This window comes from Oryzias latipes, chromosome 24, assembly GCF_053564925.1.
Source record: "Oryzias latipes strain Hd-rR chromosome 24, Olatipes_Hd-rR_3.1".
NCBI classification, from domain to species: Eukaryota; Metazoa; Chordata; class Actinopteri; order Beloniformes; family Adrianichthyidae; genus Oryzias; species Oryzias latipes.
In genome coordinates, this window is record NC_136260.1 from 2,973,352 (window position 1) to 3,105,319 (window position 131,968).

At 43.5% G+C, this 131,968-nt stretch overlaps 8 protein-coding genes and 2 long non-coding RNA genes across 19 annotated transcripts in view; 9 read left to right on the forward strand and 1 right to left on the reverse strand.

The window, feature by feature from the left end:
- Positions 1–13,611: 13,611 nt before the first annotated feature.
- On the forward strand, positions 13,612–40,831 carry cep170bb (centrosomal protein 170Bb). Of its 4 annotated transcripts, none has more exons than XM_011492083.3 (19): positions 13,612–13,840; positions 17,272–17,408; positions 18,158–18,247; positions 19,363–19,441; positions 19,692–19,750; positions 19,872–19,989; positions 21,169–21,270; positions 23,612–24,124; positions 25,959–27,007; positions 27,251–27,427; positions 27,547–27,661; positions 27,853–29,571; positions 30,041–30,281; positions 30,358–30,520; positions 32,650–32,787; positions 33,465–33,553; positions 35,657–35,750; positions 35,830–35,881; positions 37,563–40,831. In XM_011492083.3, exons 2-19 carry the CDS (start codon positions 17,304–17,306, stop codon positions 37,736–37,738), a joined length of 5,079 nt encoding a protein of 1,692 aa, XP_011490385.1. In that variant the 5' UTR covers positions 13,612–13,840; positions 17,272–17,303; the 3' UTR covers positions 37,739–40,831. The 4 variants fall into 4 exon arrangements, with proteins under 4 accessions (XP_011490385.1, XP_011490386.1, XP_011490387.1 ...); XM_011492084.3 differs by having other exon boundaries at positions 25,962–27,007; XM_011492085.3 differs by lacking the exon at positions 32,650–32,787.
- Positions 40,832–42,633: 1,802 nt separating this feature from the next.
- Positions 42,634–48,655, forward strand: tmem244 (transmembrane protein 244). Of its 2 annotated transcripts, none has more exons than XM_011492082.4 (6): positions 42,634–42,830; positions 44,435–44,520; positions 44,588–44,664; positions 45,416–45,538; positions 47,984–48,028; positions 48,147–48,655. In XM_011492082.4, the coding sequence occupies exons 1-6, from the start codon at positions 42,738–42,740 to the stop codon at positions 48,242–48,244; spliced, it is 522 nt and encodes a 173-aa protein (XP_011490384.1). In that variant the 5' UTR covers positions 42,634–42,737; the 3' UTR covers positions 48,245–48,655. The 2 variants fall into 2 exon arrangements, with proteins under 2 accessions (XP_011490384.1, XP_004083984.1); XM_004083936.5 differs by having other exon boundaries at positions 42,637–42,830; positions 45,413–45,538.
- A 1,856-nt stretch (positions 48,656–50,511) lies between these two features.
- Positions 50,512–61,729, forward strand: fkbp6 (FKBP prolyl isomerase 6). Of its 4 annotated transcripts, none has more exons than XM_020714727.3 (9): positions 50,512–50,685; positions 50,985–51,102; positions 52,431–52,520; positions 53,241–53,443; positions 53,546–53,665; positions 60,077–60,274; positions 60,433–60,542; positions 60,638–60,706; positions 61,341–61,729. In XM_020714727.3, the coding sequence occupies exons 1-9, from the start codon at positions 50,581–50,583 to the stop codon at positions 61,564–61,566; spliced, it is 1,239 nt and encodes a 412-aa protein (XP_020570386.1). In that variant the 5' UTR covers positions 50,512–50,580; the 3' UTR covers positions 61,567–61,729. The 4 variants fall into 4 exon arrangements, with proteins under 4 accessions (XP_020570386.1, XP_020570387.1, XP_011490383.1 ...); XM_020714728.3 differs by having other exon boundaries at positions 50,514–50,685; positions 61,588–61,729; XM_011492081.4 differs by having other exon boundaries at positions 50,515–50,685; positions 60,638–60,754.
- Positions 61,730–63,696: 1,967 nt separating this feature from the next.
- On the forward strand, positions 63,697–85,874 carry arhgap18 (Rho GTPase activating protein 18). Of its 2 annotated transcripts, none has more exons than XM_011492078.4 (18): positions 63,697–64,063; positions 76,862–77,078; positions 77,330–77,456; positions 77,966–78,051; positions 78,199–78,342; positions 79,250–79,313; positions 79,488–79,606; positions 80,320–80,391; positions 81,512–81,605; positions 81,755–81,846; positions 82,039–82,116; positions 82,208–82,367; positions 82,438–82,520; positions 82,615–82,821; positions 82,929–83,063; positions 84,331–84,452; positions 84,556–84,611; positions 84,719–85,874. In XM_011492078.4, the coding sequence occupies exons 1-18, from the start codon at positions 63,960–63,962 to the stop codon at positions 84,808–84,810; spliced, it is 2,052 nt and encodes a 683-aa protein (XP_011490380.1). In that variant the 5' UTR covers positions 63,697–63,959; the 3' UTR covers positions 84,811–85,874. The 2 variants fall into 2 exon arrangements, with proteins under 2 accessions (XP_011490380.1, XP_011490381.1); XM_011492079.4 differs by having other exon boundaries at positions 63,775–64,063; positions 77,969–78,051.
- Positions 85,875–91,458: 5,584 nt separating this feature from the next.
- Positions 91,459–101,128, forward strand: sel1l (SEL1L adaptor subunit of SYVN1 ubiquitin ligase). The gene is made up of 21 exons (XM_004083934.5): positions 91,459–92,256; positions 92,344–92,387; positions 93,117–93,270; positions 94,967–95,134; positions 95,236–95,341; positions 95,746–95,908; positions 95,989–96,042; positions 96,117–96,176; positions 96,258–96,339; positions 96,425–96,579; positions 96,803–96,859; positions 96,941–97,009; positions 97,431–97,508; positions 97,622–97,684; positions 97,761–97,848; positions 98,264–98,412; positions 98,489–98,654; positions 98,730–98,804; positions 99,766–99,938; positions 100,021–100,149; positions 100,240–101,128. The coding sequence occupies exons 1-21, from the start codon at positions 92,172–92,174 to the stop codon at positions 100,510–100,512; spliced, it is 2,391 nt and encodes a 796-aa protein (XP_004083982.1). The 5' UTR covers positions 91,459–92,171; the 3' UTR covers positions 100,513–101,128.
- A 112-nt stretch (positions 101,129–101,240) lies between these two features.
- LOC105357244 (phospholipase B1, membrane-associated) lies at positions 101,241–107,116 on the forward strand. Its single transcript, XM_011492077.3, has 16 exons — positions 101,241–101,391; positions 101,577–101,641; positions 102,099–102,189; positions 102,279–102,337; positions 102,481–102,548; positions 102,638–102,681; positions 102,765–102,885; positions 102,962–103,013; positions 103,085–103,165; positions 103,234–103,299; positions 103,381–103,472; positions 103,625–103,706; positions 104,375–104,476; positions 104,615–104,710; positions 104,790–104,861; positions 105,768–107,116. Exons 1-16 carry the CDS (start codon positions 101,331–101,333, stop codon positions 105,900–105,902), a joined length of 1,287 nt encoding a protein of 428 aa, XP_011490379.1. The 5' UTR covers positions 101,241–101,330; the 3' UTR covers positions 105,903–107,116.
- A 3,080-nt stretch (positions 107,117–110,196) lies between these two features.
- chga (chromogranin A) lies at positions 110,197–114,927 on the forward strand. Of its 2 annotated transcripts, none has more exons than XM_011492074.4 (8): positions 110,197–110,409; positions 110,483–110,532; positions 111,026–111,119; positions 112,347–112,415; positions 112,509–112,571; positions 112,885–113,046; positions 113,581–113,966; positions 114,433–114,927. In XM_011492074.4, the coding sequence occupies exons 1-8, from the start codon at positions 110,364–110,366 to the stop codon at positions 114,508–114,510; spliced, it is 948 nt and encodes a 315-aa protein (XP_011490376.1). In that variant the 5' UTR covers positions 110,197–110,363; the 3' UTR covers positions 114,511–114,927. The 2 variants fall into 2 exon arrangements, with proteins under 2 accessions (XP_011490376.1, XP_023808972.1); XM_023953204.2 differs by having other exon boundaries at positions 110,202–110,409; positions 112,509–112,559.
- Positions 114,928–116,675: 1,748 nt separating this feature from the next.
- On the reverse strand, positions 116,676–119,245 carry ccn2a (cellular communication network factor 2a). Its single transcript, XM_004083991.4, has 5 exons — positions 118,928–119,245; positions 118,591–118,807; positions 118,236–118,487; positions 117,935–118,146; positions 116,676–117,846 (listed from the first exon to the last, which is right to left on the reverse strand). The coding sequence occupies exons 1-5, from the start codon at positions 118,988–118,990 to the stop codon at positions 117,550–117,552; spliced, it is 1,041 nt and encodes a 346-aa protein (XP_004084039.1). The 5' UTR covers positions 118,991–119,245; the 3' UTR covers positions 116,676–117,549.
- A 141-nt stretch (positions 119,246–119,386) lies between these two features.
- On the forward strand, positions 119,387–121,659 carry LOC144990197 (uncharacterized). Its single transcript, XR_013654188.1, has 2 exons — positions 119,387–119,785; positions 120,923–121,659. It is a non-coding gene; the product is annotated as an uncharacterized LOC144990197 (long non-coding RNA).
- A 5,187-nt stretch (positions 121,660–126,846) lies between these two features.
- The window catches only part of LOC105357242 (uncharacterized), a 10,135-nt gene continuing 5,013 nt past the window's right edge, over positions 126,847–131,968 (forward strand). The window contains exon 1 of the long non-coding RNA XR_911268.4: positions 126,847–127,581. This is a non-coding gene — a long non-coding RNA (uncharacterized LOC105357242). The remainder of the gene's footprint in view (positions 127,582–131,968) is intronic.

Consider the following 131,968-nt stretch of genomic DNA (forward strand, 5'->3'; position numbering starts at 1 on the left):
ACATTTTAAACAGAAGGAGCTGGTGAAGGGCCGCGGACGGGAGCTGAAAGGAACGCACTTCAGCGTGAATGGCCAGTTCCCGGCAGAAATCCTCTGTAGAAGGAAGATCCTGTTCCCGCTGAGGAGGAAGCATCTTGCTGCTGGTTCTAGAGCGATTGTGGCCGTTGACAAACTATACGTGTACGGCCGCGCTGAGAACATCTGCGCTGCCCAGAAGAAACCCGCTAAGCTAACTTCAATGAATGGAAAACCGGATCATCAAATGTTCACGCGCACACATGCACAGCGCTTCTCTGCGCAGTAGGTTTGCACAGCGGGCGCGCGTACACGAACTGGCACACACGCGTTATCTAGCTATACACTTTCCCAGTCAGAGCAGTTATGAACAGTCTTAACATCGTTAGCTGGAATGTGCGTGGACTTGGCTCTGGGCCAAAGAGACTGAAAGTGTTAAATCACCTGGATGGTCTAAAAGCAGATATAGCTCTACTGCAGGAGACCCATTTATCGGATTCATTGGATAACCTCCTGTGCTGCTTACAATTTCCAGTTATATATTCTGCCAGTTACAACTCCAAACAACGAGGAGTTGCTGTTTTAATTAATAAAAATCTTAATTTTACTCATAAGGATACAGTTACTGACCCAGAAGGCAGATTTGTAATCATTAATATATCCATTCAGAATAAGGACTTTTGTATAGCGAGTGTTTACGGCCCTAATGTTGACGACTCTTCCTTCTTTCACAGATTCTTCACCTCACTCTCAGTTCACTCTGACTCCACAATCATTATAGGAGGAGACGTCAACCTTGTTTTGGACCCTGAACTTGACAGACTCAGCACAGCAGCAAATCAGCGTACATGGCGGTCTGCAAGTATTCTAAAGCAGTACATGAATGATTTGGGTCTCTGCGACGCATGGCACTCATGTCACCCAAGCACTAAAGGGTTCACCTTTTTCTCTCCAGTTCACCACTCACACTCTCGTTTAGATTATTTATTAATCAGTAACTCCCTTTTAAAAAATATTCAAAGCTCCAATATCCATCCAATTATTATCAGTGATCATGCACCAGTCTCTGTAAATATTTCTAGGGAAATATCGACACCCTCAGGTACAACCTGGAGGTTTAATACGTCTCTGTTAAAGGACCAGGAATTTCTTGAATTCTTTAAAAAAGAGTGGGCAACCTTCTTAGACTTCAACAATACTCCAGACATCTCACCATGTCTTCTTTGGGAAGCAGCAAAGGCAGTCATGAGAGGGAAAATCATTTCTTATTCAACGCATAAAAAACGCAAAGAGAAAGCAGATTTATTAGAACTAGAAAATAAAATCAAAACCCTGGAGACTGCTTATGCTGCTTCTGCACAGGAACACATTCTGGGAGATCTGAAAAATTTAAAGCTGCAGTTAAATGACATCATTAATAAACAAACACAATTTCAAATACAAAGGCTACGACTTGAAAGATTTGAAAACTCTAATAAATCTGGCAAATTTCTGGCTAATCAGCTTTAAAGTAATAGAGAAAAATCATCAATCACCTCTATTACGGACCAAACAGGAAATGTCACTCATGACCCGGTCAAAATTAATAAGGCATTTGAAAACTTTTATAAAAACCTGTACACACCGCAGATCAATCCGTCAGAGCGAAGTATTGACTCATTTCTTAATAATGTAAACCTACCCAGGTTAAATGAGGATCAAATCACAAACTTAGACTCTCCGCTCTCGTTGTCTGAACTTCATGAAGCTCTGTTACTTATGCCCAATGGTAAAGCACCAGGGCCTGACGGCTTTCCTGCTGAGTTTTATAAAGAATTCTGGGAACAACTGGCACCAACATTTTATAAAACTGTCACATCTATTAATGAGAGCCAATCAATGCCACCTAACATGAACTCAGCCAACATAATTCTTCTTCTAAAACCAGACAAAGATCCCACTAGTCCTTCAAGCTATCGCCCTATTTCTCTAATCAATGCAGATGTAAAAATTATCTGCAAAGCACTAGCACAGAGAATAGAAAAAATCACTCCTCACATAATTCACTTCGACCAAACTGGATTCATCAAAGGCAGACACTCGGATGACAATCTCCGAAGACTAGTTAATATAATAGACTTTGCCACCATTAAAAACCAGGAAATGACGGTACTATCGCCACATGCTGAAAAAGCTTTTGACAGAGTAAACTGGAAGTTCCTTATTGCTGCCCTCCATAAGTTTGGTTTTGGAGAAGCATTCATCAATTGGATCAAAATATTATATCACAACCCCAATGCATCAGTTAGAACTAATAAACAGACTTCCAACAGGTTTTTTCTCAGAAGAGGAACCAGACAGGGTTGCCCACTCTCCCTTTCTCTTTTTGCTATATTTATTGAGCCTCTAGCTGCAGCAATAAGACAGAATGAGAGCATTATAGGAATAAAAACCAAACACAGCCATCATAAAATTAGTATCTATGCAGATGACATATTACTGTTTTTTAAGTAATTTACATTCTGTAAATGAAACAGCAACAATCATTAATGAATTCTCCTCCATATCAGACTATTCCATTAATTGGAATAAGTCTGTTTTATTACCACTCAACAGGAATATGGAACAAAGACTCACAATTCCAGTTAAAACAGGAAATATCAAATATCTGGGTGTCTACTTTTCCCCCAAACTATCAGAACTGGTGCAGCTTAACCACACCCCATTACTGAAAAGCATACAGGACGATCTAACACGCTGGACCAACCTGCCTCTGTCCCTTATGGGCAAGGTAGCCACGGTTAAAATGAAAATCTTACCTAAAGTTAATTATCTCTTCTCAATGATTCCCACACAACCACCATTAAAATGGTTCAAAACATTAGACTCATCCATATCAAGCTTTTTATGGAACAATAAACCTGCAAGAATTAGTCTGAAAAATTTAAAATCTGCAAAAAGCTGTGGAGGATTAGAATTACCTAACTTCCACAAATACTTTCTTGCATATAGATTACAATACATCTTAAAATGGTTAAAAAATAATCCAGAAACCAACTCATGGTTAGACTTGGAACAGGCATTATGTGGAAAGATCAACCTGTCACAGCTACCATTTATTAGCCAAACAGTTAAAAAACAGGATTGTTTCAAAAGTATTAATATAAACGCCACTTTAACAGCATGGTGGGAATTTCTCAAAATATCAAAATCGTCAATTCAACCGTGCAAAATGACACCCATCTGGAACAACCCGGACATCCTCATAAACAAAAAAATGATTCACTTCCCAGCTTGGCAAGCAGGGGGCATAAAACAACTAGAGCACTTAATTATTGATAGAAGATTCATAATTCCCCAGGAACTTCAAGACAAACATGGAATAAATAATTTCTTGGAATATCAGCAACTTAAATAAAGTATTACTAAAAAGTTTAAATATAAAGACAACGATTTAAAGCTACCAGATGTAGTTACCACTCTGATTAATTTTTCAATGAATAAAACTCTCTCCAAAATATACAAACTTTTATGTAATTTAGATAATAATATTTCCCTTCCAACAACAAAATGGGATGCGGATTTGAGCATCAGCAAATATGGAAGCTTCTGGTCAGACATTTGCGTAACTCAGACATTTGCGAGCACTGTGACAGTAATCTACCCGACAGCTACATGCATGCACTGTGGTTCTGCACTCCTGTCCAGGCTCTCTGGCAGCAGGTTTGTGCCGATCTGTCAGTCTGGCTTAAGGTTTCAATCACGGCTTCACCGTCACTTTGTGTGCTTGGTGACATGACTGCCATCGATGTAGAAAGAGGATTAGTATTTATCATTTTCATAACTCTTTGTATTGCTAAAAAAACTATTTTAATAAATTGGAAAACAAGAAAAATATAAATATAAGTCAACACAGAAATCTGCTGTTTGATCATATCTTGGAAAAAATGTCAGCCCAAAGTTCAAGTAACTGTGAAAGAATTCGGTCTCTCTGGTCTCCCGTAGGGGTGTGCCAAAATATCGATATGGTGATATATCGCGATAGTTAGTCCCGCGATCGACTATCGATACGTCTTAATCAAGTATCGACCTTTTATTTACGTTTTAAAACCCTGTAAAACGTTATATTAACCATCCTTTGGTAAGACAATTCCTTGGAAGGTCGATAGGGGGCGCTCGTTGCGAGATTGGTTATTGCGGGCGGACGAAGAAGAACACACATTCAAACAAAGATCGCGGAGCGGGAAAACAATGAGAAGCGATGGCAGCAAGTTAAAAGACGCCTTGCCTTGCCTTGCCTTGTGTGAGAAAGCTGTGGCTGCTGCTGGCCTGAAGCCGACACAGCCCGACGCGGATACTTTTTTCCAGACGAAGCTAGCGCCGTCTTCTGAGAGACATAGCAGCGGCAATAACAAACGGAAAACGGCCCCTGCAGCGCGGTGGAGAACGAGGGATTTGGGTTTTTATTGAATGCAGTAGAGCCACGCTTTGACATTCCCTCTCGGAAATACTGAAAAAAGGATCCCTGTACTGTACGTCCAGACCAGAGCTACGGCTGAGATGGAAACGGAAGAAAGGGAGGCATCCACCCCTTAGACCCCCTTCTCCAAAGCAGAGGTAGACGAGCGGCGTCTTGATGCTACATGCAGCTTTCCCCCAAAGGTTTTGTTCACAAAGACGTTAACTTTTAGATGCACTTCAAGTTTTTGTATGTATTTTATCCCTGGTCATTTATTTTGAAAGCAGTTTATGTCTTAAAAACTTAAAGGAAAGTTCCTAGCTACTTGATTTTTATTTTTCTGTGAGAATTATATTTTTGTCTACACCACATTTGCACTAAATGGTGTCATTTATTTTTTAACAAAGACACTATAATTTGTTCACAGAATTAAAATCTGATTTTCAGCTATTATTTTAAATTAAGCAATGGCTATGGCTTTGTTTTTCAAAATTTAATACCAATGTGTCTGGCAGCTACTTGACTTATTTTTTATCCTGTTTACAGCAATTTTGTACTAAATAATGACACTGCTGTTGATGTTCACTATTGTTTAAACTGAATTTTACAGATATTTCCAAATGAAAATTGTCATTGTTTGTCAAAGACAGAGTATTATTGATTTCAGCAATGTTACACAAAAGTCTGTTATTCATTACACCAAATAGGACAGTTGTTGTTTATTATCATGGTGTTTAAAAAATAAATGGGGAAATGTTTTCCAAAAAGCTGTTTTTAAAGTTCTTCTTTCTTAAAGTTTGATATATCGTGAGTTGTTAGAGACGAGATATATCGATTATCGCTATATCGTGATAGTATCGTTATCGTGAGCAATGTATCGCAAATCGTATCGTGAGGTACCCAGTGATTCCCAGCCCTAGTCTCCCGTAGCTAACTCCATGACTTAGGGGGTGGGGGGGTCTGGTCGTCGCTGCTCCTTGCCCTTCTGCCATGGTTCGGTGTGGGGGTCGGGGCCTCTGGTGCCCGGCGGGGGCGGTGGGGGCTCCGTTGGTCGGCGGGTCGGGTCCGGTGCCTGGGTGGGGCGGGCTGGGGTCCCACGCTGGGGGCGGCGTGGTCCTCTGGGCTTGGGAGTGGGGGTGGTGGTGGTGGTCTGGCTTGGCTTGGGGGGGTGGTCCCTTTGCCTGTGCTGGGGGGGGTTGGCGGGGGGCCCTGCGGGGGGGGGCAGCGGCGCTGGATGGGCTGCCCATCTACACCTGGGGCTGGGATCGGCCCTTCCCTGGCTCTGGGACGGGACGGGACAACCCTCTTGGGACCCCCGGTCGCTCTGGGGGTCATCCGCTTCGACTGCGGGGTTTGGGGTGGGGTAGGGGGGTTTGTCGGCCCTGTTCTGTGGGGGGGGCGTTCTGGGGGGAGGGGGGCCCACTATTGGTACGGGACCTTGGGGGGTTGACGGGTCGGAGTCTCCACTGAGGCATTCGGTGGTTGCCCCGGCCGGTTGGCTGCCTCGGTCCTGTCCAGGCCTGACCAGAGGTCTTCTAGGGCCGGCACTTGGGGGTGGGGGCCTGGACTTGCTCCGGGGGGGCGGCGCTTTCTGGCTCCTCTCTCTCTGTGTGGGGTGGGCGGTGCTGGGCCTGGGGGGTCGGCGCCTCGGGGGATGGGGTCCCTGGGCTGGGGTGACCTGGCCCTTATGTTGGGGGGGGGGCTGGGGGACGGCTGTTTGACCACCGGGGGGACAGTCTACCAGCTGTCCTCAACCTACCCCCTTCCTCATATGACCTCATATTAGGGTAAAGGGGGCCCACTAGGGTTGCCGTAGTGGGCCCCCACTCTTTCGGTTTTACTTGCACCTTAGACATTTAGGGCCCTTGGTAGGGGGGGTGCTTGGACATCACTGCCAGCAAGCAGCAGATGTCCTCCTGGCACCCTACCCGCCAATTTTAACTGCACCCCCTTAGTACACACACCCCTCCCCCCTCAAAATATACACTCCAACATAAAACACACACACATGCACACACACACATTGTGCAACACCTAGGACCATCTGTCCCCTACCCCTTCCCTGGTGGGGGGTACGGGGCCCTTGGCAACGACTGCCATGTCCCCTGGGTGCCGGTTTCCTGGGCCCGATGGTTCTCTCTCCGCTCGGGGGGGGGGGTGTCACATTACACCTGAGCCGGGGGTGTCTGTGTCCCTGGGGGTGGGTTCTGGTCCTTGCCCCTGAGCTCTGGGCCCCGCCAAATTTCCAACTGTGGCCGAGCCTGGTCGGGCCATGTTTACAACAACCCTTGTGCAGCTTGGCCCTCTTCTTTATTTTTGTGTTGTAGTCCACCTGTCTTGTGTGTTGCACTATAGCAGGGGTCGGGAGCCAAAAAAGGAGAATGTCTTGATATGTTTATGATGTTTCTATGACTGACCCCCAAAAGGAATGTTTAATATAAAGTTTTATCCTGTTAAGGGAGGACTCTGTAGAGCATATCCTGACAATGTTTAGAATTTTATCCTATCCTGTTATGTTACTGACCCGTAAAAGGAGTGCTCTGTAGAAGATATTCTGACATGTTTATGATGGTATAGGATGAGTCTACGTGCAGGGTGAGCCTGCGGGAAGGGACCGGCCCTCCTTTTCCTCACGCTCATCAAAGAATATAAAAGATAAGGAAGCCCAACTTTATTCAGAGTCAGCTGTGGGTTACGTACGAACGCCCAGCCGGAGTTTTGTTTCAAGCCACTCTATCGGGACTGTTGGCTCTCCAGTCCGTGTGTCACGGTAGGGGCAGATGAAATGTTTTCTGTTGAAACTGCATGGCTTAAACTCCTGTGTTATGTTGTGTGACTGTTTTGAAGCGGGGAATAAAAAGACACATTTTATTCTAGCTTGCAGTCTTTGAGTCATTTGTTTCTGCTCAGTGCCTACCTTCCTCGAACCTGCAAAAAATTATTTCATAAAACAGGTGCGTAGTCTGAAAGCCATCATTCTGGACACAATATCAACAAGGCCTTGCCCACCCTCATGGACAGGAAAGTACAGGAAAGCTGCACAGATTCAATGCTTTCCATTCCAGAAGAATTCCAGAATAGAGTGCTGGAGATCATTGATCAAGTATATTGGAGGACAAAGGACCAGGTGCTTGTGCCAGAGCATAGAGGCAACCACATTGTTGGCAACCAGTGGCATCCTCTGAAAGACAGCTGGGGTAACAACCATTTTCATTTAGACAACCTGGCACAAACCTTATCCAAAAACTCAATCCAGTTTACGGCCTGGAACTCTGTAGTACCATGTAGTAATCATGATAAGACACTAAAATTAAAGACATAAGATGTATATAAAATTATAAAACTGAAAATAAGATGCATAAAATAAAAATAAATACATAAAATAGCCTATAGTAAAACTAATAGAATAAATTAGCAGTTAAAATCAACTAAAAGCCAGACTAAAAAGGTGGGTCTTGAGCCTCTTCTTAAAAACCTCTACAGTCTCTGCGGCCCTGAGGTTCTCTGGCAGGCTCAGTGATGAAAGTCTTCCGGGAATTCCCGGAAATCCGGGTTTTTGAGCAAACCGAACGTACTTTCCGGGAAATAAAGACCTGATCTCTACGGACAAATCGCTTTCCGGATTAAAAAATGGTCTGAAATCAGCTAATTTTAGCTTTATTTTCTATATTTCTCCGCAGATCGCTTCCTCTATGGTCGTGGCCATCTCTCGTCTTCCCGGCCTAATTGACCAATGACGGGACGTTTTAGTTGCTTTCGGATGCGTCGATGCACCACGTGGTCAGCGTGACTCGCTTCCCTAGAGACCAAAACTGGCGGACCCACGCTAAACTTTCACAAACACATCTGAAGAGTTTGCGATCGAATTTGTGTTAAAATAATGGCAGGCATCGTCAATATTGATCGTGGTCACGACCTCATTTGTGAGAAGACGATAAAAAACAAATTGAAGTGGTCTTGGCTGGAAAAAAAAGATTTTTAAGGTAGTGTAGGTCAAATACTTTTTTGTGTAAAATAATCTCAAAACCACATTTTGAAATAATTTCAATTTTATTTTTGAGTTTCAGTTTTTATTTTGAATACATTTCTTTATCTAATTTATTTGTATTTCCTAATTACCATGATTTAGTTCAGTATAGTTGACATTAATTACAAGTATTTGATGGTTTGGACCCGCACTCCCTTAAAAAATAATGTTTACAATGTTTAGCTTAGTTTGTATGTTTGTTTTGATATTTCCCAGATTACTTAGTATTGGTGTTAAAGAATTGATGTATTATGTTATAGAATTATAGTTTAAAGCAGATCCCATATTTTGATGTAATTATAGTTTGAGAAAACAGTGCAAGTGGATGTTGTACATCAGTCATTTCTAAAGCAGAAATAATGTATAAATAACTGAGGTATTTTCATAGAATATCATAGTTACTGGTGTTCTTTTTGCCATTTGGGGCTTTGATGTTACTATATTTTAGCAATTGTATGTTTTGCAGCTTTAAGGAAAAGCGTAGATTGTAGGATTGTGTTACTTTGAGCAATTTTCCAAATTCTTTTTTAGGACCAGCAAGTCCTTAATGGAGAGTCAAACTAGGGGTTTGAATGACAAATCATGATGCTCCAATTAGTCTTAGTTTCTTGATAAAGAAGTGAATAACTAGCTGCCAGAATGCACCAGAATGCATCTAAGACCACGTATTTTTCCAAAATTTCGCTCTGTGCCCGCCATATCGCTCAAAGAATAGTTCAGGGATTTTTTCCTTGCCTGACTTTCATCACTGCAGGCTGTTCCACAGACGAGGACTGTGATGGCAGAACGAAGCCTCACCATAAATTTGAAAATTTCAAATCTGAAACGGACAGGGTGCCAATGCAGCGACTTTAAACCGGTGTAATGTGTTCCCGCCTTCTGGTCCTCGTCAGAACTCGTGCCGCTGAGTTCTGCAATAGCTGTGGATTTGAAACAGACTTTGGGTAAACCAGAGAGCAGGGCATTACAATAATCTAAACGACTAAAAATAAAAGCATCAGCACCTCTGTGGTGGCAAGAGAGAGGAACGGGTGGACTCTGGCAATGTTTTTGAGATGATAAAATCCTGTCTTAACGACATTTTTAATGTGTGGGATAAAATCTAGCTCAGAGTCAACCACCATTCCATGCTACTGCAAAATTAAAGCGGCAGTTGCCTGTTGTGATCCCACCACAATCGGAGATGGTGCTTTGGATCCAAGTAGCAGAGGGGGACCCTAAGGACACTAGGGTTGTGATGGTAGAAGAACTAACTAATAATGACACCGAGTGGCAAGTGGGGCGTACTCTGACTTTGTTGAGAGGAAACTGTTTGCCATGTAGAGTCAGTAACCCGAATCCACATCCAGTTGAGGTTCCACAGCGCCAGCCAGTGGCCCAAGTAACAGAAATTGACCCGGCAGACATCCAAGGTGAACATGAGCTGAGCCTTCAGTGGGTCGACACGGAAGTGCTGGAGGTGGCAGTAAGGCGCATTGGAGCTTCAGATCAGGTTAGGATGGAGTTGAGGAGAACAAAGGCCAGGAAGGCAACAGGCCCTTACAACATCACCTCCAGGCTCCTCAGGGAGTGTGCAGACCAGCTCTGTGTGGTGATGCTGTTCATATTTAATATGAGCCTCAGACTGGAGAAGGTACCAGTCCTCTGGAGGACTTCCTGCCTGGTTCCGGTTCCAAAGGTACCTCGTCCTACGGAACCGAACCATTTCAGACCTGTCGCCTGGACTTCCCACCTGATGAAGACTATGGAGAGGATCATCCTCAGCCATCTCCGCACTCAGGTGAGCTCAGCACTGGACCCGCTGCAGTTTGCATATCGACCAGGCATCGGGGTGGATGACGCCATCATCTACCTGCAGCATCGGGCCCTGTCTCACCTGGAGGCCCCTGGGAGCCCTGTGAGAGTCATGTTTTTTGATTTCTCCAGTGCTTTCAACACAATTCAGCCATCACTGCTGAGGAGGAAGCTGGAGGTTGCAGGTGTGGACCAACATCTGGTTGCTTGGACCATCAACTACCTCACAGACAGGCCACAGTTTGTGAGGCTGTGTGTCTGATGTGGTGGTCTGCAGCACGGGGGCACCTCAAGGGACTGTGCTCTCCCCATTCCTGTTTACCCTGTACACATCAGACTTCACCTACGACTCCCACCACTGTCATCTGCAGAAGTTCTCAGATGACAATGCCATTGTGGGCTGTGTATCAGGGGGGGATGAGCAGGAGTACAGGGGGGTCATCACTGACTTTGTTAGCTGGTGTGAAGTTAACCACCTGCTGCTTAACACCAGCAAGACAAAGGAGCTGATCCTGGACTTCAGGAGGTCCTCACCATCACACTCACCGGTGAACATCCAGGGTTCAGACATTGAGGTTGTGGACACATTTAAATACCTGGGTGTTCACCTGAACAACAGACTGGACTGGTCCAACAACACGGATGCTCTGTACAGGAGGGGTCAGAGTCGCCTTCACCTGCTGAGGAGACTGAGGTCCTTTGGCGTGTGCAGACAGCTGCTGAGGACCTTTTACGACACTGTGGTGGCCTCAGTGGTCCTTTATGGAGTTGTGTGCTGGGCGGGGGGCAGTGCAGGCAGAGACTTGAAGAGGCTTAACAAACTGGTTAGGAGGGCCGGCTCTGTCCTGGGCTGCAAACTTGAGTCCATGGAGGAGGTGGCGGACAGGAGGATGTTAGCTAAGCTGACATCCATCATGGATAACCCCTCCCACCCCCTGCACCAAACTGTAGAGGCGCTGACCAGCTCCTTCAGCACAAGACTGTTGCACCCTCAGTGTAAGAAGGAGCGCTACCGCAGGTCATTCCTCCCCACAGCCATCAGACTGTACAACACTGTGTTACAGTGACACTCCACGGTCCCAGGGGTGTTTTTCTGTTTAGTCATTAATTCATTTACTTTTGTTGCAGTTGTTGCTGTTTTTTACAATTTGTACAATTAAAAAAAAAAGACAATTTTCGATAATGATTTCAATAATAATTGTAATTATAATATTTAATAATTTAATATTCTTAATTAATTTAATATGAATGTCATTTTTTATGTCCTTTTTTGATGTTATACAGATTATTTCTGAATGTCGTTTTTTTGCTGCCACAGATATATGAAATTTCCCCATTGTGGGATTAATAAAGTCATCTATCTATCTTAACTGAGTTATTGTAGATTTTGAGTTGTTCAATTAAAATTTCTTTATGAATTATTAATTTCATCTTCCAGCACTTACCACTCTCTAAATCAATCAGCCCAGGCACAGATAGGCCAGTCACACCGGTTTGCAATCTATTTAGCAAAGGCTCAATGACCAGGCAGTCCAGAAAGTGGGACAGCCCTGTCCTATCCCACGTGTCAACAACACTGGTCTGCTTAGACTGTACAATAATTTCACTCATGAATTTAAACTGTTTCCAAAACCAAAAGTATTCCGAACAAAAAACAAGAAGTTGTGATTTACTCTATGAAGAGTCTTCTCCTGATCTAACGAGACCACACCAAGCGCACATCGCCACCACCACCCAAATGAAACAAATCTCAGACAAGGAAAGGTTGTCCATGATGGATCTGTCAGGAACACTGTCAGACTGGTCCCTGTGAACAAACCTGTCCTTCAGTCTATTCGCGAGGACATAAAAACTGTCTTGTAAAAGTTTATTGTTAAAATGCCAGAAGGAGCTGTGAGCTGATAATCACTGAACACACATTCCAGCGGGATTATGTCACTTTTAGCTAAACATGGTCTGTGTGAGTTTGACACATAGAACCTGTTTAGCAGTGCTTCATGAAGATGATCTTCATCTGTCCTGACCCAGGTGCATTGTTTTTCCATTACCGTTAGATGTTGTGTTCTCCAAGCATCGACTCGACTACGTCATAATGACGAATAATACTTTTAAGAGTCTTGACGTTTGCATGTGTGGCTCTATCCCTGTCCTGAGTCTTAATAACTCAGTGGTACCAGTCCTCATCCTGGAGCTTTGCTAGTGTGAAAAAGCTCTCTCTTTCCCTTCCCACAATAGGAGCACTGACATTAAAGATAGTGAAGTTTGACTCCTTAATTCTTAGTTTATAACTTACTTTCTCCCTGCCACTGGCTGGTCATGTGACAGGACTGTGACTTTGGCTGTTGGCGAAAACAAAATCAACCTTCCTCTGCTATTACTCGTACCATGGCTTAAAAAGCAAAATCCCTTCCACCCTTTTTGCCGTTCAGTTTCCTCACCTGCCACAGTACATTTCACAACAATTAATAATATTTATTGCTCTAAAGAATTTCAGTATTTAAAGTTTAATATCTGTGTCAAATATGTAGAAATGACTTTGAAACTCACGAGCGTCTGTTTTATGATTGTAATTTGGTAAACAGTTTCTAGGGAGACTTGTGTAGATGGCTCTCAATAAAATATAAAATTGTATTATTTACATACTCTAAAATTCAATTAGGTTGTATTGCCAAAGAACAGAAAATTCAGTTTTTGTTTAACGACTTGGTTATATGTCAATTTTTGAAATAAATTCCCAATTTTTTTGTTTTTTAAAAATGAGTTTAATCTTTTTTTATATATCTCTTAAAAAGATTAAAAATAAGAATGCCATGAAACATTTAAATTGTCAAAATATGTGAACTGATGTAATTTTTCCTTCTTTAATCTTTGGATACTTGAAGTTAGTTCTTACTTATTGATGCATCCAATGTAACTTTGGTTCTGCTCACAGCTGAACTGTTTGTTCTTGTTTTTTTGTGTTCTGGTTGTTTCTTTCCGTTATGCTTAGATTTGGATATATTTCTTCTTCATTTACATCATATGTAATGTGACCAAATGTTTTGCAATAATTTCTAATTTGTCAAGTAAAAAACTGCTACACTTTGTGTTTCCTGTAGGAGACTTCTGCCTTATTTTCTTCAATGAACAGCAGTAGCATGGAGGCTTCATGTGAAATGTCTCATCAGTAACCGATGCTTCATAATTGGACAGTTTGATGGCACACAAGTGTGATTGACTTGGAGTAACATTAAGTTGTTTAGGTGTTCCCTGTATTTTTTGGGCAGTATAGGCCATGGTACACACCCAAGAAAGGTGGTTTTCCAATAATTTGCCCCTGCGCTTTTATTCTGAAATTCTCTGCGACTCCTTCCTGATTGGTGGCCTTGAGCGTGGTGCGTGCTTGTTGACGCAGCGGGTGGCCTGGAAGACTCAGCATTGTAGCAGCGGCAGCATCACGGAACCGATCCGCTTCCCGAGTCCGGTCCTGCGGGAACCGCTGATGCTCTGTCCGCGCAGCAGCGTGTCCGTCCAGCCTCACAGCGGTGGAGAATCGTGGAGGAGCACCTGCAGCATCTGAGGGGGAGGTAAGAGGAGGAGGAGGAGAGGATGAAGGCAGGGCGTGGGGGACTCACTGAGCATCAATCTGCTCCTCTGTCTGCGGCTGCAGGCCGCTCCTCCCCGGGCCAGTATCCGCTGATGGATGCTGCTGCTGATCCCCTGCATCCTGGCGTCCATGCGCGTGCATGAGAGTGTGTCCGGGCGCGGTCGGCTTGAGGTGGTCATGATGATGCCGGGGATGTGCGGGACAGATGCTGCATGTGGGACTCATGCATTTATTTAGCTTCAGGGCTGCAGATTTTCCGATAAAACTGCGTGAAAGCACGCGCCGGTTTTCACGCACGTTTTCAGAGAGGCAGGAGAGACCAGGAGCCCGCCAGTCCGTCCGGCCCCCAGCCGTCTGTCATGTTGCTGTGCGCGGGTTTGAGGAACATGGTGTGATCAGAGCATGAGCTGCTTTTTTCCTCTAGCTATCCTCGTGAGTCATGCAGGTGACCCCAGCATCATGGCCACAAAAACGGAACAGATCCCCGCTGCTTCACCTCACCTGCTCCACCTCCTCCATCTTTGCAGCCCCTCTGGAGCCCATCCTTGTTTTGTCTTTGAAACATCTCACCAGTTTCTCAGCTAGAAAGCAAAACATCTTCCATCAGCTGCTTTGAGGTAGATCTACTTGGAGCTTCTGTGTCTGATGCGATGAGAGCAACAGAGGCAACGCTGCCGCCTCATTCTGCATGTTAGAGGCAGAGATCTGACCCTGAATTTTTCTGGAATGACCTAACGTCATGATAGCTGGCTTCAGTGGCTTTCATACATACCCCACCATGTCTTCTGGGTGAGGCTGTAAAGTGAACAGCGTCCCTTCATTCTCATGGACCAGAGGAGAGGAGAGGGTGACGTAGGAAGACCCCAAACCATCCAGATGTTTCATGGTTCATGCATTCTATTAGAAAGTTACACCACTTAGAGAACTGATCTTATTTATCTGTTCGTGTGATAATTGTTTGGTACAAATAGCTTTTGTAAAACAAATTGGTCAAAAAGGTCATATATTTAATTTTGTATCAGATGATGTGAAAATGTCATTTCTCCAAACCAGCCTCTTTAGGAAACAAAGGTATAAGAAAATGACAACAAACCCTTAAACTGCCTGCTTGATTAGTAAAAAACCAGGTAAGACAACAAGATTGGCTCATAAACCTAGACTTGTAGCAAATTCACAACTGTTTCATCTCTTCATAAATGACTTCAGCGTCTCAGTTTATCTCATAGAAACATCAAGACATCTCTGAGAAAAGCTAGCAAATGTCTGGATCGTTTGGAACATGCAAAAGTGTGTTAAGAGGCAAATATTATCATTTAATTCCTGAATGTAATTAATTTGTAATTCTCTCCAGCATCATCCTCAGACACACAAAGGAAACGTTTACAAAGAACCAGCAGGAATAGAGCGGTAGTTTACGATTTTTATGAAGGTACAGTTGAACAAAAAAGGGATTTTAACATTACAAGGTGAAAATAGAGAAAACGGACACTAGGAACCAGAAAAGTGGATTAGGAAGCAAAGATAAACACAGATGTATCTGAAAGTGAAAAAGTGATGTGGTAAAGCACCTCTTCCTTTTCCAACTCTTTGTTTACTCACGTTTATACAGGAGGATCTGTGGCATGATGGGAGATTTGACCACATTAGGACTTTTAGAATTAAGTTGGGAAACAGGTTGGGGAGGTTTTAAATTGTGTTTAGTTCCTAGGAACAAGAAGAAATAGTAAGAAAATATTGTACCAGGTGAGCATATTGCTTAGGAGTGCAAAGAAGGATCACAGCACAAAACACTTGCTAGAGTTCCAAATATGAAAAAAAAAATATTGCTTAATTGCTTTAAAAATATCTGGGCTCCAATTGTATGTTTTGGAAATTTCCTTTTGTAGGTTTTGTGTGTTTTCCTTTTTTATTTTCCTTATTTTTATTTTTTGTTTTTTGTTTATGGCTTTAAGTTGAGTCATGGCATGTGAACGTTACATCTTCTTCCTTGAAATGTTTAAGTCCATGTGCCAAGACACAACTTCAAGACAATGTCCCCGCATGAATGAGAATCTTCACTGACATGTTTATTTAAGGTGTGTGGGGGTGAAACAATTCATTTTAAGGATTAGATTCATGTCATAAACTGTGGTGGATGCTCTGATTTATAGTCGATTGTTGGTTTATTTTGAATGATCAGATTCTCTGAGCTAAAGTGGATCCAGATCATCTTCATCCAAACTTCCAGCAGTCAGACTCAGACAGAAATTCCTGCTACTGAACAGTGAAGTTTTCCAGATTCTTGGATTTCTTCCAGATCATCAGGTGGAAATGAAATCTGTGTCCAAACAAACAAGTAAACTAGAATGAATGTCAAATCCATTCACATGTTAGTTTCCTAAAGTTCACCACTGTTGTTTTTCCACATCCAAAGAATCCAAAGGGAACATTCTTAGAACATTCTAGACACTGGATGCTCACATGACTTTATTCAAGTCTGTCCACACTTTGATGGACTGATCCGTGTTTGATGACATCACATGTGTTGATGGCTGTGATAATGACTCAATGAAAAACTTGCCTCAGACAGATTGATGTGGTTGGACTGTAGGAATACATTTCGATTCATCGATTAAGTCAATTAATCGTTACAACCTAATAGTCTCATTGTAAACTTCCTATCTTGTATTATTTGTTTTCCAGTGACAAAGATTGTTCATCAGTTGATTGTGACCAGTGCTCTGCATTCACACCGATTTTGACCCTTTAATCCCATTTTTTCCACTTTGTATCCCATAATACCACCTTCCTTTCTCCTTCCACTGTCTATCCATTATTTTACCTTTCACAATATTTTTTACTTCTTTTTGCTGAGCTGCACACAGGAGTTTTCATCTGCTCTTTCATTTCCCTTAAGTCCACCATGTTCCAGCACCCACAAAAATGCAAATACAATACCTGCTGATTATGTTAAATATGTCTGTTCCATTCCTAGTAAAACATCCGGTCCACATTCTGAATCACCACTTTTGATACTGGATAACGAGGAACTAGATTTCTAAGTGATTATAAACCCAGTCAAGGTCAGACTGATCTTTTAGACGTGTGGGGAGGGGCTGGTAAAAACCAGTCATTACAGTCAGGATGAGTGCAGATGGTTCAGGTGTGTCACCAGTCCCCGCCTCCAATCTTGTGCACCTCTGGAGAAAAAACACCTGCAGGTAAAGGCCAGAGGACAGCAGTGGCAGAGACAACCAGAAGATGGAGACAAAGGGACAGAAACCTGACAAGCCATGACAGAAGCAGAGTGTTTGAGGACGTTTTCAGTCATTACACTCAAGTGCTGTTTCTCAGAGACGCTGGGGCTTCTTATTCGAGGCAACTGCCAAGATTTGAAGGATCTCTCTCTGTGTCTCTGGATCTATTTCCCAGGATGCTCTGGGGCTCCCCACTGTATTGTGAAGATGAGTGTGACATCATGGTTCCTGGTGAGCAGCTCAGGTACTCGGCACCGCCTCCCTCGAGAAATGATCTTTGTGGGCCGAGAGGACTGTGAGCTCATGTTACAGGTGAGGTTTCTGCCATGACAGGGGTTCAGTGCACAGGTGAGCATCTGGAACAGGTCAACCAGCCTATAGCCACAAGGCCACGGGAAAACAGCAAGGACAAAATGTCGCACATCAGTCATGTCATTTCCAAAGACAAGTATCCACAGAAGTTCAGTAAAAATGCAGCCTTTTCCTCTGAAAGCAACACGACGAAGACTGGCTAACAGTTTATGTGACAAACCAGAAACAAAATGACCTTCCTTCATACTTCTGGTGTAGTTCAGAGATCGCAAGTGGGCACTGGGCCCTCGGTCAGAACCTTGTGGTTCTGAAGGGACCTGCTAGCCAGTCTGCCAGTACTTGGAGGTGTCTGACTGAAGCAACGATTAGACTTCAGAATCTATTTTACATTCTTGTGTAGTTTTTTGTTTTTGACTCTGAACCTCCAGAGGTGCAGGTTTGCCTCCATTTTCAGCTTCACAGCAGGAGCATTCCTACAGAACCATGTGGGATTCAGCCATTTTTGGATTGGCTGAGACAAATATTTCCACCAATTTGTCTGCCAACCTGGTTGTGACATCACTCTACTGTGTGTGCATCCATGTAATCCTAAACTCAACCAGGAAAAAAAAGAAAACTTATCAGCAGGGCTGTCCTCAGAACATTAGAAAACCCCAGTGAGTGTTTAGAAGGCACTGAATGAGTCCACTCTCACCCGGATCCCTGTGCTGCTGTGGTTTGCTGATGGGAGGCTGCGTCTGTGTCCACAGTCACGCAGCGTGGACAAGCAGCATGCTGTCCTCAACTACAACCCAGCGACTGACGAACATCTGGTGAAGGACCTGGGCAGCCTGAACGGGGTGAGGAGCCAACTCAGAGACAAGAACATGACGTTCTGGGGCAGCCTGAATCAGCACATCACAATCAACACAGAAACATTGAAAGAGAAAGGCTGAAACACATGAGAGTGTGAAATTACTTCCACCCAGTGAGCAGCAAAAGGCTGTGTTCCCTTGTTTATCGTGGGAGATACGTTCCACAATAACCTGTGATAGGTGAAACCTGCCAAAAAGGATTACCGATGTTTTAAGGCTGTACAACTCCTCACTACACACTTTATCCACTTTTATCAGACAAACGTGAACATTTTCACATGTTTCTCTCTTGTTTAAACTCTCAAAATTCAAACTTCATAGAAAAAGAAGTCCAGTATTATAAAAAGAAACCAAAATATCTGCTGGCCATCAAAGATTTATTTAACTCTGTTAAGATGCAAGAGAGACGCGGCATGGTAGAGATTGACTGAAAAGATCAACAGCCAATCAGGATGCAGAACACAAGGCGCTGTAGAAGCAGAGACAAACAAAAGGCGTACAAAACTGCACTGTAAATAATCTGCAAAACAGTGACCTGCGTGCAGCGAGGTAACACTGTACACAGTTCTGCCGTTTGGTGGTTACACACCTTCCCATCCAACATGGATGGATGAATCCTAGGGTCACTCACTGAAGACCTATGAAGCTGGGTGTTAGCTCCCCAGTCCCAACTCCCCTAAATATCATGTTATTGATCACTGATGATTCTACAACCACTTGTCCATCAGAAGGCCATGCCCATCTTTGACTGCTTTCAAAGCAAAAATATGTATAAAAGAATAGAGTTTAATACAATTCTAATTTAGTTCAGTAATCTTCTATATTAAATGTGAATATTGGTGGTGAAAGGTGTCTTAGCTCTGTTTTAAAATGAATGAATACTAATTTGATTGCGTAACAGCCCACTTAGTGGTTTCTCCAGCAGGTAGACTGATGGAGTAAGTGGGAAAAGAAAGGATGTCTTGTTCCTTTTTGTTCTTAAAAACAAACAAATACATATTTACAATTCTTCTTTGATTTGAAAATCAGCCACACGTAAGTGGACTTTCATGAAGAAGTCTAGAGTTAACATGTAAACACATGTACATTATTTTCTCCAGACGTTTGTGAACGACCTGCGGATCCCTGACCAGACCTACATCACCCTCAAACAGTCCGACATCATCCGCTTCGGATACGATATCCTTCAGTTCCACACATGCTGTGTGTGTGGAAATTAGCAGACCGTTTTCCAGCGCTCCTGATAGTTGAGAGTGGTGGTTGGGAAGAAGGCCAGAGGTTTTTGATCAGATGCTGATGGTGAAATCTAGGGTTAGGGGTATCATATTCATAAAGCTGAATTTTTAGGTTAGTTTTAGGTTAGGTTTCCTAGGCTGTGTGTGAGTGTGTGTTTGTAAGGATTCAGTAATTTCCTGAGCTACCCCCCCACATTCTCATGTCTACGTACTGGAGAAGAGCCAACACAAAGTCCCAGAGGAGGCCCTGAAGGTCAGTGTGTGTGCATGTGCGAGTGTCAATGTGAGTCTTTGTTTTTGTGTGTTCCAAAATCTGGTTGTGTGTTTATGCTTGTGTGTGCACGTCCAACCCGGTGGTGTGTTTGTTGTTGCAGCATGAAAAGTATAGCAGTCAGCTGCACATGAGTCTGACGGCTGTGGAGGAGAAAAAGAGGGAGGATCAGGAGCAGATCCGTGGTGAGCGGACGCAGAGCTCCAAAAGCCTGACACAAGGTAAAAAAATGTGCCAACATTAAGATGAAGTTGGCTTGGAGCACACGCACCTGTTTGCCTTGTTTCCTACTGCCTCATGCATTTTGTACTTTTGAATCTCAGCTGATTATTAGATAACTTTTAAAATAAAAATTCAACCAATTTTTGAAACTGACATTCTGACATTTTGATCTAAAGTATTGACCAGGAACCGCTCTCTGACCCATCTCTGGAGGTGGACTTGGTTCGTTTCCAATCGGACTGAGCTTCAGTTCCCTCTGAGGTTCCTCAGTCTGAATCCAATCCGTCCTCGGAGCGGAACAACTGAACCAAAACGGCCACCGTAGCCGACGTTAACAGAGTAGAAATGAAGGAAGCAATGAGCCACAAACAAATGTAAAGCAACGATTGTCAAGTTATCAAACAGAAACATTAAAATGTTTATTTTAACCCAGCTGGAAACACTTCAAACATGCTTTTCTGTGTCTCGTTAAGTGTGCTGCTGCTGTGATGTCACCCTAAAAGCCACCTTGTAGTTTCTTAACAGAATTCTCTTTACACTCACTGGAATGTGGTCAAATGAATGGAGGCTGATTTAAACAACTTTGAAGGTGACACACATCACGTCTCCCTGTTTCCCATAATCTATATGTCATGAACACTTATCAGCGTACCTTCATACCTGACGTCTCCTCATCACTGCAGTAGCCAGCATCCTCTGAGTTAAAGCTCACACGGCACGTCTCCTAGCCAGTTACAGCCTTGCAGCATGAACCGCCGTTCCAAAGTAACAAGTAAAAGTGTTGTTCTCCACGTTCAAAACTGGCCATGGAAATATAAAGTTTTAAGAAGTTAACTGTCCCCATAAGAATTGTGAAGTGCAGCACGTCCGTCTTTCTCTTGTTATTTGGACTCGCCTTCAGAGTTCCTGGCCAATGACTAAAGAGATCTTTGGTCACGTGGTTTTGTTTACCAGCTTTGGTCCATAACAGAGTGGTCTGCCTGATGCCAGACCAAATGCAACGTTCATGACTTGATCCGGAATAAAGGATTTTTTTCAGTCTGAATTCACCCTAAATCTCCAGCCTTAGTGTACACAGAAACCAGGTGGCCGTCTATAAGGGGGCTGGAACTCCATATTTCCTGGAAAATATTTTAACACCGTTCAATAGTGTATTTATGTGTGTGTCTCTGTGGCAGAGGCTCCTGTGAGTCGGCCCACTCCTCTGTACGGTCAGCCATCCTGGTGGGGGGAGGAGGACTATGGGAGTAAAGTTCAGAGCAGCGAAGAGCCTCTTCCAGGTAAGCAGTTTTTTTTTCTGATACACAAACAAATGTTAAAAACTTGACTGTTTTATCTGTGAGATCATCAAACAAGTTCTTCATCCTACATAAGTTTCCTGGAAGTGAAGAGTCGTACCTGTAACAGTAGCACAAAGTGCAGATAAAGCAGTCAGAAATGTAGAAACGTAACCTTTAGGGATCATACAGAAAAACAGGACTCGATTTCTTACATGTCTGTGTGCATAAAAATATCTACCATCCAGCACAAATCAAGTCGCACATAATTGGCTAAACAGCTTGTTTGTTAACTAGACAAAATAATCCAGTTCATTTGCTGATGATGGTTGTCATTCATCCAGGTCATGTTGTCTTGAAGTTGAGTCGTGGTTATTCAGACTAAACTTTAAGACTACAGTTTATTTTTGCACATTTGCCTTTCTTAAGGCATGCACATGCACCACTATGGGTCAACCCAACATTACCCTGTACGGGGTATTTTGCCAATAGAGGAGCTCAGGTGTGTCTTGCTGTTGCTTTGAGGCTCGTGCAGCCACCTCATGAAAATGGAACATACGGTTGTCATGCATGCAGTGAGTTTGTCATGAAGCATTTGTAAGGTAAGTTACATGCACTTATGACGCATGGGGGATGCTGTCATGGGATGCCCTTCAATCAGCATTCCAATGAGGTGTGTGAACAGGCATTGTAATACACATGGGGTGTGCACATGGTACGTAAGTACATGTTAGAATCTCAGATTGTCTAATTTCCTAATTCCTAACGCTGAGCACAGAGATGGTCAAAGTGCACACATTTTGTGTGAACAAGCTTCCTGTGCAGTGTGTGGGTTTTTTTTTGGGTGGGGGTGGGGTGGTGTTAAAAAAAGAAGAATCTGTGTGTCTGTAATCTGTATCTTACTTATCCTTACATCAGGGATGTCCAAACTTTTTACAAAGAGCTTCAGTGAAGTGAGAATGTGTGACGACCAACCATTCGGCCTGACATTTCTAAAACCCTTATGATAACGTTAAATGCAAATGAATCAATTTTATAACAATTCTATAGCAACAGGATACGTTTTGTTTCTTCACATGGAACTGAATGCATTTTTACCAAAATGACTGTGAATTTTGTATTTAAAAACCAGAAGTAAATTAAGAAGAAGTCTGTCTGTAGGAAAAAATAAACAGCGTGAAATTTGGGTTCACATCAAATGTTACATATTAAGTACATTAAATGCTCATGGTAAACTTCTAAATTCAAATCATGATCAAGAAATAAATGGTTATCTTATTCAAACGTACAAACCAGAGACTCAATGTTTTAGATTTCACTAAGAAATGTTCAAATTCTCTACTTGTCCGGAAGGCTCCTGCTTTCAACTTTCCTTTTTATTTTTGACATTTTAAAAAATGAACAGGAAAGGTGTGACAGCAGGGTCCAGTAACAGCGTCGGCACAGGTTTACAGGTGCCTTAGGTGTTGTTTAAATGTTCACTTCAACCTCTTGCCTGCAGAAGAAAATATGCATGAACATTTTCGTCTTACCGGTTGGTCAGCAATCCTAAAATGTCCTACAGGGCACTCAGGTGGCCCGTACAGATTTGCTTATTCTTCACCTGCAGACAGCCCATACCTACCCATAAGGGCAGTTGTGACTGAGGCTTAAAATTTGTACAATTAATGTTTCTGGCAGAAAACGCATTTAGCTGGTGGGATTAGACGTGTATAGATTCATATTTTCATGGAATATGATTTACCAAACAGTAAACCAGGATTGCAGCTGTTTCTGGGCCTGTATTTTGCACCTCTGAAAGAAAGGTTCAAACTGAACCAACTTTATTGACAAACATCTTCTAGAAAGATGTCAGAGTACCGGTAACTAAAAGTGTGCCAGAGTGTCTCTCTAAGCAGTCTCTACTTATACTCTATTCTCCACTCTCCCCTGCTTCAACATACACATTCTATAGCACTCCTAAAGTGTATATGTCCTTGGTTGAACTAAAAAATGTTGTGTTTACATCAAGAAATTAATAATTTCCTGTCAGTATTAATGTTCATTGACAGGAAACATATCTATGATCTAAATAGAGAACAAGAAGAACAGGGACATGGTTTTCTGTGTGGGTGCTTTGTGGAAAGTGTTAAACAAATGTTTAACATGAAGTCCTCATCAATTCAAAAACAGCACAAAAATGGAGATGATTGTGTGTCATAGTTTGATGAGCATGGGGTTGCAATGATGATTTTTTTAAAAGTGGTTTATTTTTTCTGCTTCTGGATGCCACCTATCTCAGGAACTTAATATTTTCTCGCTCATATATACATTCATCCAGTATTGTGTGTGTGTTTTTTGTCAGATGTGCAGAAAAGCACCCCATCTGTGGATCCAGGCCTGTCCGGATCTCTCTCAGATGCACAGCCAGACTCCCTGTTTCCTTCATACAACTGTGAGCCCAGCTACTTTGAGATCCCCACCAAGGATTTTCAGCATCCTAAATCCATGGGGGTGGAGCTCCACGAAATCCCCACTAAGGACACGGACACACTCCTGACCCTGCCCTCCACTCCTAGCCCCACCCCTCCTGTTGTCCAGAGTCATGCGTCCTTCACTATTGAGTTTGATGACTGCACCCCTGGAAAGATTAAGATCAAAGACCATGTCACTAAGTTCTCCACCCGGCAGCGGAGGCAACAGGCTTCACTCACCAAGAACAGCATCACCCGTGCACCTGCAGAGATGATGTCAGCAGAGAACAAAGTGGCTGATTGGCTAGTTCACAGCGATGTCAGTATGATCAAAAAGATAGCTCCAAGCGAAGATGTTTATAGCACCAAAAGTGATCTTGCTGTGAACATCAAGATGCTCAAAGGTAAGAGATACCTTAGAGCCTCATCTCTTTTTTCAGGGGGGTGGGGGGAATTCAAAAACTTTTTTTAATGTTTTCTACACATTCCTACATCCTACCATCTGTATTTATCTGGGCTAGGGACCGGATAAATACAGATGGTTTTTGTCAGGAAAGGCATCCGACGTCAAATCTTTGCCAAATAAAATATGTGAATCAGACCTTTGATATCCATACCAAATCGGTCAAGGTTACCACTTACATGGGTGCTGTTCACCAACAGGGTGCTGGTAGAAACTCGACTCAGTTGGTCAAAGAAGGAGAGGAGGAAGGTCCGTTGGTAGGAAGACATATGAGGAAAGTCATGAGAGTTGGACCGAGAGAAGGGACTTTGAATGTTGGAACTATGACAGAAAAAAGGTAGAGAGTTAGTTGACGATGCAGAGGAAGAAGGTAGACATACTGTGTGTCCAGGAGACCAAGTGGAAAGGTAGCAAGGCCAGAAGTTTAGGAGCAACATTCAAGTTGTTCTGTCATGGTGGAGATGGGAAGAGAAAAGGAGGAGGAGTTAACTTAAAGGAGGAGTTTGTCAGGAGTATTGAAACGGTAAAAAGAGTGTCAGATAGAAACGGAAGGTGTGATGTTTAATGTTGTTAGTGGGTTTGCCCCCACAGGTAGGATGTAACTGGGGGAGAAGGAGAAAGTTGGACCTTGATGAAGTGACGATGAGCATCCCTAGAAGTGATAGAGTAGTCATTGGTGCAGATTTCAATAGACATGTTGGTACAGGAAACGGAGGTGATGAGGAGGTGATAAGCAGGTTTGGTATCCAGGAGAGGAACATAGAACAGATGATGGTTGGTTTTGAAAGACAGATAGAAATGGTTGTAGTGAATATGTTCTTTGAGAAGAGGCAGGAACACTGGGTGACCTATAAGAGTGGAGGTAGAAGCACACAGATAGACTACATCTGGTGTGACCTGAAGGAGATCAATGACTACAAAGTAGTGGTATAGAGTGTTAACAGACAGTATAGGATGATGGTGTGTAGGATGACTCTGGTGATGAAGAGGATACAAAAAAGGGCAAATACAAAGAAGAGGACATTCTGGTGGAAGCTGAAAAAAGAAGAAGAAGCAGTGGAAACAGACTCTGGGTATTCAGGAGGTACTCCCAGATGACTGGATAACTACAGATGATGAGATCAGGGAGACAGGTATGTGTGTACTTGGTGGTAGAATGAGGAGGTGCAGGAGTGTATATGGAGTAAGAGGCTAGCTAAGAAGAAGAGGGACACTGAGAGGACTGAGGAGAGTAACCAGGAGTACAGGGAGATGCAGCGTAAGGTGAAAGTAGAGGGGTCAAAGGCCAAACAAGGGGCTCATGATGACTTGTATGTTAAATGTTGGGTACTAAAGAGGGAGAGACTGACCTATGCAGATTAGCAAGACAGAGAGACTAAGATGGGAAGGACATGCAGCAGGTTAGGGTGATTAAGGATAGGGATGGTGATGTATTGACAGGTGTTAGTAGTGTCTGGGAAAGATGGAAAGAATACTTTGAAGAGTTGATGAATGAACTCTTGGACATAATAATACATGATATTATTCGTGTGGATTTCAATTTTCTCTTCTATGCTGTGTGCTAATAAATAAAAGTTAATCAAACTTTTCTTATGTCTACTATCAGATTTATTCATTTTTAAACTTTGGTCCAACAACTTCCAGTTCAGAGAAAAAAGAAACCCTGTACAATATTAACTCTGTACCATGATTAGACTCTCAGATGCTCAATCCTGCTTGACTAAGTGTTTTAGACTAGCACAATGTTGCATAGGACTGATGGTTTGTGCTGTTAGCAGGTCACCACCATGAAGATGGAACTCAGAGCGATTCAGAGGATCCAGTTTCCAAAGACAGAAGTAAATCTTTTCCTACTGTCCAACCAGAGCAGTCAGAGAGGTCACAACAAACTATCCAGTCAGGTCCACTTGCTGCTCCAGCAGAGGAGCTCCACCAGCTCCTGCAGTATTCTCCACCTACACCAGCCCCAGCATCACAGGTGGCTTCCAAGCCACTGTCCCAAAGTCCTCCTCAGCCTCCATCCCCTACAGAGATGACTAAACAAGCCCTCCCTGACCATCTCTCTCAGCAGGCCTTCATCATTGAGTTTTTTGATGACAATCCACGGAAGAAGCGTTCACAGTCCTTCACTCACAACCCTGCTAACACTGACTCTTACTCTACACTCAAGACAAAACTGGAACGAAGGAAAGGTGGGGAGAGGCCAGCATCAGTGCATGGTCAAGTCTACCCCACCCAGCAGGTAACCGTTCCTCTAAAGGGCCAAGGTCATGGAGGTCCCCAGAGGTCTAGCTCTCTTAAGAGGGAGAAGACCGAGGGGGAGGGTGCTTCGTCAGCTTCCACTCCTCGGTCTACATCAGGAATCATTATAAGGCCCTTTGGCAGCATTGGTAAGAAATCAAAACTCTCCCAGGAATTTTCTGCAGAAATCCTAAAAGACTCTGGTGAGAAAGACATTTCTCCTACCAGAGACCATATGTCACCCCCTCCAAAGTCTGCACCTGCCGAGATGGTTACTCCACATTATACACGGATGACATTTCCACAAGAACCTCCAGCTCCGTCTTCAGTTTCCTACCCCACATCCCCATCACAGCCTCTAGAAGTGCTAAAGCCCCCATCCTGCCCTGTTAGCAGAATTGACTTTTCAGGCCACATATCTGAACACCCCATGTCCTCTGGTGTCTGTAAAGGAGATCCCAAAGATTCCCAGAGGATTGTGAAGCATGAGGAAGATGACAATCTGAGTGACGCTGGGACATACACCATTGAAACTGAATCCCAGGATAAAGATGTAGAGGAGGCTCGCAACATGATTGACCAGGTAAACCACAAGCCTCTATTAGGGTCGTGGATGAGCTGCTTGTTTGTGTCTCAGTGTGGTTTTATTTATATGCAGTCTGTCAGTTGCTGAGATCTTTTGTCCTGATCACATTTCTTTACTAAAATAAATGCAAAAGTCAAGAAAAGTTTTTTCCTTACATATTTGTAGCTATGTTAAAAGCCTGTTAAAGTACATGAATGTAACCTTTGAAGTCTTGTTGTCTCTTGCTGTCCCCACCAACAGGTGTTTGGTGTCCTTGATTCTCCAGAGTACAGTGGTTCTTCACCTGGGGTCTACAGACCCGTTATAAGCGACCACAAGGATGAGCCAGATAACTTGCCCTGTGTTGATAGATCCGCGGAGTCTTTACATAACTTTTTTCATGTTCCAACCGTTTCCCCCGCAGCAGCCCACATAGAGGTAAACTGAATAAGATTTGGCATTAAAGCTGCAAGTTGCGGTCCTGTTTTGTAGAGAATGGATGTTTTTGTTCTTTACTAGTTTTTGCTGGGGGAAGTTCACCATATTTCTGTCCTCAGGTTCCTGTTCGTTCAACGGATCTGGAGGAACCAAAGTGGGTTTCCCACTGGGCCAGTTTAGCTGACAGCTGTGTTGACAGTGGTTCCACTCTGCATCAAGAGGGATGTCTAGAAGGTGGCCTGTTGCTCATATTAACCTGTGATGAATGCCTGCTTGATTATTCACCAACATTAATTGCTTGGGATAGGATTTGAAGAAAACGTCATTCATCCATTTTTAACCGGGCTCTGCAAATTGTGTCTTTACAAGAGGTTGGGTTAAAATATTGCTGACTTAAACCAATGGACCAATGTCTTGTTTTATAGATTTGCACTACATGAGCCACTCAATGGGAAACTTCAGCTACGATAACTCTGACCTGGAGTTGAGCCACAGCGGCAGGACAAGACGACTGCTCCCTCAGGTGCCTCCAGAGAAGCTGGATTGCATCACACCGACCATCTCGATTCGACACGAAGCTCACCTAATCCAGACACCTTCAGACAGAGCTTCTGCTCCAACCCACACACAGGACTCCAATCAGTGCCTGTCTGTTCAGGATGATGTTGACCCTGACAGTCTTAGTGATGCAAGTCGCTCTGATGATGGACGAGTTCTGGAGAAAGCAAAGAACAATCAGGTCAGGAATGAAAATATACCCCTCTGTACAACAGGCCTTCAATTTAAACTCGATAAGAAAGTGCCTCCCTTCAACAAGTCCACTTGTTTTTATATTGGTTCTGATGACTATCCAAGCAAACCGGATAAGGCGCTAGTACAGACTGAAAGAGTTCGAGAAATCTCAGCAAAAGCTCCCCCTACAACAGTTCTGGTCCGCCACCTGAGTGAACATGAAACCAAGAGGGAAGGTATCAAGGCCAACAGCTCTGCTCCAAACCTCCAAACACAAGATAAGGATGCCACCTCTGCTAGGGACGGTTGTATTTCCTGCTTTGTTCGGCAAGAGAGTTTCACTAAAGACCAGACCAGGGACACAGTGCAGATAAAAAAACTTCCCCACATCTCTAGTCAGCCATCTATCAGAGACATGGAGCAGAAACAAGAAGATATGCATGACAGCCAGTTCTTTTTTCAGGAGCCTGCATGTACTCTGTCCATGCTAGAGACAAAAATGTCCTCATCTGGTTCTGGTCGGAGCTCAAAAAAGGGGGGTTCCTCTAGCCAAGTGGACAATTCTCTTTCAGGGGAATCCGATATGGACTCGGCAAGCACAGTGAGCCAGGTCAGTGGTCAAAATGCTCCAGTCAGCTCCTCTTCTAAAAAACGTGCAGCTATTAGCATTCTCCAGAAAGAAAAGTCCTCTTCCAGCAACTCCATCCAAGTCAAGGGCCGGCAGCCCAGTGCTCGAGAACGGCTTTCTGAGAAACGTCGTAACCAGACAACACATGATGCACAAGGTAAAGCCGATGCAGGAATGCGATTGCAGATGCGCCGCAGTGCAGGTAACTGTGGCTCTTTGGATCTAACAAAGCATGGTGTGCTTTCAAACTCAAACGATTCATCTTCGTCAAATCTGGAAAAGCAGGGCCCATCCACTCGCACCAAGAAAAATGTTGCTCCTAGTCAGAAGGAAGACAATGGAAAAACACCAAAGACAGCGACTCAACAAGTTCTAACAAGATCCAACAGCCTTTCGGCTCCAAGGCCAACTCGAGCTTCCATGTTGCGACGTGCACGCCTGGGTGAGGCCTCAGACAACGAGGGTACTGAAACTGACCGGGCCTCCCAGAGTTCTGACCAAACTCCTGCACCAGCCAAAGGTTCTGCTGAAGGGAAAAAGCTGTCCAGGTTGGACATCTTAGCCATGCCTAGGAAGAGAACTGGTTCTTTCACAGGTCCTAGTGACACAGAGTCTTCCTTCACCAGTCGTTCTGGATTCTCTAGTCGCAACGTGGAAACTGCTGCCTCGAGCAGGAAGATTTCAGTGGTTGATTCCCGCCAGTCTGCTAGTAGAGGGTCCAGAGGTCCAGTAAAGCAGCCACTGACCCGAACCCGTTCAACTGGTGCAAAATACTCTAGCAGTGGTGAGCAATGACTTTCTTTTTGTCTACAAAAGTTTGATAGAATTACCAGATGTCTGCTTTTCTTCTTGAAAAATCTCTCGTCTTGATGTGGATTTATCTTCCTCAGCTTTTGTGACTTCACTTTTTGAAGTTCGAAGGCGAGAAATTACTCAGCGAGTACCTGGTCATGTTTCTAAATGTTGCTTTAGAAACTTTTCTGTGATAACATTACCCAACAGCCACTCTCAGTGGCTCATTGGTCAGACTCAAGTGAAGATTATTGATGTTTGAATGGACATTTATATAAACAAATAAATGTGAACCAGCCGTCTTCTCCGGGTCCTGTCTCTGAAACAGTTCTATAAAAGTATTATTGATTGCCAAATGCCCTTTTTGGGCAGTGTTTTTTCCCCCAGTCACCAACTTGCCTCAACACATCAGTCTCATGCTTTGGGTGCATTGACATTACAATAATTTCTAATGACTACAGGTACGCGTCGAAGACAGAAGGGCTCAGACTTCTCTTCTTCTGAGGAAGAGTACGATGCAAACCCTGGCACATTTAAATCCAAACGTTCCTCAAATTTGACCACCTCAGTCCAGACTCCTCACAGCCAGCGGACTGCTGCCACCAGATCCAAGTCTGTGTCCTTGGAGACAGAAGAAGATGATGACCAAAATGATGCTGATCCATACCAGAACTGGTCTACACATAGTGCAGAGATTGCAAAGTAAGATCCGTGCAGCTTGCTGCCTGGTAATGGAAGTCAAACCTGCCCATTCACACTTTTACCCTTTCTGCTTCAGACTTAGTCAGGATCTAGCCAAAGATTTGGCCATTCTGGCAAAGGAAATTCATGATGTTGCTGGAGACGGGGAGCCTCTGAGTCCTGAAGGGGGCACCACCACCTCTACCAGTTTGTTGCCACACACCAACACACCGGACTCCACCATTTCTGCCAGGGACGAGGTGGGTACTGGAGAAACTTACATAAATCATATGAACTTTTTTGAAAACTGGGAACACAGATGTACTGTTTTCATAACTAGCCCTTCGGCCTGTTCTCCTGCTTAAGTCTATAGTTCTGCTTTAATCCGAGGACAATGACTGCACATTGGGTTTTCAGCTCTGTAGAACTGTGTTGTACAAGAGTTGAAAAACCCATATGCAATCATTGGAACTTGCTATTTTAAAGGCTATGGCACTGGCTGCTAAAAAATAAAAGGAAGTGAAAGAAGACCTAGAAGCAGAAAACAGGAAAGTACAGTATGTGCCAACTTTGTTCATCTTGTTCAGTAACCTGAGATAAAAGGTTACTCTTTGTATGAACTAGCAATGGCTGGCTGCTGTAGTGATGTGAGTGATACAGAAAGGGTTTGAAAACCAACTTTGGTAAAGTTTTTTTGCAGTTAATGTTATCAAATGATTAACTTGACAGGAGATAGAAATAATCCTGTACAATGTCTCCTATTCTTACATTATTTCGGACATGTAACTACACTGGGTAAAATCTAAATATTTCCAAATCTCATCATAATTTTCATTTAGTCAAAGACTGATTCCAGTCTGGAAATGAGTAGTCACTCTCTGCTTATCGTTTTCGTGACTTGATATATCTTATGTTCAAAAAACTCTATATTGATCCTGCCTCAAGATCTTTTTCTTGTTGCTTAACTTATTTTTGATTGAACTTGTGCACTTTTAACCAGTTAGAATTCTTTCTTTAAAAAAAAATTGGATAACAATTGGAGAATCCTTATTAAAGTCTAACAAAATCCAACTATACAGCAGCTGTGATGATCAGTACACTTTAAGCTGCAGCCAGTTGTGTTCCCAGTTTAGATGCACCAGCTGCACCTTTGTAAATGCTCTTGTGTATGGTCTGTGCTTTAGCTCTCATTTCTCTGTCCTGCAAATGCCATTTGTTCCAAAACCTCTGCAGGTTACAACCATCTTAGTTGTAACATGTGGTTGGTCACCCTATCATTGATCCATGACTGTGCTTGATTGTTTTGAAGTTCAAGCAATTCTTATTCAGTTTCTCATTGATTGATTTGTGTGAGACATCATTACCACAAACCACTGAGGTGTCAAAGCTCACCTTAGCTGTTATCAGTAAACAAAGTTCTGCCCCAGAAATGTCAATGGACCCTAACCCCACTGAACTGATTCATGTTGTGGTTTAACAACATGGTAAATGATGACTGGGTTGAAATTTCAGTCTCTCGTTACAGTTTGTCTGCACTAAAATAATCCAACACCAGTATTTGAGATCCACTGAGCAGTTCATTTAAAGAGGACTACTGATTATAGCGAGAAGGAGGGTCTAACATGACATCCCTCTCTCAATGGGGTTCATCATCTAAGTTGAAGCCCATTGAGACAACTATGTTGTAAAATTGGACTATAGAAATAAAATTGAATTGAATTCCTCTGAATTTGTATTGCTGGGACATTTCTAGCCCTCTTCTCCATTTTTTACTACCCGACATGATAAAGGAAAGCTGTTCATTAAACTGGAGTAACAACTAATCTATCAATGTTCGCTGGTGTCCAGCCCTTGTTGTCAAGGCTTACAGTCCTGCATGTTTTCCTGCGTCCTGATCACAGTCTGGGTTTAATGACCCCCATCTTCAGGTATCTTCAGGACTGATTGAATGAATCAACTTTGACCTGGAAACCCTGTTATGACTCAGTAACTCGCCCTCATGTAACTAGGTTAATGGTTGAAGGGGGTATTACAAGGGTAGGGGTGGTCAGAAACCAGGAAGCCAGAGATCAGTGATTGCTCTCTCAGTGGTTTGGGTGCTAATGACTCTGTTGGTCTTTCACCATCAATGAACATGTTTTGCAGATTGGTATGATTAATGAGGCTGTGAGTGTGAGGTTCCCCTGCACACCCCCACACCTTCCTGTGACTATGGTGATTTATCTCAGAAAAGGTGAAATGCACTGGTGCCCCCCAGCTCTGCAGTGACACGCCCACCTGCCGCATGCCTTCACAGTGCACAGCCTTCACCCACCAGCACCTGGCTGGTTTGCAGTCATCGTTCCAGGGTTGGATCACAGGAGCCAGACTCCCTCTGTTCTCTTTCCAGCTGGTCCAGCATATCCCTGAGGCCACTTTAAACCACCAGAGGCCTCCCCCAGGTCCTGCTGAGGTCTTGGACCTGGACGCAAATATGAATGAGCCAGAACCCACTTCTAAGCAGTGGCAGCCGTGGAGCCACAATGAGGTTGCTGTCTTGTTCTACTGAGGCCCGTTTCACACTGCAGTTCAGAGGGATTCAGCATGATCTTCTCTCCAGAACATTTCAGGGTGTATCTGCTTTATTTTCCCAAAGTCCATCCTCCATGTGCGCATTAGTGTGATTTCAGTCCTCTGTCTAAATAGTTTTAGTTCAGCTCAGCTGAATTATGTTAAAGTATTTAACATATATACCTGCCAAGGTGGAGCTTCTCTGACAAAAAAATCAACAAAACAGTTTTGGATGCAGAACAATAAATACCTACTTGTAGAAGGAAAAGGGGAGCCCAATGCATTATGGGGCATTAAAAGTACCATTGATACTAAAGGTAAAGTTGTAAGGGCGTGTGTTCTACAGCTAGACAACAGAGCTTGTAATGCAGTCATCTGCTGTTGTCTTCCACATGATGGTATTCCAGCCTCTCCCGATTGTACCTTTGCATTTTTCTAATCAAATGAATTTATCACATTTGCTAAATGACACAATCAGATGTGACATACTTTTTCTTAAAATAATTATTAAACATAAAAAAATCCACAGAAGTAAACAAAGACCGCTTGGCGATGATAGCCAAGTCTCCTGAGCTCACAATGACTGCAGTGCGTTCGGAATGGTTGCTGATGAAGAAGCTCATCTTCCTTTTTTTGTGTGTGAATAACTTCCAGGTGATGCTGGACAACGTGATGCTGAACCCCGTGTCTCAGCTCTCCCAGGCCATCCGGGAAAACACTGAACAACTGGCAGAAAAAATGAAGTAAGACCAAGTTTTATCAGCTGAGTATTCTTACAGAGCCAAAACAGATCTAATGTTCATCCATAGAGCTAGAGAAAGCAATGGTCACTTGATTTTGTCATTCTATGGATAGTCGCAGCCTTTATCAAAACAGGAGTATTGTGTCCTCTTAGTGTTAAATTCTGTGGTTACTTTGCCAGCACTACACACTTCATAAAAAGAAAATGCAACCACAAACAGGAGAGAACAGGTGGAGGAAGGTTTGAGATGTGACCAAAGAATGTCATCAAGATTGAAAGTAAAGGTGTAGAAGACTGTGGTGAGAGCATCCATGTTGTTCTCTGATGCAGAGACAGGAGGCAGAGCTGGAGGTGGCAGAGATGAAGATGTTGAGGTTCTCTTTGGGAGAAACCAGGATGGATCAGGAAAGAATCCATCAGAGGAACAGATCATGGTAGATGTTCTAGAGATAAATGCAGGGAAGCAGATGGAGATGATTGGACACTTTCAGAGGAGGAACAGTGATGATGTTGGAAAAGGGATGCTGAGGTTGGAGCTAGCAGGAAAAAGACCAAAGAGGAGGTTCATGGATGTAGAGGAGGAGGACATGAGGGTGGTTGGTGGGTGGGAGTGAGTGAGCAGAAGAGAGAATAAAGTTGAGGCGGATGATTCTCTGTGGTTCCCCCAAAAAGGGCAAAACAGAAGATTCTGGTTTCAAAGTACAATAATGAAAAACAGAAAAAAAATAAAAAAAATAATAGATGCTTCTTTTTAATCAGAACTGTTGCTGCAACTTGGCCAGAAAACTGTGTGAAATAAGTCATTACGTAAAACTGCTTTTCCAACTGTGAGGAAAAGGATATTTTGAATCATAAATGAAACTGATTGCTACACATTGAAATTCCAAGACACATGCTTACAGTCTAGATAACTGCAGTCAATTTGCAAGGAATAATGGCCAATGAAGCTTCTCATTGGACGGTTACTTCTGTGGAGTGCTTTAATTTCTGATAATGCACACTTTGTCTGCCATTAATCCGCTTAGACCATGGTCACTAACAAAAGAAATACATTGTTTTTAGTACTTTATTCCTGTTCGGTGTATAGCTTTTTCACAAAAAGCAGACTATTTGTTACATTGTTACTGGGTAACACAACAACGCACCGCTTAGCCGGCCCAGCCGGCACCAACCTCGACTGCAGTGGCAAAGGAAAGCGATATCTATGCTGGTTGTCACGACGGGTTAAATAAAGCATCAGTTCAGAGAGAAAGTTCACCTTTTACTGCTTGTTTTTGTCCAAATGATGAAGCTAAAGAACATTTATGCTATGTGACCGGAACTTCTTTTATAGGTGTGTTATCACTGTGGATTATCACTTTCTAATGCACACTCAGCAGACAATCAGAATGGAGTATTCACCCGGACCATGGTATAATGAAATAGTTAAACACCCATTCTGATGAAAATTGAGTTTTTAGTGTTTTCAATTCTGATGCATCCACCTGGAGACAAATAGATCCCTGAAGGTCTTTGTTTTCTTCATCGGAGCTGGAATCTGGATCTAAACTGGACGACTGGATAGATCTAAAATTACTCGCCAATTTTGTTGCACTGCTAATGTTGACTTGGGCTTGTGAGGGACTGTGAGAGGGAGTGTTAACAAATGGGTGACGGGAAATGGGGGCGGGTTTACTCCAAGCCAATAGTCCTGCCCACAACTCAGAGGTAAATTACTAATGAACTTCATGTCGCTCTGCAGAAACTAGGTCCTAAATCCAGCACAGGTTCTTTGATTCAGGCTAAAAACAGAAGAAAACGGAAAACCCTGTGGTTCAAATTATGACTCAAACATGTGAAAAACTGGCTCAATGGTCTTTTCAATGCAGTCTAAGGCAACTGTTTAATAAATAGTCATTTGGAAGCATTCATTGATATTTCAGATTCAGGTTTCTTACTGGATCAACAGTTTAATCCAGTAAAGAAAAGAAAAGATCAGGACATCAAATTTCTAATCTCTGATGTGTTTGGATTAGAAATTCAAACCTAAAACACCTGTATGTCTCTGGACTTGTGACTTGTTCAGCGATATTTTCTTTTTTATGTGGCGATCTGCTTGTCTCAGAGTTTTGTTCCAGAACAAGGCAGACGTCTGGGAGGAAATCGAGGCCAAGATCAGCGCTGAGAGTGAAGTTCCTTTATTGAGAACATCGAACAAGGTTGACCCACAGCGCAGCAACTTCCAATGAAAGCTTAAATGTGAGCTGCTCTCAGTGTTTTTGTTCTTTTCTTTTGCAGGAAATCATTTCCATTTTGACAGAGCTCAGAAGAGTGCAGGGACAGCTTGCAGGTAATTTTGGATTTGTTGTTTGTTGTACCTCCACTTGGCGTTTATTAATCTGTCTTCAGAGATGCATTTGTTTCTGTATTTCTGTACTTAAGCTTTAATGATGACAAAGCACCAAATTAGTGACTTTTAAGGGATCTTTTAGTCATTTGCAAAAAAGGAAATGAACCAGAAGTGAACCACTTCATCAGTTGTTTTCACGACACCACTGCACGGTGGTGGCCCCTGATTAAAGTCCAGGCTGTTACCTTGCTGTGTGGAGTTTGCATGTTCTCCTCATACATGCGCAGCATACAGCAACCAGGTGACCCCAAAAGGAATGAAGCAGGTGTTGGAAAATGGATAGATTGATGAACATATGGATTCATTATTTTTTTTACCATCGGTGCTCTTTGTCAGTGACATGTGGTGACACAAGATGAAAGAGAAAAGAGACTGTGCTGTTTTGTTGTATCTAATCTTGTTAAAAATACCATCCATATATTTTCTAAACCCCTATTTTTCCCTTTCGTGGTCACGGGGCTGCTGGAGCCTATCCTGGCCACTTGCAGGCGAAGACAGGAGACACCCTGGACAAGTCACCAGTCTATCGCAGGGGCACAATCACACAGCCATGCACTCTCACACTCACACTCACACCTATGGACAATTTAGATTAACCAATTAACCTATGAAGCATGTTTTTGGACGGTGGGAGGAAGCCAGAGAACATGCAAACTCCACACAGAAAGGTCCCCCATTGATGTTCTGGTTTAGGCCCTCCAGATGGGACTTGAACCGGGGCCTTCTTGCTGTGAGGCAAGAGCGCTAACCACTGCACCTCTGTGCAGCCCAGTTAAATGTATATTGAAAGTATTTCTCATAATGCATTTCAATCAGTCACTATTGAGTCTGTCACTTCTTTCCTCAACTGTTTCGAGCTGTTTCGTGTGGAAAAGGCTCCCATGAGGGGCCTGTGATTTACTGTTTTAGGGGAAGCATACTGTGAAAAACGTCGGCGCTCTACTCTCAGCACTCCGTTGGTTTTATGTCAGAATTAGCTTGATTGCACTGTCCGGTTTGTTTGCTTGCAGTGCTCTCTTCTCAGACATGAAAAGCTTAGTCAGGAATCTGTACACCATTCTCTAGCCTCACAAGGCTACAGTTCTGCTGTGAGCGCCCAACAGAGATGTTATAATTATTAACAATTGTCAACAATTGTTAACAATTATAACAACAATACATTGGAACCCGTTAGCCATTGGTCTTTTATGGGCAAAACATCAGCAGTAGGACTGTTCAGATGGTGACAAAATTAGAGAATGTGACAACAGAGGGGTCTAATCTGAAGCTGAAGATGAGCATCTGTTGGATTCGTCGCCAATAAACCACTGAAGTTGATATCTATATGTTAGTGATGTAAACAAGTCTCACAGCGGACAGAAGAACGCTAGCTTATTAACAGTGGTAGATGGAAAACAAAGATAGTGTTCTAAAATCAGTATAAAAGATATCAGGGGATCCCAGGATCCTTATGTTCCTCCTGCTGAAGTTGATTTGAAAAAAAAGGGTTAGAAAGGTGTTTCTTCTGACTGTCTATGTGTCGTCTGAATGACGGCACATTACTGATTTGATGTTCCGAGCTACTTTTTTTCCCCAAAAAGGGTGGTCACTTGAGAGTGTTGTCTTTCTGTTCCTGTTGCAGTCATCAACACCATTGTGGAGCCGGGTGGTGGTCTTCAGACTGCGGCAGCCAAAACATCCCCTGTTCCTCAGACTCGTCCGTCCTCAAAGCAGATAAAACCCACCCATCGAACCCAAACGCCCAACGCCAGTGAAAGTACCAAGCGACCATCCCGTGGGCCAGAGGCGTACCGTTAGACGGCCTGAGTTGGCTCCTGTAGCACCTCTGGGCAGAAAGTGTGCATCTTCACTGCCAGAAGCCACAGATCAGATAGGGCAGAGCTTTACAGAAGGAGTTTGGATCGGGTCAAATAAGAAACTTCCTCTGAGCGGCTCTTTGCCTCTAGCTCCCCATCATCTGTCTGCAGCTGGCTGTTGATGCGAGTTTCACGAAGGACAGTGGGGTGCACAGCCTCTGTCAGAGATCCTCTTCTGGACCTGGGAGTTCTCCAGCACAAATAGAGTCATCAGTGTTTCCTTGTTTTTCCGTACGGTACAGTGCTCACTGCTTTCACATGCGTTTTTGTCCCTGGTGTTGAACTTCACTGTTTTATCAAGGTTCTGCAGGGTTTTTGCCTTTAAGGTTTTGTTTCTGAGGTTTCTGTGTGCTGGACTGTGGGCCAAACCTGAGCTTCAGCACAGCTTTCCGGTCTGGCGCTACAGATGCACCGAAACGGGTGAAAAGCATCATCCTAAAGATTCAGTAGGTCAGAACAATGTAGAGCTGCTTACATGTCGCACAAGTTCCACAGAACACCTGACAGACCAGCAGAGGTTCATGCAACAGTGTTACATGAACTGTAGTATGATAGTGCACAAGTAACGTTATGTTTTAATGATGTTTGGATGCATTTAAACCAATGATTGATTGTGCCATCACAACACTAAATGTATATATAAACAGAAAGTCCAACTTTTCTGCCAGCAGTAAGGAGTCGTGCAACAACTGAATGAGCAGCGCTGCTTGGGCCTTCAACTCCATTTACTGTGAAGCTGCAGCAGCGGAATGTGATTGTTGCTGCTGTAAAGTGTCTCTTTTGTCAGTATCGTGCTGGTCTGTGAACATGCTGAATGACTCCAGAAACACTAAAGAGTGATGAACAAAGCTCTCTGAATGCAGCAGTAATGTTGAACTTCTTGAGTTTGTACACAAACTGTATTCACCCACTGTTAAAAAACAGAGATGGTGTGTCTAATCAGGACTCTGATATACCTGAGAGACATCAATGTAGTAAAGGCTGACTGTCCTGTTGGTTATAGAGTGTTCAGATCTGCTCAGATGCAGTGTTGTGATGTGCTAGCTACAGATGGAAAGATCTACAGTCCTCTAGTCACTTTATTTAGAAACTCAGTCCCACACTGACTACAGACATGTCTTCTGTCCAACAGGAATATGTTCCAGATGACCAATAATCCACAATCCGCTCATGAAACAGGACAAACCCAAAACATTTCCTTAACTCTCAGCAGAGAAGCACAGGATCCAACTATGGTTTGGTGTAAACTCTTCCCATTAATGGCGCAGTGTGACCTGCAGTGTCTACTGTCCCCCAGAGGAGAGCAAACCCTGAAAAAAAGGCCTTCAGTTCCAAATCATGTCAACAGAAGTAAATCATCCACTCACACTTTAAGACTGAGTTGATGTAAAACCTTAGTTTCACTGGAGTTTTAGTGGAGTTTCAAAGAAAACTAGTCAAGTTTGCCCTTTTGAGGAAGTCCCCCACGAAGTGATGTGACAGAAGCTCTTGTAGAATGTGTTCCCCTGTTTGTGGTGAAGTCTGTGTCGTTGGTCATTTATGTTGGAGCAGATGAGACCGTTAATAGTGTTGGGCGGATGAAATGGAAGAGGAGCATGCTCAGGAAGTTCACATCAGGTTGGTTTAGAGAATGGTGGTCAGGTCCTGTTTACCAGAGGAAAAGCTCCTAAACATGATATCTCACCATGACCGCTGACATGTGGCACTTTTCTGTGTCTTCAGAACAGTATTTTTCTGTTTTAGGTCAATTTGATTGTTTCACTGGCATGATGTCATCCAGTGACTCACAGGAAACAAAAAGTGCTTTCAGACTGGTGTGAGATCAGTGCTTTTCTCCCATCCTGAGCTTTGTTTTTTTTTGCAAAGATATGTACTGTTTAATAGAAATGAAGTGACAAATATGAGTGGCTTATTTGCCACTGTAGGCATCTGTTCTGTTTGTGAAAACAGTAGGTGTAAAAAACCCAAAGTTCAGAATTTGTATTTGGGGTGTTTTTTCATTTTTCTGAAGGGTCACATGGATGATCATCAGAGGCTCCAGTCCTGTTGACCAACAGTGACCAGTGAACCCTCTGCGGGTTGCGATGTGCTCTGCAAACACGGAACACTTCAAACCTTCTGTCTCCAGATTTATTATTTGTCTTGTAAACACAAAAATAATTGAGAAGGCTTTGCAATAGATGACAACAATCTTAGTATGTTCAGAAGATTTTGAGGTAAAACTGAAAAAAATCTTTCAATTTCAGAGCTTTGAGTTTTAAATGATCAACTTCGACGGTTTTCCTTATTTTGAGCGTAAAATCCAAATTCCACATTAAAACATATAGAGCGATTGGCTGAAATTGTTTTAATTGTTTGAGTTTGAGACCTAAAATATTCCTGCAGTGATTAAACAAATCCAGAATTCTTTTCTTTTCTACTGGCAGGTTTTATGCTACTTGATTAAAACCAGTTTTTCTGTATTTAGAAGTATTTGATCTTTTTGAAGAGGCCCCATGGTCTTCAGTGAAATGCGTGTGACAGACGTGGAGCCGTCAAACTGAACCCTGTGCTTTCATCTAGCAGACATCCAGACGTCGTGTTAAACTTTATTATCTCTGAAGAATACAAAGAAAACTGAATGAGACTTTCTGCAAAGATGTTGGCTGCAGTGGCAGGAGATGTTAGATTGTCTTTGTGTTTCTGTGTGGTTAGCTTCAGGCAGCTGACACTCCATGGCTGGATCACCAACTGTGCACTTTATTATTTAACTTGCGTTTTTTGAGAATGTACTGATTTATCAGCACAACTCCAACCAGAGTGATCATGGCTGATGTGATGTATCTACTGCTGCTATGATCATTTCACATTTGCATTGCAGTGCATGGAGCTGTGAACAAACAAGCTGAATAAACAAAGCAGACGGTTTTCTTTTGGATCCTATTTATTGATTTGTGCTGATTTAAATGCTTTTCAACTGTCATGTGTTCTTCATCAAAGGTTTGTATCATCCTGTCATTTATAATAAACTAAATTCATGCATAATGATGAAAAACGTCTGTCTGTGTTCTGCAGCCGTCGCGTTTTACATAACTAAAGTACAAGAAGAAGAAAATCTTCTTTCAGCCCAGATCCTGACTGACTTTTGCTGAAGTTCCCAACTGTAACAGAGCATTCCATTTCTGGAGCGTTTACTATTCATTTTCACTGACCGTGACACAAATTGTCATTTCAAAAACCATAAAAGAACAAGCAAGAAACTCCTGAGGAAGCTGAACCTTTTCAGACTTTTCAGACTCAGAGCTTCAATCAGCTGAAAGTGTTAGGGTGAGGAGGCTGATGATGAAACAAAGTAAGACTTTAACGCTCCTGCCAAAAGCATGACCCTTTTAGCTAATCAGAAAATGGAGGAGCCTCCCCTGTTTTTTTTATTATTATGCTAAATGTCAGCTTGGAAAAGGAGAGGAGGGAGACGTCTTTGTAGACAGAGAAAAAGGCAAGAAGAACTTAGTAAGAAGTTTGAATGTAGAGACTTTGACAGAAAAACTAGAGAGTTAATCGGTGCTGAAGACATTTTTCAAAAATAAAAAAAGAGTATAGGGAAAAAGGAAAGAGGAGCGCACGAGTTGATGGATGTAGAGAAGGACGTGAGGCTGGTTGGTGTGGAAAAGAAGTCCTAAATGCAGATGCTGGATGACAACTCACAAAGTTAACATAGCGTGTGTATAAATATGTTGATCATTTACATAGAGGATTCATTTCATACTATTATATAACTAAAAGTGTAAGTAATTTATACAGTTTGTGTTTTTTCCTTCACTTACTCTTCCTTCATTATCACTTCATTGCGCTGATGCTGTAGGTGAAGCAGCTCTGACACATCACACTCCCTCCAGTGGAAACCAAATGACATTTATGTGGAGTTTTTAAACCTTGATTCAAGCCCAAAGTGCTTTACAGTCAGAAGATCCATTCACACATTCGAAGAAGTTGAAGTTGAATTTAGACTTGGTCTGTTTTGTAGAAAGAAGTAATCAGCCGATTAACCAGCTTGAGATGGAGCTGTGAGGCTTCTGTTCAATTTGGACTATGTAAACAGAACTACAGTAAGTGGTCTTCTTTATCCTGGTCTCTTGTTTGTGGCTTTTACAACAACAAAGAAAACAATGAATAACAAATTTGACGTTTTTTTTAAAAACATTTCACAAAGTTATGAATATAAACACAAGGGTGAAGAATGAGCCAGTTTTAGAAGATTTTATCAGCTTTTGCTGTAACCCTTATGCTATCCTAGGCACTTTGCCATTGGGAGTTGGGTCATCTAGACCCACTAGACAGTGCTCTGAACCTTTTTTCTTCAATGATTTGTGATCTTCACTGGTGTCCATGGATTACATGAAATCTTTCCACCTTTATCCACCTTTGTCACGGTAGGGAGAACACGTCAATGTAAGGGGGGGGGGGGGGGGGGGGGTCATCTATGATAGCACAAGGGTTAAAAGTACGATTACGTAGTTGGTGATTTTTTTCTTCAATGTGCATCAGAAATGTTCCCCTCACTGCCTCTCACTGTCTTTGTGCTCACAGCAGTGTGAGGAGGATGGAGCTGCTGCAGATCCTTGGCAGGCGTCACCGGAAGTGTCTCTGCCAACTCTCTGCCATAAAATGAGCCTGCTGTCTCTGCTGGACCTAGGCCCAGTGTGAGCTTCAGCAGTGCTAAAAAGCTTAGAGTCCATATGTGAAAAGGTTTCTGAAATGCTGACAGCCACGTTTGTCTTTGGACTTGTGTTTCTGTGTAGATATCAGTACTACAGTGTGCTAGCCTTTATCTCTTTTCAGGTTTACTGCCAGGTCTTAGCAGTAATCCAATCTTTCCTAATCCATCCCTGCCCTCCTCCCTGACAGGCTCTGACTCTCAGACACGTAGGCTTCTTTTCTTCCATTAGGACCAACAACCATTCATGTTGTTGGACTACTGTTGTCGCTGCTGTGGATTCACACTCATAAAACGCCATGGGGCCTTCTCACTCAAGACCACACCCTCTGAAACCTGGGTAAGGAGATGCCTTACATATGGAAAGGTGGTGGTGGTGGGAGGGGGGGTGTCTGCAGCGCAGGTTTACTACATCACAGTCTCTGTGGAACTGGATGTGCTCTTTAAAAAATACATTATGTATTTGCAGATACACTGGTGCTCTAGGCAACACTGAAAATGTTTTTAAATGGTTTTGGTTTAGCTTTCCATGCTACTTGAGGGGATTTGAATGCACCTCATCAAATTCTGTTGACTGAATATTTTCTGACTCATTTTGGGGGTAGAACTCCAAGACGAAGAGCAGATTTAACTTCATTTAATTGAGGGAATTTGATATGGCAGGAAAACGTTGGTTTTGTGGTGAAGGTCCTCTGAGGGGTTTCCACAAGGTCTTTCAGGTCAGCAAATTCCTCTAGACTTCAAAATCTAAGGACAGGGGTGGAGCTGTGTGAATGTCAGTAAGCACGTCAGGACCACTAACCACCACCAAACTGTCCTCAGAAGGTAGAATTTTTACATCTTGCAGTAAACGGAGACTGCTTTTCAGTTCTCAAAGAATCCAATCCTTCCAGAATCCATGTAAACATAGAACCTTTGCTGTTTTCTGACCCTTTGGTCAGAAAAACTCTCATTTTAGTCACCGGGTTTGATTGCTAACCTGCTTCAAAGAACTCCCAATCACAACGTTTGACAGGAAATTACAAGTCTAACCAGTAGGACTTGTGTGACCCCCCACCCCATCCAAGCATGTGTGTTAGCCAGTCAGGCCTGGCTTAGAAATTGAACTCATTATCAGTTACTCCTAAGGAATTTTTGCTTTTCCTGAAAGGGTTAAGTCCTCAGAATGCAGGCAGTCACAGATCAAAGGAGGCTTCAATAGGCGCACACACTGACTGTCTGGAGATGGGACGTCCCAGTGGAGACTCAGAGACCGGAGCAGAGCTGTGTCAGAGCTCAGGCTGAAGAGACTCTTATCATAGAGGTCTACCAAACGTCAGTGAAATGACAGACATCACAACAGCTGACTTTAAATTCAGGTTTGCCCCCAAACTCTGCTGTTAGTGGAGCAGCCAGGTTCTTCTGTCATAGATGCAGCCGGAATAAAAGAAGAACATGAACATAGTAAACTCAGCAAATGTCCTCTGAAATTCTTTTTTCTTTTGTCCTTGTGCTGCACATCTCTGACACCACAGTGGGCTGCAGTGACTCTGACCTTGGGTGAAGCTGGGGGGTGGGCTTGTAGAGGAAAGTGGGTTCAGAAGATGAGCTGTACTTGAGACAAGAGAAGATCATAGAGAAATTAAAATGTTTCCTGTCTTTCTGCAGAGCAACTGTGACCAAGATTTGACCTCTGAACTGAGTGATGTCATGGTCTTAGGCTAAGAGGAAATTAAAGCATCTGAGTGAACTGATCTGTGTAAATGTACTCATTGAAACCTTCTGTGTAGAAAAACTCTACAGTTTTTCATTCAGATAACACAACATGGAATTTCTTTAAATGATCATGTATGACAAAGTCAGCAAATAACACATTAATTCATGCTGTTTGTTTGTCTCCTCCTCAATCCTGTAACACGAAGCATGAATTGCTGCAGCATAAACTTGTTCCTCATCTTTCCTCAGGTGGTTCTGCAGAACCTGCTGATGTGCATGGTGTGCTTCTACTCCCTGTACTACATTGCAGTCAGTCTCTGCATCGGACTGTTCAGGTACGCTGTGGCCAACAGGCCAGGAGAAGCTGTTAGTCAGGCCTCTCATCTTTTGCTGTGATTGTAGGGTTCATGAGATCAACAGCTTGATGGCTCCCTTTGACTACACAACCCAGCCATCATGGCAGAGCCCCAAATACATGGGTGAGTCATTGCAGGGAGACGACCATCAATGTCACAACAGGAAGGTTACTGCAGGTTGTCTGTTCTCTGACAGCTGAGCCAGTCACTTCCACTGAATTTCCCTTCTGTGACATCGATAAAGTTTTAATTTTATCTCACGACAGCGACACCTACATTCTGCCACATTTCCACATGTACATACTCATTTGTCAACTTCCATAATTTTTCCAATATTTTATCATTTATTCTATGGATTCTCCATAACATCAGCACAATACAACAAACAGCTGAGCTGTTATTGTATAAAAGCTACTGAATGGACACAGGCCAGTTTACTGATTTCTGTCCTCATTCCAATTAGCTCTCTTCCCCTCCCTTGGATGAGCAGTTAGCTTCAGTGAGAGCCGCTCCAGGAAAACCCCCAGGAACCTTGAAATCAATCCAACCTGGCTGAGATTCAAGCAGGAGAGCAATCAGCCCCATTTTTACATTTTCACAAGCACAGACTGTGGAGTTGAACTCACAATCTCATGGGAGACGGTGCACCACCAGACCACGGAGTTGATTTATTGATCAAAGAGTAGAAAGAAAAATCCTGCTTTGAACCAGATCATAGATGTTGTAGCTCACTTCCATGTGTAGATGCTCACATATCTGGACACTACACTGGCCTCATTACTGTCTTTGCTGTTAAGAAGAGTCTGAGTGTAAAGCTAAACTGTAAAGACATGGGTGCCGCTGGGTTGACTTTGTTTCTTTCTTTCTCCAGTAGAAGTTGTTTCCACAGAAGTGACATATGTTTTGGGAGGCCTGGTGTTTGCCTGGATCGTGGAGGAGTGGGTCTGGGATTACGCCATAACTGTCACATTGCTGCATGTTGCCTTGACAGTAGTAGGTAATACAAAGACATGTGCACACACAAGGATCAATAGAGCAGAGAAGCTGATGGGATTGCAGTTCATATCTAATAACAGGATATGCTGGCGTTTATTGTTGTTCATAACCACACGTGCAGTTGCTCTGCACTATAACGGGTGTAACCATGTTACACAAAACAACAAAATGTACATGGTATGAAAAAAATAATAACTATCAGATCTCATGAGCCAACAGAAAATTCACAGTAAATATTGAATTAGAGAAATGTGAGTCTTGCATCCACTAATTTAGTTCATTTCAAATGGGATGCTGCTGCAGGACTCAAAATGGAGTGTGGTTCCCATGGTTACCATAATGCAGCAGCACTTCTTCATTTAGTAGTTCAAAGATGTTTGAGCATTGAGAGGTTTTGAGTTCTTGAGATTTTGGCTTTGGATTTGGTCCCATTCCGGCTTGAGTTGGTGGTCGTCTTTGACATTTCTCCTTTAAAGAAGCTCCAGATTTTCCCTACAAGTGAAAGATCTGGAAAGTAGCAGGTCAGTTCAGACCTCAAAAGAGGTCAACAGAAACTGAATTAACTCAAGTAATTGTCTAAACTTTAACCAAACCAACTAAATAGGCCGACAACCTAAAAAAAACCAAGAAGAAACACCAGAGGAACATGCTGCATGCAGTGGCTGATCAAACCACTTTATAAACATGGGGGAAACTTCAGACAGTTCATCAAAACTACAGACCAAACACATGACCTGTTCTTTCAACAGAAAGAAATAAAAAATAACAAATTATTCTCTACAAATAAAGGTCCCCATTGATGTTCTGTTTCAGGTCCCCCCAGCCAGGACTTGAACCGGGGGCCTTCTTACTGTTAGGCACGAGCGCTAACCACTGCACCTTCAAGCAGCCATACATACTGTATACTGTATGAACACAATGCCAACACAACTAAAGCCAATGATCATCATTTAAATAAGTCAGTTGTAACTTTCTCCCCTGGAAAACGTTGGTACATGGCACCGGCCCAATTCCCTGTCTGGTGGTAGTTAAGGGTAGTTAAGGGTGAAGTGAAGTAGGTTAGACGCAGGTGTGTCACACAGATTTTTCTTTTTTTTCCCTGTAAAACCCTACACACTGTGCAAGGGGCTCATTAATGATCATGTGATAACTGCGAGCTCAGTTCTTGCAGCCTGACTGTTAGAAATGAGGAACTAAGACTATCAGAGTGTAGTTTGTGCCAGTGTTATCTACAAAGCTAATTTTCATCCTTTTGGACAAGTTGTAGGTTTGCCAACAACAAACATCAAAAACACTTCAAATCAACAATAAGAATGGTATTAGCACGAAATGTAGTATGAGTTTAAAGGTTAAAATAGAGTAGACTCTATACAGTTCATCAAAAAAGGTCATGTCAATTGATAAATGATAATTTTGAAACCATTTACCCCTTGTATTATCTTAGATGACCCCCCCTTACCTTGAGGTGTTCTCCCTACCATGACAAAGGTGGATAAAGGTGGAAAGATTTCATGTAATCCATGGACACCAGTGAAGATCACAAATCATTGAAGAAAAAAGGTTCAGAGCACTGTCTAGTGGGTCTAGATGACCCAACTCCCAACGTTAAAGTGCCTAGGATAGCACAAGGGATAAACAGTCAAAATCTGATTTGCATTCAACACTGAATACAACATTTACATTAGCAGATTCCTGAAGTTGGTTGACATGACCTCTTCAAAAGTGTGTGCATTGTTGTTTGGATTTAAGCCCGTTTTTAAGTTGCTTCTTAAATGTATTAAAACTTGGACCCTCTCTTTGGGGGGAGGAGTACACTGTTGCAGATGTTACAGTCCTGAACAGATTGTCCACAATTGGCACGCCTGTAGGGTCCCACCCCTGACTACAGACCTAATGGGTGCACCAGGTCTAAATATCAACTTGACATATTCCCTTAATGGAGCAGTTGCAAGTCAATAAAGGATTTGTATATTGCACATGCAAATTTAACGTATTTATAATTTTCACAAGAGAAAAAAATGTACGTTTCCAACAGTGGTGATATGAAATGGGTTTCTTGGCAAATATTTTCAGTTCCTTTTTTGTACAAAGTTTCTATCTGTTTGAGAGTTGTGTCACTGTGTGAGAGCACCATGGCATGCAAAAATATCCTCAATGCTGTCATTATCATAGATGTCTGTTCATTCCTGACTGATGCAAAGTCCTCTGAGAAACAAAGATCTAAACAAATTCAAGTTTTCTGTTTTTGCTCTACTTTGACAGGATAATTCAATCATGGCCGCTGAAGGCTATCCCATCATAAGTGTCACATTTTTGTTTGAAAATTCATCTAATTTTGTCAAAGTGTCTCAACTTTTCTAGAATTTTTGTGAACTTGTATCTTTAGTAATAGTAATACTCCCCCCACCCCTCAGATTACATACAGTCTCTCCATTTGATTTTGCAGTGATGTCAGATTTCCCCTCAGCCGAGCATTGGTGGATTGCTTTGGGTGAGAATTCTGTCTTCTTTGGCCTCTTAGGGGTTAATGACTTTGTCCGTTCACGCTCATTCAGTCTATGAAACTGCTGCCGCTTACCTCAACTCTAACCTCATTCCTGTCTTTGCAGGTTCAGGCTTGGTGATGATGATATTTGGAGGACAGCTTCTGGCCTACAAACTCTTCAGGAACAACTTTGTCTATCCAGCCGAACTTCAAAACTTCTGATGTAAACTAGCTTTAACCTGGTTATTGTCAGGTGAAGTCACATTGCTTTCTGACTCTCCAACAAAACATTGTTTTTCCTTGTTTTCAGGAACTCAAGCAATAATAATGTTGAAGCAACCACATTTTTCTCTTTGTATATTTTTAAGATTGTAACTATAGAGAAGTATCATATCCAAATTAAACACTGTATCGTTAACAAAGTCATTTAAAATGCTCCACAAACTAGAGTTGAATAAAATCAAAAAAATATTTTGAGTGTTATTACAGACCCAGCTTGATCGAATTAGTCTTCTCATAATATCTCTGTATTGAACTTTCTCAAATGGGAAATGAAATCGACTGAATCGGATGTTTTCTACTCTTGTTGGAACTAGAAACAAATAGACTCATTAAAGAATCGTCTTAATTAAATGACAGCGTCTATGTATTTCCTTTATAAAATATTTTTCTTTACATACTTTATTTCATGAAGATTAAAATGCAGGCTGCAAGCACTGCTGCCTCACAGCCAGAAGGCCTTGGTTCAAATCCCAGTGGGGTCCTTTCCGTGTTTGCCTGTGAGTGTCTGAGTGTGTGGCGTTGCCTTTGGCCTACAGTAGCTGGAATGGACTCCAGTGATCCTGAACAGGATGAAGCCAGGTGATGGACGGATGAAACCGTTCTCTTCATCAAACGTGGTTCCTGAGTTTTTATGTGGAGGTCTTTTCAGACCTTTTTGCTGACACTTCATTGTTTTGAACTGCTTCTTTCCACACGTCAATCTGCAAAAACAAGGGAAAAGAGAACTGAGAATAGTTTTCATTCCTGATCTGAGAACAAATGTTAGGATTGATTACGTGTCAAACTGACAAGCTAATCTAAAAAGAAAGGAGAAAAAATATAAACCTCTTTCATCTATGGTGCTTACAGTATCCTTATGAATCTTCATTCGATCAGTGATCATGTTTTTATTATTGATACTGTCCTTTATTATAGTCTCACTATGATCATGATGATGTCGTTTTTAGCCAAAATCAAAAAACCTGTGACGTTTACTACGACATTGTTTCTGCAAAGCCGTAGGAGGTCATTAGAATGAAAGGGAAACTGGTGCATGAAAGTTGCAGCAATGTATAGAATATGTGTGTGGTGTTACCTTCACTTACATTACATCAGAGGTTTTTTCACAGAAAGTGTCTCAGTCTGAGGGAGTGGTGACATGTGAAATAAAAGATGGCAGAGAATGTCTACTGTGTTTTGGCTGCAACGGCAAAAATATACACAAATATAATCCACATAAACTGTATGTACACAAAGCCAACAGAACTAAATCCAATGATCATCCTTTAAATAAGTCAGTTGTAACTTTCTCCCCTGGAAAACGTTGGTACATGGCACCGGTCCAATCCCCTGTCTGGTGAATGAAGCCTGATTGATTTTTTTGGTTTACATCTGCAGGAGCAGAACCTCAGACACACTCACAGTGACCAGCATCATCTCAATACTGCTGACACAAACAGCTGGTTATTATGAACCTGATGACAACATTGACATGGGCATGCCGTGGATGAACACTTAACACGCATCAGAAACCCTTTAATGTCATTGTTACACAAAAAGCTTCTGACAACAAGTCCTGGTGATCTCCAGCTCTTTGGACAATATTAATTAAACAATATACATGTATGAAATAAAACGAGAAGAACAATAAAATAATTTGTGGAACTATGGATATATACATACATGCATTGCACAAACCGTTAGTGCCCTTTCTGTACTGGTTATATTGCACGTGATAGGTATACAGTTGTTAGAGCATTTTTTGTTTTTCCCAGGTTCATATTTTGTTTAGAAGGTTGCCCTCTGTGGGGAAAATCTGTTCTTGAGTCTGTTGGTGTGTGCCTTGTGTGATCTGCCTTGTGTGATCTACTGATCACTCTTTAAATCACTGCCAATCTGTCCAAACCAGTCGCCATCACTGAGAAAGAGTTAGCAATGATGAGGTTCTGAACGTTCCTGTAGCCCTCTCAAATTAATTCATTTGTAAAGAGTTTTTCCAATCCAGGGCCATGTTTTTATTGATTAATAGACAACAAGTAGCCAAGACTCAAAAACCTATTTTCTTACATTTTTTCTACAACAGAAACCATTGATCAGAACAAATTAAATGAAAACGATCCTTAGCTTCACTAAGAAAAAAAGGCCTTACAGAGAAACCCTTTCACCATCCTGTCCAGATGTGTGTGCTTGCGTAGAGTTTTAAATAAAGTTTTTTTTTTATTTTAAATAAAGCTGCGAGCTGATTGCTCGCTCCACCTCACGCCCGGGAACGCGCACGCAGCCTCCGGCCTGGTTTAATGCCTGGGCCGTTAGAACCAGACCACCTCCCCCCTCGCGACGCAGACGCCCCCATGGCGACCAACGGCTTCCTGCGGGGACGCCGCCGAACGGGGAGCTTCCCGGTACGTGCTCGGGGTTCTGCAGACACGTGGGCGAGAGGAAGGCCCAGCGAGTCACGTGACTGTGTAGGGCAGAGGCGCAGAGCAGTTGGTGGTTAATTAATGATGGTGACAACGATGAAGATTATGTTCAGATCTACATTTTAGTCAGAGCTCCAGAAGAGCATGACTTCTGTTTGTTTTTTATTTTTCCAAATGGGACCTTATTCCTGCCAAGTCTTTCAGGACAGCCCATGTGGGAGGGGGGCTGTCATTGACCACTACATGGCTGGATGCTGCAGTGTTTGGTGGTGTTGTTGCAGACTCCCTTTGACCTGCTCCAACAGCGGATGGACGACGTCCTGGGAGACCGGGGGGTCCTGAAGGAGGTGCTCCATCCTGGGGAGGGCCCTCCTGTCCCTCAGAATGCTTCAGTTTTAGGTTAGAGCAGATTCTCCTGTACGTTCATTCTTAGGGCTGTGGATTGTTGTTGCCTAGGAGACGAGTCAATTGGATTCACAGATCAAACCACGATTCTGTTTGCTGTATGAATGTCTGTTTACTGTATGGAAATGGAAAGAAATTGTGTTTAATCACCATCCTTTACACGTTTATTTAGAACAGAACTCAAGTAAAGTAACAAGTAAAAACACAAGGATTTTGAAAGAAGTGGTATTTAATACTTTAGTGACATGTAGTCAGGAGAGACAGCCTCACCAGCAAAATATAGCTTAAAAATACATGAATAAGATAAGATGAATGTACTTTAATCTGTGTGGGTTTTCATTGTTCATCATCATTCATTCATTCATCTTCTTCCGTTTATTCCCTTTCGGGGTCACGCGGCTGCTGGAGCCTATCCCGGCCACTTGTGGGTGAAGGCAGGGGGCCCTCTGGACAGGTCGCCAGCCTGTCCCAGGGACCTTTTCATTGTTTCTTTGGTAAATCAATAAGTGAATTTACAGCAGCAGAGGGGCAGACAGAGTCTGAGCTGCAGCTGATGCATGCACTGTACTGTTTCCGTCTTTCTATCTTCATAAAAGATGCTTTGTTTTTTATTACATCATTTGCTAATTTCTTACTTCCCAGCTCCATAACTTGATTGTGCACAAAGGAAGGTTTTTACCAGCTTTGACCAGAGGGGAACCTTTCTAGCATTTGCATTCCAAAACTGCTGGATGGTCGTTTCTCCTCTATACCTGGAAATGTCTCTGGGAGCTTCTTCCAGTGACACGTTGGTTAAGTTTTACAAATGATCACCTCATCTTCATCAAGTAGAAAGCGAAGCACTGACTTCTTTTACCTGCTTAGCTGGAAGAGGATGTTCCTGCTTAACTTTGTCAGCAGCTTGTGGTGGTAGACATGTAGATTGGGTTGATGTTTGGTTTTTTCTTCTCTTGCTTTACAAGTTGTGGTGTCAGAGTTACCACTTTTTTCAAAGTCTTTGCCATGATGTATAAAAAATGATTGATAGTTCTATTTGGAAAATGAGAACTTCCTTAGTCACTTTGCTTTAAAGACTTGTTTACTTCTGGGGACGGTAGCGCTACACAATCAATGCGTTTAGTTTTTTTAAACTTAAAATACAACATTGTTCTGCGTTCGGCACTGTTATACAGATTGCAAACCAGCTATTTCAAGACATCGCTAAAATTTGTTCTCCTATTTTTCAGTACCTATTTTCTCCTATATTTCAGTATCCAGGTACTCGTTACAGCCCTTTTTAGTATGCTACTTTGGTGCTACCAGTGTTTTTCTTCTCCCTGCAGTCCACTATTCCGGTTACCTGGAATATTCTGACCAGCCTTTCGAAACCACCACCCACCTTAAGCACCCCCGCCTTCTGAAGATGGGGAGGGGTAAGAGAAGCCTCTTCCGTTAGGTTCCTATCATAATTTGTGGCTGCTGATTCATGGCCAATACTGGTTCATTCTAAAACGATCCGGTTCTCTGACCTGAAGTGGATCCAGATCATCTTCATCCAAACTTCCAGCAGTCAGACTCAGACAGAAATTCCTGCTACTGAACAGTTTTCCAGATTCTTGGATTTCTTCCAGATCATCAAGTTAAATGAAATCTGTGTCCAAACCAACAAGTAAACTAGAATGAATGTCAAATCCATTCACATGTTAGTTTCCTAAAGTTCACCACTGTTGTTTTTCCACATCCAAAGAATCCAAAGGGAACATTCTTAGAACATTCTAGACACTGGATGGTCACATGACTTTATTCAAAGTCTGTCCACACTTTGGACTGGAATGATGGACTGATCCGTGTTTGATGACATCACGTGTGTGTTGTCCACTGAAGCACTTGGTCATTTTTTTATTGTAAAAACAAACCTACTCTACCTCAATCCAGATGGTTGATATAATTGATTTATTTCCATTTGCAATTGTTTGATGGTTTAAGTTGATTTGATTGACAACTTGCATCAGACAGATCGATCTTGTTCGATTGTAGGAATAGAAGTTGATTAATCGATTGATTAATTGATACACCATTACTCTTCAGATTTGCTTTTGTTCTGACAGAAGGGCATGTCTTTAAAACCCAGTCTGTTGTGTGCCGTGGTGCAGACCTAACATTATGGGGGCTGGAGTTGGGCCTGCTGACCATGAAGAGGGGGGAGCATTCCCGTGTCCTCCTCCAGCCGCAGTACGCCTATGGAGATCTGGGCTGTCCACCCCTCATCCCTGCAGCTGCTGTGGTTCTGTACGAGGTTCAGATTGTGGATTATTTTGACTCGGGACAAGTGGAGGAGTTTTTCGCCATGAGTCCGGTCAGTATGTGTGGAAGGGTGGGAGGAGTCATGAATAACACATCAGTTTCAATGTGTTATTTCTCTTAATTGAGGTTTGTTTCTCGTGTCTTTGGTCCTCAGGAGGAGCAGAGCTCAGTTCCTCTGTCTGAGCTTCTTGAGGTGACCAACACTCTGCGCAGCCTTGGCAACCACTACTTCAGCTGTAGCCAACATTACCGGGCTAAAGGCAGCTACAAACAGGCAAGCTGTTGCAGTTTTTTGTCTTCTGACCTGCTGAGGGCCACATGTCTGTGTGTGGGGCCTGGGTATTGGACCCCAAGAATTGTTAGTGCAGTCTTGCTTATGTGGTAAAATGGTTTCCACTAGAAAACAATAAAAACAAACAACTCTACTGCTGAAAGACAAATGAACACAGACATCCTAAAATACCACCATGAGAATGTATTCGGTCTCACCAGGGCCCAGATATAACCCCACCCACAAGTTCAACGGCTGACTCCCAGGCTCAGTGCAAAGTCCTGACGTTCATTGGCAACATCCTTTAACATTAGTAGCCATCAATGCCTTTTTGTCGTCCGGCCTCCGGTTGGAGTCCAAAACTATAAAGTCCACAGTAGCACAACGTCACGGCAATGAGTCCGCGGCGCAAACCCTGACTTTGCTGCTGTAAAATGACAGCCAGCAGATCCACCAGCTAAAGCAGCAAACAGAGCCTGCAAAATAGCAACAAAGAAATAAAATTACACTGAAAAGAATAAACACGGGGGCGCTGTGGATCATTGAACATGTGAGACGTGTTCATATTTTACACCTTTTTTTAGTCACTTGCACGGCGCCAGGTCTTGCTTTTTCCGCTCCGAAAATTCGTCTGAATCACAACATCTTGAGGGAAATCTGAGATGGGGAAATCAGGCCGCAACAAACCTCCAGCCTCACCTGAGCTGCCCATCGACCCCGCCTCGGATGCTAGCGATCGTATGCTAGCACGCATGGAGGGAATGATGGAAAATATGCGGGCGGGAATAGTCAAAGAGTTCGAGCAGAGCAATCCTTCAAGGCTTTTATTAGAGGGGAGATAATCTTTTATATTCACTATGAACAAAAACTGAGGCGTGACAAACTGAATGACTCGAGACAGCAAATATTACAGCTGGAATGCTATGAATGCAGTCTCCCCTTCTCCAAATATTTATAAAGAGGGTCTCTCTCTCTTCAAGCTGAATTTGACACCCTTATGACATATCGTACTACTGAGCTAATGCTTCAGTCCAGTACCCAGTTTTTGAACATGAAGATAAAGCAAGCAAACTTTTGGCACACCAAATTAGACGGGTTTCAGCCTTGCAGCAAATCTAAAAAATTCTAACCCCTTGGGGTATTACTACAGAGCCTTCTCAGATTAACCAAACCTTTAAAGAATTTTACGAAACATTATACATGTCTGAGGCTACACCAACAGATGTGGACTTTGGCTATTTTTTTTTTCAACATTGAGAATTCCTACCGTCGATCAGGAAGATGCCAATAATTTGGGCAGGACCATTTCATTGTCGGAAATTAACACGGCAATTCTGTCTCTCCAAGCAGGTAAATGTCCAGGCCCTGATGGCTATCCTTCAGAAGTTCATGGATAAGTTAGCTCCGCTGTTATTAGACATGTATAATGAGGCATACTCTAAGGGGATGCTACCTCAGACACTTAATCAAGTCATTATTTCTCTGATTTTGAAGAAGGAAAAAGGCCCCCTCTCTTGCTCCTCCTACCAACCCATAAGCCTGCTAAATGTGGACTAAGGTTGGGCGATGTCCCTTAAATTGGCTGTTGACGATGTTTGCTGTCAACCATCGGGATGGACGATGATATCGTCGTGGGGGGGGGGCGCTGTTTTTAATTTTTCTGTCTTACATAATTGCTATTCGTTATTTTAGTTTATTACTTTATTTATTTTATTTCCCAAATAATGACTCATCCGCGATGATCCAGTATAAACTGAGGGAAGTGACTTTAACAAAAAAAAAGAACAAACAAAATAGAAAAGAATTAGTCCGTTCCCGCACTTAACTAGTCAAGTGGACGGATGGAGCGCAGATTTACAGCTTTGTGTTTGATGGGAAGGGGGGGGGGGGGGGGTGCTATGTTACATGAGCGGTGTGTGTGGGAGATTTAGGACTGCGATCCGTCCCGCAGCTCTAGGGGAACGGGGTACCGAACTCAGAACCGGGTCTAAAAGTGTGTGTCTTTGAGCACAGCTCGGATCGTCAGCACACACACACACACAGCGGCGGTGTGAGCTTCAAAGCAGAAATGTCGCTCAGTCCTTAGAAACCGTTCAAACAATCACGTAGATTTGTGTTTCCAGTCGCGTCCCGACAAAATAAAGGCTGATGTTATTCCCACGTTTACGTGCAGCCAGGATGCAGATAGCAGCGCCACCCAAAGCTAATGCTGTTAGCCCGTGTTAGCATGCTACTAATTGTGGCTTCTTTCCGGCTCCGCTCTTCAACAGAAAAAGCGCTGAACACACGGATTAAAAATAAAACAGGCGAACAGGTGCTTCATAATAATCGTAACATTATTAAAAGCACGTTTAGAAGATCGTCTCGTATATTACGGAGCTGACATGTCAATGTATATAGCCGCTCGGCGGAAGTCATATCCTCAGTCATTCCGGTTTTTCAAACACTACTGTTAAAGTTATCAGGATATAAACTTAATTTGAGCAAAAGTGAAAGTTTTCCCCCTGAACTCGCATATTAATGCATCTTCCCTGCAAAATTTCCCTTTTTAAATTGGCAAATGACAGCTTCTGTGGTAGCTAGCATAACCTGCTTTCTGGAAGACCCCCCAGGTGTGCCGTGGGAGATTTCCCATTTTCACTGATCTAAAAACATTTCCATCTCCAGGATATCAGCTCTGTGTTCATCCAAACAGGCCCTGATAAAACACTGAGTATTTAGGAATATGAAAGATGATAAAATACTTTTTTCTTTGTTTTTTTGATTCTATTAAAGACACTTTGTTAAGAATGATGGTACCGTGATTTAGCCACAGCTTCAGCTCTGTTTATTTGGAAAAGTCCCGCCCCTTTAACTGTCTCCACCAATCATTCTTGGAGGCTTATTCAGACGTCATCAGTCTGACCAATCAGAAGTGGTTAAAGTCTTCACTTCCTTGTTCTGATTCTGCTCATAAAGTCTCTCAGTTCCAACAAAAATACCAGCTAAGTAGCTTTCCACAGAATCCGGTGTCAGACCGTGGAACAAGTGAACAAAACCTTGAAGCACCATTTGCGGGAGTTGGCACTACTCTTCTACACTTCCATGATGCATTGGGTTAAAGTGACAGCATCTTTGCGCTACAATGAGTCTTCCCTGTCAAACGTCTTAAACCACAACGAACACACATCAGTTTTGAAATCTTCTTGATGAAATCAGAGGTCAACAGTTTAGTTCTCCTTCCAGGTTTGTGTTTCTTAACAGCCAAACATCCCAGAGTTTAGTCCAAGTCATCTTTCTAACTGAAACACTTTTCTAATAACTTAAGAAGAAGTAATAACAGCATCTAAGAAACAGGATGAAGGTGAAGTGGCCAACAGACACAATTAAACTAAATTGAAACAATTTAATCATCTAAAAAGAAATAAAAGATTTTTGTTAAAGTTTTCAAAGACTTCAGCTTTGATTAAGACAAAAGAAAAACTAATAAAACTTCAACATGTTCACTTTTTGTGGAGCTACAGAAAACATCAATATAATGTTAGTTTTTGTGTAAAATGTATCAAACATATTGTGATCATATAATTGTTAAAAAAAATTACAGTTGCCTGTGCACTAAAATTGAAAAAAATATTTAAAAAAAAAATCACAATTTAGAAAGAATATATTTGTTTTTTGTGAGGTTATATAAAATTGCATGTTAATAAACTGAAGGGAAAAACAACTACCAGGGTAAAATTTCAAATAATTTAGTTGAAAATTATTACTGAAAACTAACTTAACTTTGATTACAACTTTTGGAAAAAAACATTGCAGAGGGACTGTCCATCAATACACACTGTGACTTTCTCCTTTTTTGATTTTTGGATGCTGGTAAGTGGCAGGATTTTTTTTAAGGATAAAAGGTATGGAGAGAAATTAGACTCAGTCGGATTTGTGCGTGCGTGATTCTTGATTTGTGCGTAAATTAGGATTTGTGCATAAATTTGGATTTGTGCGTGATTTGTTACTCACATAATACGTGTTGTGTATAAGTTAAAAAAATATAAAATGAAAAAAATACAAAATGCAATTTACGTATGCACAAATAAAGATTACAACAGCTTGAAACTACTTACACACACACATCTTTAAAAAACACGAACGAATCCATTGTTACGCACGGATCTACCGTGAGACTGTTTTCACGTCTCACAAATTCATCCGTAAGTGCTGCGTTTAAATACCAGTGGAATGCTCGGTCATTACAATTTTCCTATCAGCCTTCCCTTCTAAACGTATTTCCTTCAGTGGGTGTAGCAGGGCTTAAAAAAACTGTAAAGGAAAATAAAAATTATTATCTGAGAATATGACGTTCACTTTTAAACGCTAATATATATATTAAAAGTATATTATTCTCCGAGACACCGAATTGGAAGAATGGCGGCCCATCTCGGTGGTCAGAGCCCCGAAGTAAGTAGCCTCTATGTTCAACACTAACATCTACTGTCTTCATGTATTGATTGAGTCATTGTCTGGATACGTTTAGAAGGGATGATAGGAAAATTCTAAAGACCGAGCATTCCACTGGTATTTAAACGCAGCACTTACGGACGAATTTGTGAGACGTGAAAACAGTCTCACGGTAGATCCGTGCGTAACTTTGGCTTCGTGTGTGCATAACAAGGGATTCGTGCGTGTTTTTTAAAGATGTGTGTGTGTAAGTAGTTTCAAGCTGTTGTAATCTTAATTTGTGCATACGTAATTTGCATTTTGTATTTTTTTCCTTTTATAATTTTTTAACTTATACACTAAACGAACTATGTGAGTAACAAATCACGCACAAATCCAAATTTATGCACAAATCCTAATTAACGCACGCACAAAGCAAGAATATGCATACACAAATCCTAATTTACGCACAAATCAAGAATTACGCACGCACAAATCCGACTGAGTCTAATTTCTCTCCATAAAATGTGCCTTTGCTCTGAAAAGGTTGAAAAACACTGCTGTAGAGTACTGTATAACGCATTAGGAGTGTCTCTCTGAGTCTTAAAACCAGGAGTCGTGTTTCCTCCTTCATCAGTAAAGTGTGAGAGGTCATTTTCTTCCAGAGCTGAGTTTTAGGGAAGAACCAGAGGAGTCACAAGACTGAAAAAAAATCAGCGAATGCGTGAAACCGCAAATATTGAAACGTGAATACACTTTGATCTTTTGTAAAATCGTCCCCAGCTGTCTTTTGATTAGAATGATGCTGTTTTTAGCCCAAATAAAAAAACTGTCATTTTCTAAGACATAGTTTCTGCAGAGCAGCAGAAGCTCATCAGAATTTCACCTCTGAGTTGTTGGTATGGAGTAAGTCTGCCCAAATTTCCCATGATCCCTTTGTTTAAACACTCTCCCGCTAGCTTCTCTCTTTCACTGAAAACACCCCCCAAGCCATCAGGTAAAGGAGTCTAATGTAACATCCTGGAGGCTACTACCAAATCTGCCATTGATGCTAGCACACCCCAAGCTTTCTGCGACATTGTTAAAGAAGAATGGATGAAATTAAACTGACTATTTTGCCTGTTGAAATGCACAGTGTCACTGTCAAGCTACTTGATCACGAAGAGGGCTTGAACGACGTGAACACTCGCTTAAATGCTATGGAAACGGGCGTACGCAGAGCTAAGTCATCAATATAAGAAATTGCTCTTAAGAACTGATGACTTGGAAAACAGAGTAAGGCGGTGCAATATCTGCATTTTGGGTGTTCCTTTAGGAAATTGAACAGGAAAACCTAACCAATTTTGTCTCTGGCTTACTACATGAAGTACATGGTGGTCCTGGTGGTTTGGAGAAGCCGCTGGTCCTGGACCAGCGGTCCAGGACCAGCGGCTTCTGTAGGTACTGGAGCTGCAGGCCTAACGGCGACCATGTCCCACTATCGTTTGGATTAATCACCATCAGGAGAAGGAGCGCATACAGCATCATCCCAGACAAAAAGTCCAACTGGCGTTTCAAGGAAAGCAGATTCTAACCTTTCCAGACTAAAGTTCTGACCTAACCAGTGTGTACAATTATACACCATTCATTTTGAAAATGCATTTTTATTTATTCATTATACAATATTAAAAAATGACATTTCAATGCATGGTTTGCTTTCAATTCATTTTAAAGTTACTATTGCATTGTAAAAGGCTTTTTGTGTCAACATTCAAATGAAATTGTAAAACAGCGCCCCCTGGTGTAATGCCTTTGAAACGCAAACTGTCAGACTCCTTAGGGCGGGGCCTACCACCTTTATGAATTGGCTGAGTCCCACCTCCAACTTCCTAATTGTGTGTCGATGAGTGTCATTTCTAACAGAGGATGGAAGAGCTTTCCTCCTCTCAGCTCCAAACACAAAAGTTACTGTAAAATAGAGTTTTTGATGGAGATGTATTTATTTTGTGATCCTTTTCCTGCCAGGCTGTAATGGTGCTGGAGAACAGGGAGGTCCAGAGCGAGCCGGTGAAGGAAAAGATCCAGCCTGCACTGCTGCCTCTCTACCTGAACCTTTCCCTCACAGAGCTCCGTCTGGAAAACTGGCACAAAGCCCTGAAGTACACCACCAAAGCCTTGGAGATGGACTCTTTGAACACAAAGGCTCTCTTCCGCTGTGGACAGGTCAGTCAGAAGAGGCTTCGTCAGCTGCTGAGTTAATGTTCTCCCTTAGTTTTAGAGCAGTGGAGGTTCTTCCAGTGGCAAAGAACTTTATTTTGAAAGGATTTGGAACTGTTCTGGATGTGTCCCGCTTTCATTCAGATAAAATGATCTGTCTTAAGGCTTACCTGGAACTGGGGGACTTTGAGAATGCTCTGAAGTTCCTGAAAGCTGCTCAGGCCAAAAAACCCTATGACACCGACATCAACAATCTGCTGAAGAAAGTGGCAATGTAAGATTTGCTGTTTGAAGTTGAACATCTGTGGCAGCAAGTGAAGGGAAGGGTTTTTCCAGAAGTCATGGATGTGTGTCACTTTTGGGTTCCAGACGATATAAAGACAGCTTGGACAAAGAGAAAGACTTCTGCTCAAAGATGTTCAGGAGCCCAGAGAAGATGTGAGGAACCTGCTGACTGAATGTTCAGCTCTGTTTCTGTTCTGAGAGGTAAAAAAGGTCGACTCACCTGTGTTCGCTGCCTCTCACAGAGCAGATCAATGCTCCCATAATGTTCAGACTCTGCTAGGATCTGTTGAAATGGTCTGAAGTAGCGAGTCAGACACTTTCCTTCAGCAGTCAGTCCTTTCTGTTTGGTTTGTTCTGCTGATTGACACTTTGATGTAAATGAAGAAAGCAGAAAAAATGGAGGAGATGATTGGACTGGACTGAAAATGAGTTGAAAGCAGCTGAAGTTCTACCGACTTAGAACTGTTGAAGGTTTAAAGATGATGTCATCCATGGAGGCGGGATAAGAAAGGGCGGAGTCCTGCACTCTGACTTTTCAAAGTGAGGTAAAAAAGAAACGTAGTGAGTTCTTTTCTCTGGTTGATGCTCACTTTTCTTGTTTGAGGTCACTTCCTGTTGGACACAGGCATTTACAGAACTAAACTGAACTGTTTCATCATGTTTGGCTCATCAGTCACAGGAATGTGGCATAAAAAGAAGCTACACAGACACAAAATGCAGTTTCCTGATGAATTTGCTCAGAAACCTTCAGGCTTCATGTCTTTTTGTCTTTCGCTCCTCTCTTCAGCTCCTGCATCCTCGTCTGGACCCGTCTTCTCTTTGGTCTGGTCCTGTCAGAACAGAGCATCCATCCTTCCATCAGATTCATGTCCTGTTTCAAATCTAAATCTCATCAGCTTTTCTTTTTCAATCCTTTCATCTGGACTGTATTTGCTTTAGCGCCTTGCATTACTGCCTTCTTGTTTTTGATTGCAGCAATCTTTTGGCTGTCTTTAAAGCTGCTTTACAAATGAAATGCGTTTTCTTTTCTGCAGGTTTCTGGATTCAGCAGCGTGTTTTTGCTGCTTGCTCTAAGTTATAAAAGGAACAACCGTTATTCCAGCAACAGTCTGTTCACAGTTCAGTTTTCTGTTCATTTGGGAGGAAAGCTGAGCATTAAACTCCTTTCAAAGCACAGTCTGACTTTTTCATTTGTGTGAAGAGTTTTGAGCCGCTTTGTGATTCACTTCAGTAATTGTTGATTTGAAGCTAGAGTCAGAAAGACTCTAAAGATTGTTTGACTGCAGCTTCATCGTAGCTTTTGTGCTAATCTTTCCAGGAAAAATGTGAGAAGACGTGTGGGAGTCAGAGATTTCTTTAGATTTAATCTTCAAAACCCAACAACCTGTTCTCTTGTCATCTGGACGGATTCTTGGGAAAAAGTGTTGCATGACAATCTAAATAAATCGTGTCACTAATCCCATCAACACCCTTGAAAATAGACAAACACGAATGTTTCCTCCATGAAAGTGTGGCAGAGTTCTCAGGTTCTTTGGAAACCGCAAAGCTTGGATCCATGGAGTGCATCCTCTGTTCTGAGGTCCAGGTGTGGAGTGGAAGCTGAAAGGAGGACGGAGGGACGGCTGGGAGGAATCTTCTGCTTGCTGTGTTTTTCCAGCAGCTGACACGTGACATGATGGTGTCCAGGAGTTCAGAGAACTTTCTCTCAGGTCGGGCGGCTGCATCTGTTTTTGTGAGGACTTTGTTCACATTTAACACTTTGGAGGGGAAAGGTTCAGCGCTGCAATGTCAAATGGATTAGAAACTGCTGCCAGATTTTGATGTCTTCCTGCCAGCAAAGGGTTGACCCGCAGACATGAGGGGGGGCTCCTGCCTCCTCACCCGTCCAATAGCTTCAACTCAAATCAACATGGATGCATTTTTCACATTTGAAAAAGATTCTTGTTTGAGAATGAAAAACCCTTCACATATGTAGGGATTTAAACTAAACTAAGGTTTAGGTTTAGTTACGTGGTGCAGCAGTAGAGCGGTCAACCTCTGATCGGTAGACTGCAGGTTTGATTCCCGCCCATGTGTCGAAGTGGGCGAGACATCTGGAGGAAAGGTTGGCGCCGGTGGAGCCGCCATCAGCGTGTGAATGGGTTTGTGACTGTAAAGCACTTTGGGCTTTCAAGGAAGGTAGAAAAGCGCTTCTTAAGTAGAGACACATTTTACCATTTAAGATGGAATCTAAAGAAAAATAACACATTTTTAACTATGAAAACTGACAAAAACGGACTCATTGCCTGATGAAAACATGGGAAGTAGCTTAGTAGTAAAAATCCAATCTAAATATTGGATGAATTGCCATGTGTGAATTTGAGTTGACTTTTAAATTCAGCCTTTGCAGAAACCGTGGACTGGTTGTTGTCTGCCATAGTGAGGATCCTGCAGGACCAATAGGATTTAAAACAGCTGGAACCTAAAGTTTGCATGAAGCTCTTGAGAAACATTTTAGAACTTTTTTGTGTGTTTTTAGTCCATCATGACTTTCATTCATAAAGATTCTTCTTTCTTTATATTTATCTTTTCTATATCTGTGGATATTTTCATTTGGAGAATTGTTCAGCAAAAAAAGAAGATGATGGATTCTATGTCTACAGATAAAATTTAGGTGAGAAACAAAATGTAAAGACAGAAAAAAGTCTAAGATGCTACTGAAAATCTGCCATGAGCAGAGTGAAGCAATTTGCTCCATATTAGACCAAAACGGAGGTGTTAGTGTCATGATAGGGGGTGTCATTGCTGTAGGAAGATTTTGACAAATGCAGAACCTGAGTAAAAATGTTTTATACCAAACACAGAAAGCTTAGTGTTAGCTTGACTGGAGAAGACCTTCAAGCATGCCTCCAGATACCAAAGTGGACCCAATGTCCTGAGGATAACCTGACCACAAACTGGACTTACAATAACTTCACCAAGTAAACCAGCTCAACCAGCTCTTTGTTAACTTTTATGTAACAACGGGGGATTGAAACTAAGTGGTGATAGAGTTAGATAACAAAGAAAAGTCCTCCTTCTGTTTCACTGACTGTATGAGGGCTTACAGGTGAACTGTTGATCTTCCTGGTTCTTGTAAAGTTCTGAACACAATCTGCAGAGCTGGAAGTGAACCGGTACTTTTTCCAGCATGCAGGGGGCGCTGTTTGCTGGTAAACTTTGCTCTGGGCAGGTCTAGAACTGCCCCCCGCCCCGTCCTGCTGCAGTTCACAGCTCAGACGGACGCAGTCCCTGGAGTCCAGTTTGAGGACCGCGGACTAGTTGCCCGCAGCAGCCCATGCAGCGCGTGTAGCCAGGCGCACGGGTCGCAGGTGTGTGAGCCGCCGAGCGGATGAAGACCAGCAGGAAAGAGGAGAAGCAGTGAAACATGAGCCGCCACCACCAGGGAGTGGTTCTGACGGCTTACCACAGCAGCGCGCGGGACGAGCCGCAGACTGGACCGGGCCCGGACCCCCAGCTCGCTGCGTCCAGGTGGGTGTCTGTCTGTGCGTCATCCTGGTTGTGCGCAATGGCGCGTGAGGCTGGATTCTTGAGAGGGTGGTCAGGGTCGCGCCGCTCGCATGCTGTGCTGGAAGAAGTTCGGTTGTAACTCCAACCCCTGCCGTGGCGTGGACAGCCCTGATCCTTGCACTTCCACGTTATCTTGATCTGTGCGCAAGCAAGACGTCTGGGCCCCGTTCCCCGGGGGCCCGTTCCCCCGGGCCTCATATAAGTTAATAAGTAATAGAAGTTCTGCGTCAAATCTGAGCGTCTGCAATTCAAAACACCCGGGAGGTTTCTGGGAAATCGCAACAAAACGGTGCGGGTGTCCTGCCTGTAGATCATGGCGTACATGGCAGAAGAGAATGAAGTAACTCAAAAATAGGAATAAAGCTGCAGTAATCCACTCATTTGACAGTAATCCACTCATTTGACAGTAATCCACTCATTTGACAGTAATCCACTCATTTGACAGATGTTGTTTAGAGGGAAGTACAGACTTTGGACTGAAACCTGGTGGAGCATCTCACACGTTGAGATGTTTATCAGCTCCTAGTCTGGTTCTCCTCCTCATGTCTGCACGTTCACTCTTCTTCTTTCAGACATACCCAAAATACCCCCAAAAAGTCAGAGTTCAAACTCTGTTGCTTTTTTCCATTCAGTGTTCTTGTATCAAGTGCTGGGATGATTTTTTTTTTTTTAAGGCTGGGCGCTCCCGTCAGTCTGTGTTCACAGAGAAGGTCTGTTTGAGGAGGAAACAGGAAGCGGGATCAGCTGGAAACAAGTGTACCTGCATGCTTCTATCTCAAAACACTGGGGCAGGAAGTGAAGTCTGTGCCACAACTGCTGCTGTCCTGGATGTGCAGACACACAATTGTGTGTGTGTAAATGAATGTGTCAGGTCCAGATGGTTGTCCTACTGTGGAAAACAAACAACCCAGTGTCACATTTCAGTCTTCCTTTGTCTGGCCTCCTTCAGCATGTGTGTCTGGTTGACCTTAGAGTCGTGAGTGTTTCCCTGTCAGGAAGCAAGACAGAAGAAGGAACCGGCCTCACACCAGAAAAGGAGATCTGGCCTAAGGAGTTGTTTGCACCTCCTAATGCTGCGAGATTTAAAACGTTTTTAGAATAAAAGAGTTGAAAGCAGTTGAGTAAAAAAGAAACAGACACACATTATGGAAAAATGTGAGATGGACCAACTAGACATTTGGTCACCATGATGGAATTAAGAAAGGGGGTTCTGTGGGTTCAGGAGGCCAGATGGAAAGAGAGCATTCTGATAGATTTTGATGACTGCTTCAAGTTGTTTGATCATCGTATGGATGGAGGGAGGAACGGAGGGGGAGATCCTGAAGGAGGAGTTTTAAAAGAATCATCTGGAGGTGAAGAGAGGGTCAGATAGAAGGATGAAGCTGAAGGTGTGGTGTTGAATGTTGTCAGTGGTTATGCCCCCCAGGTAGGATGTGACGTGGAGGAGGAGATCGAGGGGGGATCTCCAGGGGAGAGAGAGGTGTTTGGAGCAGACTTTGACTGACATGATGATGAGGAAGTGATGAGGACAGGAATACAGAAGAATAGTGCTGAAAGAATGAAAATGGTGAAGACTGTTTTCCACAGAAAGAGAGGAGCACAGGGAGACATACAAGAGTTGTGGGAGGGGCACACCAGTTGATTACATCTTGTGCAAACATTGCAATCTGAAAGAGATCAGAGACTGCAAAGTCAAAGTTGCAGAAACTTTGAAGAGGTTCAAGCATTACATTTGCTGTAAACTCCCATACAAACTCATACTTCACAGCGGCTCTGTGCTGTGTCTTCCACTCCTTCTGCCGCTTCAATTCCTGATGCAACATGAGCTCAGAGTAATTTCAAATATTGTCTTTAGTAAATCCCGTTCCATCACATAAGTGTCATATCTATCTGTTTAAATACATGTATGTGTTGCTTCATTTTATTTTTCTTGAATAAATACAGTATTCCCCCGTATTCAGGGGGGTCAGGGACCAGAGACACCCGCGAATACAGAGACCCCCCCCCCCCCCCCACACACACACACAGCAGAGGAATGTCCGTCAGTGATCCTTACTCGTCAAAAACCCTTCTGAAACATGCTTAGTCAAACATTTATTAGAGAACAATGGAATATTGCTCAACATAAAGAGTTTGTTTCATTCAGAGCAATAGACTGTACTGTAGAGGACTGTATAACGCATTAGGAGGGTCTCTGTGTGCCTTAAAACTAGGAGCCGTGTTTCCTCCTTCATCAACTAAGTGAGAAGTCATCTTCTTCCTGAAGAAAACGTTTTCATCCATCTTTCATTCATCTGGATCATTAATTTCCTCCCCGATTATCTTTCTCAGCGTATCAGGATATTTTCCCGCCGTTTCTGAGCCGGCTGATGCCGTTTCTCCATGCAGGGGCGCAAACATCGGTTATAGCGGTTCAGGAACTGCTGGGACCAGCTGTTGCTCGCTGTTAAATATCCTGTAGCCGCTAGAGGGGGAGCCGGCCTGCTCTTCATCTCCGCTCCCCTTCCTCAGAAATTCCCGCAGCGCTTTCCTCGGACTCAAGAGTCTCCTACAAGCGTTTTTGTGATGAACTGGAGGAGTCACATGACTGAAAAACACGTGAAACTGCGACTCTTGACAGACGAATAAGCGTGGGAACTCTGCACTGATGTTTGTGTTCTACTTTGAGTGGACATTTCCCCCTGGTTCATGAAGCTTTTGTGCCTTTCTATGTGAGGCTTCAGAACACTGCAGTACATTTTAATGGATAAGGTTTGAACCTATTTTGTCTGTGTTTATAGATTTGGCTCCGTGTTTTTTTCCACCCACCTTCAAGTGTGTTCAACCTTTCATCAAAACACATGAAACAAAGTTTAATTTTTAACGTGGTCGTAGAGATAATTGGTTGCATCACAGGAATGCAGTTCAACAAATAACAATAGAAGTTTCTCTTCCTGTCAGTAGAGTCTGCAGTCTCATCATGGTTCCTGCAAACACTATACCTGTCAACCAATCACCAAGCCCATTTTTCTTCTTCAAGTCCAACAATTCGACATGATTGGTGGAAGACATTTTACATCAAGATGTGTGTGTCAGTGTGTTCTTAGTGTTGACATTTTGCTCCAGCCAAAGTCATTAGGTGTCCAATGAATCTTTGTGTCCTTGTTAGATCACAAATAAAGTTTTTTCTCATTTGACGTTAATTAAAAGTATGATTGAGCAGTTCAATAAACTGCATTTTTAACAGTTTAGCATCTGTTTTTTAATGTTCGCATGTATATAGTTTGTGTAGCACAAACCAACTAAATGCAGACTAAAAAAGTGCCCTTCATTATGATTGTTGAGGAGTTTTCACACTAATTTGATGAGGTTTAATCAAGTCATTCTGGACTCTGTTGCAGTATTCTGCAGTGATATTTGTGTCTGGTGAGGCAGATTTACAAACAAATTCTATTTGCCAACTACTGATCAGATTTTTTTTTGTCTCTTACAAATGTAAAGCCCCCCCACCCCCACCCCCACATTCTTCTTGGCAAAAAAACCCAAGTTCCTTTAAATTCTTGTGCTGTCTTGCTTGGACTGGCCATTTGAGATCTCCCCAGAGGGGCTCAATAATGTGCAGGCAGGAGTGCAACTACCCAGTTTCATAGGGGTATGCGGCCACCTAACCCCCCCCCCCCCCCGCCCACACACATACACGCACATTATAAAATGCCCCACCCACCCCTCATCAAACTAACTAAATATCCACACAACACGTGTTTTGGGTTTAAATGTATAGATCTAAAATAAACAGAATTTTTTTTTTAGCCATTTTCAAACATGTTTTGCCTCAATGATTCCCCAGATTTGTGTGTTAAAGGCCATTCAGAAGAATCTTCTGAGTAATGCCCTCTCCTCTGTACATCTCTGTTCTTCTCCCTCTTCATCATCAGCTGGTCGTCTCTCTTTCTCTCTATCATCATTATCTTCATCTGAACCTCTCTCCTCATTCTTCTCTGTTGGGACTGATTGTCATGTATGTCTGCACTTGTTTTCCCAGAATAGGTGAACAGGTGTTCAGCAGAAGTTTAAACCAGAGTGAGCATCTCGGTTTTTGTGACTTTAATAGTTTAATGATTCCTCCCTCATCTCTGCTCTCTTTTCTATCAGATGCATCACCAACTTTATGTCTGTCTCCTTCACCTTTTCTGTGTTTTTATCCACTAAATCATACGGTCAAGCAACAATTATTTCATGTTTAAAATAAATTAAACATCTTGCTAATGCATGTTTTTTTTAAAACTAAGAATACTATTTAAAAATGACTGACTTGATCTGAACTGGCTTTGCCCTGAATGTCCACCATCAGACCAGCCTGTTTCTTTCCTCCATCTGTCCTGATTCTTTCTCTCTTTTCTTGTCCTTCTCTCCATCCTCACAGTTGTCTGATACAAACTTTGTGTTGAGAAGATTTTCAAAGAATACAGAGAATAAACTATATGTAAAAATAGAAACATTTTTAATTGTAAATTATATTTGTGTTGGACATCACTTAGTGTTGTGACAGAATAGAATAGATTTCTTTATTGTTTTAAAAATCTCCAAATGTTCAACTAAAATCCAAAATGTCGTTCAGCCAAAGTGATATTAAAAGCAACAGGATAAACTAAATAGTCACTCACAAAAAATAATTATCCAAACTTTTAACATAAAAAGAAACAAAAACACCATCTAACCCACCATCACACATACTTCTCCCTACTTCTTCAAATAGGAGCAACTTTTATCATCATTTTGTGCTGTTTCAGTCAAAGGATAAAAACCTTTTCAGTTAAAGAAATTATTAATATCTGTCTGAAACAAAATCAGCCCAACGAATTCCTTTATTTATCTCATTACAATCTACTGTTAACATGCCTGCTGTCTCTCAACCATGAGAGAAACTTTTCTTCATTCCTTGAAATCAGTGCTTCTCAATTATTTTTGCAAAGGCCCCCCCCCCCCCCCCAAAGAAAAGGTTTCGTGCCCCCCCACTCGCCATGGTGACTATAAATAAGATCATGATCTATAAAAATTGTGTAATTATACCTAAAATTGTATCTTTTAACATAAAAAGGAAAAAAGTCAATATAAATCCACTTTAAACAAATATTAACCTTATTTAGCCACAGAAACCCTTTTATAGTCTAAAGGCCTGTTCACACCGGGACGAATTTCGCCGGCGATTTTCGCCGACGTTTAACGCCTCGTGACTAAACAAAGGGCACCAATGTGAGTGTGCACACCGACGTGAAAAAACGCCACGCGCCAAAGCGTCAAAAAAAACAAACGCCTCGGGTTCTATTTTTTTTATTTTTATTTTTATTTTTTTTAACTTTTTTTCTATTCGCCCAATGAGAATGGCGCTTTTGCACACGTGTCTGGAGCTCCTGAAGTTACAGTAAAACACAACTTGGGGGCGCTCAAACACAAAACTGCCTTGCTGAGCACACATACCAGCGAAGAAGATAGACGCCAAGTAGCGTCTACACTGCCGCGAAGAAATAATGACGGACATTCTAAAATATCCCCGAACCAAGCACCAGTTGGAGCTACTGGTGCTTGAAATATTCATGTTTTCTTTGTTTGATTCTGACAAGCGTGTAAATACTTGCTCTCTTCTTCATAGTAAAAAGCGACTTTAAGAAGCGTAAAGTTGCGCAGCGCCACCTTGTGTACAGGAGTATTTCTGTTTTACATTAATGCCATCTAATGTCAGGGAATGAAATTGCATGTTCGCTCGGCTCATCGTCAGCGAAAATCGCCTGGGTGTGAACACAAAAAACGTGGCGAAAAACGCTGGCGAATAACGCCTGGCGAATATTCGTCCCGGTGTGTACGGGCCTTAAAACAGAAAAAAAGTTTAAAGTGCCTGAAATGACGATGTGCTTTTGTTACTGATCATATCATTTATATGTGCACAAACAGCTGTGAAATTAAAAAAAACAAAACATTAATGATTTTCCCAACTTCGGTTTGGCGCCCCCTGTAGGCCAGCGCCCCTATGCTACGCATATGCTGCATAGCCACTTTTTGCACCCCTGTATGCAGGTCAGGAGACTCGGACCGTCACTCCAGAACCTTCATATTATTTTGTTGGAACCAATGACAGGGGGACGTGGCCTTGTGTTTGGGACTGTTGTAATGTTGAAATGTCCAAGATCTGGGCCCCTGGCCGAAATGGCCAGGAGCCCCTCGTTGGGCGCGGTGGGGAGGCTGCTATACGGGTCGGACTGGGGCTTGCACTCTCTACCCCCTGCGCCCCCTGCTCTCTGGCATTGGGGGCCGCTGTGGCGGACCCGCTGGCCCTGCCCGGTGTAGTGGATGTGGTTGCCCGGCAGGCGGATTATCTGCTGTACTGTGCGGGTGTTGAGGGGGGGTCCTGGCTGCCGCTGCTGCTGCGGTGGAGGCCTTGGTGGTGGTGGTGGTGGTGGTGGCGGGGGTGGGGGGGGGGGGCTGGGTTCTCTCCTTCTTTTTTACATTCCATCATCCACCCCAGAAGAACATGAACACTCACTGGAGCACAGGTGCTATCTCACCTTTGCACAAACAGTTTTCGTGACTGAATGAAATGTTTCACGTTAGTCTGAATGTCTGAGTATGCGTGTGTGAATGTTAGTGGTAGTATGTCCACGTAGACTTGTTTGAGGGTGAACACTTTTGGAGCCAACCGGTGTGTTTGTAACTTTTGTGTGTGTGTGTTTGTGGACAGGCCCCGCCCATTTTAGATTTTTCATGCATCTTAACCTATCAGTTGTGATCATAAAGTTCCAGAACTTGTTGCTTTCTGACGCTTCATGATCTTACCCTCGCTACTATAATCACCCCTCTACCCCCCCCCCCCCCCCAATTTTTCTTCCTTTTCTTGTCCGTCCGGTCCAACCAAAAATATTTACAAATATAATTAACATGAATAAAGTTTAGCTGAAATTACAAAAGGGGTTTATTTAAATATACATCTGGTGTATCAGAAGATTTATAAACCCTGTTGTAAAAGTAAAATATGTCCAACACAAAAGGCTTTCAGCTCTCATCCGTTTGCTTAGCTGTTGGACAGGACAAGTTAAAAAGAAATAAAATAAATCTAAATGTCCAAGTGCGTCCCACGTGTAGCCTCCAAGCTGAAGAGTGACAGTTTTCCTCCAGTATTTATTGCTAACGAGCTACATTCATCTGGCCATCATTCTGACCAAGTTTCCTGTGCCTTTGTAGCTCACACATCCCAAACCATCAGCCATCCGCCTCCGTGTTTCACAGTAGGAATATTGTTCTTTTCATCACAGGCCTTGTTGACTCCTCTCCAAATGTAGCATTTATGGTTATGGCCAAAAGGTTCAGTCTCGGTCTCATCACTCCAAATGACTTTGGTCCAGAAGTTTCGAGGTGTGTCTTTGTGCTATTTGGTGTACTGTAAGCGAACTATTTTGTGGCACAAAAAGGCTTTCTTCTGGCAACTCGACCATGCAGCCCATTCTTCTCCAAGTGCTTCCTCATTGTACATCTGGAAACATCCACACCAGTGTTCCAGAGAGTCCTGGATCACAGCTGAAGTTCTTCCTTACTTTTTCTTGCTCAGATTTCCGTGATCAAAGTCTTCCATGCTGTTGACAGAACCTTGGACCGGTCCAGTGGTCCGTGTGGTTTAATGCATATTTATCAGTTTCTAATCCCAGGTGTTTAGAAATTTTTGCTGTTTCTTTAAAATCTGTGTTTTCTTGGTAATCTCAGCATCAGTTCTGTTCAGATGGTTACTCAAACAGCATATCCTTTCAGATGTTTCCTTTGCTTCATTAGACTTATTTCTATGAAGACTCTCATTCATCCTGGTAGATTCCATCATAGTAGTAGGTTTAAAGGTTGTCATCTGGACTTGGTTTTTAAAGTTGAAGACATTTCGCCTCTTATCCAAAAGGCTTTGTCAATTCTGAATTAGCTGGTAAAAGAGCTGGTATATACAGTGAGGTCAATAAGTATTTGATCACCCTGTGATTTAGCGAGTTCTCCCACTTAGAAAACATGGACGGGTCTAAAATTTTCATCATAGGTGCATTTCCACAGAGAGAGACAGAATCTGAAGAAACATTCAGAAAACACGTATGATTTTTTTAAACAATTTATTTGTATATTACTGTGACAAATAAGTATTTGATCACTTGATTATGAGATAGATTTCTGACCAGCAAAGACTTGCTGTTCTGCTTTTAAATAGTCCAACTCCACTCTGCTCATGATTCTAAATGAGTGGCACCTGTTTGAGGTGGTTAGCTTGCATAAAGGCACCTGTGCCCCCCCACAATCAGTCAGAAGTCTAACTACCAACATGGGCAAAACCAAAGAGCTGTCAAAAGACAAAAGAGACAACATTGTAGACCTTCACAAAGCTGGAAGTGGCTACGGGGCAATTACCAAGCAGCTTGGTGAGAAAGGAACAACTGTCAATGCCCCTCGGACTGGGGCCCCTCGCAAGATCTCACCTGGTGGGGCATCGATGATGCTAAGGAAGGTGAAGCATCAGCCCAGGACTACACAGGAGGAGCTGGTCAATGACCTGAAGAGAGCTGGGACCACCGTTTCCAAGGCTACTATGAGTAAAACATTAAAACGTCATGGTTTAAAATCATGCATCGTACCGAAGGTTCCCCTGCTGAAGTCAGCCCATGTCAAGGCCCGTCTGAAGTTTGCCAATGACCATCTTGATGATCCAGAGGAGTCATGGGAGAAACTCTTTTGGTCAGATGAGACCAAAATAGAACTTTTAGGTCTTAACTCCATTCGGCGTGTTTGGAGGAGGAAGAAGGAGGAGCATCATCCCAAGAACACTATACCTACAATGAAGCACAGGGGTGGAAGCATCATGCTCTGGGGGGGTTTTTCTGCACAGGGGACAGGACGACTGCACTGTATGAAGGAGAGGATGAACGAGGCTCTGTATTGTGAGATATTGGGAAAAAACCTCCTTACCTCGTCAGAGCGTTGAAGATGGGTCGTGGTGGGTCTGTCAGCAGGACAATGACCCGAAGCACGCAGCCAAGAAAACCAAGGAGTGGCTCCGTAAGAAACATATCAAGGTTCTTTAGTGGCTTAGCCAGTCTCCAGACCTAAATCCAATAGAGAATCTTTGGAGGGAGCTGAAACTCCGTGTTGCTCAGCGACAGCCCCGAACCCTGACAGATCTAGAGAAGATCTTTATGGAGGAGTGGGCCAAAATCCCTGCAGCAATGTGTAGAAACCTAGTGAAGAACTACAGGAACCGTTTGACCTCTGGAATTATTAACAAAGGCTTCTGTACCAAATATTAAAGTTGTTTAAAAAAATCATACAACGTGATTTCTGAATGTTTCTTCAGATTCTGTCTCTCTCTGTGGAAATGCACCTATGATGAAAATTTTAGACCCGTCCATGTTTTCTAAGTGGGAGAACTTGCTAAATCACAGGGTGATCAAATACTTATTGACCTCACTGTATGTGCTCATGGGGGAGTAGTCAGACCTGAAACTGGATGGTATTGTCAACTTAGCCTACATGGTTTCAGGTCGTTAAGAGTCCTTTGTCCTCAGCTGGGGGTTGGGGAGCCAGTGACTCCATCCCCAGCCTGGTCATCTCTTTCAGCTGTTAACGACACAGGTGGAACTGGTTTGGTTTGTTTAAGTTTCAGAACACTGCCGTAGATGGATGGAAGAATAAACCTGAAAGCCCGTACACACCGAGACGAATTTCACCCGCGATATTCGCCGACGTTTAATGCCTCGTGACTAAACAAAGGGCACCAATGTGAGTGTGCACACCGACGCGAAGAAACGGCAGGCGTCAAAGCGTCACTTTTTAAAAAACGCCTCTGGTTCGTTTTTTTTGGTTTGACGCGTCGCGTCGAAAACTAGACGACCAATGAGAATGGCGCTTTTGCACACGTGTCTGGAGCCTCTGAAGTTACAGTAAAACACAACTTGGGGGCGCTCAAACACAAAACTGCCTTGCTGAGCACACATACCAGCGAAGAAGATAGACGCCAAGTAGCGTCTACACTGCCGCAAAGAAATAATGACGGACATTCTAAAATATCCCCTTACCAAGCACTAGTTGGAGCAACTGGTGCTTGAAATATTCATGTTTTCTTTGTATGATTCTGACAAGCGCATAAATACTTGCTCTCTTCTTCTGAGTGAAAAGCGACTTTAAGAAGCGTAAAATTGCGCAGCGCCACCTTGTGTACAGGAGTATTTCTGTTTTACATTAAGCGCCATCTAATGTCAGGGAATGAAATTGCATGTTCGCTCGGCTCATCGTCAGCGAAAATCGCCTGGGTGTGAACACAAAAAACGTGGCAAAAAACGCTGGCGAATAACGCCTGGCGAATATTCGTCCCGGTGTGTACGGGCCTTGAGACCACCATTCTTATTAAGAGAGGGTTTATCCTTCTTGACAAAGCTGGCTTCTTTCACTTCTCGCTCAAACCATCCTTTCTCTCTGGCTAGAATTCAGACTTCACTGTCCTCAAACGAGTGGTTTGTGGCCTTCAGGTGGAGATGCACTGCAGACTCTGGTCCACTTGAGTTGGCTCTGCGATGTTGGTAAAGCCGCTTGTGTAGAGGTTGTTTGGTTTCTCCTTGTATTGTTCATTGCAGTTCTCTTTGCTGTGGATAGAGTACACAACATTACTCTGTTTGTAGCTGGGAATTATGTCCTTTGGATGAACCAGTTTTTGTCTGAGAGTATTAACTGGTTTGAGATGAACTGGGATGTTATGTTGTCTGAAAATCCTTTTAAGTTTTTCAGACAGGCCTGAGATATAAGGAATGGAAATACTGTTAGACTTAGTTTGTGTTTTTGATTCACTTGAGAAAAACTTCTACCTGGAGCTCCACAGAAATGCTGTCCGGCTCACCGGGATCAGAAGCATTTTTGGCAAACAGTTTTTAAATACTTGAATACATATTTGTTGAAGAGTAAAGCTAGGTATCATTTTAAAACGATTTTTAATACCTATAAGAAGACTGATTCTCTTCATTTCATACAGCTCCTGAATGATAGCCTTTTCAATACTGATTTAATGAAATATTTTCTGACAATACTACATAGTGGATTTTTGTTAAAGTGTTAACTTGTTTTATAGGCTAATCCTAATTCAAAGAAACACACAACAGGAACAACATGCTGTCAACATGGGGTAGCTGTGGGACAGAAGTCGAGCTTTGGTCAGACGGTTACGGTACAGGCATGTTTCCTGGTGTCAAAGTGCCCCTAAGCGTCCATCTTTTTCTAACTGATTAGTCATTTTTACAGCTTGATTGCAGAAGCTTATCAGACGATGGATCAGGGCTTTTTTAACTATCACAGAAAATGAAACAAACCAGTTATTGATACTACAGTACTGTGCTTGTCCCTGGCTCTAGTGGAGTTTCTGGCAGCTTATAAAATTCTGGTAAATCATTCGGAAACTTGTCAAACTTTTACAGTTTAGCACATATTGCTTAACCCTAACTGGATGTGTGGTTTTACACTGTTTTGCCTGTTTAAAAAGCCTGGATTTCTTACATCATGGAGAGAAAATAAGTCTTTGTAACACTAAAAACTGCTCTCGGTTATCATTTCTGGTTGACACTTTTGGCAAAAGCTGATTGTGAGCTGTTTTTTTTTGTTTTTATCTTGCAGAGGGGCGTTCAAAGTTCACACATTTGCTATTCTTAGTTCAGCTGGATGTTGACCTCATTAGACAGCTGACTGGAAATTCATGTGGTCTTGCCTCAGGGCGGCAGGGGTTCAGGTGGCCAAGCAGGTCGGCGATGACTGATGGGTCGGCGCTCCCCCAGTCAACTGTCGTGTCCTTGGTCAAGACACCTTACCCTCCCTGCCTCCAGTGTGGCTCCACTGGTGTGTGAATGTGTATGAATGTCCCGGTGATGGTCAGAGGGACTATAGCCGCAAACTGGCAGCCACGCCTCTGTCAGTCTGCCCCAGGGCAGCTGTGGGTACATTAGTAGTAACCATCACCAAGAATGAATGAATAATGGACACATTGGAAGAACTTTGAGCTTCTTGAAAAGCGCAGAAAAATCCAATTCATCATTATTATCATGTCTATTTGACTCATGGACTTAAAGGCAGACAGGGGGCGCTGCTAGAATACAAATATTTCATGTTTTATAATGATATTCCTAAACTTTGATGGTGAGATCATAACAGGTAAAGCACAATACATTTTTCAGAAAATGACCCCTGGTGGTCCACAGTACATTTCCTGTTTTTGTTCAAATGGTTTCTTTTGTTCTCAGCTATGACACTGGTAAGGGTGGGCTGAACCTTTCCCAAAGGTCATTGGTCTGACACAGTTCTGATCTGAGCTAAGTCAGTCCAGTTTCAGCTGCCATGAACCAAATGTCCATCCATTCCACAGCTGTGCCAACATGAGTACCATTTTGGGACCTCAGCTGTCTTTTCAGTGAAGGCAGGGCACAGTATCACAGAAACAGAAACTCATTGCTCCACTCACCATTTGACCCATGAAACATATATTTGGACTGTGGAAGAAACCCCAAAACCCACACAGACACAACATGCCCACCCCACAGAGAATGGATCCACTGGGGTTGGAACCAGGAACCTTTTCTTGCTGTGAAACAATAGTGCTATCCACCACTGTGCTGTCCATGACGCAAGCTTCCCAGACAAAAAGCAAATTTTCTAACTTTTACACTTACTGTAACGCGAGTCATCTGCACAAACGCTGCAGGTTTAGACTCATGTCTGTGTTTTCTTCTGCAGCCGCAAAATGGGACACTACACTCTGCAGCAGAACCACGATCCACAGCACAGAGACAAACACGAGACCGCCATCAGCGCTGACTCATCACTGCTCCCAAAGCCAAACTCTGCCCCCAGCACCAAGTCTCAGCTCTCGTCCAGCCCCAAGTCAACCATCAGCCCTCGACACAGTCCCAACACTCGACCGCGGCCCACGTGTCAGCGCAGCAGCTCTCAGGTAGGCTGGACACTTTTGAGGTTTTAGAAGATTAATTGAAATGGAGGAACATGTTGTGTAAAAAGCAGTGGCAGAAAAATGTATGTTGTTGAGGTTTAGACGTGTTCCTACAGGCTGGGAAGACATTTCTTTTAGTTACTGCATGCATTCCTCTGATGAAAACCTGCTTGCAGAGACTGCAGGTCAGATGAGAGTGATGGCATGAGAAAGAGGTGCGTTAATGCCACAAACACTTTGGGATTGTGCTGCAGGACTCTTTAGATGAGCTGCAGATGGATGATTACTGGAAGGAAGTGGAGAACATCTCTTGCTCCGGAGGAGGAGGTGGCAAAGGAGAAGGAGAACCTCAAGAAGAGGAACATCAGAAAAATCCTGAAGGTACGAAAAACCTGCATATAAAAACCTGAGAGGTAAATGGAAGTGAATGGAACCATGAATGGTGGTGATGTGGTTGCAGCTGCATAGGACGACATTTGAAGTTTGGGTTGACAGAATAGATTCAAAGAACGTTTTTTGTTGGTTTTAGTTTAGACGCAGAAACAAAGGAGATTCACAATTTACAGCTTTGCTTTTCTTGATGTTAAAAATAAATGTAGCGTTGTGTGCTTTGGAGCAGAAGAAATCGGACATGAAAAAAAACCTGAAAAACATCCATGCCTGTTCAGTTCTGTGGAGACTTCCTTCATCCTTTCACACATCAGGAGTTTTGTTTGATCCAGCAGATTTTTGCGTGTTTGAGAGGATTGTGGTTCCATGGACGGAGCTTTCCCTTCATGCATATTTGTGACCAACTGTGCCTCCCCCTTTCTGCAATCTGCTGGTTCTAGCCCAAACCCCCACCCCTCCTCCCATGAGTCTGTCATGTCAGCTGTGTCATCTTGTTCCAGAAGGAGAGCAGGAGGAGGCGTGGCTTACAGAGGCGGGGCTAGCACGACTGTTTGATGATTCGCTGGCAGCTGATGACCAGGATCAGGTATCAATCTTTTGTGTCTTGGGTGATCATTTCAACCACTTCCTTCTCTACGATGGCGTGTTCTGTCTGCTGTAAAGTGATAGCTGCATGGGAAAACATGCTGGAAGCAAAGGTGCAGACTCATGTGAGATTCTGAATACTTGACAGGAAGAAGACAGTGCAGTCTTCCTGTCCACACTGACCAGAACACAGGCTGCAGCTGTGGAGCGCCGTGTGCAGCAGACGCTGTTACGCCGACGCAACCGGCAGCACCTCCCGGATGTTCGCGACATATTCAAGCCTCCAGAGAAGGTGCTGAGATTAGGATGCACAAATGAGCACGACATGAACACTCATGTAAACACTGCTCCCTCACACTGGACCCTCAAAAACCATCACCAGAACCTCCTAGGATGGACTGAGGTCCCGCTGGGGCACAGACCCCTCCATGATGCTGATGCGTTATCAGACTAAACTCAGCAGGCTGACTTTTTATGTTGGATTTGCATCTCTTTGCTCAGCCACAGCAGCCTTTAATGAAAGATTGTTGACGGGCCATTTATGACCACACAGTCCAGGTGGATGGCATCAAATGAGTTCATTAGGCTTTATAAAATCAGTCAGAACATGCAGTGTTAAATGACCATAAAGGTTTATTTATGAAAATGGTGTATCGACAACCAGTGCTCCCTAACTCCAGGGCCAAGGACGGGTACAACTGTAATCAATCTGAATTCAACAGACAAAAACAGGAGTATGTTGCAGCTTAAAAGTCAGACGAGGCTGAAGATTAAGATAAATTTTACCCTCAAAAGTTAAGGGGAACTTGAGACTAATCATAAAAATAAGACATTTTAAACCCACTTCAGGCTTGGACATGCCGGACCGTCTGTGGCCTGTAAAAGGTTGGAGACCACTGCTGACAACCATGTGAACTGTTCTTTAGGCTTGTATTTAAAAATGTCTCCATGTGGTCTTTTCATTTCCTTTGAAAGTGTCTTTTATCAGGATCCAGTTTGTTCCTCTCAAACTCCACAACAACACTACTAAATCACCACCAGTGATTTTTCTGAAAGAAAACTTTAGTGCCGTCTTGTCAGCATCTCACTCAGACACTGATGCCTTCAACCAACTGCCTGACAGATGGATGTGTCACATCATATATTATACCATGCAACAGAAATCCACTAACCTGAAGGCTGATGTTTCCCTGTTCCAGGATGAGGAGTGTCACCAATTGCAAAGGAGAAGTGAGAATGGACCAAAAGATGCTTCAGCAGCTGGTTTGTATGACACAACATGACTCAGCCCCACAAGGAGGAAGTGTTTGTAAAAACGTATAATCCAGCGATTTTCTTAGAGCAGTTGATTGTTCTGAATGTTTGGGGATGAGGTTTTTTCTCCTGCTGTAGATCAGCTGCCTGTGATAACTGGTGTGGGTGTGTGCGTCTCCATAGAAACAGAGACGGAGCTTGACGTTGAAGTGGCCTTTTCTGAGCAGGCCCTCTCTTACTGGGACAATCAGCAGAAAGCAAAGGTTACCAACAACCTGAACCCCCCTGACGACAAACTCCCGGTGAGTCCCTCGCTTGTACCTGTGCACAGGTGCTGAGAGTAACAGTTGTGTGAAGGTCATCACTCTTGCTAAAATATTTTCAGTTTTTGAGTTTTATAATCATTACAAGAAATACTACGGGTTCGCCTGATTTAAGTTAAGAAATTTGGTAAATTAGAAAGTTTGCTTTTGAGTTTTAGAGTTTCTGGTGCAGCTTGTGACAGTTTTTCTGTTAACTTTAGTTGAACTTTATTTTGTTGTTTCCTGTGAGACGAATGATGAATTGGAGCTTCTCTGTAGCTTTTGTTATTGAGAAGAAATGCCGTTTCAGCAGAAGTGAAGGTCGGATATTTATAGCATCAGTTTATCACCTACTGTTCTCAGATGTTGGAAATCATTTAGGCAAACAATGAAGATAATCGACTGTATGATACATTTTGAAAAGTAATTTGTCTGATTCAAACTGATCTACTCTTACAAAATGGAACATTAATTTGTGAAACCTTTAAAAAAAAATATCTTTGCTAAAACTTTGGGAATCAGTCCCCAGCTACTCATTTAACTACCTGTAGTTACATGGAAACTGATGTTCTCATCAATCCATTGATTTTAGAATAAAAAAAAACATGTAATCAAGACAACTGAAATGCATCAGGATCCTCTTGAAATGTCGTTGGTAAAAAATAAAACTTACTTTAGCTATTACTTTAATCCATTTTAAAACTTTTTTTTAGAACTTCAAGGTGCTTCGAGTTAAAACAGGTCAGACCAGAGCTGAAGATCTATCTCCTTTGGATATGATTAAGGTAACAGAACTCATACATACATGACAGGGTTCTTATACCAAGAAGTGGAGCACACAGACATTTTACTATTCAATGCTGGAAATGCGTATTTGATCCCCTACTGGTCTTAAAAAGAAATTGACAGTCTGTCATTCTAATGGTAGATTTATTTGAACTTTAAGCTATAGAAAATTAAGAAATGAACTTTAAAGAGTGTGTATAGATTTATTTGCATTTCATTGAGGGAAATGCGTATCTACAGGCCTCCTGCTGTTTTTCCCGCCTCATCTGCAGCTGATCACCTGGCCTCAGGTGTGTTCAGCCAATAAGGAGTTTCCATTGCAGGTTAACTAGAAAACATGTACAATAATGGTTACTGGGGGATCAAATACTTTAGAGTCTCATAAAAAGCTAAAACGTTTATTTGGAAGTGGATTTCTTGATCTTCTTCATGATTTTCTCTCACTGTTCAAATGAATCTACCATCAGGATGACAGGCTGACAATATCGTTTTAAGTGGACAGACGGACAAAATCTGCAAGAGATCAAATACGTATTTCTCCACTGTAACAATGTGTGCATAAGTCACTGAAAGTCTTCCCCGCAGCCCTTGTTTGCTGACTGCATGTCGCCCTTTTTCCACACCTCACTTCTCCGTCCTCAGCTGGAGATCCGTCCACCTTTCTATCCCGTCTCAGCACATCAACAAAACCACAAAAGCAAAATCTCAGCTACCAGCATGCAAAAGAAAGAAACTGCACTACAAAGATAATGAACTCAAATTCTTCAAAAAAGGAAAACACACAAAAGAATTGAGAGGAAAATGATACACTCTGACCAACACACATGTCAACTAAGTACAACACTGTCCTGTTCTGATTCCCTCTAAACTGACTCACATGGAAAATGTCCCAGTGTTGAACCTGAGAACCTGATTTTAAAAAAACAGAAGTTTATCACCAGCTTTCTACAAACGTCTTACTGCTTTCATTGTAATAATGTCCAGACATATCAGATGTGAGGTAAGGCAGGTAAACAGCAGCTAAGTGGCTTACCCCACCACCACCACCTGATACCCTATTCTGACGTGGTTGAGCAGGTGGTTTCTTGTGCATTCTGACACGGTTGGATGGTGTTTCAGGTGCGCAGGCTGTTGCTAGTGGAAATGACGGCTCTGTTTGACACGGCCGGGATTGACCTGAAGACACACAAACCCGTCAAACTCAAGACCAGAGGTAGTGAAGCGCTTTTGTTTGGAGGAAAAACACAAAGATGTGGATTTTTGGGCAATAAGTCATTTGGTGCATTTACCTTACATATGCCTTACTATTGAGTCAAATGTTTTAACTAGTTTTAACACTTTTGAACTCATCTATGTTCGTAGATAGCGGTTTGTTTGGCGTCCCTCTCAACACTCTATTGGATCAGGACCAGAGACGGGTCCCCGGAACCAAAGTGCCTTTAATTCTGCAGAAGGTAAATGGCCTGGTGTCACTGTGAACAGAAGACTTCCAACACTGATAATAGAAGTGCTTCTAATGTTGGCCTAAACAGGAGAGCCATGTTTTATTAAAGCATCCTAAAGGATCCAGAGTACACTGGATCATATCATCAGGGTCTCCGTTTCTGTACCCTCATCCAACCGCAGAGATTTTCTCTTCTTATTAGCTCATCAGTCACATTAAGGAGGAGGGCTTGGACACTGAGGGGCTGTTACGGATTCCTGGAGCAGCCACCAGAGTCAAGGTAGTTCTCCTCCGGGGAGCAGAATGCAGACATCTTCACCCTCAGTAAACTCACAGTACACACCTGTCTTTGTTCATCCATCTGCATCCAGGCTCTGTGCCAGGAGCTTGACTCTTCTTTCTGTGAGGGGACATTTCCATGGCAACAGGTGAAACAACACGATGCCGCGAGCATTTTGAAGCTCTTCATCAGGGAGCTGCCGCATCCTCTACTGACTGTGGAGTACCTCAATGCTTTCATAGCAGTCAACAGTACGTATTCTCTGCGTGGAAGTGGGGGCTGTAATGCTGTGTCATGATGAGTTGGTGTGTTCTGTGACAGAGCTCCCCACGAAGAAGCAGCAGTTACAGGCTCTGAACCTGCTGGTCCTGCTGTTACCTGAAGCCAATCACAACGCACTGAAGGTAGCTTTCTTTAGAGGCATCACATCCTCATGTCAGCTGGTACTGAAAAGGACTTGGTGCTGTGTACTTGAACTCTTGCGGTTTTTGTTTGCAGGCATTGGTGGAGTTTTTTCAACAAGTGATCGACCATCAGGCGCAGAATAAAATGACTCTGAACAATGTTTCTGTTGTTATGGCGCCCAACATCTTCATGTTTAAAGGATTCAGGTCTAAAGTCTCAGAACATAAGGAGATCTCCATGGCAACCAGTACCGCCAACATTGTCAGGCTGCTGATCAGATATCAGAATCTTCTGTGGACAGTAAGACCAAGACGATTCCTCCATCCTCAAATGAGTCCTGCCTGGAAATCTGGTTTGGATGGCTGGATTAGTGTTTTGTCCTGATTTGTATCTTTTGCTTCATTTAGATCCCCAAGTTTATTTTAGACCAGGTGAGACAGCACAACATGGAAAGTCAAAGGAAGCCCAACAATCAGAGGGCTGTCAGGAAGCTGCTGAAGAAGATAACCACAGACAAACCCTCCGAAAAACCCATTCCTGAGGTAGGACAGGTGGCGTTTCGGATTTAGCTGCAGTCTCCAGCTGTTGCTAATCCATCCAGCTTTTTGAATGATAGCCTAAACTCATAAAAAACCTTTAGAAAAAGTAGAAACTAAGAGAAATTATGTGTAGTGCTGTCATGAGGTTAATTTTCTGGGTGTGATTAATTAATCATGACCAGTAATTAATTAAACTAAATAATCTATAAGCCCCTTTTTAAGGTATTTTCATTGCAGTCAAATATCAAAATATAACTAAAGATGTAGCTTTATGAACAGACTTCCAACCTTTACTTTTACACCACCAATGGGTATTTTTAATCTCGAAGAATTAAGAAAAGGAAACATAGACAAAATATATACAATACAGACTAAAGGTTTGGACACACCTTCCCATTCATTTGAATGGGAAGGTGTGTCCAAACTTTTGGTCTGTACTGTAGGTCTAGAGCAGGGGGGGCGAACAAGTTTGACACCAAGAGCCAAAGTTTTTCACTGTGAGAGTCAAAGAGCCACACCACACACTGACCTACCAAGACGTACACACACAGACACGCAATTAAAGCCGCATTGTTTTCCATAACACACTCCTCTCCCTACAACACAACAGCAAGTATTGTACTTGTGTTTATTTCAAGGAAAGTGTCGACCCTCAATACACAAATCAAATGCAGCTCAGTAAGAGTTAACAGAGTTTGTCGCTTTTAGAAAAAAAAATTGAATTCAATTGTTGACTTTTTGCAAGAAAAGCTGATAATTGCTGGAATATTAATATATTGTAATGACTCAGCACGTACATCACTGTAGCTTTCCCCTCCTGTCCAGTTTCAGAGCCCATTTATTTGAACACACACAAACACACAAATGTGGGGTTCAGTGCCTTGCTCAAGGACACTTTGACATATGGGCAGGAACGGTTTATATTATATTGATTTTTATTTTATTCCAGACAGGACATTAAACATAGCAAATGTGAGAAATGTGACCCTTTTTATTCACTTAATACATGCAAGTCCATTTGAACTGTAATGCTGCTACAAGTCCATAGTTACCATGGATACCATAATGCTGTATCAATGGTTGAAGTATTCTCTCCAGTCTATTCTCTCAGTCTGATGTTTTCAGTGATTCAGCCATTTCTTTCTGGTCTGAGTAATCTGGCCTGCCTCTCTAAAGAAATATTGTAGCAGCATTTCATTCTTCTTCTGCAGCCAGGCTGGGTTTTTGGGGGGGGATGCCATTGACCAAACTCTTCTGTCTTTATGTGCAGGAGAGCTCACAGGGATTCATTCGAGTTCAAGCGCCCCAGTTTAGTAAAGTCTCCATGGCAGTGCAGCTCACTGAGGATCTGCAGGCTGTCGACGTCTTAACACGCTTTCTCAGCCAGGACAGGTGAGGCTTCAACTCTACTGCAGAGCTACTTTGCTCAGAGTTTTGTGGTCAGTTTATGTTTTTTTATTGTCTTTCCAAATGAGCCGTTCTGTCCTCGTCTCAGGTTGGTGACAGCGAAAAAAGAGGATTTGTGTCTCTTTGAGATTGGTGGAAACATCAGTGAGTAACCCCTGAAAAAAATCAATCAATTATATTGGGAAGTTTTTATCCCTGCTGGTAAGAGGAAGAATCTGTGCTAGTCACACACTCTTTGTTCTACGTTTCAGAGGAGAGATGCCTTGATGGAGAAACATACATGAAGGACCTCCACCATCTAAACCCTACAGCCGAGTGGGTCATCAAGCTTGTACAGAGATAAGCAACCCATTACAGAGGATCAACTCTAAACAATGCTGCCCCATATTCCACATGGAAATCCCATTCTGAGATGACAAATAGTCACAGAAACAGTTGTCTAATTCTAGCATGTATTGAACTGCGTCTAATCTAGATATAGATTGAGTAGCACAGCTTGACGGTCAGGTGTATAGCACCACCAGATGCTTCAGGGATATCAAAGCTGCTAAAACAATCTTGAAATGCAAATTCCTTTCCTTTAACCTGACACAAGCTGCCTAATGCTACTTGGTGGAATTTCAGAGGTCAAAACCACTAGTCAAAATTCAAGGACGGGTGCCCAGGTAAGAGAAAACTTCCTGTCCAAAGACTTTTTGATACATCTGTGAACTGGTGAAAAAACCATTTACAATTTTTAATCTGTCTCTCATTTTTTAACCATTTTAGCATTATATTATGAATCACAAACATGCCGTCATCTTCAACACACAGTGACAACATTGTACTGTTTTTAAAGGTGCATTCATGTTCCGAACACAAGATGAGAACATTGTTTGAGTGTGTTTAAAAGAAAAAACAAGTATGCTCATTGTAGTATAACCTGTTTTGGACTAAATGTATGCTGTTGATTGTAAAGTGCTCAATCTTAAATGGTAAATTGCCTATTTCAGTTATTCTTCTTGACAGGTGTTGAACATCTTCTGACCTCAAACATCTGCATACCTAAATCTAAGTTTGCAGTCACCTGTCATATGTCCTCTGCACTGCAATGTCGCTCTTCACTCATGTGTGTTCTCATGTTTGTCTTTAAATGACATGTTCTTTCTCATTCTGCCTCTTAAATGACCACTGACACTGCCTGTGAATAACCACAGTCAGAGACCAGCTGTATCTGTGGGTACAAGAGTATGACGTCATCTTTGTGCCACTAAAACAAGAACAAAAGTCACGGCTTTAAAATGACATTTTTCAAACTTCAATTATTTCAATTAACTCAGATTTTGCATTTTACAATGCAAATGAGTAGAAATGTGCACTGTATTTCACTGATGTTCTTTTAATAAATTTATTTCTTTAAAAAAGAAATCACTTTTTATTGTTTACTTTGCAGTAGTCAGTCACTGTGAGGTTTCATTGTTTATGTGAATCTATACACACTGCTCAAAAAACATAAAGTAACACCTAAATAATTCAATTTTACTCCAAGTCAATCACAGTTCTGTGTAATCAAACCGTCCAATTAGGAAGAAAAACACTGACTGACATTCAATTTTACTTTTATATGCAAGAGGAGTAAACAACAGGTGGAAACAAAAGGCGATCGGCAAGACATCTCCAATAAAGGAGTGGTTCTACAAGTGGTCACCACAGACAACTCCATCCTTATGTTTTCTGCCTGATGTTTTATTTTATTTTATATTTAACTTTTACAACAGGGGTTCTGAATTTTCTAACAAACCAGAGGTATGTCTGAGTAAACCCCTTTTGTAATCTAGGCCAAACTTTATTCATTTTAATCATATTTGAAAATCTTTTGTGTTGGACCGGACGGAAAAGGAAAGGAGGGAAGAAGAGAGAGGGGGTGGGGGTGGGAGGGTGATTATAGGAGGGGGGGGGGGTAAAACCATGAAGCAGCATAAAGCAACAAGTTTCTGGATGGTTATAATCATTACAGTCAGGTTCAGATGTGATACAAGTCTATAAGGGCGGGGCCTGTCCACACACACACTCAATTGTTATAAACACACCTGTTGGCTCCAAAAATGTCCACATGTCAACATGTACACAATACAAATAATGTTCACACAGGCATACCTATGCATTACAACCAACTAGTGTGAAATATTTCATTCAATCACACAAACTGTTAGTGCAAAGGTGAGCTAACACCTGTGCTCAGGTGAGTGTTTATGTTCTTCTAAACGTTTTTGGGGCTTTTGAATGCAGACACTTCAGCGGTACCATGAGACGGCGTCTACATACCACACAAGTGGCTAAGGTAGTGCAACTCATCCAGGATGGTACATCAATGTGAGCTGTGGCAAGAAGGTTTGCTGTGTGTCAGTGTAGTGTCCAGAGCGTGGAGGCGCTACCAGGAGACGGGCCAGCTGGAACATTTTATATAGGGGAGGGGGGCAGAAGACTTTGGTAGGGTAGCAAATGAGAACAGCAGAGTGTTTCAAACAGATGTTATAATATTAAAACAGCGGGTTTATTTTTTACTGAAGTGCTATTAATAATGCTTGAAGAGGCTAGTAATTATCTTTTTTTTTATCTTTGTCATTAATGATATTAATATTGACTCAAAAATCGGGCGGACCGAGGTTTTTGCTGGCACAGGACACTCCTCCAATTTCCATCCTGTAGGTCAATGGGGTGGGTCCTGACAATGAGTTATATCACTAGAGGAGACATCACGTGGTTCCTCATGGGAGGAGAGCACCGCCATCTTGGTGAGGTCAAGTTACTGCTGCAGTGAATGCATTTGAACACATTTTTTGCATAATACCAGTTCATTGTTTGTGTTTCAACTGCCAAAATCAGAGAACTGAGTCCATGAAGGAGGAAGTATATCATTTCACAGATAAGTATTATAATTTTTTTCTTTTAATGCTGCAGGGGCTTTATTAATAGAACACATGTTGACATGCATGATGCTGCAGGGTTATTATCAACATGCTGCATGATGTACGGAGAATTTGCTGTCAACATAAATGTACATTTTATTTTGCTAAACCTGTATACAGCATACTAGGCTATTATAGTAATCTAGATTTATACATTTCTGACTCAGTGACTGAACTTTTCACTATTCAGACTTAAGGAAAAAGTGGATCTTAGCAATAAAAAGAGCTAACACAGATGGATCACTGTGGTACCAACTAGTAATACAGTCTGACTGTTCAAAACATTTTGTGGAAACACATTTTGATGAGAGGCCAGACTGTTTGCTTGAAACCCGACACCATAACATCTGTGTTACAAAAATTGATCACTCACATGAATCAGTATAAATCTATTATTTTTCTTTGTTGTGGTTATTTTAGGGTAAATCTATTGTTCACTTTTGGACTTCTTTTGAATATTTATTTTATAATTATTATTATTATTATTATTATTATTATTATTATTATTATTATTAATAATAATAATATTAATAGACTTATATTTTATTATTTATTGACTTATTATGTATGTATTGCTATTATTTATTGTTTGTATTGACTTACTATTGATTTATTATTATTATTATTATTATTATTATTGACTTATTGTTGGGTTTTTCTAAATAATTTAAATTACATGTCAAAGAGGTCTAAAACTCCTAAATGTTTACAAATTATTTTTTTAAAATTCTTTGTAATTTTTTTATTTGTAAGAAGTCCTGCAAAAATGCCTTTTCATTAAAGTTTGAGCTTTTAAGGCGGACTGTTTCTCTTCTTTAACAACAACAAATTATGTATCTATATATATATTATATATATAAATATAATATATTTACATATATGTATAAATATATATAAATTGTAAAAACATATATAGTATATAAAAGCTACTTAGACACCACTAAAAGCAATAGAAATCATTGTCATGTGGGCGTCGTCGACCTCACCAAGATGGCGTCACGCTCCGCCACCGTCGGCCAGGCTTCTAAAGCGGTCGTGTCTCCTCTAGTGATATAACTCATTGGGTCCTGACCATAGTTCCCATAGTTCTGTTTGTGATTCTTTGGATTCAATACAAACCTCTGCATTCACAGGACTTGAGACATGAAACCACAGGAATGTGCCCCCTTGTGGTTGCATTGAAGACGACTCATAATTCAGCTGCCATAAAAAACAACAAAGGAGTGACTGAGCGACTCAACAAATACAATTTACAGAAAACCTATTTGAAAAACTTTGGTAGAGACAAATACTGCTGTAACACATCTTAAAATCCTACAATTTGGGTTCACAACCAAATGCTTCCAACGCTTTAAACAAAGCAGGAAGCTCCAGAGAGTTGAAACACCTCAAAGTATTTTAAAAAAAGGTTAAGACTACTACAAGGAATAGCACTGTTGTAATCCAAAATAGCCTAATTAAAAATGTATACTGTCTTCAGTCGTTAACATGCGCTAACAAATACTAGTTACAAAAATTATCAATTACTTTTTGTTATGAAAGGAAAATGCATCTTTGCTTGGTTTTGATAATGGGTCACTTGTTTATTACATGAATTAAATACTTTCTACAATGGTTGCATGATGACGCAGTGACTATGGTTAAACTCTTCTGCTATCCTATGACACCCCCCCCCCCTTACATTGACGTGTTCTCCCTACCATGACAAAGGTGGATAAAGGTGGAAAGATTTCATGTAATCCATGGACACCAGTGAAGATCACAAATCATTGAAGAAAAAAGGTTCAGAGCACTGTCTAGTGGGTCTAGATGACCCAACTCCCAACGTTAAAGTGCCTAGGATAGCACAAGGGTTACGGACTAAGGCCATGGTTTGAATCCTTGCTGAGATTTTTTCCGTGTGGAGTTTGCATGTTCTCCCCATGTGTGGGTTTTCTCTGGCGCTCCGGTTTGTAATGAAACTCCTCTGGATTAAATTGAATCACAGACACAAGTCTGTTCAAGACCAGACACCAACGCACACACACTGAGACAAGAGGAGGGCTCCTGACCAAAACACACACAGCAAACCAAAGAAGACCACATGCAAGACTTCCACCCAGAAGCAGCAAGTCCCAGTTCCTTCTTAAACAACACGGGGTAAAGAACTACACAACAGGAAGGACAGATGGCAGTCTCCTCTAGACCACACTGAGGTTCAGGGGGCCTCGGGCCAAGTCGGGGCCCATGCCTGGGGCGGTCGGGGCCTGGCTCATGGCCCTGGAGGAACCACAGGTTTTTGTTCCTATTGTGATGAGGAGTCACTCAGCTGTGACTGGATGAGCGTACTGGCTGACTAAGAGTATTTGGAGAGGAAGTCGTATGTCAGGAGGGTGCTGTGCCAGAGCGGTCAGCCACTGTTTCCTCTGGAGGGGGGCTTGTTCCTGTGTCAGGAGGGGAGGTCAGCTGCTCCAGTCGATACTAGTCAGTGAGTTGTCCACTGTTGCTCTAGCACCACCTGTTGGTTAGTGTTGGAACGACGATACTTGAAGGATTGATACAGTGCTGCTTACTCAACAGTGACCCCTGCAGTCATTCTGAGAGCATTGCAGGTGAACGAAACAAGTTTACATGCTGTTTTTTTCTGATTACATAAAATATCATCTAATCATTGTCATTTATTTTGCTCAATTTGTTTGTTTATTTGTTTATAAGAAAAGAGATGGTGTAAATGCTCAAATGAGTTTGTATCTGTAATATTTTTCTATAGAAAAATTGTAACCTGTGTGTCACTTTTCTAATTTTCGTGTTCAATAATTTGTAATAACACATCTTTTTATTAAAAATGGTAAAATGTGTATACTTGTATTGCACATTCTACCTTCTACCTTGCCTTATAGTCCCAAACCCATTCCCCCATTCCCCCATCCACACACCGATGGTGGCTCCACTGCCGAACACTGGTGCCAACCTTCCACCAGAGGCAGCGTGGGGTCTTGCCCAAGGACGCTTCAACACATGGGTGGGCATAAAGGGTGGGAATAAAACCTGCAATATTCCGATCAAGCAGCGCTCCCCTGACACACAACTTACTCTCCAAATACTATTAGTCAGCAGGTATGCTCATCCAGTCACAGCTGAGTGACTCCTCAACAACAACACCACAGTGAGTTTGCCTGAGAAGCAAACGTTTTGGTGGCATGTTTCCTCCAAGGGGATTTCTCAGTTACCTGCCTTAGAAAACACTACACAGGGTACAGGGTACCACTGAGTCAATGTGGAGATCCAGGCTATTCCTCTGCTGGGTCAGTTTTGTTTCCTTTAAGCTCCAACTTAATGCTCTTGACAGCTTTAGTTGATTTCAGTGGACTGAAGAAGCCAGCTGCTTTGAACCAGGCGTCCAACTGCTTTTTATTTTATACTGGAATTCCCCTCCAGGAACTGCTGACTGAAATTTGAATAATGAGACGGTTTTTGCGCTGTGAATGTGAAAACGAGAATGCAATCCCCTCTTTGCATTTTCGTTTGAATTATGTCACAGAATGAGCGGTATTGAAATAAAAAATGAAGAAGCACTTTGGAAGGTAGACGTTTAATTTTATTTTTGATTCTATTGATGCAGTCCTTGTGAAAAGGAAAAATAATTTCTGTTAATCCATTTCAAATGTCAAATTAGAGATTTCTAATTGAATTTTGCTACACATTTACCAGATAACTTTTTGAAAATGAAATGTCAAATACCATTTTCATTATCATTTTAATTAAGTGACAGAATGAGCTGTGTTGAAGAAGAAAAAGAAAATAAAAAAGCCGTTTGACGGATTGCTTTTTCATTTTAATTTTGAGTCAACGAACACAGCTTCATTGTGAAAGTGAAAAAGCATTTCTGGTTTTGACTTTTATTTATTTATTAATTATGAGACATAAATGCTTCCATATCAAGTCGGAGAACCACAAACCACCGCCGTTCCCCGTTTGTGTAACTGGACTCTACCACTATACTCACTGTCTTAGGGGCGTCTGCCCCCCTGTTCATATCAGACATAATGGTAGGACCCTAGTCTGTCCTCGCACGTGATTGGCCAAACGGTGCGTCTATGGAAACAGTCTCGAATTTTCTCCTGGGCTTTTATCATAGCTGATCAAAACGGCTGTTTATGTCTTTTTAGATTTAAGTTGGTGACATCGATTTTCTCTGCATTATTCCTTAAAATTGAAAAAGTTCGCATTTGACAAGAAACCACTTCCGTCTTTCGTCACGCTCTGTCGTGGACAAACACATTCACTGGAAAGGACATTGTGTTTGTGCCTGATTGGCTGGGAGATGTTTGCTCCATGCTCATTGGCTCGTCGTCAGAGCACGCGCACTCTGATTGGTGCAATGGCCAGAAAAGGAAGCGCCGTTTCCTAGTGAGGGTTAACATGGACAGCTAGGTTGAGTCAGAATAACAACAAGCTGGACTTTCCGCCGTCGGTCGCAGAGTTGGCGGGTTTGGGCGCAGTGTCGGCGGATCGGGACGTGGTTTCCAGGACTCTGGTCCCTGAAGGACTGCGTGAAACTAGCATTCTTCTCTGAGCTTTGCGTCGCTTCTGAGGAGCCAGCAGCATGCTAGCTTAGCTCAGGGATTTCTGTTTGCAGCTTGGATGGTCAAAGTCAGCGCACAGAGCTGCGGGAGGAGCGGGCTGCTTTCCTCTGCTTCTTCTCCGGAAGGGACCGCATGTGCGGCGGGGACAGCGGCAGCTAGCTGACGGTCGGCTCACCTGTCAACAGCGAGCGATGGGGCTCTGGAGGGCTCTGCCCGCCCGGAGGCTTCGTGCTCTGACCCTTCTGCTCGTAATCTCCATCAAGCTGGTGTCTGCAGGTAGGTAGAGACCAGCAGGTAGCAGCACGCGCCGGCCTCCTCTGCTGTCAATCAAAGCGAAACTCAAACATGTGTGTCTGTTTGCAGAGGAAGATCGGTACCGGGAGGATCATGGAAAGGAGGAGCTGAAGGTCCTCGTGAGCTCTTCTCTTTTTCAGTTCTTTTTAAAGTGACTGCTGTGAAGTTGGTTCACTTTGCTGACCTTTGACCCCTGAGTGTTTAAGGGCCTGCGTTGTTTGTTGCAGTAGTTTCGGGTCCTGCCTCTTGCAGGGATGAATGAAAGCAGCGTGTAGAATCAGGAGAGGCGGATGTGTGGAGTGTTTTGGTAATCCACCTCAGAGGAGAAAGGAAGGACATGGAATCTGGACCAAACATGTTTACTTTGGTTTTAGAACATGTATATGTGATTCAAACAGAAGCATTTGGAGTGTTTTGCTATAAAAACTCCAGCGTTTGTTCTTGGTTTAGTGGAAGTGATGGGTCAATGTTCCTCAGGGAGAAACACACAAACCTGGAGAAACGCTGTGTTCATTTGGTGTTGGGATGGTTGGAAAGTGACTAGAAACACATGAATGCAGAAAAAAGTTCCCTGCCTAAATAAAAAAATATCAATTTTTATTGTACCATCTATGGGGAGACTGGAGAGAATTACAGGGAAAGCAACACATGAATAAGAACGATCAATATAATTGTCTTCCCTGTAATTCTGCAGTCTCTCCATCCATTAAATGGTTTATTGGATGTTTGCTGCCAGAACCAACAGAAGCAGAGCAGACATCTGGATCCTTTCTTTGTGTTCAGTTTGGGTCATGTTGAGGTGTTTTTACGTCGAGCCCTGTTGCTCCTGTGTTTGATTACAGTCTTACCATGATCCAGACTCTGAGGAGGACGTCCATGCCATGACAGGCTCCTCCCCTTCTCACCCTGAGGAAAACAAGCTGTCGTCTGTGGAGGGAGTGGAGGAGGAGAGCCTCCCTGACCCCCCAGCTCCTGTTAAAGACAAAGTCAAAGAGGGTGAGACGGTCCTCTCTGTTGTCAAAGCGTTCCCAGGGGTCTTTGAATTATGACCACATTTTTAGACAAAACCAAAAAAAGGCGGTCGTTTTCTAGGACATAGTTTCTGCAGAGCAGCTGCAGTTCACAGTTCCTCCACAGTTGGGGCGTGGAGTAAGCCCACCCCCACGTCCCGTCATCCACCTGTTTACATGTTCTCCCGCTAGCTGTGAGCCCCAAGCTAACATTAGCAGTACATCAAAAATGGACATCAATGTCGTATCTATCCAGTTCTGATCCAGATTCCAGCTCAGACCAGGAAAACAAAGACGTTCATGGATCTGTTTGTCTGACAGTGGATGATCAGAATGGAGCAGAGCAGGAAGCTGGTGACCTGCTGATTGTAGTTTGTAACAACTTCAAGCCTTTTCAAACATTATTGTTCTGTCGGCTCCTGGTTCACCACCATGTGTTCAATCTTAGTGTTCTGCATAAATGTAGTCCATCGTAAGAAAAAGAACTTTTTAAAAACACCTCTTTCAACAAAGTGTGTCTTTAGTGTCAAATGTTCTGTAAAAAGGATCAAATTGATGATACTTTTTCTTAAATTACTCGTTTAACATCTGATGTGACCTGTGGGAGTGACGCGGGACACGCCGTCAGTTTAAGGGTTGAAAAGAGTTCTTGAATGTGTTTGTTTTTTCCTGAGACTTGTGTGGTTTCAGACCCCCACCCCTCTGAGAAACCAGCAGCTCTTTGCACCTGGGTCCTCTCTTGCAGTCGGTTGCATCATTTTCCTTTGGGGGACATTTGCATTTTGCTGCTTCTGTGTTAAAATGCACAGAGGAGCATTAGGGCCACCATAAAAGAAAAGTAAATAAAGAAAGTAAATAAAGATGGAAAATGATGAGAAAAAAGTCAAACATTTACGAGAAGAAGCTCAATTTAAAGCTAGCTGTGTGTAGGACTGGCACGTGGGTTCAATGCCCAGGGGGCGCGATGACTGTCATCCAGGGTGGGTCCTTGGGCAAGACCCTTCATGCTACTGCCTAACCGTGCAGCCACAAGGGGGCGCAAGTCTGGGTCCCTGTGCCCGTCCCCAGCCTGGAGATAGGTCCAAAAGATGCCACAAGATGACAGTTTTCAGTGGAGTGGGTCCTTAATTTAGAAGAAAAGAGAGCTCCAACCAAAAAAGTTGTAGTTTTGTGAGAATAAAGATGTAAAATGATGACAAACATGCTTTTTCCAAAATAGGTATTTAAGGAAAATAAAGTGAACATTTATTTAGCAGGGTGACGTCCATCCCATGTCTGTGAATGTTCTGCTACGTCAATTCAACAGGAAATGTTTGATTGTCTTTGTCTTAAAAGTTAAATGTGACATTTTATTGAAAATAAAAAAACAGACTAGCTTGTAAAATTACGACCTTAGGAAGCATCAATTACACCTTAATTCTAGTAAATTGATTGTTTTGTTCACAGTTGTATGATTTTTGTCTCACAATTTTACGACTTTATTAATAAAAAATAGATTTTCTTTTCCTTCCCATAATTTTACGGCTTCATTCTGGTATGTCGGCTTTCTTTCTTTCATAATGGTTCTAATTCTGTGTGGTCAAAAGCAGCAGAGCTCTGCTTCTGGACTCTTTTCCTTTGGTTTCCATTCTTTCTGTTCATTCTTACATGCTAATCTTTTGCTTCTCCTCCTTGTCGTTCAGTTCCTGTGGTAAACGGGGGGACAGCCCACGGGGAGCCCTGCCTCTTCCCCTTCTCCTTCCAGGGGAGGGAGTACTCTGACTGCACCACTGACGGACGGAGGGACGGACGCCTGTGGTGCGCCACAACCTACGACTACGACGCCGATAAGAAGTGGGGTTTCTGTGAGAGTATGTTTCCACTTCCCTAAAGTTAATTATGACCCCTCCCTCCCTCCCTCCCAGCTGTCGGCGCCCTGAAACGTTTGTCTTTTTCTGCTCTCCGTCCTCAGCGGAAGAGCAGGTCCAGCAGAGGCTGCAGGCGGAGGAGGCGGAGGAGGAGTACCAGAGCGTGCTGCGCATGTTGAATGGAACCAGCAGGAAGGCTCAGAAGAGGGAGTGAGTTCCTACTGCTGCTGCTTCATGCAGCATGTTACCTAGTTCAACCCATTCTTTTCCTGTTTCTTTCTTTATTTTAGTATCTTCTACCATTTTTTGCTGCTTAACTCCTTCTACAATTTTTCAACTATTTTAACCATTCAAATCCTTGAACTTTTCAAGATGGGAACCCTCCATTAAAATCCATGGGGAATCCTTGGTGCAAAAGCTCGCTGGTTCGATACCCGGCTCTTTTTCACACAAATATCTTTTTTGTTGTTGTTATTGTGCTGTTTTCACTTTATTTATGGTCAACCTGCTTTAGCATCTTCACAAATGAAGGAGTCTTGTTTGAACAGACACTCCACCTTCATGTCATCTGCTGCAGACCGTCATGCTGGGCTCTCCTCTCTCTCCTCTCTTAGACTTTATGAGAAGCTGCTGAAGATCACAGAGAAAGGCCACCAGAAAGCCACGGAGAAGGTTGCTTATGCCATGCTGTTCGGAGACTACATCAACCAAAATGTCACCAAAGCCAAAGAACTGTTTGAGAAACTTGCCATTGATGGATCTCCCAAAGCTCAGATGGTTTGGATCCCATCTTTTGCTCTTGAACGTTGTTCACGGTGAGGACGCCTTCAGCCCCCATGTTGCTGTTTGTTTTTCAGGCTCTGGGTTTTCTGTACGCAGCAGGACTCGGGGTGAACTCCAGTCAAGCTAAGGTGCTCCCTCAGTTTTGAAAAAGTTTGGCGCTGCACAGACGGGTAGAGGTGGTAAAGTCCTGCTTGTTTTTCAGGCTTTGGTTTACTACACGTTTGGTGCGCTGGGGGGAAACCTGTTGGCCCATATGATTCTGGTGAGGATCTGGTTTTTCGGTGAGTGACTCTGCCTCTCTGAAGTTTTGGTTTGACACCGGTTTGTCTGTATTTCTCGTCAGGGATACAGGTACTGGGCCGGCGTGGGCGTTCCCCAAAGCTGCGAGTCGGCACTAACGCATTACAGGCTGGTGGCAAACCAAGGTGGGCGTTCAGTGTGATGCCAGTCTCAGGTTCTTGTCATGAAGATCCAACGACCTACAGGACTCTGTCCCTCTGTGCCCTGCAGTGGCCAACGACGTGTCGCTGACGGGGGGGTCAGCAGTGCAGAGGATTCGATTGCTGGATGAGGTGGAGAATCCGGGCTCAACCAGCGGGATGCTGGAGGAGGATCTCATCCAGTACTATCAGTTTCTGGCTGAGAAAGGAGACGTGCAGGCCCAGGTAAAACAATGGTGGGCGGTGTTCAGCCCAGAACCCGCTTTTGTCATGGCGGGTGTCTTCTGGAAGCCCAGAGGAGTCGTTGTCTTTATCTTCAACAGTATGATGAAGGGAAAACAAAGAACATGTAAATGAGGCAGTAGAAAAGGAAAATGGTTTGGAATGGACTCTCCCAAAACCCCATGAGTTTAGATTCTTCCATGAGCTCCTCCGTCTCTGTGTCCAGGTGGGTCTGGGTCAGCTTCACCTGCATGGAGGCCGTGGAGTGGAGCAGAATCACCAGGTAGACTTTCTGTCAGGTTTCTGCTGTCTTTGTTTAGGCTGTGCTTTTCTACTGAGTGTTTTTTATGTTTCTGCCCACCAGAGGGCGTTTGACTACTTCACCCAGGCTGCTAACGCAGGAAACACACATGCCATGGCGTTCCTGGGCAAGGTGGGTCAGAGGGAGAGGAGGAACTGTTGGTGGATGCCTTTAATTGAAATGCGGGCCAAATGATGCTTGGCCTGCATGTTCCACAGATTTCTTAGGGAATTCAAACCTGCTGTTTTCCTATACTGACCTCCTGCGCACGTGGATGTGCACTTTACCAGACCGTGAAGTCAAAAGCTCACATGAAGACGTTTGAACAGATAAAAGTGGCTTTTTGATGAGAACATTTGTGTTTCTGCTGATCTTATGAACACGTAAACAGATTCTGTCACAGAGAGCTGCTTCCATCTGGTTCTAATAGGGTTTAAAGGTGATGAAATTCTTGATCTTTTTGGGGTTTTTTTTCCCCAGCGAGGCGTAATTGGGATGAAGCAAACACAGGAGAGTCTGTAAAACCTTCTTTTTCTGTCTCTGCATGCTGTAGATGTATTCAGAGGGCAGCGCGTTTCTCCCTCAGAACAACGAGACGGCCTTGCAGTACTTCAAGAAGGCGTCTGATTTGGTAAGGACTGTTTGAACACTGGCGTTCAGTCTCTGCTCTCCTCAGGAGTGGGATGGACATCTTGTGTTGTTTGGTGGAAAGCGGTGTTGTCTGATTGGCTGTTGTCTCTTTAGGGTAACCCGGTGGGACAGAGCGGCCTGGGCATGGCTTACCTGTATGGAAGGGGGGTCCCGGTGGTAAGACACTTCACTGCTTCTCTCAGTTGCACACAGCTCTTGGATGAAACGATCATTGGAGATTTTCTGTCTCCAGAACTACGAGCTGGCTCTGAAATACTTCCAGAAGGCGGCGGAGCAGGGCTGGGTGGACGGGCAGCTGCAGCTGGGCACCATGTACTACAGTGAGTGAAGTCCTGCTGCAGACGGACAGTTTGGTCCTGGTCCAGATGTCTGTCTGTGCCGTTTCTCAGCTCGCTCTGACCTGTGCTCTTTGACAGGTCAGAGGTCAGGAGCTTGTATGCCAACAACCAACAGCCTGCATTTCTTTGATTTTTCTCCTTTTCTGCTTCATTTGAAGGGTTTTTGAAACTTTTTACATGGTTCTTGGATTTTTTACTTTATCCTGAATATATTTACCCCAGAATTCTCCCTTTTTTAGACGTTGTTCTACCTTTTATGAATCCGGTTTCTACATCTGCTGTCTGGAGTTTCAGAGGTTTTTGTGGGATGCCTGTTCTTCTGCTTCCTGCATCATGCCGTGTCAAACGTTGGGGGATTTCTGCTTCACATAATCCCGTTTCCGGTCTGGTCCTGCAGATGGCATCGGCGTCAAGCGGGATTACAAGCAGGCCCTTAAATTCTTCAACCTGGCCTCTCAGGCTGGTCACATCCTGGCTTTCTATAACCTGGCGCAGATGCACGCCACTGGGACTGGGGTGATGCGCTCGTGCCACACTGCAGTAGAGGTGAGTGGAGTGACGGGCACGAAGCCTGCGCTGTGGCAGCAGCCGTGCCCTCTAAGCAGGCCTTTGTGTCTCGCAGCTTTTTAAGAACGTGTGTGAACGTGGCCGCTGGTCAGAGCGCTTGATGACGGCCTACAGCAGCTTCAAGGAGGGGGACGCCGAGTCTGCGCTGGTCCAGTACCTGCTGCTGGCTGAGCAGGGCTACGAGGTGGCCCAGAGCAACGTGGCCTTCCTTCTGGAGCAAAGTGAGAGACGTTTGTGTCGTTGACATGTGCGGCGTTTGAGGACTTTTTAGTCATTTTCTCTGTCGATCGCAACAGAAGGAGCAAAGATGTTCAGTGAGAATGAGACGTACCCTCGAGCTCTCCTCCACTGGACCAGAGCTGCTGCACAAGGTGAGCCTCCCTCCCTCCCTCTTTCTCAGCCGTTTGCTGTTGGTTTTTCTGGACCATAAACCGTCGTCCAGTCCACTTCTAGAGAGGGGAGGGGCTTGGAGAACAGCAGATGCTCCTGTTTTGGCTGAGAACTGATCTGCCTCCTTTTTGGATTCAGCTCCATCTCTGTGCTGCTCTGCAGAAGCCTGACCACCGTAGGCCTGGTGCCCCCGGGGCCCCCCCCATCAGAACAAGTTCAAATCTGACAAAAAAATCAGATTTATACTTGCTTGTAGAAAACTATTTAAACTGGATAAAAGTCCCACAAGCATGTTTTGATCTATTTTCAAAGCATTGCCAGTGGTCTTTTCTTGGACATAGTTTCTGCAGAGCAGCTCATTAGAAATCCACCTCTGAGTTGTGGGAGGGACTTTTGGTGCAGAAGTAAGCCTGTGTTCATTCCCCATCATCACTTTGTTTACACTCTCTCCCACTAGCTTACAGCCCCTCACAATCCCAATCTAACAGAACAAAAATGGTGATGAATATCGTAGGCGTCCAGTTCTGATCCAGATTCCAGCTCAGACCAGGAGAACAAAGACGTTCATGGATCTATTTGTCTGACAGTAGATGATCAGAATGGAGCAGAGCAGGGAGACTTTGGGTGTAGCTTCTATATAACAACCACAGGCTTTTTCCAACAGCATTTCTTTGGTCATTAATGCTCAAACACATTTTTACTCTAAATTTTCTTTGTATTTGTCCTTCATCATCAAAAAAATTCTACAAGAACACATTAAAAACGCCATTTTCATTGGAGTGGATCTTTACGGAGAAGTGACACGGTTGCAGTGTGAGCTGAAAACTAAAGGGGGAGGAGCAGATGCTCGCTAGATCACAAACGTGTCTTCTTCTGTTTTTGATGGTCCCTGTTCAGAACCGCAGCTTCCTGTTCCAAACCTCCCCTCCTTCCTCTTCCCAGGGTACACTGTGGCGAGGATAAAGCTGGGCGACTACCACTTCTATGGCTTCGGGACAGATGTGGACTATGAGACGGCAGTCATTCACTACAGACTGGCCTCGGAGCAGCAGAACGGCGCTCAGGCCATGTTCAACCTGGGATACATGCATGAGAAGGGCCTGGGGATCAAACGGGTGGGTCCAGGCTCCTCTGCAGGAACATGGAGGCAGACTCGGTTTGTTAGTGGTCTTAAACGGGCTCTGTGTGCTTCTGCAGGACATCCACTTGGCCAAGCGTTTCTATGACATGGCTGCTGAGGCCAGTCCTGACGCCCAGGTCCCGGTCTTCCTGGCTCTGTGCAAGCTGGGCCTTGTGTACACCCTGCAGTACCTGCAGGATCTCAACGTGAGACCGTCTTTCTGCACACGTTCAAACGGCGACGTAACCCACGCCGTCAGTGACCCTCTGTCTGTTTCCCCCCCTCCCCCTCTAAAGGTGAAGGAGGTCATCACTCAGGTTGACCTGGACCAGCTTCTGGGCCCAGAGTGGGATCTCTACCTGATGACTGTCATCGCGCTGCTGCTGGGTACGGTCATTGCCTACCGGCAGCGGCAGCACCAGATCATACTGCTGCCCCGGCCCCCCGCCCCCGCTCCTCCAGCTGCCCCTGCAGTAGTGCAGGACCAGCCGCCAGCGCAGGCTATGGATGGGGCTCAGGAGGAAACGCCAGCCCAAGGCCCGGTTCAGGAGGAGGAGGAGCAGCACTGAGAGGAGGCCTACGCCACACCCAAATACCGCTCTGCCCCCCCCTGCCAGACACCAGACTGCCAGCAGGCTGTGCAGAGGAGGGCTGGGAGACTCAGGATGGCGGCCTTGTCACCATGGAAACAGCGATGGAAGATTCCCCGGCTTTCATCCTGACGCTCTGCAGAGTTTGGACATCTTCAGCACGTCTCCTCCATCAGTTTCAGACTTTTAGTTCTAGTGTTTTTCTGAGTGAGCTGCTTCCTCTCTGTTTTTGGTCCCCTTGTTCAGTTGCTTTCAGAGCTGGGATCTGCTGAAGCCCCGCCCCCGTCCGCCGTGGACAGTCTGATCCCACCTAAACTTAACTGGAGGATTTGTGAAGGAGGACTATGCTGGACATCCGTCTGCTCCTCTGGAGCTCAGAGGGATTCAGACTGCCGGGATGCTCTAGTGGATCCAGCACGGATGTGGAATTTGTCCCGATAGTTAAATCTCTTCCATCCATGCGTTTGTTTGTTTTTAGTTTGTTGCTGTAGGAGTGCTGGATGCGTGCATGAGGACAGGATTCTGTGGGACACTGCTCTGGTTGCATTTTTACCATCACCGTTACGGGTTTCTAATAAATGAGTGAATGAAATGATCCTGCAGTTCAGCTGTTTGTGAAGCTTCAGAGTGGTATGTGTGTGTGTGGGGGGGTCTGATGTTCAATGTTCTTCAAACCTTGACGCTCTGATTGGACCTGCAGCTGTCACTCAGCCTTAAATGGGGAGGGGGGGTATGACGGGGCCGTTGGCATTGTGTTGTCTGTATGGTGAGCCATTGACTGGTGCTTACACACCACTATGGAGTGGCTTTGGATCGCCGTGACAACGTGTGTGCTGATGGGGTCCTGCTCTGTCAAAGGTAAGTGCTGGAACAAACGGGGGGGCAGAGGACACACAGGGCAGCTGGGCCTTTGTTCTTGCCCCTAAACTCCTCCTGGGGCATTTCTGCTGCTTTGATGGAGAAGTGTGTGCAGGCCATGCTTCATATGTTTACCAAGAGGCTTTCTGACTACTGATTACCCCCCCCCCCCCCTTCTGTTAAAGGCAGTGACTGGTGGTTGGAGTATGAGGAGGGCATCCGGCAGTACAGTAAGGAGGCCCTCAGTAAGGTACAGCTCACAGCTAGAGGATCCAGAGGTTGGATCTTCACCCGTTCTCTTGTTTGAGAAGCCAGACTTCTAGAACGCCGTCAGCCTCGTCAGATTCAGATCATGGAGCCGACGTTCTGCAGTGGAAACCGTCTCTGCTGAATAACTCGCCTAAAGATCATCCAGATGTCATGAAATGCATATTTATGCTTTTGGATTGGAATCAATTGTCTTTTTTTAAACACAAACATGCAGTGATATTTACAGCTTTAAGCAGGAAAACTCTGTTAGAAATGAAAACGTGGACTGTATGAATTTACAGATTATAACACATCCTCCAGGATAAACGTATAATAATCTGAAGAAAGTGTCAGGAAGGGTGGGAGGAGCTTAAGTGGATGTTGTTTGACTCGTGTCTAAGCAGCAAAGGGGGGTTGAACTGGTACATGAAGCTGGATTCATCCTCTTCCCTGTTCAGGAGTTTCCAGAAAAAACTCGTCCCGTCAGCTTCAAGCATCCCGTCTTCCAGTGTCCAGACATGAAGCCCTCCCCGTCTGTCCCCTCCTCAGGTCTCTGGATGGCATCCAGTCAGCCAAAATCTCAGAATCCAGGAGCTGGGTTGTGACCGGATGCTTCTGTGTGTCTCTGTTTGCTTTAGTGGAGTTCGTGAAGGCGGCAGACCTCCGAGTCATCGCTGCTTTGGGGGACTCTCTAACTGTAGGTGTTTGTGTTCTTTCCTCTGCGTCTGTGGGAACGATATTCATAGCTCAACATGTCTGAGTTTCATTTCCCTCCTCAGTTGTTAATTCAGTGGGTTTTCATGTTAAGAGGCTGAACTGACCAGCAGTCTGTCTCCTCAGACGGCTATAGGGGCGAACGCCACCACGGTGCTTGGAATTCCTATAGAGTTTCGCCATGTTTCATGGAGGTGACGCACCATGTGACATTTCTACCTCCCTGACATGAGGATGAACAGACGCTCTCTCTGTTATAACCTCTTTTTTGTTCTCATTGAAGCATTGGAGGCTATGGAACTTTTCAAGAGGTCATAACTTTGGCAAGTAAGGTGTCCACTGTGCAGTCAGTGTTACCAATGAGTTCAGAGCCTGTGGTTGTTTTAAATGCGTCCGTCTTCAACTTGTAGACATCATCAAATTGTTTAACCCAAACCTCCTGGGTGCCTCTCCTGGAAAGACGGTCCACGGCATGCAGACTCACATCAGTGACACTGGCTTCAACCTGGCTGTGACCGGACACAACACTTTGTGAGGCCACGTTTCCTGGCAGAGTCCTGCTCGCCGTCTCGTCTCCCCATTAAACCACCTTGTCCTTTGTTGTCAGTAACCTGCCTGGACAGACCAGACATTTGATTGACACGCTGAGAGGATACGAGGTACAAGCGGCTGTTCTCTGAGAACCAGTCATGCTGTTATGGAGGCGTCTGAGAGACTTTTCTCCATTCAGGGCTTGAACTTTGAGGAAGACTGGAAGCTTCTGACCATTCTGATGGGCATGAATGACATCTGTGATTACTGCAAGGACAAGGTCTGATTCCTCCCCCATGTGTGGGCTCAATGTCATCAGCTGTCACTCATGCCGACTCTTTCCTTCAGACGATGTTCTCCGTGGATAACTTCATTCACTACATGACTGCCTCTCTGGAAATGCTGATGAACGAGGTGAGGCTCCAGGACAGGTGCGGTCCGGTGGGTCTGTCAAAGCTGGATGTCTCAGGGGGGGGGGGTATCTCTGTGTGACAGGTTCCTCGTATGATTGTCAACGTGGTCCAGATCCTGCCCATGCACCCTTTGAGGGAGGTGCAGAGGCCCACACCGGGCTGCCTGCTCCAGAGGTGAGCTCGCAGACAGAGGGATGTTTGTGCTTCATCATTTTTCAGGCTGGTTCTGGTTCTATGTGCCTGTTTGGATCTTTTTTTGGGCACCATTCCTGCTTTGTGCTCCCGTTTTGTTCTGAGTAGTCCACCTCGTGTGTCCTTCGCCTCAGGTCTTTCTGCTCATGCCTGACCGAACCAGCAGCCGGATCTCCTGAACTGCAGGAGTTGATGGAGGTCAACCTGGAGTTCCAGGTGACCTTTAAGGCTTTTGACATCACTTTACATGAATTGCATCTTTGAAAGTTTCCATCTGCTGTCCTCCCAGTCTTCCAGGTTCTAACTGCTGTGAACAGTCCGTCTGGGTATCAGGGATATGATATCTGATAGGTGGAATACATTCACTGTCTGTTCTGTCATTAACGTTAACAACATCAAAGATTTTAGTAACACACCAACATCATGTTTGGCATCACAAGTTTGCTGAATAAACAAAGTTCCAGTTTGAACAAAAAACGTTGTTTTAATTAGTTGCAGCCTTTGTAAACTTCCTTTAAGGAAAACACGTATTCATTTATGTTAATGGGGATGAAATGCTGAACAGGTTTGTGCATGATGTCAATGCATGAATGGGACTGTGGCTGTAAAGCACTTTAGGCCTTAAAGCAAACTAGAAAAGAAAAAAAAAACACAATTTAGTCTTTTATATCTGCATGGTCACCGCCTAACGTTTTATGATCACTTTGTGGTCTTTGTGATTGTCTTCTACGAACCGGAGATAGAAAACTATCATTTCAAACTTCCTGTAACTATGCAGGTCACAATGGTTTATTAGAATAAGTAAATGACATTTGGACCGGACTCCCATTGAACATTCCCATTGAAGTGATTTTGTGTGTATTGAGTGTTTGATTTTCTCCCAGAAAAGACTGGAGGAGCTGCTGCACTCTCATCATTTCTTCCGGAGTGACTTTGCTGTCGTTCTACAACCATTTCTGAAATTTGCAGATCCTCCCCGCCTCCCGGTAACTCACCTTATCAGTCGGGCAGGATTCACCCGGAAACTCAGCGCTTGGTTCCTTTGACCTTGAGGCTGCTGGGTGGTGTGCACACGATAGCGTACGCTTGACCTCTGAGGCTGCTTGTTTTGTGCCTCTAAGCAGAGCGGGAGGATTGACATGACGTTCTTCACTCATGACTGCTTTCACTTCACCATCAAGGGCCACGAGGAGCTGGCCAAAGGGCTGTGGAACAACATGGTGAGCAGTGCTTCGCAGCACGTCCACTCAGCCCTGTACAATGTTGGAGAAATGATGTTGATGTGGTTCCTGCTCACAGTTTCAGCCTGAGGGAGGAAAGCTGATGGTGGGCAGTTTTTCTGATCCCATCACCCTTGTCTGCCCTCCTGTGGTAGGTGTAACTTTTTCTGTGTTTCACCACAAAATGCCAGAAAGATGTTCAACCACTCGGTTTCTTTTGTCATGCTTTACCCCTGTGAGACTTTGAAGGTTAATCCGTTTTTCTTCGTGTAGTTTCACTGCCCCTATCAAACCTGTGCTGTCCAATACCTGAACTCTTTCAGAGGTTCATCCAGTGTAAAAAGACACAAAACTGCAGCAGCTGAGTGTGTAGATCTAAAGGAATTAACTTTTTTGAGCTTGTGTTTTATAATGTTTATTCCTCAAAGTGGTATTTTCCTCCATTTACACATTTCTGAGGATTTTCTCTAAAAACCTGTGCTCTCTGATTACCAGCCCCTCTCAACCCACGACCAGTGGGTTCTCGCATTGTGATGTCACAAAGCCAGGAACAGCCTCTTCCAGGAAGAGTCTGTACTGTCAGCCCCGCCCCCTTGCTGAAACACACACCCACTTTCTCCACAAGGAAAACAGGGATGCACAAAATGTTTTCTTCCTAAAAGCACTATATGCACATCCATCTTTGGATGTCATTTGTTTTCTTGGGAGAAACGCAGACACACTGCTGAGGCTGGCTCTTGGTTGACATCATGAAATGGGCGGAACCCACAAGGAGAGAAAGGCGGAGCTTCAGAGATCGAGTTGTCTTACTTCCAAGTAGCAAAATGAACTTTGAAAGTAACCTTTTAGTGTGCCAAAGGTAATGTATTCTTATTTACACGGATATAGTTTACTCTGAAAGGCTTCAGGTTTATTGTAGGTTGCAGGTTTATTGTGAGCATGCTCAGTGTGGGCTGTTTGAGCTCATGTATTTGTTGTGTTCATGAGTGTTTGACAGGGTTGTGCATCAGAACAAACAGATTTTCAGGATGAACCACGTCTCGCTGTGCCCCTGCAGGAACACCCGTACATCTACACCCGGCCGCTCACGGTCCGGTCCAGGCAGCCTGCGCTGCACCGCCCCCCGCCATCGCTGGCCTCCGTTCTCCTCCTGCTGCTGCTCGTGGCGTTGGCACATCCTGGATTCATGTAGCTCCTTCACATTTACTCTTCTGCTCCACTGTTACTGAAGGCGGGAAGCACAGAGCTGTTCCAGGACAGCCTTTCAGCTTGAAGTGTGTGTGCTGCACTCGTTTCACTGTGGCTGAGGGTGACAGAAGGGTCTTTAGCAGGACAAACCAGGGTTTTAGGATTTAGTAAAGCTAAGTCTTTGCACACGCTCTCACTGAGTGAAGCACAGGTTTCCATAGAGACACTTGAATACTTACTAGACACTGCAGATGCTTTTAGAATTTAGTCATAAAGTTTCACATTGAAGTGTTTATTTATTACAGTTGAAGCTTCTTTAGCTCATTTGCAGGTGAGTTCACAGAGAAATGTCCTGACTTTGAGCTATCAGTGCACTAATGATTTTCATATAGATTGAAGTAATCCTAGAGTTTTTGAAGAACAATCGAGCCCTGAAATGCCTATAAAAGCATTTGATTCTCACTAGCATTTTCGTTTTTTGGTTTTCAGCAATGGTATAATAGTAACAAATGTTGATGTTGTAACACACAACGTTGTCATGGATTGAAACCCTGCAGAGCTTCAAAGGTGACGTCTGAATCTTTGACATCTGAAGTTTTTCAGAACCATCTGGATGATCCAGAGGAGGCTTAGGAGAAGCTCAATTGGTCAGATGAAACCAAAATGGAATACTTTGGTATAAACGCCACTCGCTGTGTTTGGAGGGGAAGAATGATGAGTTTCATCCCAAGAACACCTCACCTACTGCGATACTTTGGATAGAAGCATCATGGCTTGGGGCTACTGTTCTGCAAAGGGGAAAGAACAACTGATCTGTATCAATGAAAGGAGAGATAGGACCATGTCTGGTGAGATTTTAGGCAAAAACCTCTTTCCATCAGTGAGAGCATTGACGGCTGGATCTTCCAGCATGACAAAAATCCCAAACACATTGCCTGGGCAAAGGAGTTGCTACATAAAATTATTTCAAGGTTCTGGAGAGTTCCATTCAGTCTCTGGACCTCAATAGAGAATCTGTGCAGGGAGTTGAAAGTCTGTGTTTTCCAGCAGCAGCTTCAAGACATCCCAGCTTCTGCATGGAAGACGGGACTAAAACATTATGTTCAAACATGCTGAAGACCTACAGGAAACCTTTGACCCTTGTCACTGAAGCCAGGGTTACAAATACTTATTTTCTGCAACTTTATGCAAATAAATTTTTAAAAATGAAAAACAAAAGTGATTTCCTGGATTCTTTGGTTACATTCTGTCAAACAGTTGAAGTGTTGAACATTACAGACCAAACTCACCTTTTTTTAAGTGGGATGACCTGTAGAATCAATTTAGTGTTGGTCTTCTGGTGACACGGCCAACACGGCCAGCTGAGTGAAAATGACATTTGGCAAAACCGTCTCCATATTTAAAGAGTTGTCAGTCAGATAGGAGTAGAGGTTCCTCCTCTGACCCACAGAGGCCTTCAGTGTCTCTGAAGGAAAGCTGAAATCATTGGGATCTCAGTAGACGGGCCAGAGTTCAGTGTTGAAAGCTTTTTTCTTCGCTGTATTCAGGACGAATGCCCTGCTGCTGGCGGTAAAAGTGTCATTTGCATTCAGATCCACCTGGGGCAGACAGCAGGTATGGACAATAAAGTTTTCCCCCTGCAACCAATTTAAACTGAGAACTACACCTTTGTGTCGGGTCTCACTGACCATGGAGAAGGGACAGAAGTTTAAAGAGAGAAGAAAATATGAATCATCTCAAGGCTACAAGTCCATCTCCAGAGATCTTTATGTTCCCATGTCCACAGTGAGCCACATCACCAAGAGGTCTACAGCCATCACTGTAGACGACCTCCCTGGAGGAAGACAGGACAAAATGAGTGAAAACGTACAATGAAGGGTGGTTGAAATGATGAAGAACCCAGAGAAACTAGTTTAGAAGTTTCTCTGGGTTCTTCATCCTTTCAAGCACCCCATCTAAACAAACTGATCTGCAGACAGGAAGGTGTCTTGGTTTACACCGTCACCATCTGAAGGAAAAGAGACGATTTGGTTGGAGCTCCAAGAGATCACCACTGCTGTCACAAAGGCATCAAATAGAAAGACTGGAGTTTTTGAAATTCTTGTGACAAAACCAGGAAACGTACTGAGAAACACCATTTAACCCTTGTGCTATCTTAGATGACCCCCCCCCTTCCACTGACGTGTTCTCCTACCATGACAAAGGTGGATAAAGGTGGAAAGATTTCATGTACATGGACACCAGTGAAGATCACAAATCATTGAAGAAAAAAGGTTCAGAGCACTGTCTAGTGGGTCTAGATGACCCCACTCCCAATGTTAGAGTGCCTAGGATAGCACAAGGGTTACAGGAAATAAACGAAGCCTTCAAAGAGAAAAACATCTCTCTACTGTTAACATGGTGGAGCTTCAACGATGTTTTGTGGGTTCTTCAACAGATTTCTTGACTGGGAGACCAGTTTGATGAAATCTGATGATGACCAGAGAACGCTGAGACACACCAAAGTGTCAGAAAGGTCATGAGTCTTCCAGTAAGAGAATGACCTGCCCCACATCAAAAAGCTCTGAGTGCTGGAAACTTCAGAAAGTGTTCTGAGGCTGAATCCAGAGAAGATCTGAGGAAAGATCTGAAAACAGCAGATAGTAGAAGACGAATGGGAATGACCTGTAGTGGTTTATCAAAGAAATGTGTTCCAAAGTTCCAGCAGTAGGTGGAGGAAACTCATTCATGGTTACAGGAAGGGACTGATTGCAGGTTTTTTTGGTTGCTACCAAGCATTAAGCTAATTCGGTCCATTTTGAGTTCTGTGTGAACTTTTGTACATTTTTCCTCTTTTTTCTTTTGTTCCAGTGAAACCAATAAAGACGTGAAAACATTTGGAACAATTTTCTCAGAGCTGGAGGGTGCAGATACTTTTGGACGTGAATGAGTGCAGATACAGTCAAAGGGTAAAGTTTAAATGAGCACAAACATCAGCCTCTTCCTCACCCGTTCACACCTTAACACCCTTTATTGTTCAAAACCCATAGAACGATTATACATGACCAGAAGAATAGTCACAGCAATGAGAATACCAGGGGGCATTTACATTACAAAAGAAACACATGACAATTTATTGAGTATGTTCAAAGACAGACAATTTTCATAAATACCTATGGCTTTTTTGGTGCGTAAATGAGATTCTAATTCCTAAATTATTACAGGGGGAAAAGTTGTGATGAAGAAAATGTTGATTTGAGAAAATGAAACTTGCTAAATAATATTATTTGATTAATTATGTTTGATTTTGTGTTCTCATTATGTAGGCCAAATATGATATATTCAAATTTCATCTGAAATTGTGATTCACATTTGTGATTTATAAAACGTGTACATTCTTTCCAAAACTCTGATTGTTTGGGGGTGTTCTTCACAGAGAGGACAGTCGGGGTCAATTGTCTTATTATATCTTAGCATATATTGATTAGTGGATTAGATTCTATGTAGATGTTTGTTGGAGACATTGCTCATCTTGTTATTGATTAGTAACATCTGATGCAGAGTGAAAATATTTTTCCAGAACAAGTCAGGAATACATTTTTCCAACAGAAGACAGCAGAGGGAACAGAAATGACATTTTGCTGAAACAGGGCACGTATATTTTTGGTATTCTTTCTTCTTTTTAAAAAAAATAAACTTTATTGCACATGATGCTATTTTACAAAAATGTACATTCAAGTATGCAATCAGAACATAATTGCAAATATCAAACACACATAAAAAAACAAGAATAGAAATAGAAATAAGCCAGGGGGTCAAACTTTACGAGAAAATGTTGAATCTATCACATACAGACAATGTTCTGATTGCTTTTTGCTTCTTAGAATTACAAGTACTATTAATATACAGATGTACCTCAGAAAAGAATATTATGAAACAGGGTTTTCGACCAGAGAATTTACATTTGTGAATATATAATTTGGCCAAATGAAGAAGAGATTTAAAAAGTAAACTAGCGTCCATTTGTATATTCTTTGATCTTAGACTCAACTAGACATCTGTCCAGAATAAAACAAAACAAGAATCAAGTTAATTGTTACTGAAATCACAAATCTTCTGCCAAAACACTTTAACTTTAGGAAAATACCAGAAGAGATGGATGACTGTTTCAGGAGAATTGCAGCAAAAACTACAGAGTGTATCAATGTTTCATCTAAATCTATTTTGAATAAACATTTTGGCTGGGCAACGCGCCTTGACAACTACTAACATCAGCTCCCTGGTGATGACGCGGCCCTCTAAAAACGTCATTTCCGGCTTTGTGAGAGGCGCGGCAGCTTGGGGGCGTCGATGGACAGCAGGACGGGGCTGCGGCGCTGATGCTCTCCAGAAACCCCGAAGCTGGCGGATTGTTCTCAGAATGCGTCCATAACCATCGAGCTTCCATCAGAGAAGCGTGACGCGGTGAAGCAGCGCGCGTGCCATCATGTCGGGGAGGGGGCTGATCCTGCTGACTCTTCTGTCCGGCTGCGGTAAGACCGGCGGAAGTTTTGGACGGTCGGATTCAGCACCACGGACAGCAGCCTGTGTGTTCTTTCTCCGCAGTTCTGTCGCTGCCGCAGCCTTTGAGCCAGCTGCACCATGAGGACGTGGAGGTGAGTTCCTGCGGCTCCTATCAAACATCTAAATGTAACGAAGCATCTGTCCACCAATGCCACCGTCAACGCAGCTTCCTCTGCTCTGGATCCACTACTGAGGAAGATGAATGGCCAAAGAGACATGGAGGAGATGCTCACGGAGACATGAAGAGGGTTCAAAAATAATCCAGATTGTGAATAATGGATGTAATCATCTGAGGGCTTAAACCTAAATGAATCTATTCCAGAGGAAACTTGAGCATTTTCCATATTGTGTGAAGTTGTTTTTGTCAGTTTAGCTGCAGCTAAGGAAAGCTGACACATGCATAGAAGAATGTTACATAACACGCAGAAGGGACAAACATTTGCTCTTTGCCTTATAAAGACATCTCTTTCTTTACAATCAGATTGCTTTTTTCATGCTGCCTAAGTTCCATTTCCTTCAGGACCAATGCAGCAGGAGCTTTGACTCAGCACGGAACCATCACTGTCTTCCTCTGTGTGTCCACAGCTGATGAGGTGCATCGTGGAGGCGTTGGCAGACGTGCTCTCCAAGCCGCGTGCAGTCCCTGTCAGTCAGGAGTGTTTGGTCAGACTGAAGACAGGTGAGCCTGAAACACCTGGACAGCGTCGACACTGCAGTCAGTGAAATGACAAGACCAACAGACAGGCTTAGAACAGAAATGAATGTAATAAGACACTACAAGGAGCCGCATTTCCAGAAGAAAGAGCAGGGTTGGATGCTGTATTGCTGAATGAAAATGAGATTTAAAGGCTAATAATTGGCACAAAAAAAGTTGACCATACATAAAGTGAAAGCAGTACAATAACAAAAAAAGTTATGTTTGGGAAAAATGCCAGAGAACCAGCGACCTCATACACCAAGGAATCCCCATGTATTTCAATGGAGGCAAACATCCTGGAATATTTTGAAAAGTTCAAGGATTTGAAGGACCAAAAGTCTCAGCTGCAAAAAGCTGAAAGAGCTGAACATTTGAATAGTTGAAAAGTTGAAATAGCTGAAAAATTGTAGGAGTTAAGCAGCAAAAATGGAGGAAGATTCTAGAATAACAGAACAGGAACATAATGAGTTGAAGGCTTTATAGAATTCTACCAATAATAAAAGTTTGGTTTTCAGTGTTTTACTTCACAGCATGAAGCAAAAACACGACTTTCTACATCGAGATGTCAGACGGTTAAAAACTAATGAACAAGTTCAAATGTTTCCATGACAACAAGATGTCCCCTGGTTTTCTTACTGTAAAATCAGCATAAGTGTGAAGGAGTTCTCACTAATGCTGCCATTGTTCTGATCGTCATCATCATTAGAATGCAGTGATTCAAAACGACTACAATCGCATTTAAAAAGAACGTGGTTTCAGCATCCTGTACTGTTTCAGTGGGAGGAGTCCGTTTGGCTGATTCCAGCAGAAATCCCCCTTCTGCACACAGACGGTACTTTCTTAAAGTCCTTCTGTGATGCTATATCCTGCTGCTACCAAACTGTGATGAAAATCCTTGGCTTTAGGAGAGTTTCTCTGTGTGAGCAGGCGTGCAGAATCGGTGCGTGCTGCAGACGGATGGAAAGAAGGTGCATGCAGCCAGATTCTTGCTTCGTGTGTGTCAGCAGAAAGTCTAACTGCTGCTTTGACCCACTAGAGTGCAGAATGTGTGTGTGTGTGTGTGTGTGTGTGTGTGTGTGCAAACCAGATGATTAATTGTGCTTTTAATTTGAAAGCCAGGTCAACTGGTTTTGATGACTTAACAGAAAGGGTTTGCTGAGTGTTTTGAAGCAGTGAGGGATGAAGCACTCTTTCTCTGTCTTTGAGCAGACAGCCGGCTCACTGTCATCCTTCGTCATCACAACTTTCTGAAGGAGCTGCAGCAGATCGCTGCTGCGGGTGAGTCATCCATTACTCACAGCTAATCTTCATGCTCTGAATTTGTAGAAAGGCACAGACTGAAAGCTTGAAAATCCTATCTTCTTCTTGAAGATGAGCAAGCTGATGCATCCACTGCTACCACACAAGTCCGTCATCTTGCAGGTGAATCTACAGGCGAGTACCACGATCAACTCTGACCCACAGGACACATGCTTTCAGGAGTTCATGTAGCACTTGGCAGTATTGCTTTAGCAAAGCAGATCCAATCAAACAAAGTGTTCTTTATGTGCACAGACGGCACTGGTTACTTCATCAGCTACTGAATGGCCCATCTGAGGTTAGGACTGTGGCACAGCACATGTGCTGCTGTCATGAGCTCTGACAGAAAACACCAAACCAAGTGCCAGTGTGTGTTTGATTCATTTACATGTGTTACTGAAAAATGTATTTCCTAGAGAAAATGCCATTCAAGCCATTTGCGTTTCAGATCAGTCCATGTTAAAGGCTTTGGGAGGCCCTGGAGAGATGTCCATGCTGAGCCAGAGGAAGAGGGCAGGAAAAGGAGACAGAGGAGTCAAGAAAGAGGGACACATGAAGGAGAAAGAGTCACAGGAGGGCGGAGGAAAGATGAACGTGACAGGAGAAAGAGGTGAGGGTCAGAACAAGACTCATCGGATCAGTCTGATCAGAATAGAACAGCTTCTGGAGGAGCCAGAAAACTCTGAGGAGAAGAGAAAAGAGGCAAGCTGTTGGTTTGAAATCTATCTGGTACTTTGAAAAGAAATGAAGACGAGGAAACCGGAGAGAACACAGGCGTGCTCTGATACCACCCAGAGGACGGGAATGAGAGGTGGACGGCAGATGGACATGGTGGATGTGTTTCCATCCACATAATGAACGTCCTCCTCCCAGACGGGCAGCTGAAGCTGAGCACAGGATCAGAACTCACTTTGGATCTCAATGTTCTGAAATGCCAGTGAGGCGGTGCTCACAGTTACTGTGCACCAGTCATTCTGCTGCCTTCATGACGATCAGATGAGAGAACTGGTCCCTTCCCCCCTGTGGACTCTTGGGGTGCTCAGCACCTCCAGCTGGCCACAAAAGCTTCATCAGCAGAAGTGGTAACCTGGAGGCGGTGGAGTCTGCTGCTTCCTGATCTCTTTCTGTGCTCCTCATTTTTCAGGTGACTGGTCTGACGAAGAGAAACATCCTAACTCAAGTCTAAGCCGATCTGATGAAGAAGCCATGGACACGAGGTCTGAGCTCCTCTCACAAACCCACAGCAGCACCAACGGAGGGGAGGACATGAAGGAGGAGCTGGCTGAGAGTCTGGGACGGTGGACCAACGGGGCCAGGTCTCTCGATCTGAACAAGAAAGCAGCTGGAAAGGACCTGCGGCAGAAGGAAGTGACCCAGCATTCAAGAGAGGCTGCAGGAAAGGAGAAGGGGGAAGAGGAAAGGAAGAGAGACGCTCAGAGGGGTCCTGACAGAGTGCTTCAGTTTGTTCATGGAGCTCCAGAGAAGAAGAGGGTGATGGAGGAGGAGGGGAGTGCCAGCAGAAAGTCAGAGGTGAGAAATCCACTCAGCTCTGTGCTCCCCTCAATGGAGGAAGAATGAAAGTGTTGCTTTCAATACTTCACTTGTGTTTTTAAAAAGGCATCATTGACTTTGTGTTCACACGGAGCTGACAGCAGAAGACTGGCTGCTTATGTCATGAAGTGTGAGCCTCAGATGCTGCATGGAGTTGAATTACTGTGTTCTCATCTATTGGATTTCTCTCCGTTGTCCTTCGGCTCACAGAAAAAAGTAAACTTCATGGTAAAAGAGTGTAATCTGAAATCAGGACAAGTCTTACACACTATTTTGAAGGCAGGAGCAGAAGGTAACCAGAATCAGGGAGGAAAATGTTCTGTTCACCTCAGGTTCCACACAGCATCAGTGAATCCAGCAGCACTGTTTTACCGTAGTTTGAATAGAGAAAAGCATCTTTGTGCTGCTGGTTTCCTTGTTCTTCACTCTTTCTCCTCCTCTGCAGGAGATCGAGAGCTTGGCAGCCATCGAGTCAGAGCTGGAAGATGCTGCCCAGAAGCTTCATGAGCTGCGGCAGGGCTGACAAAGAGAACGAGGCAGCCTGAAGTCCTCCAGCCTGGATTCTTATCTTGATTTCTGTCCTTGAAACGCCGCTCTGCTGTTGCCTTGCTTTTGTCCCTCACATAGACTAGCAGATGCACTCACACTAACACTTTCTCACACTTTGCACATGTGAATATTTATGTCCTTTCTTGATGATGTTTCTGCTTATGCGACCGCTTGGGTTGAGGTTCTGGACAATGATTCTAGTCAGACAATAAAGGCTGACCCAGATGAATGACATCAACACTTTGTGTTTTCCATGACGAGATCCTTTTTACCTGCAATGAAGAACACACTAGAATTTAATCAAGCCAAGGCAATAAGTACACATTTTTGCAGATAACTGACTTGCTTGTGTTTATAACTGCATTAAATCTCTGTTATAAAAAAAATCAAACCTGCAACGTTTCTGCTTTTGATGAATCCCTTTGTCTGTAAAATGACACCTTAATCTTAGCAAAACCAGACAGCTTGAGCATCAGCAGAGGCTGTTGGACCCTTTCATCACAGCAAATGAAACTGGAGGGGACTCAGTGTGGATGCGGCTGCAGAGCCGTTAAACACAGTTGGAGTTTGTTTCTGTGTGAGTGAGGATGACCCGTCAGCATGGCACACAGCTACTGACATGATCTGTCCAGTCCAGAGCATGTTCTGCTGTACTTGTATACACCAGCTTTAAAGATGATTTCTAAAAGGAAGATACATATCTGAGCATTTTAGAATCATTGACAGGACTCAAAATGGATTATTTTTCTAACAGTTTCTTTTAGGGATGTACAATTTATTTTAACAACAATTTGGTTCCTATCATAATTTGTGGCTGCTGATTCATGGCCAATACTGGTTCATTCTAAAACGATCCGGTTCTCTGACCTAAAGTGGATCCAGATCATCTTCATCCAAACTTCCAGCAGTCAGACTGAGACAGAAATTCCTGCTACTGAACAGTGAAGTTTTCCAGATTCTTGGATTTCTTCCAGATCATCAAGTGGAAATGAAATCTGTGTCCAAACCAATGAGTAAACTAGAATGAATGTCAAATCCATTCACATGTTAGTTTCCTAAAGTTCACCACTGTTGTTTTTCCACATCCAAAGAATCCAAAGGGAACATTCTTAGAACATTCTAGACACTGGATGGTCACATGACTTTATTCAAAGTCTGTCCACACATTGGACTGGAATGATGGACTGATCCGTGTTTGATGACATCACATTTGTGTTGTCTGCTATGATGCACTTGGTCATTTATACATTATAGTTAAATTAATAAACTATTAATCCAAATAGTATTCTCACATTTCAATTATAATGAATAAAATATAATTATGATTCCTTTTAAAACTATTCTATTATGGTCTAGGTAGGTTCAATTTGATCCTAGGAGTATAAATCGATTAATTGTTACACCGCTGTTTTCTAAGATGGATGGTCTGATTTCTACACTCACTTCTTGAGGATGACCACCAGATGGCGACATTAGCTCTTTATAGTCTGATGATGATGAGACAGTTTCCATGAAGAAGGGTTACTTCGTAATTGATGGAAACATTTATCAAAGGTGCAAACTCTGCAGATAGAAACGTTTTTCCATGCATTTGGTGAAAGTGATGTATTTTTGTGTGTTTTCTCAGCACACACTCCACCTGCACTGAATTGCATGACATCATTTACAGCAGGGGTGTCAAACACTAGGCCTCGAGCCTCCTGCTGGTTTTCCAGGTTATCTGCTGTTGATCACTTGGATCAGGTGTGTTTAGCCAATAAGGAGCTTCAATGGCAGGAAGGTTGGAACACAGTAGGACACCAACCCTGGAATTTGAGGCCTGGATTCTGACACCTCTGCTTTACAGCCTCACACTGAAGATAAAGATTCTTAGCACTATAGGTATTGAGAAAATAAAGCCCCTCCACAACATTTTTGGTCCTGTTCAGGAATGTCACGGCTTTGAGCCCATCCCACCTGGGGCTGAGTGTGGAGTTAGGAACACCTGCACAGGTAGCCACCACATGTTTATGTTGGTTTCCTTTCCTCAGGGTGCTCTGCTCAGTGGCTGAGACTACAACTGTTTCGCCTGACCCAGAGGTCAGAGGTCTGTGAGCAAAAGCAGCTGCTGTGTGTGCAGTGACAGTGACAACAAGCCTGTTTTTATAAAAATATAGATTTTATTTCCAGCTACAAAGTCAAACATGTGACATTTTGGTCACATTTCTCAATAAAATAGAAATTACAACCAACAACAAACAGACTGTTGATACATTGAAAGCACAGAACCAATCTTTCTTTTTTAAATTAACTTAACTGTACACATTTATACAGAATTTACATATTAACACTTCAAATAAGGAATGAAATCACAATTCTTCCAGTCATTTCTTCTATTTTGTACAAACTACATGTTCTCTCGGATTCTTATCGACCCCAGTCAGTATTAGTTGAAGTTAACACACTCATGCTTGTGGATTTCTCAGTGCCCTGGCAAAGTCGGCTGGGCTCTGCGTGTTTTCGTATGACGCGAGTTGCTGCCTTCTTTCCCACCCATGTGCTGGGAGGAAACTCTGACCTTTCCTGCAGATTCCTCCCAGACAAGGCTGTCATTCATTCCTGCACTCACTCTCAAAATAACACACTCACACCTGCACGGACGGCAGAACACTGAGCCTCTGTGGTCCGCCCTCATAGCTGCGTGACTTTACAGGGCGGGGTGGACTCATCAGAAACCTCAGATCAAGAACTTAACACATTTTAGTAAAAAAAACAACAACAGAAAACTGCTTGTGAGCAGGACTTTAAAAGTAAGGACAAGATAACAGTAGGTTTTTCTGTTAAATAACAGAAGTCATAGTGCAGGACGTGCTTGGGGTTGCTAGGCAACCCTCTGTCTGACTCTGCGAGGCTAGCATGCTGGCAGGCGAGCAGACACTTCCACGAGTGTCTGTCTTGGACTAAGCTTTCACTGAGACGGAGTTCTACTTTTTTAAGTCCGCGGCTGTCGTGCAGCCCCCCTCCCCCTCCCAACTTATACCGTGTCACCCGTCATCTTCTTGTAGTACATGGCCTCGAAGATGTCGTTCTCCCCGGGACAGTTGTAGTGGCAGGCGCACGACTTGATGAACATCATGTGCTTCTTCATGACCTGCCCATCGGGACATTTGAACTCCATGGGGAGGGTGGTGGTCCTGTGGGGGGTGCAGCACCGGCCGTCCAGGCAGACGCCGCAGAACTTGGGCCTGTAGGACTTGGTGGTGGTGCAGCCGGAGATTTCAAACTTCATGGGCTTTGAGACCCTGGGAGTCCGGATGCACTTCTTTCCTTTCTGCAGGACAACAGTGGGACAGTGTCAGCTGGATGACCTCACAGATTCTAACGGGTGTGTGAAGGTTACGAGAGTGACAGGAACTCACCTTGATGCTTTGCTCCATCTGTGACTCACAGGGTCGCACCATACAGAGTCGGGTCTGTTTCTCTAGCCGGCATTCGTGGTTGTCATTGGTGACCCTGGTGGAGATGCCGAGGCCGCAGGTCTTTGAGCAGGCGCTCCATTCTGTGGTCTGAACCAGGCAGTTCTCCCTCATCATGTTGGGATCTGGGCCGTAGGTCTCCTCCTCTCTGAAAGCTGTGAGCACAGAGGGAATCGCAGGATCAGTGAAACCGTCCCCACAGCCGTGGTTTTTTCTGGGTAAAGATCAGCAGAGACTCCCTTACCAGACAAAGCGGGGCCTAGCAGGGTGTCTTTGTAGGGGGAATCACACTCCCACTCCTCGCAGCACTTTCCCGGGACCTTGACTCTCCTTGGCATGGGGCAGTCTGGGCTGGGCAGCCGGATGTCCATGGAGCACAGCGGGACGCAGCCCATGGCACCGTCCATACATGTGCACTGGTACTTGCAGCTGCTCTGGAAGGTCTCCCCACTTTTGTACACCGTGCCTCCAAACACACAAGAGGCCCCCTCCCGAGCTGTGGGACACCAGAGCCAGGTCATTATGAGCCTCCTGAATGCTGAAGCTTTTTAACGTCAACGTTTGGAGACAGAGGAGGAAGGTGTGAGGGAGGATCTCACCTGTGCACACCCCAATGCGCCTGCTGATGGGGGCTCCAATGTCACAGAAGAGGTTTTTGTGCGGGTCACACACGTCTTTGTCAGTGCAGAGCTCCCCCATCTGTTTGGCACACACCCTGCAGCAGCCGCAACCATCCAGGACCAAGCTGACTCCTGGGGGGCACCGAGGGGGCGCGGAGGGGCAGGAACACTGACCGCTGCACTCCTGACCTGCAGCCTGAAATGATGGAGACACAGACGGACATGTTCAGGTTCAAACTAGCCACGTTCCAGTCAGGAGCTGCTGTCAACACAAGAGCAGACGTCCCCAGAAAAGCCTCAAAGTTGTTCTTCTTACCGCGTATGAGTAAATCAAGCAGAGCAGAGGCAGCCAGATGACCTTCTCCTTGTTAGCAAACATCTTCTCTTCTTTAGAATAAATTCAGACCCTTTCTAAACCTCTTTGGGGAAGTCTTCCTCTGGTCTCAGGAACTTCGGATCAAGTGGATCTCCTGTCGGCTCAGTAGTTTCAGTCTGCTGCTCTGCTCACAGCGGGTCCTTTTCTTTCTTGGTGAAAGCTAGAGTTTAGCTTCGGTAGGAGGAGTTGATCTGAGTTCTGACTGCTGAGGGGAGCCCCCTTTATACAGGCGCTCCTCTGCAACACGTCACTGGGGGCTGAATGGAGAGCCAGCCCTGGATAAACATGGACATACTTGGCATTCTTTCCTTGCTTCCTGACCCCCACTCCAGACATCCCACATTCCTGCTGTCTGAAGGCAAGGCTCTGCTGTGAGACTAAACAACACTTCCACCTCCAAGAGTGGCTTTCATCTGGAATGGGAAGTAAAGTCTGGTTAGAAACCCAGGACCCCACACTGGGAATTCCTAAAGACTGACTTCACAGACAAACAAAAAAACATGACATTTGAAATTAGCACTGCCCCCGCCTGAGAGTTTAGGTGTTTAAATGGTCACAAAAGAAGAAAAGGGAAAAGCAGAACACTTGAAATAACTTGGAGGTTGACGTATAAATAACCAACAACAACCTGTAGACACTTCTGAAGTCATGAGCTTAAAAAAAACAGAGCAACTGATGTGGTGGTTTAATCCCGCAGGATTCCTCCTCTTCTGCTTCAAAGCCAGATGGTGTGTTCTTTACTACCTTACCAGCAAGCGGTGAGGAAGAGGAGGTCTTCAGGTCATTTACCTTGGCCAGGTACTGATGAGAACATTTGATCCAAACAAACAGGGCTCCTGCTGTTTTTGTTGTGAACTATTTAAGAAAAACGCAGCAAAGCTTTTGGTTAAAAACCAATTTAAAGGACACAATGTGACTTCCAACACATGAAAGAATCCCCGCTTTGTCCCCATTTTATGATCTTGTAATGTCTTTTTTTTTTTTAGAAATCAACATTTAAATCTTTTTCCTTGGGGATGTTTTGAAAAGCTAAACTTGGTTTTCAACAGAAAAGGTCTGTGCTGCTCAGCTCCATTTAGCTGGCCGTCTTCCTTCAGTTACATAACGCTCAACAGCTTTTCCCTGCTGTGGACTTGGAGAAAAAAGGATAAAATGAAAAGATTCATTTGTTTCTTCTCTAACTTTTTGTTGTTTCTCTGGTTTTCCAGCAGCAAAGCACAGCTCCTCTCAAAAGCAAACGAATGAACTCCTGCTTTGATTCTGAACACTTTTTTGAGCAAATGCTTCACTGAAAGTTTGTAATTTATGATAAACTGTGTCAGAAAGTGACAACACCATAATTTAAAGTACTTAGAGTTACACTTTAAGCACAGCTGAGCTACACACGTTGATAAAAATATGGGAAACCCACTCTTGGAGCTTCTGGGTTTGATCTAAAGGCCTTTTCTTTAGTGAAGACCAGAGATACTGTCTTATCTTAACAGTTGTAGATTTTAGTACATGATGCTGAAAAAGCCAAACTTTGTAGAAATCCTCTGTGGAGAAAGCTCTCTGAGATAGCTGAGGCTTTAACATGTTACCCGTGTGTAAAGGTTTAGTCTGTGATGGAGCTGAAAGGCCAGATGTGACCTCCTTGGTTAACGGTAGCAAACCCAGGAGTCAGGCTACACAGGTAGATGGATAGTTTTTGTTCATCTGACTTTCAACTCTGGAGAGTTTTGGACAACCTTGTTTCTATTATGGGGACGTCCTAATGTGTCTGAAGAACTCCATTTTTTGCAAATGTTTAAAGAAAAAGGTCATGTTGGACAGAAGACGTGGTTTTGATTCAATTCCAAGAAACTGGAGCCCTGAAATGGGTTAAAACTTCCTTTGGTGTTTTTGCTTCTCTCTATGTGTTTTTTTTTTTCTTGCTTCTTCATTTTTCTTTGACAGACAGGATCACACACTGACAGACTCTGGAAGGTGATCCTGCTTCTCCTCCAGCCAGAAAGTCGGAAATGAAAAGCTGCCAGACAAACCTGAAGTAAGAGGAATGTAGAGAGAAGTCAGCAGCCGGAAGCTTCCCCATATATGAGCATGTGCTCTTTTCCTAATAAGGACACGTTCTTTCTGCACTTGGATTCAGCAGAGTGGAGGCTCGGACACGAGCGCAGGCTTGGCTAAAAGTCTTGTCTGTCATAACAGGCTCAGAACCAAAAGGTAACTCTAAGAATATCTGAGGGAAACAGCTTGACGCAGGAATTTGCTGCTGCAGCTCTGCAGAAACAGACAGCACTGTTATCTCACACAGGGAGCGATCCACTGCACTTCTGTCAGGATGTTTGTGAAGCCCAGTCATTTTTCTGCTGCAGGAAACATCTGGAAAGCCTTTACTGTCACAGATGTCATCTGAGGAGAAAGTGAAGGCCCGTTTCATGGATTTTGTGTTCAAGTGTGTGTGTTTTTTAAAGAACAGGAAAGAACTGACATGAACAAAGTTTAACAACCGACACAGAGGACAGTGCCTCACAAACCAGGTCCAAGAAAGCCAAAGACAGTCACAGCATTTGGACTTGCTTGAAGTTTTTCATTGTTTTTAGAAAGAGGAATTACAGTCAGACCCTCTGGAGACACAGGTTTTACTTTGATTGTGTGAAAATAATAAAAATGTATACATTTCTACTTACAAATCTTATTGAGTTCATAGACTAATAATTTGAAAGGGTCTCTTATTAACACCACTGATTGAGTTGTTGACTTTTCAAAAGTGTCTTTATGAGAGGGAAATTAGTTTTCATTTAAAGAAATGTTTTTTGCTTTTGATTGCTTGTTTTGTGGATTTTGATAAATAGTGTGTGCTCATATCCTGTTTTTCTACCTTGATTAACCCTTTCAGAGGGCAAATGTCACCAGCGGCTTTTCATTTCGGCTTTGCACCGATATGCAACACATGACTGCTGTGAAGTGTTGCAAAGCGGCTTTTCTGTGTTCCGGGATCTGCTGGACTGAGGTTAATGGCGTTAGCGGTTGAAGAGTTACGGTGGTCAAAAGAATGCCAACACTGGGGTTAAAGCTCTGGTGTTTAAGGGTTAAGGCTCACAGTGCTTTACAGTCACAGTCTCATTCATCCAGGAAGCAGCTCTGTTGCCGTGCAAGGTGCTCCCCAGACCACCAAGAGTGGGTGTCTGGACCAAGGACTCTTGGGTTGGAACCAAACCTGCAATCTTCCAGAGGTGAACTCCTCGAGCTCTGCACCACAGCCACCCAGCTTGTGTTTTTGTCTATAGTTGGAGTACCACGCAATCACTGTGTGACGTTGATATGAACATTCCCATTTTTATGGAGGGAGAATGTTTTTAAACTTTATGATTATATTTTACATTAAACCCTTGTGCTACTGTAGGCACTTTACCATTGGGAGTTGGGTCATCTAGACCCACTAGACAGTGCTCTGAACCTTTTTTCTTCAATGATTTGTGATCTTCACTGGTGTCCATGGATTACATGAAATCTTTCCACCTTTATCCACCTTTGTCATGGTAGGGAGAACACGTCAATGGAAGGGGGGGGGGGGGTCATCTAAGATAGCACAAGGGTTAAGACACTGAAACGGGGGATTGGCTGTTCAACTGACCGTCCAATAGAGAGCTCTGAATCAGTGGGCACACTCCAACAACACGTAGCCTTATGTTCCACTGGTGGAGCTGAAAAGCTGCATTAGTGATGGACTGGATGGTTAGGGAAAATCCACAGGTTGAAAATGTGTGAAAATGTGGGTTATTTCGCTTTACCCTTTATACTTAAATTAGTTAGCGTCACAAAATGACAAAGTTTTGGATGCATAGAGGGGGTCAACTGAACATGACTCAAATGAAGACAGCAAACCTGAGCTCAAAGATCAACTCCAATGAAATGGTGCTTTTGGTGTTTCAATATTTTCTTATGGAATTGTTTTCATTATAAAGGAAATGAAGAAAATTGAGATTAATACAGCATTTCTGACTATTTCTGTACTCAAATTGTTGCGAATAAGAAGCAGATGAAAAATAGCTATTTAAAAAAGATTGTATTTGTGACGTAAAATCTACAATGTGCAGGCCACAAGCTCCCACCTCTGCTCCATTCTGATGCATCCACCTGCAGACAAATAGATCCAAGAACGTCTTTGTTTTCCTCGTCAGAGCTAGAATCTGGATCCAAACTGTACGGCTGGACAGCTATGATATCCATGCACTGCTAATATTAGGTGGGGGTTATGAAGGGCTGTAAACCAGTGGGAGAGCATGTAAACAAAGGGAACAGTCCCGCCCACAAATCAAGGGTGTATTTTGAATGAACTACTGCCGCTCTGCAGAAACAACACAGTTTTTTTTGGATTCAGGCTAACCATAAGATGATTGAAGTGGGACTTTCAACAGAGCTCAAACGTACTCAACAAGAAAACAAACCAAATGAATGCAAGACACATCAGAGAGATTATATTCTGGCTGATCAGACAATTGACACTTGTCCGAGCATCCATTCTGATGCTCGGTTTAAACTGCAGCATATTGGTCTGGTTTGAAAGGTCACAGCCATAGTCACCTGACGAGGAAGATTCTAAGTGATATTTGGGAACCGCAGAAAAAGAGATTGAATAGCTTTTGGTGGCTAATGAATTAAACTGCAGTTGACATGAAAACAGACGAACACAACATCAGTCTGACTCCTACCACTGTCCTTAAAAGGGTCAGCCTTTCTGATCCCAGAATTCAAAGTACGTGGGACCCAATTTTTAGACCAGGCACAGTTTTTGTCGGCCTCTGAGGTTGGTCTCTGTTTCTGTTAGGTCCTTTCATCTTTTTTGCTTTTAGTTCCCTGTAACATCTCAGATCTTAGGAGCAGCCTCTCTTCCCAGTCCGGATTTAGGCAAGGCTTTAACTTTAATTGCCCCATCACATCTCTGCTACAGTCAGAGTTTAGGAAACAGAAACTCCTTGGAGCATGCTGATGGGCAGAGAAGACAGACTCTTAATTTTCCCACATATGGTTGGACTCAGCTCTTTGTGATTAAGACTCTCCTTCAGGCTCCGAGGTTGGAAATGGCCTCCTCTCTGTTCCATCACACCATGGATGGTTATGTCATGGCTGAAGTTGCTGCAGCACAATGGGCCTGTGTGCCCCATGTGCTCATTTCCCTCCATCATTTTCAAAGTTCTCCCAGAAAACAAACACCAAAATAAAGTCAAGTAAAACAGTGACACAAAACGATCCACCAGAATCCTATTTTGAAGAAAAACAAACTGCATTTTCATTGGTTGAATGTCCAATTGAATTCAGTGCACTGCGGTAAACAGCATTCATAAGACTCTCCAAACCAAGCCTCTACTTCCTCTAATGTATTGCCTCCTGTGAAGTAGGTACAGTTAGCTCAGTCAATGCATATCACAGACATGCAGAGCTTGTGTGTTTTTCCCAAACCAGCCACAGTCTTCAAGTAACTGAGTTCTATTAGTGGTAGCTGGCAGGCTTTTTGAAGAATGTTCCATGGCTTCAACCTTCAAACAGACCATTTCTCCACCACTGAGCAAACTGAACATGAAACCGGGATCTTAAAATGATTTTCCTGCCTGCATATTTCTGCCCCTTTGAACTGCTCGGCTGCCTGTTGCCTGCCAGCGAAGAAAGTAATGTTGAAAACAACAAAAAAAAGGGAACATTCTTGCATTTTTATAGTGCCTAATTCTCCAGGCATTTCCGTTGCCCATAATTAGTTCTAATCTTTTCAAACTGCCACTTATTAGGACTGAAGGAAGAAGGATCAGTTCTGCCAAAACAGTAGACTAACATTCAGGACACTGCTGTTTCATCTCCGGTAACTGTGCTCCAATAGCAAAGCAAAATAGGCAGAGTCCTGCTGGAAGAGCTGACTGTTCTTTTACAGATTGCAGCAGTCTGCAAAAACACTTGTGAGGAAAAGTTAAAGCGGTTTGGATCACCATCTGTGGGCTTTTAACAATGAATGAGGGATGGGCAGCTGCTGCTTGATGAAAGGATTAAAGGCGGATGGAAACTTTCTGAGGCTCGTCTATGAAAAGACAAACTGTGGAAACTAAGACTGGAATAGGAGCCTGGAAGATCAGTTCAGATTTAACAATGGAGTTGGAGTGCAGATGAACTACCAAGATGAAAACAGCTTCTATTTAAAGCTCAGCAAAAGTGGAAATTGTCCAGTTGGAAAACATTGAAATCCACTCTCTCTCGGTCTTCGTGAAACACCTGGCTTTGAAATTACGGCAGTTCTCTACCATCTTGTGGAAAGATTTGACAAATCTTCAGGGTTTTCTCGGGACACACGGGGAAAAAGAAATTGATTTTTGGAGACCTTCACAGCTTTCTCATTTTCTACTAAAGCATTTGATCAGGATGAGACCTGGTAGCCTCCAATTTTCTTAGTACCTGTTCTGTAGTAGGCTTTTGTGCTGCACGCCGTAGCGGTTTCAGGCACGAGCAATACGGGCAATTGCCCAGGGCGTAAATTTAAAGGGGGGTGCCATCCCTGTGCTTAGAAGAAAAGGAAGCTGCACCACATCCGCTTTTCTATTATCTGTTATTTCACAGACTTTGGAACGGCAGCCTCGATTGCGCAGCACCCAAATCATCCCATGCTGTTGGATTACTCAGCTCATGCTAATAAAGTCATTCTTTATTAACTATTGTAGACATTTTTATTCTTTATTTTTCATATAAATGTGTTTTTTTGTCTGCCTGTTGTTTAGTTGGTGTCAGTATTTGACATAAAGACAGCAGGAAATGCAGTTAAACAGCTGCACTTTATGAGATCATGAATAAACGATAGATCATTTGTTTGAATGGATTGAGGTTTTTTGGAGGATTTCTACTGTTGGCGTTCCACAAAATTAGGAGATTGCCAAATATTTTCGGAGTAATCCCAGCGATGAGTTGTATGATTTAGTTTTTAATGTTTTATAAGACCTAAAAAGGATATTCACAATAACAGGTTTTCTCTCAAATGTTTCACAAAGACACACACAGGACATCACACACCAAGCAGCAATGAACCTATTGCTAAAAATGACACCAGGAGTCCAACTCTAAAAAAATGGACAAAAGAGCAAAGAAAATGGAATTATACCATGTATTTCTTGTTATTAATATTTCCAGGCTCACATTTGTATAATTTTGACAGAATGTATTTTTATGAAGAGCAAAATATTATACGTTATTGAAGATTTCACTTGATTTATTCTGGATTTTTATCCCGTTTTAATTCATATTTATGGTCAAAAAGTTAAGTTTTAAAAGTTTAATAGGTTTTAAAGTTTATCTTTAGTGTGTTCAGTAAATGTTTGTCTTGTTCGGCCCCAAACCTAAAGTGTGTTTTTATTTAGGTCCCTTGTGCGACTGAGTTTGACCCCCCTGTCATGCAAGTTTATAAAATGTATGCATTTTTTTGTGTAAAATGGTCAAATAAAGATAGGGAACACAAAAGGATGTAGTCACATTTGTACTTGTGTGTGTGTGTGGGGGGGGGGTTCTCGCCCGGGGAGTAAGTTAGTGCAGAACCGCCACCGGCTGCATGAGCCAGTTTCAGCCAGGCTTCAGCAGTCTGTCTGATTTGCTGGCTAAGTCCGTGGTCAGGGTCCCATAATGTTCTGACACATAAAATCCCAAAGCAAACTTCTGAGCTCTCTGTTTCATTTGTCTTAAAACGTTGAAAGCTAAATGGATACAGCAGAAAAGCAGTCTTTTTCTGTCAGATTTCCTGTGAGATTATTTAGCCTCAAAAAGAGGAAAAAATATCCATGTGGTATTTTTTGAACAAAGCATGTTTCACTGTTGTAAAAGAAGCTCTTAGGTGTGAGGTGGCCGTGGAAACATGCCTGGGAACATCTGTACAGATATAACCAGGGGCCCTGCGGCAGGATTCAAGCGTTCAAAGCAGAAAGGAAAAGTGGAAACTGCCTATTTAAATCCTGAGCCTGGAATTTGTTTAGACTAGACACATGAATGACAGTTTGGGGCAGTAACTTTCAACAAGCATCAGGAGCTGCTGTCAGCTGCAGAATGAATGCCACACACGTGGTTCTGGACATCCGGCGGTCTTCAGCTGCATGTGGGTCCGGAACGGCCTCGCTCTGCTTCTGTGACCTGTGTTTAGTTTACTATGAGATGTTTCTCCTTGGAATCAAGCTGTAATCTGTCTGGTTGTTGTTTCAGAATTTGAGTCCAACAAAGACTGCAGAACAGTCCAGCTCTTCAAGTATCTTCCACAAACAATATGGTGTCTAAATTTAGCAAAGACTGGGCCACACACAGAGCTAGAGGAACCTCTGAGGCGTTATTGTTCAATTTTCATTTGATACGTTTTATCTTCTCAAGGGAGGGAAGGATGAGATTCACAGGCGGAAATGTCCAGCGAATGCAGTCACTCTTCCTTGGGAGATATTCTAGGCATGTCCCACTGAGACAAGACCCCAGGGATAACCCAGGATGTGGTGAAGAGACTGGGTCTCATGGTTGGCCCTTAGATCAACGTGGATTTCTCTCAGCAGAACTGGAGGAGGTTTCTGTGAAGAGGGTGGTCCAGATGAGCAGAGGAAGATGGATGGGTGAGTTATTTTTAGTTGTTCACGCTGAAGAATCCCATTAAAGCAGCTCTCCCACCTTTGGAAGTATCCACTGTCAGTTAAAAATCTCTGGGCTAGTTTGAGGTTTGAAAAGTGACAGCTGGATCCATCCAAAACATCTGATCTCTATAGACAGGAGCTACTAACAGGGTCAGATGCACAAGAGGCAAAGAAAGGACCTCATCACACAGATGACTAATTAACCCATCTTGTCATTTTTTGTGGTAACCTTGACTGAATTTTATTAGACTATTAATTTAACAGGGATGAAGCTGCTACCCAAAGGTCTGCTGTTACAAAGACACACAAAAAGACTTGATATAAAACAACATAAATAGTGCAATCCCGTGTTTCTCATCACAGTTTTGAGAGTCTGAACAGAACGAGGCGTCTTGCAGCTCACAAAGAAGCCCTGTAAAGCATGAGCTCACTCTGCAGCTCTTGGGGCTTTCACTTCCTTGCTGGAACGGCAATTTCCCGCATATTGGCTTGGCACACAAATGCATACCTGAGCTAATTAGTTTCCTGCAAAAGCCTTAAGTAAAAACATTGGCTTTAATCAGACGCTGTTGCTGCGTTTCATTTGGTGCCAAAGTAAATTTGGCTTCCAGCAGAAAAAAACAAGACATGCAGGTTTGTGCTTCCCATACAGGTGTCTCACTTCATGATGTACACAGATCTAGGTCAAAATGTTGCTTTCACCTATGTCAACATAAAAAACAAATCCGTAAACTATAATTATCTGACTTTTCCAACTATTTTCTTGAAGAAATGACAGCAGTTTGTTTTACTAGAAATCTTTACAGGCACTCAGTGTTTTAAAGTTATTGCTTTTACAATTGAAACATTAAAAAAAAAGATCAAGCGTCAAATGTAATCCATGGACACCAGTGAAGATCACAAATCATTGAAGAAAAAAGGTTCAGAGCACTGTCTAGTGGGTCTAGATGACCCAACTCCCAGTGTTAAAGTGCCTAGGATAGCATAAGGGATAAAGCTGAATACACAGCGAAGCAAAAATCATTTGGATTCGGTTTGGATCTCACGTGTTTTGTGCAAACAGTTTTAAAGTTTTAAAGATTGGACTTTCGATCTGGTTGAAGATGTAGATATATCTTTAATCTACATTTCAATGACAACTTACTTTGTTTATATTATAGCAATTCGACCCTAGGTGGTCTTGGCCAGACTCCATTTGTTCATCTGTACTTGTCCAAAAAGCTGCTGTTTGGATTCCAACCTGAATGAAACAACAGAGGATCACTGTTACAATTTTATTTTGTACTATTAGCTCCTCGTGTTTCATGTCAGTTAATCATTTTTTTTCCCTTTTGAGATGCTTTGTGTCGGGTTGACCTCCTCGAGCAGCATGCTCTTTGGTTCTGATCATGTCTTGTGAATCTAAAAGACAAAGGAGAAATAGAGCAATAATCCGGACCAAGGACTGCAGAATGAACTGTAAATGCTCATCAGGCAGGCCAGTTTTATCCTTAAATCCCTTCATAAAACCCTTTTTATCGCCTTACCGTTTAACTCAGCTTCAAGTGTTGACTTTTACAATTTACTATTCTGTATTTTGTTGCAAAGCAATGTTCAGTGTATGAAAAGAAACAACAAGGACCCGATTACGTCGCCCGGATTGGCGTCACCGGGGCCCCACTCTGGAGCCAGGCCCAGGGTCGGGGCTCGCAGGCGAGCGCCTGGTGGCCGGGGCTCTTCCCACGGGCCCCGGTCGGGCACAGCCCGAAGGAGCGACGTGGGACCACTCTCCCATGGGCCCACCACCCGTAGGAGACCTCAAAAGGGGCCGGTGCAATGTGGTTTGGGTGGCAGTCGAGGGCGGGTGCCTCGGCGGCCCAAACCCCTATCATGGAACCTGGCTTTTGGGACATGGAATGTCACCTCTCTGGGAGGGAAGGAGCCTGAGCTGGTGCGAGAGGTTGAGAGATACCGTCTAGATATAGTCGGGCTCACCTCTACACATAGCCTGGGCTCTGAAACTCAGTCCTTAGAGAGGGGTTGGACTCTCTACCACTCTGGAGTTGCCCAAGGTGAGAGGCGGCGGGCTGGCGTGGGCTTACTCTTGAGCCCCCAGCTCAGCCGCCAAGTGTTGGAGTTCACCCCGGTGGACGAGAGGGTCATGTCCCTCCGCCTCCGGGTGGGGGACAGGTCTCTAACTGTGGTTTCGGCTTACGGGCCGAACAGCAGTTCGGAGTACCAGGCCTTCTTGGTGTCTCTCGAAGGGGTACTGGAAAGTGCCCCAACGGGGGACTCCATTGTCTTCCTGGGGGACTTCAATGCCCACGTGGGCAATGACAGTGGCACCTGGAGGGGTGTGATTGGTAGGAACGCCCCCCCTGATCTGAACCCGAGTGGTGTTTTGTTATTGGACTTCTGTGCTCGTCATAGTTTGTCCATAACGAACACCATGTTCGAGCACAAGGGTGTCCATCAATACACCTGGCATCAGGACGCCCTAGGCAGGAGGTCAATGATCGACTTTGTAGTTGTTTCAGGTGACCTTCGGCCCTGTGTCTTGGTCACAGTTGGGTGAAGAGAGGGGCGGAGCTGTCCACCGATCACTACCTGGTGGTGAGTTGGATTCGCTGGCGGGGAAGGAGGCCGGAAAGACTTGGAAGACCCAAACGTACTGTGAGGGTCTGCTGGGAACGTCTGGCTGAGCCCTCCGTCACGGAAGTCTTTAACTCCCACATCCGGGAGATCTTCAAACAGGTACCGAGGGAGGTTGGGGACATTGAGTCCGAGTGGACCATGTTTTCCGCCTCCATTGTCTCTGCTGCTGCTCGGAGCTGTGGTCGCAAGGTCTCTGGTGCCTGTCGCGGCGGTAACCCCAGAACCCGGTGGTGGACACCAGAAGTAAGGGATGCCGTCAAGCTGAAGAAGGAGTCCTACCAGGCCTGGCTGGCCTGCGGGACTCCAGAGGCAGCTGACAGGTACCGGCAGTCTAAGCGAGCTGCGGCCCGGACTGTTGCGGAGGCGAAAACTCGGTCCCGGGAGGAGTTCGGTGAGGCCATGGAGAAGGACTATCGGTTGGCCTCGAAGAAATTCTGGCAAACCATCCGGCGACTCAGGAGGGGAAAGCAGTTCTCCACAGGCACCGTTTTCAGTGCAGGTGGGGAGCTGTTGACTTCGACTGGGGACATTGTCGGGCGGTGGAAGGAGTACTTCGAGGATCTCCTCAATCCCACTGACACTTTTGAAGAAGTGGAGAATGAGGACTTTGGGGTGGGGCTGTCTATTACCCGGGCTGAAGTCACTGAGGAAGTCAACGAGCTCCTCGGTGGCAAGGCCCCGGGGGTGGATGAAGTCCGCCCTGAGCACCTCAAGTCTCTGGATGCTGTGGGAGTGTCTTGGCTGACACGTCTCTGCAGCATCGCGTGGCGGTCGGGAACCGTACCACTGGAATGGCAGACAGGGGTGGTGGTTCCCCTCTTTAAGAAGGGGGACCGGAGGGTGTGTTCCAACCATAGGGGAATTACACTCCTCAGCCTCCCTGGGAAAGTCTATGCCAGGGTACTGGAGAGGAGAGTCCGTCCGATAGTCGAACCTCGGATTCAGGAACAACAGTGTGGTTTCCGTCCCGGTCGTGGAACAGTGGACCAGCTCTACACCCTATCTAGGGTGCTGGAGGGTTTGTGGGAGTTCGCTCATCCAGTCCATATGTGTTTTGTGGATTTGGAGAAGGCGTTCGACCGCGTCCCCCGTGGCATCCTGTGGGGGGTGCTCTGGGAGTATGGGGTCCGGGGAGCCTTACTGAAGGCTGTCCGGTCTCTGTATGACCGGAGTAGGAGCTTGGTCCGCATAGCCAGCAGTAAGTCAGACCTGTTCCCGGTCCACGTTGGACTCCGGCAGGGCTGCCCTTTATCACCGGTTCTGTTCATAGTTTTTATGGACAGAATTTCTAGGCGCAGCCAGGGGCCGGAAGGGATCTGGTTTGGGGACCACAGGATTTCCTCTCTGCTTTTTGCAGATGATGTTGTCCTGTTGGCTTCATCGAACCGGGACCTCCAGCGTGCATTGGGGCGGTTTGCGGCCGAGTGTGAAGCGGCTGGGATGAGGGTCAGCACCACTAAATCTGAGGCCATGGTCCTTGACCGGAGAAAGGTAGTTTGCCATCTCTCGGTGGGTGGAGTGTCCTTGCCCCAGGTGGAGGAGTTTAAATACCTTGGGGTCTTGTTCACGAGTGAGGGAAGATCGGAGCGTGAGATTGGCAGGCGGATCGGAGCGGCGTCCGTAGTTATGCGGTCGCTCTATCGGTCCGTTGTGGTGAAGAGAGAGCTGAGCCGAAAAGCAAAGCTCTCAATTTACCGGTCGATCTACGTTCCAGTACTCACCTATGGTCATGAGC

Excerpts from the sequence above, each read along its gene's own strand:
- cep170bb (XM_011492083.3), top strand. The coding sequence starts at position 17,304 with ATGAGTGTGACATCATGGTTCCTGGTGAGCAGCTCAGGTACTCGGCAC. Across the intron at positions 21,271-23,611 it reads CAGCGAAGAGCCTCTTCCAG|ATGTGCAGAAAAGCACCCCA; the intron begins GTAAGCAGTTTT and ends GTTTTTTGTCAG. Across the intron at positions 27,428-27,546 it reads CCGCAGCAGCCCACATAGAG|GTTCCTGTTCGTTCAACGGA; the intron begins GTAAACTGAATA and ends TTCTGTCCTCAG.
- ccn2a (XM_004083991.4), bottom strand. The coding sequence starts at position 118,990 with ATGTTTGCTAACAAGGAGAAGGTCATCTGGCTGCCTCTGCTCTGCTTG. Across the intron at positions 118,808-118,927 it reads GCTTGATTTACTCATACGCG|GCTGCAGGTCAGGAGTGCAG; the intron begins GTAAGAAGAACA and ends CCATCATTTCAG. Across the intron at positions 118,488-118,590 it reads GCGCATTGGGGTGTGCACAG|CTCGGGAGGGGGCCTCTTGT; the intron begins GTGAGATCCTCC and ends GGTGTCCCACAG.
- sel1l (XM_004083934.5), top strand. The coding sequence starts at position 92,172 with ATGGGGCTCTGGAGGGCTCTGCCCGCCCGGAGGCTTCGTGCTCTGACC. Across the intron at positions 97,010-97,430 it reads CCATGGCGTTCCTGGGCAAG|ATGTATTCAGAGGGCAGCGC; the intron begins GTGGGTCAGAGG and ends TGCATGCTGTAG. Across the intron at positions 100,150-100,239 it reads AGTACCTGCAGGATCTCAAC|GTGAAGGAGGTCATCACTCA; the intron begins GTGAGACCGTCT and ends CCCCCTCTAAAG.
- chga (XM_011492074.4), top strand. The coding sequence starts at position 110,364 with ATGTCGGGGAGGGGGCTGATCCTGCTGACTCTTCTGTCCGGCTGCG. Across the intron at positions 110,410-110,482 it reads GACTCTTCTGTCCGGCTGCG|TTCTGTCGCTGCCGCAGCCT; the intron begins GTAAGACCGGCG and ends CTTTCTCCGCAG. Across the intron at positions 112,572-112,884 it reads TCTTGCAGGTGAATCTACAG|ATCAGTCCATGTTAAAGGCT; the intron begins GCGAGTACCACG and ends TTTGCGTTTCAG.
- arhgap18 (XM_011492078.4), top strand. The coding sequence starts at position 63,960 with ATGAGCCGCCACCACCAGGGAGTGGTTCTGACGGCTTACCACAGCAGC. Across the intron at positions 77,457-77,965 it reads ACATCAGAAAAATCCTGAAG|AAGGAGAGCAGGAGGAGGCG; the intron begins GTACGAAAAACC and ends ATCTTGTTCCAG. Across the intron at positions 79,314-79,487 it reads AAAAGATGCTTCAGCAGCTG|AAACAGAGACGGAGCTTGAC; the intron begins GTTTGTATGACA and ends GCGTCTCCATAG.
- fkbp6 (XM_020714727.3), top strand. The coding sequence starts at position 50,581 with ATGCCTGGGCCGTTAGAACCAGACCACCTCCCCCCTCGCGACGCAGAC. Across the intron at positions 52,521-53,240 it reads CCTTCTGAAGATGGGGAGGG|ACCTAACATTATGGGGGCTG; the intron begins GTAAGAGAAGCC and ends GCCGTGGTGCAG. Across the intron at positions 53,666-60,076 it reads CTAAAGGCAGCTACAAACAG|GCTGTAATGGTGCTGGAGAA; the intron begins GCAAGCTGTTGC and ends TTTTCCTGCCAG.
- tmem244 (XM_004083936.5), top strand. The coding sequence starts at position 42,738 with ATGTTGTTGGACTACTGTTGTCGCTGCTGTGGATTCACACTCATAAAA. Across the intron at positions 44,521-44,587 it reads CTCTGCATCGGACTGTTCAG|GGTTCATGAGATCAACAGCT; the intron begins GTACGCTGTGGC and ends CTGTGATTGTAG. Across the intron at positions 44,665-45,412 it reads GCAGAGCCCCAAATACATGG|TAGAAGTTGTTTCCACAGAA; the intron begins GTGAGTCATTGC and ends TTCTTTCTCCAG.
- LOC105357244 (XM_011492077.3), top strand. The coding sequence starts at position 101,331 with ATGGAGTGGCTTTGGATCGCCGTGACAACGTGTGTGCTGATGGGGTCC. Across the intron at positions 102,682-102,764 it reads AGAGGTCATAACTTTGGCAA|ACATCATCAAATTGTTTAAC; the intron begins GTAAGGTGTCCA and ends TTCAACTTGTAG. Across the intron at positions 104,711-104,789 it reads AAGGGCTGTGGAACAACATG|TTTCAGCCTGAGGGAGGAAA; the intron begins GTGAGCAGTGCT and ends TCCTGCTCACAG.